The sequence below is a fragment of the Amblyomma americanum genome, chromosome 9, assembly GCF_052857255.1.
Source record: "Amblyomma americanum isolate KBUSLIRL-KWMA chromosome 9, ASM5285725v1, whole genome shotgun sequence".
NCBI lineage: Eukaryota > Metazoa > Arthropoda > Arachnida > Ixodida > Ixodidae > Amblyomma > Amblyomma americanum.
The window spans coordinates 148,886,149-149,030,327 of NC_135505.1; the positions used below are offsets into that span (position 1 = coordinate 148,886,149).

The window sequence follows — 144,179 nt, forward strand, 5'->3', positions numbered from 1 at the left end:
TGCCGAATTTGAGCCTTACCAGTAGCATTAGCGTTAGCTAGACTTGGAGATGAGCGCATTGGCATATGTTTTCTATATTAATTCATTTGTGACTTGTACGTCGGATTGCGTATTTGAGAAACCTATCCTTTCAGTCTGATTCCCCGTTCGAAATTTCACAAAACCTACTGAAGACAACTTACAGAAGAAAACAAAACCTACGTCCACACCATTCAGTCCCATAAGTCATTCAAAACTTAGCAGCACTTAAGAAGGAAACAATTGGAAGGAACAATTAATGCCGCCTTAAGGGTATGACGCAATACCTTTAATGGGTAATGCCCATATATGAGGAATTGATCATTCTCTATTTTACATTTATAGCTTCCTGGGAGTCCTCGTACCACTCCTGGCGCAGTGCTGCAGCTGTTAAGCGATGCACACTGCCATGCGATGGCAAGTGCTCCACCGGTGGGGCTTGGGCTACCCAGTGTGCTCCTCTTCCGACCAAACATTAATTTTACTGCCACCTGCCGTGGTGGGCAGTTTGCTCCCAACCCGGCGGGCGGGTTGTGATGACACCACAAGGCCACATGACCTATGCGCCCCACCTGCCGCATAGATTGCTTCCGTGAGAATTTTTCGTGTATTTTTCGCTCACGGTCAAGGATGCAGATGCAGCCTCCATCGCCAGACGACGGCGCCTGCCACATTCTTATTTCCCATTTTTGTTTTAAATGAATTGTTTAAATTTCAATTCGTTTTCAAAAGCCACAAAATTTTGCAGTAAGAAAAAAGTAATATCTCAGGCTTGCTACGTATTGGAGGATGTAGACGAATAGACAAAGAAATAAAAGATATCTGTGAGGTATACAGGGTGTTTCACGTAACTTGAACCAAGGAGTCAATTCAATTGAATTCAATTTTTATTTCGCTGGATGCGGTCAGTAAGAATATACATGCGAAACATCGAGGCCCTTAGCCTTCTTGGCTAGAATTGGGCCCATGCAATAATAAAAGCGTAAACTGAACCAAGGATTTAAAAAAATTGCTATCGTGTGGCGCTCCTCAGGGTATTTTTAAATTGCACTTAATTAGTTAATTGCCTAAAATTAAATATCAAAATGTTCTATTATTCACTTACCGGTACACGCGCGTTCCCTTAGTTGTAGAAGGGGTTACTAATGAACCAATCCAATTTTTTGGAGGACCGTATCTCCGGCGTGGTTATTTTTTCCGGCCTTTAAAGAAAACCCACGAAATACGGAAAAAATCACGCGACTGCGGTCGAGCGGTGCCATATCTCAGCTCCCAACCGTGTTTTGAACGAATGAAACGTGCGCGTTTACCTTGCACAAGTGAGCGGCTGCCTCTCAGTTCGACAGGCTGGAAAATGATTTAAAAAAAAAACGTAGGCTACCTTCACGTTCTGAAAATCTGCGCTCGAGCTGCTCGTTTTTCCCCCCGTGTTCTTCACATTTAGGCTTAGTTACTTTTTATACGATTTCTAACCCAAATTCACACACTTCACAAATCACGGGAGTGAATTTTCTGAGACAATACTGCCGAGCATGTTGGCCTATATGGACTCTAAGCGCAGTGGACAAGACATCAGCTCGACTCTGATTTGGCAGAAAAATGGCTCATTTTGGACGAAAACCAAGCGTTTGCACTAAAATGGGGAAAAAACGTGCGACCTTTAGTTCCAGCCTGGTATAAAACGAAAAACTGTGTATATCGCCGTGGAAGAAATCTCTGGTTCTGCATAAATAATCCAAAAATGAGAGAGCTTTTAGACTCTGGCCGTAGCCTCGCAAACGTTCGCAGATAATTTGTGCCATTGTTTCCGGCACGATTTTGACGGGACACAGAGAAAGTAAGTAGAAGGTGTACCTATACGATAGCAACAAGAGCGGCAAGAATTTCGGTTTGCTTCCGACCACGGAGAAGAAAAAGAACTCGATCGCGACCCTTGCCTGCAACCGCGTTCAGCACGCGAGAAGAAGAAGAAGCGATGGCCTCTTCGAAAGACGTGAGCAAAGCTGCCTCGATGGGTTCCAAGTCCACGTCCAGGACTCATCGCACCGGGCGTGGCTACAGAGCAGGCGACAAAGCCCCAGCACCCAGCGCCAAGAGGGCTAACAATCTCGCACTGGACAGCACCAATATCACTACCAAGAGCAGCGTCAAGAACGGCTCTGGCGGCGTTTCGGCAAAGAGAGCACCCAAAGCGGCTTCTGCTGGAGCCAAAAGAGCGCCGAGATCTGGCTCTAAGGACAAAGGTGGGTCTGCAGCTGATTCAGATGGTCGTAGAGGCACGTCCGGCGCGTCAAGAGTTGGTCCCACAGGCGGATCCGGAGCCACACCCTTACGCGCCAGTGGCGGGTCTGGTGGAGTGGCCGCCAGGACTGGAGCTGCCGCTAGGAGAGTCGAGAATAAACCTAAATCTGCCCCAACGAGCAGCACAGCCGAATCTGGTGCTACCTCGTCAGCCGCACAGCGGGGAGCCCACTCGCGCGGTGCCAAGAAGAGCACCAAGAAAGCGCCCATAAGACCCAGAAGCGCAAAAGGCGGCCCAATGACACCAACGGGCGCTGGAAAGAATGGATCGCCTGCCGCTTCAACCAAATTAAAGAATGCTTCCGGGCCTGACGTCGCCCCGGTCCATACCAGGAGCGCGTCCGGCACTACCCCGACCGGTGGGAACGGCACCCCTGAAGGCCCAGAGGACGATTCGCAGAGCGCAGTGGAAGGGACGCGCTCCGACGAGCGTAGTACGTCGGAGCAGGTGTCTTGGTCGGAACAGGAGACTCCGCAGCCCATCCTGCAGAGGCACCGGGGCGAAGCGTACGTGCCTCCCGGTTGGTTCAAGCCTCGCGGGTCGTACTCGAGCGAGATGGAGCTCGAGAGCGGCGTCGCGTCATCCGGCGAAGGATCCGGCTCGAAGGGTGCGGCGGTGTCGTCCACCGCGTCGCACAGGTTGGTGGCGTAGAGGATGTGCTGAACGGCGAGCAAGGCGGAAATTTGGGCGAGTTGGTAAAGTGTTCATTTTCGCTCTCAGCGCAACACGAACGGGACACAAGACGAAGGACTAGCACAAACAGGCGCTGACACCACAGGCAGCGCCTGTTTGTGCTAGTCCTTCGTCTTGTGTCCCGTTCGTGTTGCGCTGAGAGCGAAAACTGAACGGCGACGCCCGCTGGTTTAGAGTACGGGCATTAAAGCTGGGCTGAAGCTGGAAACGCGTTCAGGCAAAGAGCAAGCCGGCGCGTCAGTCCAACGACAGCAGAGTTGCATTGCGTCTCAAACAGCTTTCACTCATACTCGAGTTCGTGAAATATATTTCATTGCCTGTACCATTCCGTATTGCTGTTTCATACTGTCTGAAACAGCAACCCACCTGCGTCTATCTCGTTTTCTGCAGTCGCTATTTGTACACTGAGAAACAGTAGTGCGCAATGATTCGCGGGGAGCAATGCCTTCTCCTAACAGTCAACGAGGAGAGTGGTTGCTTCTGGAGCATTTTGATTGTTTTTGTAGCAAGGTACATAGCACTACTTAAATCCAGCTTATCAGCTAAAGCGATGATCTGCAGACGAGTGAGGCCAGCGTCCCCTCCACGCCGCCTCTTCCCTTCCCTTGTCGCTCCCGACCTCGGTGCAGATGGCATCTTAGAAGGTATATTTGGCAGAATGTTAAGAAGAAACCCCCAAGGTGGAGTGGATTTGTAATAAGGGAGCAATTACTCATTGGTGTCCACTGAAGCGCAGCCAAACTGCGGCCACGTTTCTACGGAATTTCTATGTAATCTATATAGCTGTCCTTTGTAGCCGTTTGGCTGCGCTTGGGTGGATGGTAGTTGCTCCCTTATTGCCACGTGTATCTGCCTTGCAATCCTTTTGTTAACAACCCTGTGGTCCCCGCCTGACCGAGCGAGCCGCGTCGCAGAATAAATGCTCGCATGGTCTTCCTTGCACGTTCACACAGCCGAGGCTGGTGCGCGCTTGACGCAGCTTCCTGCGCCGCATCACCGGGGCCGAAGGCAAGCATTCGGCACGCCGCCGATTAGCGCTGTGCACCGCGTTCTGCGTACTCGGGGCATGCCTGGCGTCGGTCGCAGCCCTGTTCCTGCTGCACACGAACGACTCGTCGTGGGACCACTCGTGCAAGTGAGCGATCGCTTTCTCGTCGGCACCACTTGTGCCTCCTCACCCGGCAGTCGCGCGGGCTTGACGTTTCGTCGTGATAAAGTGGTAAATCATGTCATGCAGCAGCAAGCTACGGAAAGGAAAATGATAACGCTAAGACGGAGTAAGAAGAGGGCAGTGTGGGTCATGGAACAAACGCGGGTTAATGAAATCCTAGTCGAAATGAAGAACAAATGGGCTTGGGCAGGGCGTGCAGTGCGAAGAAGAAAAAGAAAACGATGGTCGTTAAGGGCAACGGACTGGATTTCAAGAGAAGGCAAACATAGCAGGGGACGGCAGAAAGTTAGATAGATGGACGAAATTAAGAAGTTTGCAAGGATAGGATGGCCGAAGCTGGCCCAGGGCAGGGTTAACAGGAGAGATACGAGGGAGGCCTGTGTCCTGCAGTGGGAGTAGGCAGGCTGCTGCTGATGATGCACGATGTAAGTATCGGTCGTGGGGAACCCATCCTCTACAGGAAAAAGATCGGTAAGGCTTGGCTGTCTGCCCCAATTACGCCACGTGATGAGCAGGTAGTACATGGGAGGATTTGTCTGGTTGACGGTCCCTTTATCTGTCAAGCCTGCGAGGAAAAAATATTAGTTATTTATTTATTTGAATTACTCTCTCGGGCCGAATGGCATTACAGAGGAGTGGGAGGACAAAAAATGGCTTGGAGTAGGGAAAGAACAGGGGTACATGACATTTCAGGTTATAAGACTAAATAAGATTGAGTGGCCAATATTTGAAGGACTCATGATTGTGGCGACGCACGCACTTCATCCCCAAATTACCAAATCCTCGCTTTTAGCCAAAAATGTTGCAGATAGAAGCTGCTGTCCTACTTAGCCCTCACGGTGAACGGTTAGTCAGTGGTAAGACTGATTTTAGCTGCCATCACTGTTTGTGACTAGTCTGTAAGGGAGCAATGCTTGGTCCTTTTAGGGATGACTGGGTCTGCAGAAGTTAGTTCTGAATAAAATCTTGAGTCTATAGCGAAACAAAATAGGGAAAATTTCACTAAAATCACATCGACATCGCGGAGGGCGATTAGTGTATGGGGAGACTAGATCTGGCTGATTTTCATTTGTAGCTAGTCAGTAATGGCAGTAATGGTTGCCCCAACGCCTTTAGTCCATAACAGTTGTAGTCCCTTTTGCCTTATAGCATACATTCTCGCGCGGTGCACGTATAGGACGCAGTTTTGCTCCCGGGCCCAGCAGCTGATGACCCCGGCGCGGGGTGCCCCGAGTCCCTGCGACAATTTCTACGGCCACGTGTGCTTCGAGTTCGAGCGGCGAGGGGTGAGCTTCCTGGAGGCGCTTCGGCTGCGGCGCAAGACCGACTACCACGAGCACCTGCTATCGATGAGCAATGCCGCAGCCACGGGCGACGCGACTCGCAAGCTCGCCTTAGCGCACCAGGTCTGCGCCCAGTTCTCTCACCGACAGGTAATCTGCTACTCCCGCCTGCTACTGACCATGACTTGCGTGTACTCACAAGCTGCACTCCAGGTGTGTCAGGGAGGCTCCAGCACTAATTTCTAAAATGGGCTTTTCGAGGTAATATGGCGCCTGCGGCATAGTAGTCGCAGCCGTGGCGTACAGATAAAGCATCCCGGTGTTCGAATCCCGGTGCCGCGCAATTCTCCACTGGGTTAGCAAAAAAAAAACAAAAAAACTTCGCGTGTCGATGGAATTTCATAAGCCCGCCTGCGGTGCGGCATGATTTCGGTGACCAGAACCGACAACGCACTCCCTCACCAGAACAGGACTTGGCCACCCTGGTGTAGTACTTAGCCACAACCTTCTCTGAAGAAACCAATTGACCCTCGGCCCTCAGTCCCCAGCGGCTACGGATCAACTGACCACGACGGCGGTCAGGCTTCTGACGCACCGGAGGGAGCTAAGAATCTCTGGCTCCGGACAGGCCGCCATTGGAATCTGAACCTGGCAAAGTTCAACGCCAGAACCTTATCTAGTGAGGCTAGCCTAGCAGTGCTGTTGAGGAACTAGCTGGAATTAAATGGGATGTCATAGGGCCTAGTGAAGTTAGAACAGATGACGCGTATACAGTACTAAACGACGGGCGCATACTGTGCTGTCGCGGATTAGCGGATAGACGAGAACTAGCTGTGGGATTAATCAGGAAATAGCTGGCAACGTAGAGGAGTTCTATAGTATTAACGAGAGGGTAGCAGCTATTGTATTTGGGTTTATAATAGGTACAAGCCGAAGGTGGTGCAGGCCTACGCGCCTACAACCAGCCATGATGACCAGACTGCTGAAAGCTTGTATGAAGACGTGGAATCGGCAATAAACAAATTAAAATCACAGTACACTGTACTGATAAGCGACCTCTAGCATACCAGAAGCTTGGAAGAGCGCTAACGTTAACTAAATTCTTAAGAAAAGAGACGTCAAGGCCTTGAAAAATTACAGACCTATCAGCTTACTATCCGTTACCTACAAGGTATTCACTAAAGTAATCCCAATAGTAAGGATCACCTTGGAATTCAACCAACCGAATTATCACGCAGGCTTTATACGGATACTCAGCAATAAACCATATTCACACTATCAACCTGGTGACAGATAAATGCGCAGAATGTAACCAACCCTTATGTACAGCGTTCATTGATTACGAGAAAGCATTCGACTCAGCGGAAGGCTCAGCAGCCATGCAGGCATTGCGCAATCAGGGTGTAGAAGAGTCTCAAGTGAAAATGCTGGAATAAATCTGTAACGACTGCACAGTTATCATAGTCCTTCATAAAGCCAGCATTAAAATCCGAATACTGAAGCGTGACACGCAAGAAGACACGACCTCCCGAATGCTATTCACCTCAAAAAAAGGCATCCCGAGTCCTGGATTGGGAACAGTGGGGGATAAGAGTTAATGAAGAACACCTAAATAATCTGCTATTCGCTGATGACATTGCCTTGCTAAGTCACTCGAAAGATTAACTGCAAAGCATGATCAATGAGTTAGGCAGAGCAGAACGCTAGATCTTAAAATTAACATGCAGAAAACCAAAGTAATGCTCAACAGTCTCGCAAGTAAACAGCACATCACAATTGGTAGCGAGATGGTGTAAGTGGTAAGGGAATACGTCTACTTAGAGCAGGCGTGATCGCTGGTCCGGATCTTGAGAGGGAAATAACTGCAATAAGAATAGGGTGGAGCGCATCTGGTAGGATCTTTCAGACTATGAAGGGCAGTTTACCAGTGTCCCTCAAGAGAAAAGTATACAGCCGCATTACCTTAGCGGTACTCTCCTATGGCGCGGAAACGTGGAGGCTAACGAAAAGGTTCCAGCTCAAGTTAAGGACAACGCAGCGAGCCATGGAAGAAAAAATTATAGGTGTAAAGTTAAGAGACCGGAAGCGGACAGAGCGTGTCAGAGAACAAACGCTGGTTAATGACATCCTAGTCGAAATCATGAGGAAGAAATGGGCTTGGGCAGGGCATGCAATGCAAAGGCAAGATAACCGCTGGTCCTTAAGGGTAACGGAGTGGATTCCAAGACAAGGCAAGCGTAGCAGGGGGCGGCAGGAACTTAGGTGGGCGGATGAGATTAAAAAGTTTGCGGGAATACGGTGGCCGCAGCCGTCAAACGAGGTTGTTAATGGAGAGACACAGGAGAGGCCTTTTGGGCGTAGTCGGGCTGATATGACGATAGCGGCCAGTGCTGGTGGACATCATAAAACCGCTGGATTGCTTTAACTAGTGAGTTTAAATTCTAATAGTCAGTTTTTTTACTATTAGAATTGGGCTCCTGGTTGTAATTGCAGGTTTGTAGCTGGCTGTTGGTAATACCCATATCAGTGTTTAGAAATTGAAAACATCGATTTACGATGGTGCTGTAGCTCAACAAACTTTCGCTATTTCTCGGGCAATTCGAAAATCTCGCTCCTTCTTTGAGCGTTCAGCGATGTCCGTGCAATCGCGTCATTCTGTGGAGCTGGTCCTACTTGACCTTCCCTGCTAGGCCCGAGCGGCGGCGCTCAGTGCTGTTCGCTGATCTCGCAGCGTCAGCCGAGGCGTGGAAGAGAAACCCTTACAAAAATTTCTTCAGACAGTCTATAGACTGTTCATTAACTTCTGTCTATACAGTCTATAGACAGTCTGTATACAAACCCTAGAGAACAGTTTATAGGAAATACAAATCCTATAGACAGTCTATAGGCAATATTTAGATTTATGGCCATACGCTCATATTAAACTTTTGTCTATCGACAGTCTATAGACTATGAACACACAAACAGAAATATTTATATGAAAGCAATAGAGTATATAAGAAGTCTATATACTGTCTATAGGACATTTTTTAAGGGAAGGCCAGTGCAGTCGCTGGAAAACTTATCCAGTGATTCTAAAGCGCGGGCGGCACTTGCGCTTCGGGGTGAGAAGATTTTACGGACGTCGCTGAATACTCACTACGGGGCGGGATTTTCTAATCGCGCCAGAAACGGCCTGAGTTTGTTGAGTCATAGCACCGTCGGAAATCTCGTTTTCCAAAGTCTTCACTGATTTGGCTATTGCTAACAGCCAGCTACTAACTTGTCATTACATGCAGGCGCCAAACTCTAATGGCATAAAGCTACTTGAATTTGGTTAACCAAAACACTACTTAAAGCGATTCACCAGTTTTCTGATGACGATCAGGACAGGTATTACTATGCCGCAAAGGCCAAAATATTAACCTCGCAAAGCCTATTTTAAAAATTCGTGGCAGTCTTTCGTGAAACACCTGGTATAGCTGGGTTGTATGGATCCGCGTGTGCCATCTTTCGCTAACCTCTTGGCCGTTGAGAGCGCTCAAATGCCCAGTTCATCTCTTACTCATCATCATCATCCCCTCCTATCTTGTGCATGTAATTATGGAGCATTTACATAAGCTTTGTCTGCTCTCTCAAAGTCAGCAATGAATACAGCCACACTGACGACTATCTCCACTGTAGTACAGAAAGAAAGGCGTCCATCTTTCTTGTCTCTTTCGTTTCATTGACACCGTTCCGCGCCTGGCATCGATTAGATATATTTATGTATGTTAATGACTTCAATAACTGATAACAGTGGCATCTTTAGAAGACAATAACGGAGGAGGCAAGTAGTCGCAACAGATTTTTATTACCGCGCCATACATCCCATAGTGTTTTTACCCTATCAGCGAAAGCGATGAGCAAGGGCACGCGCTGCGGCAGTGCTATCTGTTCTGCACTTGAGCTCAGTAAATCTTGCCCCTGACGAGGCACTTGGGGCATACAAGCGAATTTCGGCAAGCAGAGTGGTGGGCCATTTGGAGCAGCGCGTTCAGGTGAGTGATAACCAGGACGTGGCGTTCCCTGAGGGATCCGCGGTTAAAACTGACGACGATATCGAATTTTGCTTGTGTAAATGGCCACCGGTGGCGTTTTCCGTACTTCACTTCTTGGCCTTTCCGAACTTGCAAATGCTCCGTTTTGAGTGAAAGTAGTCGCTTTGTAATGCGAACGCGGTAAGTGCAGCTCGTCTTCAATTTCCCCCTGTACTTCTGTCGCACGTAGAATCCTTCGCTGCGCACCATGGCGTCCCAGATGCGACAGTCGCTGGAGTCCGAAGAGATGACGGACTTCCTGGAGGCGCGCTCGGCGCACAACGACACCGTGCGCGTGCTGACCCGAGCCGCCGTGCGGATGGGCATCGGCACGCTGTTCACCGTCGTCGAGAGCGCCGTGGCCTCCGACAGACGCCTCCACATCGTTGCCAGGCGAGTGCAAACAGAACACGCCATGGCGGACCCTTATAAAAACTTCTTTAGACAGTTTGCAGCCTGTCCTTACAATTCTGTCTATAAAGCCGATAGACTCCCTATAGACAGTCTATAGACAATCTATATATTTATGGCCATACACCTTTAGGACTTTTGTCTATCGACAGTCTATAGACTATGAATAGACAAAAATAAATATATATGGGAAGGCAATAGAGTCTATAAAAGTCGTTAGACTGTATATATACTATTTTTATAAGGAGACAAGGCGCTTCCACCGCACTCGGACCGCACCATTGAACTTCGAAGCTGATTTAAGCTTTTTTCTTTTTTCGGCGATAGCTGTTAAGGGCGCGTTTGCCGGTTCTACGGCCTTGGCGTAACACCACGTGACGTTGGTTGGTCAGCATGCAGCGACACCGTGCATGATGCTGCTGCTATGCGCAATGCTTATTGCCCCGCACACAGTGGCGTAATTAGTGCAAGAATAGCGACGTCATGGGCACTCTACCAGCATTCCGCTAGGTGGCAGTAAGTCGTAGCACAGCCGTAGCATCCATCTATCCATCGGGTAGACCGCATTTTTGAAGCGAAAAGCTTCACTAGGCTTGTGAACACCGGGCTTCGCGTGAGCCACACTACATATTTGTCACAGCTGCGCATGCACGAAACCGAGTGACGTCACGCGGAGCGCAGGTGGTCGCTGCTGCCGCAGCCGTCGTCGCCGCCGTGCGCTGCCTCCGTCGTCTGACCTTTCGCCATGGAAGGGGGAGAAGAAGACCCAGAAGTGGTAGCGTGGGAGTTGGCTCAAAAGCAGCGCAGATATGAAAAGTGCAAGGCTATATATAGGCAAGCGGCTGAAACGCCAGAATCACGAGAGGCACGCCTTGCTAAACGCTTTTCGCTTCGAGATATCCAGTTTTAACACTTTAGCTAAGGCTCAGCCGAACTTTTTTTTTTTTCGTAGCCTTCCGACTTCGCTGAAGATTTTGTCGAGGAGCAATCCTCCCTAAATCTCATATCGGCGGCAAACTTTTCGCGTCCAGGAAGCCGCGGGATTACGCCTTCGGCATCTCGGAGAAGGACAAGCTGTTGGCGCACGTGGACACGCTGCTGCGCTACCTGTGGCGCGACAAAGCGACCGACTTCACGCTGCGGGCCATCGTGGGCCTGGCCACCAGGCTGTCCAAGATACCCTTCAAGAACGAAGTCTGGGACGAAGTCGAGAACCTCGAGGACTACGTGCCGAACCCCGGCAACTTCATGATGGGCCGCATGATCACGGAGAGCGTGCCCGCCAACGTGCACCTGCACCAGCACGTGAGCGCCGTCATTGTGAACAGCAAGATCATCGCGCGCGCCTACGACATCCTGGAGGGCGAGGAGCGCGACACGGCCAACCTGTACCTGCTGGTGCTGTTCTTCGACGAGTACCTCAAGCAGGTGGTGGGCACGCGGCAGACCTTCCAGGAGTCCCTCAGCTGCACGCTGCTCGGATCCAAGTTGTTTCCGCCGCAGTACGGGGCGTCCGAGGCGGCCCTCTTCTACGACCAGACGGCAGCGCGCGACTTGCGCGATATCTTCGATCACGCCAAGGTACGCTTGCGCTGCTCCTCTGCGTCGAACGAACTAGCCCGTAGGAGTCTGCCATTTAGCCACACAACCAGAAGGGTTGAAATGCGGGCAGTTGGCTCATAGTAACTTGAAGAAAAAAAGTCACAAAAGACAAGGGACAAGAGAAGGAGTGTTGACGCCACAACGACTGGACTATCAACTGTTCAGCAATGTAATGATTCTTGGTAGAGGCAAGGGAAAGCAAGAGCGAGAAATCATGGAGGCATACCATATTAGTTTGTCAGGACAGGATTGCATTAGCACAACCTCGGTGCGCTTACTAGAGAAGGAATTCGGTTTATTAGGCCGGTCACGTTAGATGTGTATCTTGTGTGCCCTATGTGCTGTGAGTTGTGATGCGGCTGTTGCGCATGCTCTGCTGGCCTTGCTGGGACTACGTTTCGTCTAAGAAATCTCAGTTGATAGTCAAAAAAACAGTTGATGGTCCAGTCGTTGTGGCGTGAACTCTTGTCCCTTGTGACTGGTTTTTTTTCAAGCCACACAACCACCACCACAGGTGACGGCTGCGGAGCACCTCGGCATCCACGTGCAAAGCGTCGACCTGAACCTAAACATCCTCGAGCCGGGTTCTTTCCGGACGGACCGCGAGGCGCTCAGCGGCACCCATGTGCACGAGTCCCACGCGCTCAACATCGTCGAGGGGCTCAAGGTGACCATGACGGGCATGCTTCGGCGCGTGGCCGAAGGCAAGTACGGGGGCGAGGCGCGCAGCCTGGTCGAGGCCCAGTTCGAGGGCGCCTTCGACTACGACGCCCGGGTGTCCAGCCTGCTGGTGGCCACGCAGAACTTGCAGCCGCCCTTCTACTGCCAAAACACCAGTGTGGTGTTGCTGTCGCCCAGGGCGACCCAGGGCGACGGCTCGGTCCCCGTGCCCTGCGAAGGCGATCCGCTCAAGCCTTTCCTCAACTACGGGCTCGCCGCGACGGCCACTGTCGAGGCAGTCTTGGCTTTCATTATCCAGAAAAGGCAGTTCAAGGACGTCGAGGAACGAGCCAGGTTTGCGCATTAAAACGTGCAGCGGGCAACGCGCGAGACAAAACACTCAGATTTTACAGCGAAGCCTCTTAGTCCCTCCTTTATCTTACGGCGCGGTTCAGGTGTCCGCCGATATGTGAGACAGATACTGCGACATTTTCTTGGCCCAAAAAATAACCCAAAACCAAAAAGTTTGTATTAAGTTCGTCCGAAGCTCATCGTTGAATGTCATTCGTGATTCTTAGGAGTCGTATACCGTAGCTCGTGGCACGAGGGTCTCCCCTCTGTCAAGCAACAGATCGTGCGCGTGTACTCAGTGGTAATAAGTATATAGTTAAAAAGAAGGGCGCGGTAGCTGTTGCGAACATAAGGACAATGCCATGAAGGAAGGGTTTAGAACAGCACGGATTAAAAAAAATATTGATAATATCTACGCTAGCTATCGCTGAATCTCCAGAGGTAGGCAACAGGCGTAAACTGTCTATTTCGCTTCTCTCCGAAAAGGAACAAGTGCCGGCTATGGCTGTGGCCCACGCGTGTATAGGCCTATGGTCTTCAGGTACGGCAACAGATGTTATTCAATATTTTTGAGTAGCGATTTGAAATGAACAGGATTTTGCGTACTAAAACAACCACAAGAACCTGCCCCTGTGATATAACAACGCATGCAGAGAGGAAACAGGTGATAGGATCTTCGGCACGTCCTGCCATGTGCTGTCCTTCTTGAGCTACGCGTTCACACACGTGCCGCCCGCTTCTCCACGTGTTAATACGCGCCGCGTGTTTTTACACAAATCGGTGCAGTAAAAACATGAGACCGCAAAAATGCATTCATCTAACTTCATTTGAACTTGTCAACAAGACGATTAACTTCAATGGGATCAATATGGGATAACCTTCCCTGAGATTGGGCGGGCGTCTTATGGGCTTACTCTTTGGCCTCGTTTTTTCGCGTTTTAATGAGAAGGCGTTACTAGCCGCATTAAAGGAAATTTCGTCGGCGGCCGTCGTTGTTGGGGCCGAGAGATGGTCCTGAAAAGACTTCATCACGCCGTTTCGTTTACAAGAAAAGCGCACGCGTAGTGCGGATAGGTGGCGCATGCATATAGTGTGACGTCGCGGCGCCGGCTCGGCGCGCGGGTGATCCCCCTCCGGCTCCCAATCGTAGGGGAGACCGGCAGGTGAATAGGAAAAGCGGCGCGCGTAGTTACATCGTCTGACGGATCCCCCTGAGTCGGAGCGAAGATGGGATCGCCTGCGTGCAAGTACCACTCTCGCCGCGGCCTCTCGTGATCAGAGCAGCGCTCTTGGCTTAGATGGGTTGTTGCCGCGGCTCTCCCCGGACGCGACCGACGCCATCTGCTTCTCCTGTAACGCACTTGGCCTTGATTAGTGCCCATGTGTGCAGCTCGAAGTTCCGAACATGTGCCGGCGTTCGTGCACAACAAACCACGCAGACGAACCATCTCAAAGGAAGAAGCTTAATGCAAGAACTCGGCCGCACAAAAGCTAATGCTTTCGCAATCTCACCCGTAAGCAGTCTTAAGGGGTACCCAATTTTGTTGAGGTAAAACACCTTTGAATAGGCCACCTTGGCATTCTGCAGCAGTATACATTATATAATAATTATCGGCCGAAGCAGCGTTCTAGTGGCTTGAGCACCCACTTCACAAGCGGAAAGGGCGACGTTCGATCCCCCCTTGCTGCCTGGTATCCCCCGGTGATACAACGGTGCAAGCTTTTCCCCGGTCTGATGCTCGGATTTTTGGGGGCGAAATGCTTTGAAAATGTGTCTCTCACCCCACCTTGAGTAGCCGAAAAACACCTCGTGCCATGCCATTGTTTCGCCCTAAGTGCCTCTTGTACTATAAAAATTCATCATAACGATTTTTGACTTTCAGAAACGATGGAACGCAAGAAAAAAACGGAGCGCAGTCCGGAATACAGCGCACAGTGCAAAATGAACGGAAGCAAGCCGGGCCAATTTCTCGCATTGTTATGTGTATTTACCAATTAACCCCACGACATTTGTTTTGGGCAGGTGCTACAAGGAACAACTGGACCTGAGCAGCGACGCTCCTGCAGACACCCTTGCCATCGTTCGTGGTGCCATGGGTCTGTCGTTGGCCTTGGCGATGCTCAAGAGCCAGTACAGGTCAAAGTGGCGGGACCTGGAGCTCGACAGGGAGAACCGCACAGCGCTGCAGCTTCTCTTCCACCGCCACTGCCTGCGCCACTGCGACGCTCCGTCCAAGGGCAACGCCTCGGCGGGGTTCCTCACCGGCGAGGACAAGTGCCACCTGGCACTGCTCAACATGGAGGAGTTCTTCAGGGCGTACAACTGCAAGCGCAGCGCGCCCATGCAGCCCCGCATAAGCTGCCCCATTTGACCGTGTATACCACCTTGCTGATAACACACTCGAGGGCGCCATTCTTGTTGCTCGCATCAGATAGGAAGACACCTAATCTTTCCATCAAATCGTTAGCTGTTTGTACTGATTTTTAGCCTAGGTTGCCGTCCAGTTTGTGAAACATGAAGTTTGATTTGATTGATTTTATATGATTAACCCCAGTAACACTTTTTTGGAGTGAAAAATTTGATGTTAATAGTCATAAATGAAAGAAACTCTAACCTCAGAGTTAAGCGTTTCTGTACACCGACACCTCAGGCTTGTACTTGTTGACAAATCTACATACAGCACATTGGCTGACCCCTGCTGACCATTTTACATGACATAAGTTCGATCTTTTATATAAATACTCCTTACTCATTTCCTCAGTAGTAATATTAAAAGCAATGCTTTTGTGCTCCATGTTCGCTCTCGATTCATTTGCGACGAGTAATGGTTTATGTTCGCTTTCTGTCGGGTATCTTCGTTTGGTTTAAAGCATGCTGATTTGAGGTGAGTAACCTCAAAGCTTTTGCCTGCTTTCTCGCTGAAATCAGCCAGTATTGCATTGTCTCACGGCGAGATGCGTCCGACACAGTCGCCATGTTTGAGAATTTCCGCTCACACGACGGTAAAATTGGTGCAGTGTTCGAGAGATCCTCGTAGGTAGGCCTGGCTCGTCTGAACCAGGAAGGCCGTGCACGAAATGACAACATCCATGGTCTGAGAAGATGATGCGCAGAAAGTGTCATCAGGGGAGTTACGCAGTTCCATTTGTATCTGCGATGGCCGGCAGTGCCGCCTCCAACTTTCCGAAGCAGGCGCCACATTCGTAATACTGTCTTCGCACACTGGACTGTCTGGCGCCCTATCCAACTGCAATAATTAACAAGTTATTTAGATCATCCTAGGTACTCACCCTAATTTAAAAACCGTCATGTTTTCGCAGAAGATACAATGCAATCTGGGCAACATCTCTACAGCCTGATCTGAAGAACCGAGAGATTTGCGATGATAAAGGTGGGAATGATTATGAGGGAAGGTAATGTTTACAAGGGTAGAGTTATGGGCTAGTTTAATTGTTCTTCCTATCTTAAAACAGCGCAGAGGACACGGACAGTGACACTAGTCGACGCACACTGTTACGATTTTCAAGTACGTTTATTGTAGAAATTTAAATCTATAAATACATGGCCCGATGCGTGATGGATTGAAAAGAACATGTGCAGTTCAGAAGAAAAAAAAACATTCTAATCGCCTTTTGCATGCCTTGTCAAGTACGTCAATACCTTCTCCTATTAGGCATGAAGTCCCGCGATAAGGTAAGGTTCTTGCCACATAGATTGGGAAAGACCGCGTGCGGAGGTTTGCTTTCGCTTCTCTCTCCATGACCAGACCCAGAATAGGCTACGTCATAGGCATGAAAAGCTCGAGAGAGATATACTCCGCAAGAGTTTCCAAAAGTGACTTCATTCTCAGTACCCGAAACGAAGAAAAAAACTATGCCAGAAATAGTAAGTCGCTACCCTTCCATCCTGTGGCGAATGTTCTGTCCAGTGAGAATTAGTCAAAGCTGTTAGGATTTCCGCGATAAGAGAAAGGGATGGGGGAAGGGGGGAGAGGAGAGGTGGCGTGTCGTGTTGTGTGTCTTATTCTACGTCCTTGTTTTTTGCGCTTTTACGTTAAGCATGGTGTATGGGGCAGGTCCATTGCCTCAACTTGCCAGGATGTCCAGAAAGAGTGAATAAGGTTGAGTATGGCCAAAACGAAGTCTCTAAGAACTCCGCGTCTGCCTACGAGCTCTCCAAGTTAGCTCCGCTGTTGTGGACGTTCAGGTGCATACCAATGTGACGCAGCCTTCAAGAGAAAGATCGAAGCTCATCTCGCAAGTGATTTTCGTTAAATCATGAGATGCTAAATTCTACGTGCTTCAAGGACCCAATAAGCCTTCTGAATTTAGGCCCTAAATGCCTGTTATCTCCTCCTATGCATGCAGTTTCAGGCACACAAAGGCGGGCCACCTAACGACAATTAGCAGGTGTCGGGGCGAAAAAATAAAAACGCAATTAAAAGCGTCCATTCTCAACGGTTATGCGGCGCACTGGGATAACGCTAACGTCAGCCGCTGGATGAGCCCTGGAAGGGGAAGGGGGGGAGGGGGGCACTTCGTTCGGGCAAACTTCTTTATTCGACCCTATGTTTTCCATAATCGTCAGAAACACCACGTACAGCATAGAGCAGGTACAGTAGCAAATCAGATCACTGTAATAAAAGTAATTTTGTCTCGTCTTTATGTTTTTGGACACGAAGAGCTTGCAGCGCGATCATCATTTACAGTTTCCTCCGGGGTTACCTCTTTTTCAAGGCGCATTCTGCAATGCTTTCTAGCCAAAACTGTCGTTTAAACAGCCGTGAGACGAGCAACGCAATTTCGCCGTTAACGAAGCTGAAGCAACCACATGCGGCACTTCGTGTGGCACTTAACATGAGCGAACTCGGACAGGTCGACTACGATGAAACCGCAGCCAGTGTACTTGAAGTCGCCGTGCTTGATGCTATACTGCATCATCATCAGCCTGACTACGCCCACTGCAGGACAAAGGCCTCTCGATCAGATCCCTCTGTAATTAACCCTGTTTTATGCCAGCTGCGGCGACCCTATACCCACAAACTTCTTTATCTCATCCGTCCACCTAACTCTCTGCCGCCTTCTGCTATGCTTGTTATCTCTTGCAATCCAGTGCGTTACCTTTAAGGACCAGCAGTTACCTTGCCTTCGCATTACATCCTCTGCCCAAGCGCGTTTCTCCCTCTTAATTTCGACTAGGATGTCATCAACCGGCGTTTTTTCCCGGAGTAAATTGGAGGCGCTGAATTGTTTTACATATAATTAAGCGCACGCTACCAACTTGCCCGACCCGTGTACTTTGCGACTTCGGTGCACGTTAAAGAACACCAGGTGGTCGAAATTTCCGGAGCCCTTCACTGTGGCGTCCCTCATAGCCCGAGTCGCTTTGGGGCGTTAAACCTCCAAAACTAAACCAACTTTCCCGAAGAAAAAATGCTTTTTTTATCGTGTTAATGACATCGTAGTCCTATCTATAAATGATGATAAAGTGTGTACAGTAACCAAGACTCGTCATAAACCACACCGAAAACTTTAGTGCATTGGCGGTATACTAGGCTATCTTAATTCAGCTGCGAACTTTGTGTCCCTGAAACTGCGTTTGCGGTGCCTTTCTGTAACAGTCTCCCAACAACGAACTTTATTCGTGCAAATTCTAAAAGGAAAAACAGAAGTCTACAGCTCGTGATTTTTGACCAAACTTTCTTTCCCAATATTCATATAACAAAAAAATAACATCGCACAAATGCGAGGAAGACTGAAGGGAGCCCAAAAGCTTCAATGTTATTGTGCAGATGTATACGAGGTGTTTCACTTAAGCCGTTACACAATTTCTAAAAATAGGCTTTTTGAGTTGATTCGCATTAGCACAGCTAGGCTTCCCTTCTCTCATGTATGACAATGTAGGTTCCAAGGCCAGATGCAGGGCTAAATCGTTAAACCAACGCTATAACTGAAGAGGAAAATATGCAGCTCAAAAGACGCAAGGACGACAGAAGAAAAACGTAGCACTGACACTACCAACTGAAAACGGTTTATTTGCGCGCGCAATAAATACCATCGAAGGAAGAAAAGATAAAACACGAAGTGATTTAGCAGGATGCAAAACAAGAGAGAAACCAAAAAAAGTTGGACACTAATCTCGAAAAGCCAACTCAAGATTTCGGGTATGACAATTGCTTCTTGAGGAGGGCGATCGATGGTGTGCTGATTTCGATGAGTAATGCGCGAAGCCGGGAAGACTAGCTCTACAAATTTTCATGTAGGTCGCCGCCACCCCGCGGGTGCGTTTTCATGCCTATAGTAGTTTTTGATGCCTTCTATCGTTTTCAAAGGGGTAACAACCCCTTCAGTCTGCTGTCAGTAAGTTTTCGAGGAGAACAAAGCGTTTAATGGTATTAGGCGGCACTGTCACGAATGCAGAAGAAAGGCGTTTGGTTCAGGTGGCTGGTGCAGTTGAGATTATGATTACCAGGAAGATGTCGTTCCCATAATGCGTAAAAAGGCAGATTTTTACTAAGTACTCTTTTCCAGCCGCCAGATTAGCAGCTACTGACTCACGTGCGCCTCGTGAGGCGCCTCCATATGGAAGGGGCACGTCGAAAACCGCTTGCCTTCTTCCTATTCCAGACATTAAGTTTGCTTGCTGCCACAAAAGAAGTTGCCTTGGATTAGCAGCTCGAGCTTCCGAAGATGCCAGGAGCCTATTCGGCGGATTTATGCCTCCCCACAGAGGAGTGCTATCGCTGAACCGGAAGCTGTTTCGCCCAATGTGACCAGACAAGAACGGTATTGCAAGGAATGCGCCGCGGTTACCACGGCCAGTTTACTTTCACCGGACGCGCAAGGACTCGGACATTACTCGCATATTACTCGGACATAGACCGATATGCCACAGGTGTCAGCATGTGAATAGTCGGGGCTTCGTGTGTCAGTGAGCAGAGTCACGTGATCTTTGGATGCGTTGCCCTTTCCTCCCTTGAGAACTAAGGACTTCCCTATGTGGTGCGCAGTATACAAAAGCAAGTGCTGTGTCCGGAATAGAGAGGTCCCGTTTTCATTACTGCCGTAGAAATAAACGGTTTAGTTCTCACATCCTCGGCCCGTATCGGCTTCGTCGACCACTTCTCGATGGACGTCTCGCCTGGTCATCGCTAGCCTTGGGGTCCGCAACCGAAATAGAAGAAGGAAACAGGACCAAGGCATACAAATATCTCGCAAAAGTGCCCTGTAGACTCTGTACCAGCAAACGAGGACGAGGTAGCAGTAAGAAAATCTGTTTTCTTTGCCCGCAATATGCTTTTTGTGGTTCTATAACAAGGGCGTTATAACTCATTGGCATCCACCCAAGCGCAGCCATATATATACGCTACAAAGGAAAGCTATACAGCCTTCTCAGAAACTCCGCGGTTGAAGAAAAATTCGTCCCGGTCCGTGGTTCGAATCTGGGTCCACCGCTTCACCGGAGTAGTCACTCTACCACCTGAGCTAACCGGGACGGAAAGCTTATGGTAGGGCGAGAGCGAATTGATCAATAGGTCGAAGTGGGAACAGCGTTGGTCAAATGTTTAGGGAAAACCCCCAAGGTGGAGTAGATTTGTAATAATGACATAGTTCTCCATACTACTAAAAAGACATAACTGACACTGCCGCTTTCCGATATGACAATGACATATCACAATGACAATTTTGTCTTTTTCTTTGAGAAACGTGAACCTAGCCACGGATCAAGCATTTCAAGAAAAAAATGACAGTTCTCATCAGATTCGGCTTCGGATTCCGCCCTCTTCGACGGAGGTATCTTAAATAAGAGAAGAAACACTGCACGGCTGCCCACAACCCCCACAACTTTCAACGATACTAAAGCGTCTGCCCCCATGTAGTATAGGGGACAGAAGGGCGCAGGTCGCTCGAGCGCCTCCAAAAAACGTACCGCTCTGAGCGATGCATTTTTTTATTCCCGTGTCCATTTTATCTACAAGCGATGGTCGTCCGAGATTGGGCCCTGTAAGACTTTCCCATCCTTCCGCTTGATACGCGAAGCAACGCTCCGGCAGCCTGCAGACGAGAGCTGCTGGTAAATCTAGTGGGAAACGCAGCTCGCCAGTGCCTTATCAGAGTGGCGACGTACGCCGTGAAGCGCGTCAACTTGTCGACTCATCGTGTGGGCTGCTTCTCGAACCAAGCATACGTGATGCGATGCAGACGCTTCCAGACGAACACCCCTTGGCACGCGAAATGGACCCGCCATTCTTTGACCACTACAGAGGACTGAGCTGATCGCGCAGTAATTCCTTTGAGCCAGCGGCGGTGCATCCTGGGCACTTCTGACCCCGGTAGTACGTGCGCCTAGCTAGTGCCGAAAGCTGCTAAGACTACTATGACGGATCTCCGAACAACAAGTTTGAGTGAGTACTATTTGCCTTTAGTAACAGCGCTTTAGTTATCCCTATGCTATGATGAGAAGGGTTTGGAATCATAGAGTGAACCCGCTGTTAGTCTAGCACTAGAGTCTAAATCCAAACTCGATAGGCACGTATGACGATATATTATGTAAAAAAAAGCCGTACACGGTGTGACGCTGGTACCAAATTAGCGCATTGCAAGCCTATAGAAGCCCTCTTTAATCAATCTGAAAGCGTGGTTCAGTCCTCGGCCGACAGATGCAGCGTGTGTGTTCCGCCTTTGCCGTCGCTTGTCTGCGTACTTGTGGGGTTTGAGAGGATTGGTTATTTTTCCGCAGCAGAGCGAACACAAATTACTCGCCAAGCTTGTTTGCCTTTGGGGCTTGCGAGTGGTCATCGCTGTAAACCGCAATGCATTATTCCTACGCACACTATCGCTATAGCCGAACCCCAACCTACAGATAATTTGTTCCCCTTGTTCGAGCACAATATCACGCACAGGCGTTGCCCTATGGAGAGAATAGCAGTGTCTTGTGAACTCAGAAGAATGAGCGGATGGGCGCCGTGCTCGATGCTGCCCCCTGGTTTACCACGCGTGCACCAGTCGGGGCTACCTTAACTGTTACTCAGTCGAGTTGCTGTCAGGAACTGCGTAGTTGTCTGGACCACTGATAACTTATTGGAACTCTTACGGGATGTTTTTGTTCCTATGCTACGGAAAAGAAGTTTCGGACGTATGCATGAGGTGCGCGGTCACTAAAAAAAGTCTCAGGCTGTCATGCTGCTGACCGGAGCGTCTACTCTCCTCGGCCACTCCCCCGTCGCAGTCCGGTGCAGGGGCTGGTGTACTACAGTGCGAGTAGGTATGGCCCTCTCCATTTCGTTCTCGCTTTGATAATACTGTCACGGAAAGCTCCTGGGCACTTTGGCATGACTCCTTACACATTTAACTGTAGTGGTATGCGATGTTTAACATACGGAGGGTGCACGCGGGCTACGTGTTATGGACGCCGTACTGGGGGCCTCTGGATTAACTCCTACTTCCAGCGTTCGTCAACGTGCACAGTCAGCGCACAACACACTGGCGTTTTCGCATTACGCCACCATATCAATGCAGTCACCCGTGTTGGGATTCGATCCCGCGAACTTGGTGTCAGCCGAAGACGCCTCTAATTACGCAGCTTTCGCAATGTGCCTTGTCATTGGTGCCGAGTATACTTAAAACCGCTTCAACACGAAGTTAGAGCTGGAATTGCCGCGATAGCTCGCTGGTTTTCGTGCTCGGCTACTGACCAGAAAGACGCGGGTTTGATCCCGGCCGCAGCGGTCGAATTTCGATGGAGGCGAAATTCTAGAGGCCCGTGTACTGTGCGATGTCAGTGCACGTTAAAGAACCCCGGGTGGTCTAAATTCTCGGATCCCTTCGCTACGGCGTCCAGCGTAGCCTGAGTCGCTTTTGGACGTTAACGCCCTTAAAACCAACCAAACCACACCAAGTTAGAGCCGCCCGCAGTCGTCGACCCGTCCCTTGAAGAAGAGTAGCAAAACAGGTTACCAAGAGAGCGGAGGCGGAAGTTGAAATCGGGACTAGATACATTGTTCGCCGAAATTGGCAAGCAAGACAAAAGGCACAGGACAGCACTTAAATCTAATTAAAGCGACGATATCCTATGCCTGAAAAGGCCGTTCTGTTCGCCGATCACCCTTCACCTCCTTCCCTGTGCGCTGTCGTCGAGATTCCAGAAGCTAACGAGGAAATTATGCCTTTGCACGGCTCCCACCTTCCTTAGGAGTTGGGGTACTAGTGCTTCACTTCACTTTATTACCTAATAGGCCCCGGGATTGGGGGTGTTACGTAAGGGGTGGGTTACATGTATAAAACATATTTAATAAAGAAAACACGTAAGGTACATAAATTATTCGCTGTTAAATATAGTCTCTAAACAATTCACAAATGTTGATGGACAGGTGATTGCGGCGATGTCGTGTGGAAGTCTGTTCCAGTCCGTGGCAGAACGTGGAAAGAATGCTGACGCAAATGTAGTAGTGCGCGTACGAGGCCGGGCAACTTGAATGGGATGACCAATGCGGGAGCAAATGCGTGCCGGCGGATTGATGTAGGGCGGATGACGAAGTGAGCTGAAATAAAATTTATGAAACAAGCACATACTAGTGATACGACGTCTACAAGCTACACGTCTCTGGCTTCGCCTTCGATTCTCGGTGGCGCCGCCCATGCTAAGTCGCCTTGTTTGCGCAGCCAGAGATAAGCGCGCACTACTCTGCGACGTATTTTCCTGGCGCGCGCGCGCTATCTGCCGCCGGTGCACGGTGGGCATTGCTCTTGGCCCGGTACGCCCTCCTCGAATTCGCTGACTCAGAAACGAGATCCTAATCAGCGCTCGTCGTAAGAACTGCAGCCTGCGTCTTCAGTAGATCCCTTCTTATCTCTTCGCCCCGCTAATGTTGGTTTTCGCTGAGTGTCGTCAATTGCTTGTATATATCGCTCGATGGAGCTTCGGCCGCTCTCCTAGCTTACTGTACTCGCGGACAGCTTTTTGTGGCTATGCTGCTGAAGCTACGGGCGCGCGCCGCCAGCTTAAACGCCTCTCTCTCTCTCCCTCGTGAGAGCGTGATAAGAGCGCGGTTGAGAAGGCATTGCGCCTCGTGCTCGTAGCTTCCACTGCATAGCCACAAAACTGCCCGCGAGTACAAACCTTTGGGACACTGAAGAGAACTCGCTGCTATGACTACATTGGAAACGGTATTCGCAAGAGGGTTTTCGGTTTATGCTGCCTCACTATGTGTAGTTAATTTGGCGACGCAAATACGCTTGCAAAAGTCATTTAACGAACGCGATATGCGACGGGGATTGTGTTTATGGGTGTTTAACGTCCCCAAGTGACTCATTACATGAGGGACGCCGCAGTGAAGGGCTCCGGAACAACTGGGGTTCTTTAACGCGCACTGGCATCGCACAGTACACGGGCCTCTAGAATTTCGCCTCCATCGAAATTCGGCCGCCCTGGCCGGGACCGAAAACGCGTCTTTCGAGTCTTTCCGGTCAGCAGCCGAGCGCCATAACCACTGAGCCACCGCGGCGGCTCGAGATGAGTCCTCTGTATTCTCTGCCTGCTTTACCTCTGAATGTCCATACGACGTTGTACACAGATTACGGCGCGCAAGTTCTAACGTAAAGCGTACAGAGATTTCAATAACGCGTTCTGGCTAACAGAAGATGGTAAACGTCAAATAGAATGGCTATAACTCTGCAGCGAGGGCGATGCTGCTGAGAATAGTCGCATCACGCAAGGGCGACGCTTAAACGAATGACATTTATCTGAAAAACTTGTCACAAACGGCTCATCTTTATTCAGCTCGTGCTGCAACATTCCTACCACACACCAGAAAGAAGGGAGTGTACGAAGGGCCTTAAATAATCCAGATCGACTCGAAACAACTCAGGAAATAGTTTTTCAGCGAAAGCATCCTGGTGGACTCATTTCAACCACGTTCTTTAATTTCGAACAGGAAGGAGTCGGGTGTGAAGAGGACAGGCCGGAGTACAGTGAAAGGGAAACTCAGTGTCTGTCCTGACATGCGCGATTATTTCATGAAAGCAGGGCAAACTCTCGGCACGAAAACGATCGAAGTTCAAGCACGCGCATACTTTCAAAACATCTACAGGTGTTCAAAGTAATTCAACGTTCAGCCCCTTCTTTTTATTCCGTTCGCTGAAGGAAATTTGTAGACTGCATCGCTTGCTCCGCGGTTATTACTCCCTTTTGCTGTAATCGACGCCCAAGTTCGATCCTTATGCTCTCTCTGTTGATGTCAAGAGACAGAATTTTGCTGCGTGACGGGATGGGCTTTCTGAAGCCTGCTTTGAAGAACTCCTGGAAGGTTGAAGAATTGCAACCTTAATTTTATTCTTGTTCTATTTCCTGAAATTACAGGTACAGGTAAATACCGCAGTCTTTCCCTGCCAATCAAAGAGGAAACTGATTTAGGACGTAAAACATAGTGTTTTGATATGAGCTTAGTTTGAGAGTCCGGGTTGTGGCAATGACATCGGCGCGAACATGTATGGCAGGCGCTCGCTTGAATTGAACCACAGCAGCGGTACTGGTGAGGGCAGGCCTGACGACGGCGTGTCGTGGACGTTTGTGGCTGTTTCGAAGTGGTGCCACGTCAGAGAGCCGCTTTTAAGCACTGAGAATCGGCAAAATAGTACGCGCTTGAAATACGCCCCCTTATACAGAGCGCAGCCGTGGATGATTGATGGACAGCAGTGTGCCGAGGGAACCGTTGCTATAGCGACGCAGTAAAACCAGGCGTCTATTAGTATAATTTATTCTTTACTCTAATTCGCATACAGAATGCCTGTAAAGGAGGTGCTTATTATCCGTCCGCGTGGCAGCAAGCTGAAAAAGAGAGAAAACAAAAGAAAATGCCGTGACGACTTCATCGGGGAAGATTCGACGCATGTTGTGCGCCACGGGGGAGAGTGAAGAGAAAACGTCGGGCAAATTGAGCCTGATTCGTTGCAATTAGTGCCGATCATGGAACGTGATTAGTGGAAGAAGACCGGAACAGCCGCGTTCCTCGCTGCCTGCCAGGGTACCACAGACGCCCCGGCAGAGGCGATGGCTCCTGCTTTTCTCCAATGATGAATGACGCGCCCGATTCCCGGAGAGAGCCAGCGCCACGCAACGGCGGAAGTGCTAATGAAGCAGTTCCGGGCACTCCGCACCCGACTGACTCGCGCCGTATTCGAACGCAGCGAGCAGTGGTGTCGAGCGATCTCCGATTGTCGAGCTTGTTAGACGCGAATGGACTGCTGGGATCATCCTTGCGAAAAAGGCCAAATCCGCGCACTCAGCGTGGATGAAAATGCTGGTGAAGGCTAGCTGGCCCAAAGTAAAACTTGGCAAACCATAACCAGCGGAGCCAAACAGAGCAAGAATAAGGCATGCACTAAACCGAACGCACAGAAAGCGCCGAATTTCTAGCGCAAAATGACGAGGACACAAAAAAGCAAAGTGTCCTGCCCACTTCCTTTCTTTGTGTCCTCGTCATTTTGCGCTCGGCATTCGGCAAATGTGTACCAAACAGCCTGCACGAATGTTCCCGCCTCCCAAGCCTGACTACCCGTGCTAGGCTGTTTCCTTGGTCTAAAATGTAACTGCATCACGTGCTTCCTTAAAACACAAAACGGAGCCGCGAGTCCTCATGAATGGGCGCAGCATAGAAAGTAAACAAGTAGCGGAGCTAACCTGTTATGATTTAGTTAGACAGCCACACACACACACACACACACACACACACGCACACACACACACACACACACACACACACACACACACACACACACACACACACACACACACACACACACACACACACACACACACACACACACACACACACACACACACACACACACACACACACACACACACACACACACACACACACACACACACACACACACACACACACACACACACACACACACACACACACACACACACACACACACACACACACACACACACACACACACACACACACACACACACACACACACACACAAAAGAGCAAGGGAACTGTATGCGAGCTAGGCGGCACTAAATTTAAAGGTACAATGTTGTGAGAGGCATCTACCCAAGCAGTGCAGTGACAACTTAAAAGTACTGCTCTGACCTTGAAGGCAAAATATTGACGGTTATTGTGCCTTACGCGCAAATAGCGAACTCCTCTAGCGCTCCTAGTAATTTCTGGTGTACTGCTTGTGCTATGTTCCTTTCGTGGTGACACCCTGTTTTGTCGTCGGAAGTGCGTCGTCCAAAATCTAAAATTTGATCAAAATTTGAATGTGGGCAAGCATTCTTGAAGCATGTTCCAAGAGGGAAAAAAAGACGCGGACAAAGAACGCTAAAGACAGGGCTCCTACCTCCGATAATCTTCTGTGTGTATGTTCCTGCTTCACCCCCTTGTCGGCACAAAGGGGGCCTTACTTTCGGGGTTTTCTTTTGTATGATTGTTTGTTTTCTACGGATGTGCTCGGTGCGATGGAGAACGCCTGAGGGGGCGGCAAATACAGGTTTGAGCCCAAGCTTTCCGTATACACTCCGCCGTCGTACGATCGTAGTTTTTACCTTACCAACTGCCGCTCACCTGTGGCTATGGGCGCAATCGCAGGCGAAATGGCCAAGTGCGCCTCTCAGTTCAGCTTCCCTAATCCCGAACTGGTTTTCTGCGCTCCCCGTCGAAATGTTCCTCCGAAGCGCTCCGGAATGCCAACTCTAGTTGATCTGCTCAACTGCTTGTTTCCTTGCACGCATCTTCGGCCACATGAGCTGTCTTCTTCGGCCGACAGAGTGCAGTGTCGCAACCGCTTCGAGCACGTGCTGTGGGCGGTGCCTGCAACAGCGCACTATGTTGTGAGGAAAGCTTACTATATATACGCAACTTTTTAACTACGTCATTAGGGTTTTACGCAACATAAACTCAGTGACGGCTCGGATTGGCAAAGCCGCAACGAGACACTCTAAAGCGCTGCGCTGTACGCGAGCGCTAGCTGTCTCCGGTTTTCACCGGTGGCGCAATACTCGTGGTGGCGGCAGTTTTATATTGAGCCGTAACCATCTTTCATTTCTAAAGAAATTAGGCTAACAACAAAGACAGATAAGTCCTCGCGCTTCAGCTAAACTTACGTATGTAATCTTTAATCTGACTCGTCAGTTTCCCTCGCGCTTTATAAATTGTCATATTTCATTAGGGAGATATATTTATTAAGGGTAACTGCATATTTGGAGTCGCAGCCCCGTCAGATTTTGCAACAACGAAAGCGAGCAACACAGTTGTTGGGCAGCGGGGGATCTCAGCTAACGCAATCGTATTAACTTCAGCGCCCCAACTTGTTTAGCTTTGTAACCGCATCTCTCAGTGCGTTCTGGTTCGCGACATTATACACGAACTGCTTCTCTGGTTGTGGGAATTGTGCCTTCGCTTTCTTTTTTTCTCTGCGTCTGCACGGACCACTCGGTCCTTTTTCGCCATCTACGTTCGTAACGTCTCCCTAAACCAACACCCAAAATCCGGTAACGATGGCGCAGGCTTAATAAAAGCAGAATATATAACCATGCACACAAATGGCCTTATTTCTGTATTGTTTTCTTCTGGAATTGTGGCCGATATATCATCTTTTTGTATGAAGCGCAGGAACTGCAATGGTAAATGATGTGGTTAACTTTATACCTGGTCTCTTTATAGCACACCCGGCAGGTGTGTTATACCTTCTGTCAGATTTGTAAACGACACGGCTTTGGTGCTTTCATGGGCCTTCCTTTTTGCTAGTTAATTTATCATTGAGAAGTAGAGATGAGCTAACGTATATCGACAGAGCTTTGTGACGATAAGTTTTCTTTGATTACTCCACATTTCCCTCTTTTGTGCTTTTTCTAATGTTTTGTTTGTTGCGCAGCTTACATATAAAAGTTGGTTCCTTCGCAATAAATCGGTTGTTGTAAGTCAGCACTAGTGTGTACATTTCCATTTACTTCTGACGGCGACAAAAGCATACATACATGCTGCATACATCTTTTCTAAGATGCATACATCTTTTCTAAGATGCATGAAATGGGGGCGGTGAAATTAAATTTTCTCGGTAATATTGCCTTCCGTTTACCTTTGTAGGCTGTTTTAAGAATGATCTGACACGAACTCGCCCAAGCTTCTACATTGGTTTCTTCATTATCCTGCCGCGGAAAGCATGCGGATACATGCGGTCACAGCCTTCGTCCTCGTCTGTCGGGCGCTGTCGGCACTTGCCATCCCTGCACTGCGGCGACATTTGTTCTGCGTCCCGGCGATGGCGGTTGCAATACACCCTGCATGTGTAAGGCTATGTGTGGTTTGGCCTGGTCAAACCGATGCGATTAATAACTAGACCGGAATGGAGCTCGCCGCCATCTCTCCTTTCTAACTGACCCTGGTTGTTCCCTTCTCCTCCATCCCAGTCAGGGATTAACGGCGCCCTCCAAAGCCCATAACTAAAACACCGCTGCGGCTGGTCACAGTGCGGTTGTTCTCCGTCCCGGTGCAGTTGCATGCAGTGGCACAAGCGCAGAAATAGGCGCCGTTACGCAGTGTGTAACTGCAAGAGATGCATTTATGTGGTGATCTGACGAAAGGCGAAAAAGCATTTGATAGCTGAACGGTGGCGCCTTGCACAACCGGAATGAGAGTTGGCCATGCACTTTCTCGGAAAAGAGGCCAGTAGAGGACTAAGACTCCTTCTGTGGGCACCTTGAAGCGCCTGCAAACACCCGACTTTACTTTTTAAGCAGCCCTCACAATTTGTATGTTGGTCCATAAAGCTTACTCCTGATGCAGACCTGAGATATCTGCTCCGGTATTCGTGCCTCTTATCATGATCGCGCGATGGGACGGTAACTCCTTTCAATTTTTGTCAAACATGCAGTAAGCTATAAATTGAGAGTGGGGACGTGGATGTAAGACATCACGCAATGAGAAGCAATGAAGAGTTTCAGAAAAAATTCTGAAATGAAAAATCTGCTAAATAACGGCCGAAGCTAACTTCGGCCGTTTTATTTTGACGGGGAGAAAAATAATTTCTTCGATTTCGTCCCTTTTTTTTCCCTTTTAAGGCCAAGCTTGTTCACTTCTTTCGCAGCACGTTTTGCAGTGGAAACTGTCCGAACGAATCTAACGTCTCCATTGTTCCACACGCTTTCGTAACCTGCGGCGCCGGCTCGGTTCATACACTGAGCGGCCGCTTCTGACCCGATGATCGGATGATCTCTTCGACTGCGTGAGTGAGCCAGCGCAGTGCCTCTACTTGGCCGTCGTCGTTTAGTTTAGTTTTATGGGGGTTTAACGTCCCAAAGCGGCACAGGCTACGATGGACGGCGTAGTGAAGGGCTCCGGATAATATCGACAACCTGGTGTCCTTTAACGTGCACTGACATCACACAGTACACGAGCCTCTAGAATTTCGCCTCCATCGAAAAACAACCGCCGCGGCCGGGATCCAACCAGCGTCTTTCGGGCCAGCAGCCGAGCGCCATAAGCACTGAGCCACCGCGGCGGCGCCGTCGTTAAAGGGTTGACGAAGGCGACTGCCCAGATATCCACTCTGACTGACTGAGAAGCCTGCACCCAGTTCTGCGCAGTGCAGTTTGAGACTCAACACGTTTTCCATTTCTCTGTTTGCTTGCTTAGTTTGCACTGTGACAAGATTACTCGCGCGTAGCTCAGCCCGTTTTAGCAGTAATACGGTACGTTAAGTGATTAACGTAGCCTTTTATGAATTGTTCGGTTTAAAAGCGCTCTAAACGACCGTACGATAATTGAACAAGAAGGTACAAAACAGGAGCTCCTTTCATTCTGCCATTTTGCCGCCGCGGTGACTCAGTGGTTATGGCGCTCGGCTGCTGACCCGAGAGACGCGGGTTGGATCCCGGCCGCGGCAGTTGAATTTCGATGAAGGCGAAATTCTAGAGGCCCGTGTACTGTGGGATGTCAGTGCACGTTAAAGAACGCCAGGTGGTCGAAATTTCCGGAGCCCTTCACTACGGCGTCTCTCAGCCTGAGCCGCTTTGCGACGTTAAACCCCCATAGACCATTCAATCTGCCATTTTGTACTCACAAAACGGTTTACCAGCTCAGCCATGCTTTCATTGTACAATTTGTCTTAAATGCCCGGTTCCTTAAGTGCATACTGTGAGCGTTTAGATGGAACATTGTAACCACATGAGCTTTATTTTCGACAACGGCGCTGAATTTAAGTACCAGAAGTACACAGACAGTGATGGGTGCTCTACGTACTCCTATAGACAAGGCGACACCAGAGCTATTCACTGCGCCATTACTATGCAATGTGTGTGTGTCTCCCTTCCTGTCCGTGCCCTTAAAGAGCGGATTTTCATAAATCGTCTCAGTTATTGTGCAATGTTTCATCCCTCACGGAGCAACGGTTGCTGTAGAGTGTTTCACACCCAAGTAAACTTGCGGAATTGCATGTAGGCACCGTTCAGATGGTCTCTAGAGTTGTTTGTTGTCACTCTCGTTTGATGTTAATGTGAAGCACTGATAAATGCGCATCCCTGCAGACCTGCCACGTGGTGGTAATATTGTTATTTTTAACTGCCGCTTAAATTAATGCATAAAATAATTCACACTCATATGCCAAGCATAAACCATAATAGGAATTCTTCAATTTCGGTTGAAACCATGAGGTCTGTGCCCCCCGCACAGAAAGTGAGGGTCAGAGAAGTCCCACACGGGAGGAGATCAGAAGGCGTGGATGCATATTCCTGCTCCCATTAGTGCGGGTTGCAGAGAGCTGGGCTGGATAGAAAGGAAAAATTGCGTCGTTCTTGGTTAAAGAAAAAGTTATGCGCCCGTAGAAGAAACGAAAAAAGGTGCACAACTTTCTCGCTTTTCGACGTGCGCTTCCGGGCTCCTGCTTGCAAACACTGCATGCGTGGAAGCCTCATTTGACCGTTTCTTGTGGAGAATGGGCTTGTTTCAGCTTGGTTGGATGATGCGACGAGCGCGAATGCTTTTACGTAGGTGCCAAAGCTTGTTTTTATTCGCTTCACTCGAAACCTGTAGCAAGAAAAGAAGTGACACAAAATGTGGTGTACAGAAAAGAAAAGAGAGAAGCTTCATAAAAATGTCTCCTAATGACAGCATATCTAGCAAGAAACTGCGTTTGGATGGTCCTCAAGCTGTCGGGGCCCGAGTAAAAAAATTGGAGTGAGACGCGACAGCGTGCCGCAGCGTTGCCGAGGAGTACACGGAACGCCATCGCCCGTTTGGAGCGACGCGTGGCCCGTTGGACAATTTAAGGAATGGACGCCTGTCTCACATATCTCGGCGGACACCTGCACCGGACCGTAAGGGAAGGAAAATTAAATGAACAATTGCTTTTAAGGAAAGGAAATGGTGCCTGTCTCACATTTCTCGCTGGACACCCGGATCGCGCCGTAAGGGAAGGAAAAATCGATCGATCGATCGATCGATCAATCAACCAATCAACCAATCAATCAATCAATCAATCAATCAATCAATCAATCAATCAATCAATCAATCAATCAATCAATCAATCAATCAATTCATCAACTCATCAATCACTCAATTCATCCCCTCATCAATTCATCAATCCATCAATCAATCAATCCATCAATCAATCAATCCATCAATCCATCAATCCATCAATCCATCAATCCATCAATTCATCAATGCATCAATGCATCAATTCATCAATTCATCAATTCATCGATCCATCGATCCATCGATCCATCAATTCATCAATTCATCAATTCATCAATCCATCAATCCATCAATCCATCAATCCATCCATCCATCAATCCATCATCAATCAATCCATCAATCAATCCATCAATCAATCAATCCGTCAATCCATCAATCCATCAATATATCCTTAACGCTGTCGCATTAAAATCCCTTCTCTTACGGCGCGGTGCAGGTGTACACCGAGATGCGCCATTTTTCGCTCACGGCCAAAGCTTTACGACGACGCCGACGACACCGGCTTTTCTGCTACGCGAGCTCCTTAACGCTCTCGCGTTAAAAGCAAAGTACAGAATGGTTAAAAGCAAAGTACAGAACGTACGCCTCTCCATACCCCTCATCTGAACGCCCTTCCCAACTCCTCTGAAAATAACAAAAAAAAAATCGATGCTCGGACAAATTGCTGCGCACGCGTTACGATCGAACAGGACGCTTTCGCAACGAGGATTTTAATTTCTAATCGCATTTCGGAAGCAGCCTCTGCCATCGCCAGTGTCATCATTCATGACGAAATATCAAGAAACACCCGCCGCTTGGGCCTATTCTCGATTATAACGGCCCATGAGAAGTGCGGATGACGCCACCCTCCCCCCGTAGTGGTGCACTGCCCAATTTAATTTCCCATGAATAGCCTGAGAGACAGAGGCGGCTCTCGTTTCGCTGCGTTGATAGTTTTCGTCATCTGCCATAGGATTTTTACTTCCTAAGGATAACACGCGGAAAGAAAAAATCGTTACAATGGTTTAAAGGCCACTATTTTGGACATATATCTCTGTAGTGCGAGATGCTACCCAAAAATTGGCAGTGGTTTAGCTCGGCTATGCCAGGATATACGTAGGGAAAGCTAAGGCATAGCTTGGTTAGCCTTGGTTAGTCTTGATTGCAAGTCCAGGTTAGTCTAGTTGTCTAGTCACGTGGTTCGTCACGCGATTGGTCACGTGGTACGGTGCGACCACGGTGGGACTGCGAGCACCGCGAAACGGCGAGTTCGCGGCCAATGTAGCTTTCGCTACAAAATGAAGGCATGAGTGGATTTTGCTTTCGAGGGCTCATCGGTGAAACTCGTCAGTGGTCACGGCGATGTCGGCAGGAAAGTATTTGCCACTTCGCCACTGACTTGTAAAAGCAGAACAGTGAACTCATGAAAGATCATGAGCATGAGCGAAGAGACACCATTGAATATATCCGCTTCGGAAAACCATAGAGGATCTTGCCCTGGTAATACAGTGCTCGAAAGGCCTGAGTTAGACTCCAAAGCCAACTGCGCCGAATCAATATCGCTTTAAAACTGAATTTGAATGGCACTGACATGACTTAGACCAAAATAAGTAGTTTCCTCTAAGATAACCTGCAGATCGGATGATAACTGAACGCGTTAACAGCAGCACTACACGGAGAGACTAGACGTTACTACAGCCTATTACTAATGTTCTCTGCAGCTCCTGTGCCGGATTTAACAAAGCCACCTGGTACTGCAGGTTAGGCGTAGTAAGACGAGCGTTCCAGGCGAAGTAAAGGGCATACGAAAAAAAGGTAATGCGACCGCAGTAACTGATTTTTCTGCACTTACACGGATGCCCAGAGGGCAAAGAGGCGTTGCCGAATATCTGGCACCGTGCCTGTACCACCCACATCCAAGGCGCTCACGATGATGAAATATAGATGGCGCCACATGCGGATCACATGGGAAGGAGGAGATAACAAGCCGGGTACGAAGTCCTCCTCCTTCGCGACCTGACCGCAGCGGGAAATGAATTTTCGATCCGTCGCTCTCAAGGTCGCGAAGACGGCCTCTGGGTACCAAGTTCCCATTTCCTTATTTATTTCGCACATTAAGCGTTTTTGTTTTTCTTGATTCTATGCATGTCACTTTGGTGGGGGCGAAAGCCGTGCACCAACGCTCATAGCACTCTGAAGCGGTTTTCGACGATCGTAGCAAGAAACTAAAGAAACACAGGAAGAGAATTCTACGAATATAAATATGGCTGTGGGACCCAGTCCCAGACTCTCCTGAAATTCTCCGCTTTGCAGACTTTCCACTTCCATGCCGTTTCCACGCCGGCCCTACAATCATTTCGCGTTGTCTTTCAATTCGCGCGGATATATTCCTGCTGATTCCTCTTTATCCTTCCCGCTTAAAGTTTTCATTTCTCACACACGTGTGGCAGTCATCAGTGGATGCAAAAAAAAAGACTGAGCTCCAGTGCAGTTCTTCTTTTCTTATGCGGCCGCACGGCTGGGCAACGCACGAGCATGGATGGAAGAGTGAGAGGGGCACGACAACGTAGGGAGGGAAAAACAGCACAGCAATGAAGCAACGCACGAAAAAAGAGCGCGCGTGGGAACAGCACAGAGACAAAACCATTCAAGCCGCTTTCGATGGTTTGTTTCCCTGGTAAACAGAGAGAGCTGTCGCACTTGTCTTTTCGTGCAAGCTATACTGTATTAAATTATTCAAATGCATTCGATGCCACATAAAACATGAACATGTTCTTGCTTTTTTTTCTGACAAATATTCGGCTGACGCCTGCTGCTTTGTCAAGGTACTCAAAAAAAAAAACTGTTTTTGATGCTGTATCGCCCGTTTCGCCGTTTAGCCGCGCGAAGAAATTGGCCAGTGGATAGTCTCAAAGAAAGGGTGCAATATCGATCCGGACAAAATGGCTAATCGAGTTGCTCGCTAGTTCACACAGCAAGCTGGAACTGCTGGCTACAGATCTCTCTGGAGTAGGAAAAACATAAATGCAATGATTAACAGGGATAAACCTTCAATTTTGTCAAGATGTTCTTCGAAAATGTTGAGGCGAAATTCTACCAAAGGGTTGAAAACGTCCGAAAGGAAGGTTCCAAGGTTTGCATAAAACTCAGTATACTTAAAAACAGCTAACATTCAGCAGTTTTGCGAAGATGCAGCCGTTTATGCTAGGCAACAAGGCTTCTGAAAAATACAGCGAGTGCATCTCTCTCGCCAGTGAAATCTCTGCGGACCCAAATTGTGATATATTAAGGCGAAAGCCTTTAATGGCTCATGCTCGCAGTGACCATCCGCCCGTTACATCGCCCCCTCGGCCGCGTGACCTAGGTCACGTGGCGCCACGCTCGCGCAAGCTGCTCTTTTCCTCTGTCGTGAAGTGAATTTAAGCGCGGCAAATTCAAAGCAGTGCAATGAGTCGCAAACGGCTTTCGCCTTCCCGCAGTTAAGAGATATCTAAGTACATCCAACAAATTTTTAGTCGCAGAATAAGAACGGACGAGGGTGCATCAGCATATGAGCACCAGGCTAACAATACCCTTAAAAACAAGAGTATGTAACCAATGCAACCTGTCAGTGCTCAAATATGCGGCTCAAACTTGGAAACCAGCAAACGACCATGTAGTCTAAGGATAGAGGAGCTAGCGGTGGAAAGGATGGTAGGCGCAAGGTGATTCTAGACGAAATTAGAAACAGATTTACGAAATTTTCTACACTAGTAGAAAACGTGCCTCTTCGCCTCCCACGCCTAACTTATGTCCATTTGATCTCGGTGAAGCTTAAGTTACGTGTCACTGTACTATCTGCTGGTCTACGTACGCAAGCTTTTTTCCCCACTGTTTTCTCAGAAAGACTGCGTGAAGTAACTCCGAGCAGAAAATGTTTGCGGGTAAATTACAAAAAGGTTCACGGAACTTAATGAATGGAACACGACCTGCAGCGATTTAACCTTTCTGTGCGCCAGCAAAGGGAACGTGATGTGACGTAATGCGCCATAAAGGAGTTCATTCGTTGAAAAGCGGTAGCACCTAATACAGGCAAGAGTAAGGGAGACACGATTGAAGAGTTCATGAGCCAAATGGAAAACTCGAACGCGTTTATTTGTTTACTTACCATGAATTATGATCGCATGCATCGCAGTAGTGAGGAATTACTCAGAGCAACGCAATCATGCAGAACAAACCACTTCCCCGTGTGAATGAGAGCGTCCCGCTCAGAAGGAGATGCAGTCCCGCGTGCATTGCGTTCGCGAAGATTGTGGGAAGCGAAATTTTTGCGGGCGAAAACGGGACAAAGGGTGCAAAGGGAAGCGCCCAATGCAGCTGCCCGCCCTCCCTCTTTTCAGCAATTCATGCCTCAAATTACCCGGCTCGCAAATGCATATCTTAATTAGGAAAAATGAACGCGGTCTCCCACTCTGTTCAGCCAAAAGAAAACGGAAAGCTGCAGATAGAGACCGACAATAAAGTGGAGAGGGGGCGTTCGTAATGCTGGTGCGCGCCCGAAATCATATCCCCACTTGTCTTCCATTCATTATATCCGCACATTTTTCGAAGCATCGCTCACAGTGCTGGCGACACGCCGCGGCCAGCTTGCTTAGCGACGAGCTGTAGAAGCACCAGCCTTTTCAAATTTTTCGTGTGCGGGGCGCGTTTTTTGCCCACTGCCCGTATGCATCACATGCATCCGTGCGTGAATATTATTAACGCAGCATTACCTATTTGCAGTGATGTGACATTGCCAGCGCACTTCCTACGTTCCTGACTTGAATTTCTCAGCAGTCCTGGATTAGGCATGTAAGAGCAGTGGCTAATATTGGATCCGGAAGCATAGTTAGAGTAGGCTTTCTATCGAAGGCATAATATGATGTGATGAACCACGACGCCATCATAACTGGCTATGCAACACTAGCAGTGTCCGCTGCATTATGCGAAGCTGAGTAACATGGCATTGAATCAAAAAGCGGAGAAAGAAAGAAAAACGAAATAAACTGCTGACGTTGCCTTGCCCATTGTGATTGTAGTTGAATATTTTTTTCAAGACAAGTTAACCCCTCTTAAGATAAAAAAAATGTTAGAAAAATATTGCCCCTTTCCAAAGATGTCACCCTAGCGTGACCACATATTCAGAACTTTCAAAAGCTGTATTTAGACCAGAGTAGCCAAGCTAAGGATTTTTATGAGCCTCGTACACGCCACAATCTTGTAAAATCAAGAAGTATGACATAGGAGTATTCCCTCACTCCTTGCGCCCCCTCCTTCAACTTCGGCCAAGCGTCATTAGTTTCACCACCAGACCGCTCTTCCGGCTGCGGTTACTAAGACCCGCGCATTCGTCCATCGCTGCTGCTACTGCGAGCAATAAGTAGAAACCGCGACGCCGGAACGGAGTCGGGTGGCGCGTCTCGTTCGCGAATAAAGGGGAAATGATGTCCCGTTCGTCTTAATTAGCGAGGGCAGACTCGGTTACGAGCGCTGCTCGAACAAAGGAGGCTTAATGCCTGGGGCGATGCTTCAACCGCTACGGGGTGGTATCTGCTTTTCATCTTTGCTTTGCTGAGAGCGTCTAGCTATAGTGCCTTTTACAGCAGCATATCTCCAGAGTCGGGCAATACACTTTTACCTGCTCACTAACAATTTGTTTGGAGGCAGTGCTCTTGTCGAATATAACCTGGCTACGCTGCGCCTCGAAATTATATGGTTGCTTGCGCATTCTTCCCATCCTGGTAATGAAGAAGCCCACGGTTATGCCCGGGTATTCTTCAACCGGGCTGTGGGCTGCCCAAACCTGTGATCGGCCAGGGAGCGCATGGTTACATACCACGAAATAACAGTGCATTATCGAAATGATAGAATGCACTACCCCGCCCCCCTCTCTCCCCCGACATGACAATAGAACCCTGGTAGTCTGTCATTACAAATAGCCCATCGCAGACGTGTGCAGGGCGCGGTCTCTTTGAGGGGGCATACGCTCATAATCGCTGAGAAAGCGCATCTGCTGCTGGCACTGGTGCTAAACACGAGAGAACCTCGTCCACTGCATGCCCTTACTGCATGCCCTTACTACTATGGTTCTAATATTGCGCAGCCCATTCGAGATTTAATCACGCGCTTTATCAACATTTTCATTTTTTTTTACCATGCAGGCGATAACGCACTTTTTCCTCACCTCCTCAAAGGAAGACGAGCAATCGCTTATAAAAATTGTCTATGGACAGTCTATAGACTTCCTATAGACTCTATTGGCTTCCTATAGATATTTCTTTTTGTCTCTTCATGGTCTACAGAGTCTATAGAAAAAGTCTATTAAAAGTGTATGACCATAAATGTATAGATTGTCTATAGACTGCATATATGATTTGTCTATAGACAGTCTATATAGTGTATAGACAGAATACTATGGACAGTCTATAGACTGTCTAAAGAATTTTTTTGTAACGGATGACAACACTTAATCGTCAAGAATTATAAAGCGCGGCCCATTCTGGTCCTGTCTCGCTGGCCCGGGTGTCCTGGCTACCATTCGAGAGCAAAGTAGTTAGGAGACAACGCATGACGCTAGATATGCCAGGAAAGTTGAACAACGCACCAGTGTTGACAAAATTGTTTATAGACAGTCTTCTGACGTCAGCATTCATATTAAGAAAGCCACATTTTGGCAGCTATCCAAGGGGCGCTCGTGGTAGAACCGCGTGTTTCCGACGTACTGCACGGCAGAGGAAACAGTTGTCCCGCTTGTGCTTTGCCACAACGCGCAGTCGAATTCGTACGGTCCCGTGGTCAGTGCATCGACAGCCGTCTTCCGGGGAAGGCACCACTCATTACAATTCACCAAAGAGCCACTAGACAACCGTTCATTTTCCTGAACGTTGCCGGACGATTTGGCGAGGGTAGGTTTGTTATTGGCTTGCACTCTTTCAGTGTGTACTGAGCAGGGGTCGGGGGTCGTTCGCACGCGTAGAGCCCGGTATCGCGTTCGACAGCTGGTTACTATAGGCAAGTTGCAATGCAAGGTTCTTTGAAATACAAAAGAACTTCAAAGACGAGGAGAAATACGCTGGGCGATGTAAAGTGCGCACGTATGTTTTTTTTTTTACTGCTCCTCATTCAAGCACAAAGTGCCTCAGTTGGGATTTCAGGAGTACGGCTTCAGGTCGCTGTGACCACTGCACCTTTAGCAACTTGGCACTCAGCCGCCTGCCGCGGCGTGGCGGATAAGTTCACGTCGCTCGTTTCAAGGCAGTATTGAGCAAGCTTTGTCGCACGAGGTGATCTTCGCGAAGCTAGCAGTAAAGAAGTGATCACGTGTGGCTTAAAGGCGGGCTGTCCTTCCTTTCGCAGGCAGCCGCGTCTCACATGAGCCATGCTTGAGTATTTTAAGAGGCCGTCGCCTTCGCCATTGCACCAACGCTCTTTGTGCCACGCGTCGGATGCGTTGCTGCATCAGCGGCGCCTTCCTTACTGCGCACAGTTTAGAGATGTGGTGAGCACACGCCGGAGAGGACCTGGCATCTATAGCGCCAGAGCTTACGCTCGATCGTAAACTCTCGGGAAAACGGCGAAGCTATTTCCGTTTTCAGGCTGCGCAGATAGGACGCTGGTGACGTCAGGTAGTGAGATCTAAACCGCACCCTAAGCTGGAAGAAACAAACTCTGGGGAAATTGGTGCCGATACAGTACAGGAGGACGAAAGGTGCGCATGAAGATCCGAGAAGTATAGTAAAAACGCATCCAGGCACAATCCCATCTCCGAAGAGTAAATAAGCGTGAACCTCTCGCGTAGAAGCGTTTGTGAAACATGAGGGCACATCATCTTCGAGGCACAAAGCCTCGTTGCATCAACCCGCCGTGAAGCGCGGTTGCCGCAAGGCCCTCGAGGGACTGCAGACGAGATTCCACGCATATCTGCCCACAGCCTTCGGAGAGGCATTCTGGAAAAACGAAACAGAGGCGAAGTGTTTATAACTGAGTGCTATCATGATATCTAATGAGTGTGCACCAGAAAACAGTTTTAACGATCGCTCCGTCTTATTGCACACAAATGCAATATAAGATGCGCAACACAGGCTTTTATTTATCTGTGACCATGAACAAAATGAGCGCAGGGAAACTTCCTGCGGGGTGGTTCGGCATAGCTATGACTATCAGCTGATCTCAAGGTCGCTGGTTCCATCGTGGCCACAGCGGCTGCATTTCTATGCAAGTGCTATTGCGCGCCTACACCGATTCGCGAATATTTTTGTGCAGAAGCTTGCATCTGTACGCGCAGCTGCTACGGTCTCGTGAAACGCTATACACCCCGCTATGCGAACGTGGCACCGTCGCCCAGCGGTCACGTGACCCATACAGCGATACAGCATCGAGGATACGATAATCATGTTGCTAATCGCTCTGTAGGCTGACACTCTTGAGAGGCCTGGCAGCTCTCGGGGCATAAAAGACTCTTTTTGAATAGTTATCAGGCATTGCTCGCTGTATAGTAATAAGGAGGTTGAGTGACGTGCGAGTGAAAAAAAACCACTGGGGCATAAAAGTTAGTCTTGGTCAGAAGTCTTATGGGCACAGCGTTCAGCTGCACCGAAATGAATGTTCCTAGAATGAATGTTCCGAAAATGAATGCACCGAGAATGAATGTTCCTAGCAAAAGTCAAGCAGGAAGGTTCCCTACCGCAAGAAGAAACCTACTGCTGGCATTTTAAGGTCACTGGCCCTTTAATAGTGCCGTAATGACTCTTATGCGGCTGAAGCGAAAAAACATTTGGCCTTAAGACGTTTGACTAAGACTGTACATGCGCGTGCTTAGTTTCTAGTGGATCGGCTGACCCACAATCGTGGTGACCACCTCCATATGAGTGGCGAGGAAATTCGGGTGTGTGGACATTGGGAAATCTTTCATGCCTCGCGAACTGTTTGCACCCGGAACAAGCCCCCACGTATCCACGGGGAAATAAACCGTAACAACACTGCGCCATCGCATAGCGAGAGCTTCCCTGAGAACGACAGCAACTGCTTCAAATATGTTCCACAGGAGGCTGCAAAAATTTTGTTTGCTGCCCGATGTTTTTCGGCACATATTCAGACTTGTGCGGCCTACACTGCAGTTGTAGTTCAGCAGAGATGTAGTTTGGTCTTCATGACGCAGCCACATCAGAAGCGCAGAGAAGCTGAAGCTTGTAAAATTTGGCAGTATCACGTTATTACGCTTGCTTGCCGCCTTGTTTTCCTTATCTGGCCGCCCAGATTTCTATTCGCGTCATGCTGCACCGAGGATTTGCAATTTCGAGAGCCTGCAATGTCTGCGGGAGTCGGCGCGTTTCTGTCGACCTAAACCGAAGCGGCTACGCGTCCACGTCGCTGCCGCGTTGCTGCCGAGGGAAACGCTGCCGAGGGAAACGAGATTTGTCGAGAACGCGGGCATCTGACGAGAAGGATTAGGCCCAGCCGGCAGCGCAAAGCCGCTTGCGACAGAGAACGTGACAGGAACGCGCACAGAGATTGGAGAGGACCCTACTCTCCTCGCGCTATATATACCTTACCTGTACTGCCTATCCTTTGGCCCCGTTCAGGTCTGTTTTTTTTGTTCTTTTGTGTGGCAGCATTTGCCTTGACGAGCTCTGCGTACCTTTTTCCCCCCCTACGCGTCAGTAGCTGGTACTCTGTTGGGAAAGGAGACAGGGGACATTAGGGAAGACGAGGGAGAACTGGGCAAGCAAACTGCTCGCTCGTCGAGCGGTGGCGTGTTGCTTGTCACCGGTTGCTACCTGCGATGCGAGGCCAGTAATGATACGACAAGGCCAGTTCGGAAGCTTTGGCAGAAGACATGGCAAGGCTTGCGTTGTCAACGTTCACGACGATAGGCTAGCGCACGCTTCGACACCAGCATGCTGCTCGGTCACAGTACACGCGTTGCCCGCACCTCTACAGCCAGGTATTTAAAGGCATGCTGTTGCTCTGCTGGTGCGGTTTGCCATTTTTAAAATTCAAACTGCTGGCTGGACTACACCATAGAGTTTTTATGTTTTCATATTCCTGCCTCAATTTGGAGCAGCGAAAGGCAGCGTTTAGAAAAAATAACTCTACGAGCTTCGCAAATGAAAGGCACAGGAGACTCAAGAGACGCTCGAGACTGCATCTTCTCACGGAGAGCTGAAGCACATGGCTTTAACACGAACTCCGTTTGGGACACGACTGCGTCCCGCCGCACCTTCATGCGTAAAATTTTCGCGGGTTGTTGTTCTGCTCCGGCCAGAGACGCATCCTCGAGCAGTGTGCACCCACTATTCCAAGAGCTTGGTTATGCATGGGTGTGTGTCGAGGTCATCGTCGGAGCAGTTTTTGATCTTTGTTGAAAGCTGGAAACAGGCCATAAGTGCACACACGAGGCGCCAGTGGACGCTGGCCGCACATACACAAGTTACTATAAGCGTATGCGCATGCTTGTAGAGGTCAGGTGTCGTGCATCTTATAAACGATCGAACGGGAGCGTCGCCCACATTAAGCGTCCACCGGCGCAGACGTATAGTGGTCTTTGATAAAAGGAAATGGCGCACTAACTTTCACTTCTCGGTGGATACCTCAACCGCGGAATGAGGGAAATAAGTCGGAGGGAGTGAAAGAAGAAAAAGAGAAAGAGGGTGTCGCAGTGCAGGGCTCCGAATTAATTTAGACCACTTGAGGATCTTCAACGTGCATTGATATCGCACAGCACACGGGCACCTTTTGCGTTGAGCCTCAATCGATACGCGGCCGCCGCAGTGGGCTTAGAAAGAGCGAACGTGTCACAACGGTCAGGGAGGACGTTGAGAGAAGCGCCTCCCTTTCAACTTCTCGAGAGACCTCTTTACTTTCGACAGCCCAGTTTTTGCCTCTAAAACCCTGTGCCTGGAAGATACGGTGTAGATGTTTATGCTTCAAGTTAAACAGGTCACGGATACAATCAACTCATAAAGTTGTGGCAATGTACAAAATCCGCAACAATTTTCGACTCACCTCTCGTAAAGAAAATCACCTTCTGCATAAGTGCGAATGAAGTCTTACTGCCAGCGAGCTCACAACAGGTATCTTTTGTGTCACCGTTCAAAGTGCCGACATCAAATTTGCATGACCACAATTTTTTTATTTCACATTTTTTTTCTTTTAAGATGTTATCCACACATCTCATTCAGCTATTTCTGTGGCAGTGTACACATTGTTGACTTAGAATGACGTGGGTGGTCTCTGTTACTATCCATAAAAACTTAGACCTGGACGGCGAGCATCGATTCGAACTGTGCAGTATAAACTCAAAAACGTTGCCACAACAATTTGAAGAAGAAGCCGCAGAATGTGGTGTTGCATTATAAACAAAAACAAATTTGACCGCCAGAAACTTTTCAGGCTTCACGCTTTGGCAGCTGTATTGCATGCTTCATGAAAAAAATAGGCGGCGCCCTCCACCCTTTTTCGCCATGGCCTGTGGCAGCTACAAGACACACTGCCTTGAACATCTCCGTGAGGTGCTCTGTTCCGAGAAGGCTGGTGTACAGCCTTGAAGAGCTCTGCGGACGACAACGCCAAGCGGGATGTGTCGGCGGCCAGGAAAAGAAACCGAGCCACTCGTCGTCGGGACGCCCACACGAAAACAGTTGGACGAGGATCTCTGACACGTGTTGGCCGTGTTACCGAGCCACCGGGTGGGACAAAAGAGCAATATTGCAGACAGCGCGGGCGCCCAGAATAACTTGCCGTCAACACCCCGAGGCGTGCCTCTTTCTGCAGCCCATGAGATTCGCAGAAACTCATTATAACAGGCGGCCTGCCTGCTGTAAGCAGCTACCGTTTCGTGTTGAGCAGCCTTTCTCGCATTTCAGAGTGGAAGCCAGCCTGGAATGCGCTCAGAATGTGGGCATTCTGCAGCGCTTGTGTTTTTTGGTGAAAGGAAATTGGTTTTTTGTGGAAAGAAAATGGCGCAGTATCTGTCTCACATCTCGGCGGACACCCGAACCGCGCCGTAAGGCAAGGGACAAAGGAGGGAGTGAAAGAAGGAAGGAAGAGGTGCCGTAGTGGAGGGCTCCGGAATAATTTCGACCACCTGGGGATCTTTAACGTGTACTGACGTCGCACAGTACACGGGCGCCTTTTGCGTTTCGCCTCCATCGAAACGCGGCCGTCGCGGTCGGGTTCGAACCCGGGTATTTCGGATCAGTAGCCGAGCGCCATAACCACTGAGAGACCGCAGCGGGTAAATTTTTTGCTACACTTTTTCATTTTTGGAGCGGCAACTATTTCAGAGGTGCCCATCGCTGTTCACTGGATACTTGATGTCTGTGCGTGCAGTGTGTCCGTAGTTCCTGAAATCTCAATGGTGTTGCTCCCAAACAATGACTTTGACCCAGATCTGCTTGGCAGGAAGCAAACCAACTGGCTAGGCCCAAACAACCCTGAAATAGTAAGGCTGTGTGGAAGTTAGGAATACATACAGCACAAATATCTCCGAGAAAACGTGTAACGAAGCTTTGCGTGGAACGGTATGCAGTAACGCCTTCCAGCGCTCGACGGTGCGAGCAAGGCTGGGCGTACAATGAACAGATGCTGTCGGAGCAAACAGTGCAGATACAACACCAAGAGCGCGAGCAGGCTGCAAAGGAATTGGGTGCGGCAAGAAGAGCAGTGCAGGAAAAGAAATACAAAACAAAGTGGGAGCGAGAAGCACGGTCGAAGATTTGGCGAGAGGGTGCCAGGTTCGTATAATGTTGGACGGCACCCAATTTCGGCTTCGAGGCACGTCCGGGACTTCAAACCTGTGTCTGAGGAACACCTTGCTTCGGCTGCTACAGACGGCAAGCCTCCTCGCTCAGTACCTTGCTTCGCTTCGCGAAGCCCGGTTCTCACAAGACGGAGTCACGGCGCAGGCGAGGCGGTGCCTCTCAGGCCTTGTCTTTCGACTTGGAAGGAAGCGAGCTGAGAAACTAGCTTGAAGTTCACCTTTCGCTGTCTCGTGCTGTTGCGGGTGTTGGGAGCTGTTACTTTAATTCCGGACACGGAGTGCTCGGGTATCGTGATAGCGAGTATGCGGTCAGCGTGGAAAGACTAGCCATGCTGTATAAACCCGCTGATCCGCAAGAAGACGTGCATGGGGCTGCTTGACGGTGCCCGAGAGACCGCTGGGGGTGCACGTGTGGAGCGCTGTGAATGCAAGTGGGGGCTTATAATGACGGAACGACTCTCTGACAGAGGTACAGAATACACAGCGCTGCGTCAGTTCACTGCTTCGCTCCTGAGCTACCCTCACATTTCGCTGTTTATCCAGTAAACGGTTCGGAAACTATTTATTCGCTTCCAGGATAGATCGGCCCCGTTTCTTCTGGTTTGCCGTCCCCGCTTTTGGCAAAATGTTCCGCGATTCGAGGCGAGGGTAGCGGAGAGCACCAAACACAGGTAACAATAAAGATAGACATAAATTACAAAAGGCAACACGAAAGAATAGGAAGCAATTACTAAGATTTCGAGGGCCCCAGCCTAAACTATTGAAGGTCGGAAATATGCCTATATAGTACATGTAACACAATATATATTGTTCACTTCAGTTGGTTGTGTTAACTTTACTTTGAATATGCATAAACAGATCGAATCATTCTCAGAAATAATTGAGAAATGGCTTAATATTTAGGCACTAGGTACAGTTTTTTTCTATCTGGAGTACCTTGCGATAGCGCCTCGATCTCGCAATCGTAAGCAGGCACTCTGAGTCAATATTAAGTTACCGAGGTCCACTGCTTTACGCTTATAAACTCAGACCGAGAGGAGACACACATTGTTACTGTACGTTGTGCTGTTTCTAGGCGCTATGTTGCACCAATTATCCCGAACGCATGCGTTATTCGCCTCCGAACTATTGTCAGGGGATTATTCTCTTTCGTAACGTAGTCGATTGCTACTACAATAAGTGAGACAAATGGCTCCGCAGCAGCAACGCGATGTGCTGTTGTTACCACATTGTAGTGTTACCAGCAAAATCATGATGCTGCATTACTTTGCAAGAATAAGGCTTTATGCTTAGAATGGCGTTTGTTTTATCAAGCCAATGTGCTGTGGGGTTCAAGAAGTCATGTCTATTTCCATACCCTTCGCCTATATGCCCACGGATGGCCAGCTTACGCCTTTCAGCTAGCTCCAAGTAGGCAACTCACTCATTAATTGCTTAAAAGCAAATGGTTAAAACGTTCCCAGCGAACTGCAGCGTCTACTTATGGAAAAGCAAAAATGCGAACATAAGAAGATTACCATGAGGACCGCAGCCCAGCTGTGTGCTCATGCGCGGTCCGATACGTGTTGGGAGATACTTAATAATGCGAGTGAAAACAAAGAATCTGAAGTAATGCATATCTGTTTGCACATGTTAATTTCGTGTGTGTTCTATATTGAGCCGTGAAAGTGCTCCAAAAAGCAAAAGGAACCACGCCAGCTGTGAAAAATTACGCTGTTTAGCTAGCCCCGGTAGCTGATAAGGCGCAAATATACAGACCTTTCTTCTGTTTGTAAACAAGCATCATTGGCGCGGTGCTGTAAGTGGTGCCAGTGCAGACGCGACGGCGTTCATGACCCCTGTTTTACCGGCGTGCATTACCTGCTTAAAACGTCCAGTGAATATATCACGAAGACAGGCAATCTTAGAGGTGGTAGAGGGAACGTAGGCGCGTCTAGTAGCTTCCACTGTGCAAATAACTACTGATAACAAGAAGCTCTGAATAGTTTGGAACCACTTCCTGCATTTGCGTAGTGTAGTGCGCAAAAACACGGGGGGGGGGGGGGGGGGGGGGGGCAAGCCTGGCAGGCCACCGACGCTGAGCAAGTGGTGATTCATTTTCGCTTTCCTTGCAACAAAGAGCCGCCCGGCTGCGTGGCGCCCATCGAAATTTGACACAAATGGTCAGACGATCGAGGAGAAGGTGGAAGTTTACTTAAAATCCAATGAGGTAGAAAAAATGACGGCTTTGCCTTCAAGCACTAAAAGAAGCTAAAGAAAGCGCCACCTTGAATCACTCTGTTCCATGTACTCGGTTTAGTGCTCTAGCCAAGCAGTCACGGGACACTCCATGCTGATGTAACTGGAAACTGTCTGACGTTCACTAATAGGCTGGTGCATGCTGCTGATTACAGCGAGTACATATTTTAACGCGATAGCGTTAAGGAGCTCGTGTCGCAGAAAATCTGGCATCGGCGTTGTAACACGATAACCTCCCCCAAAAAATCTTGTAAAGATACGGGGATTCGATCCCAGGTCTAACAGATTGCTAGGCAAGCACGCGCAGAACACGTTACGAAGACTTTTGTTCTTGTCTTTATTGCACATGTTACGAAGACTCATCGGTTCCGAACTGAATAAAAGTAGACCTAGTCAATGCGTTGTGGTCTTTGTGTACTGATGAGTACATGAGTAATACACTGGCAGCGCTGCAACACGCTGTCGCGTTCCACTCTTTAAGGCGAAGCTTAGTGTTCTCCAATTTTTTTTGCGATCTGTTTTAAGCGAACGTGGGTAATAAACAAGAAAAAAATTGGCGGTAGTTTAGCTCTGGTTAAACCTGGAGTGACGCGATAGCTACATCTGGCCGAGTGGAACTTTCTCAGTTGAATTGCAAAGTCTTTCGCCGCTCCGTTTCGCTAAGCGTTCCTTCATCTCTGTCTCACTTGGTCACGGCGCATGCGCATAGCTGTGACAGCTCGGTTTCGCAGGCGCGCCGCGCCGCCGGCAACAGCAGCTGCTCCGCACCACGTGACAAACCACGTGATCAGCCACGACGCCGCGCCGCCGGCAGCTGCTGCACACCACGTGACCAACCACTTGACAGCGTGGCGGCGCAGCCACGGCGTGACGGCGCCACCACGCTGAAGGCTCGAAATGCTAACGTAATGTAGCTATCGCTAAAATAAGCAGTCGGCGCGACACACTGCCACTACTGCGCACGCGCCGCTTCTATCTGGGCGTCACGCGTTCCCAGAGCAGCAAACAGCCGAGTAATGAGACGTAAAAAAGCAGGCGCACGGGACGCGAACGCCGCTGTTTCCGCCAAAACAAAGCGCGCTCGCCTCTCGGTCCCCGGGTGGCAACATTTGCCTCGGGAATCAGCGACGGTTGGAGCCGGGAAACAGCGGCAAGCTGGCGAATCCAGAGTTAATTAAAAGCGACGCCTGGCCCGGTGCGCCTACGCTGCGGCACGTGGTGCAGGTTGCGCGCCGGAAGCGGAAACAAAAATGCCTCCGCCTCCTTCCCCCAGCCAGTGCCACGGAAGTCAGTCAGTATAGCACTGCACGCAGTCGTGATAGGCTGAAAATCGTAATGAGCCTCTTCGGCAGTGCAGGATGCGCATCCGCAATCCGGGTTGTGCACACCAAGGGCGAAGATCGCCACAGCTGTTGGGAAGAATCCGAGCAGCGATGCCTTATTTGAATCGAGGGCCACTTTGAACGAGGCCTTTTTTTGGCTCGATCATCCATCGACACATATCCAATGGGGAGAAACGCCGGATTTCATTATAATGGCCTCCGCCAAGTCACTAGGTAATGCAGTGATCAATTATTGTGCCTATGAGATATGCAATACAGTGGAGGGCTCCAGATTGATTTTCACAAGTCTGGGCTTCCTTTCTCTTGTGGGCATCAAAATCTGACTCCGTCATTGTTTATCATTCCGCTTTGATTAAAATGCAGCCATCGGGGCCCGCTTACAAACCACGGCTTCGCGTTCGGTATGAGGGCATCGCAGCCGCGGCTGACACTTGAGGTAAACGAGAATGATACTTGCCTAAGCTTAAATGTGCTGTGCAATTTAGGATGCTACGTCTCGGACAAAAAATAAATATTTGATGGCATTCATTTTGCGACGCCTAATGGGTCGGGACACGCGGCTTAGAAGACAGTACCAACAATAGGGCCTGCTATTCCGGCTGAAAGTTTTTGCAGCGAAAATATTACACACAGTTGAGAATGATGCCGAGTGCTACCGTTCACTGACACCTCTGTTGAAACAGTCTCATTTTTTCCTTTGCTGAAGCCAGCTCAACACGTTCTTCTCACTCCCGCCACCTGGCCACTGAGAAGCAGAAGCACAGAAAGGTCTAAATAAAGACTGTGTACAAACCTGACCTGCCAGAAACGAAGCTCCTGCCCCATCCTTCTATGCACCGTACAAAGGAAGCTTCATGAGTAGCGTTGCATGTAGATTTTAAAAGGGGATGTAGAAAAGCGGAAATCCTGAGACGAAGGAAGGACGGGATCAGGGGAACAGAGAAAGGCAGAACATTGTTTGGGGACCTGGCCCGGCGCCTGAGCTAGCGCATTGTAAGGAGCGTCCAGTTCAGCAAAAGGCCCCTCTCGCCTCTCACTCAGCGCGCTGTTTACTTATTCGTTTGTTCTCAGAACTACTGACTTGTACAGTGCGCATTTGTTTTTTGCAAACGGACCATGAATCAACTTGCTCTGAGTCGTCGCGTCACACACGTAGTCATTGTTGGCCTCGAGCATTATTAGGGAAAGCAGTCTCGATGGGAGAGACGTAGGGATCAATCGATCGATCGGTCGGTCGGTCGTAAAGTCAATTCAGTAAGTCGGTAAGTCATGTCGGGTCAAGTCGGGTCAAGTCAAGTCGGTCGTTTTTAAAGTCCATCCAGTGTGAGTTGGAGAGGATGTGGCTTGAACATAGTGTGCCACGAACATCCAGCGGACGAGTGGGACAATCAACTACTGCGAAAATTACCTGCTGTCAGAGATTTTAACGAATGTAAAATGCTGAAACTGATGCATTGGTAAGTTGTGCAGCAAGTATGAGAAATTGACAGACGGTTACGATAGTTAGTATTGCGAAGTTTGAGCGCAGCTCTCCACGGCTGGAAGGTGTCGTGTTACGCTGCTGGCTACCTTCCGGGATCTTCCCGTGGCAGCTGCTTTCCGGTGGTCCATCCCTTCGCTCTCACCGTGGCAGGTGGAGTTTCGCTCTGCTGCTACCCGCCAACACGCCACTCGTCACATACCTACACGTGCCACCTGACAGGTGGTGTGTTGCGCCGACGACGGCGACTACGAAGCGAAGAAGATAACAGAAGTTTGAAATAAGCCACACGCCTTCGAAGCGATGAGGCTGTCAGAGGGAGCAGACACACTGAGGTCATGTCTTGGGTACTCAGCAAGGTGACGGAGTAAAGTGATTGATCGTGGAACGATTTCTCGTGGTACTCTCGTGTATTGAGAATCTCCAGTGTGCACAACGACAGTTTAGGAACAATCCTGCCCCCGATATCGCGCCTTACTTTTTTTTTTTTTTGCTCGGAGGTTCAATTGATTGCACGTAGCACAAACTCTCTCTCCAATTCTGGTGACTCGTGAATTTCAAGTCAATTTTTATTTTATGTACTTGCTCCTCCGGCGTTCTTCGAACACATCAATAGCGTTTCGAGGAACATGTCGTTGCCCAAGTTTTTTTTTTTAATTGACATTCAGTCATCTATGACGACGCCCGCAGTCTATATCAATTGCCGTTCTCAGCACTCGCTGCAAGCATGGCATTTATCGTTTACCCCATACGAATAAAAAAATAAACGCTGGCACATAACTCAGTTCTATCAAATACCAGAAGAAGCATTGGAGTAAAGCTCATGATTTCGTCCCAAACCCTGCGCTCCGCTTCCTGGAAGCAGCACGAACGATTATTCAAGCAGATAATCTCCTGCTCTGTTTGTTCACGGCTCTCGTCCGAGGATTAACTTCGGCCCCTCTGTTTAACGTGCGTTGCAGAAGGCTTTCTCCGCGCCAACATTTTTCTCCTGCTTCAATGAGGCAACCGTTAAATCCACGATAAAAGCGTTTAATGTAGTCGGCGATCTGTCGTTGCTTCCAACAATATATGTTGTTCCTGGTGCACGCGTTTGCAAGAACGTGGGGAGTACTGCACGTATTTATCTTCATTTTGGATTAATTTCTGAATGTGCGCTTTGACTTTGTCTTCTTCCTCCGTCATTTTCAACCTCTTCCTACTCTCATGATATATCTATGTTTGATATTGAGCTTCTGGCTTTTATCTCGCGCAGCAGACAACGCGTCATTTTGTACTACGTACCGATAAGCGCGGATCCTTCACACTTCACCCCAGTCGTTTCCTGATGTTCCTTCAGGGTGTTCGCCCCGACAAACACGCGCCTAGTTGCGAAGACATAACTCACTGGATGACAGCCAACGTGGTAAAACGTTCTATTTCTTTCTACTCACGTGTTAGCTGTCCTCCTAACCCTTTTCACCTCAGAAAAGGAGTTGACGTGTGTCTATTGCGTTTTCATTTTCTCTCTGCGCTCATTTCCGCTCGCTCCTTTCAAAATGTTCCTTATTTCCGCTGCTTCAGTCACATATGTCGTTTTCTTAAGTACTCTGTCGCATTGGGTCGCCTCTGTGTTTTTACTGATTGGTACCACCCACTAGGTCCACGCCATAACTTCATTAGCACACTAAACTTTGTTATATCCGAAGTGGCATAGTAAGGTCTATTATATCTTAGGTTGACACACAAAAGGCCGTTATATCCGAGGTAACATACTAAGGTCCGTTATATCTGAGGCAGTAACTAAGTTCGTATTGGTCGTATACTAAGTTCGTTCGTATCTCCGTGGGCAGGTTGCCACCTGCCAATTCTGGCAGGTGGACCATCTGTCACTGGCTGCTGACAGGCGGCAGTCGCCATTTCTGCTTGCCAAGACCCTTCCAGTGATAACGCATTAATAAATGCATGCCACGCAGACAGCAAAACAAACCGGATTTTTCAAAGGAAAAGCAGCTGACATTCCTCCCGGTTTTTAGAAACTAGTGGACTCATTTTGTGTAAGCGTAGAGAAGTTAGTGAAAGGGAAAGCACAAGGCACTCTTCTGTCGACATTGCACCGCATCGGAGGAAATTTGGTGGTGGAGAAAGTTTGCTTGAGTTATGGCGGGATACTACTTCACAGCACGAGACGCCAGTCTTAACCACGGGCGCTTTGTCGGTAGCTCTGCATTTCTACTATTGCTTATAGCAGTCTTTCAGGGACATGTTATTCTATACTGTTGCTGATCTCTTGTTACTGCCTGCAACGACCACCTCTATTTGCTTTTCTTTTCTTCCTTTTGAATATACGACTGCGAATATAAAACAAACCCAACAAGCAGAAGAAGAACATCAAAAGCTCGAAATGAACATGTTTGAAGCGGAGGACTGAGGAAGTATTTCGAAAGAAAAGAGACATCCGCTGACGTTGGGAAGTTCGGAAGGCTCCAACAGCAAAGCAGAAAGAGAGGAGTATATGGGAGTGAGGTGAACGCAGTAACACCGAAAAAGGGGGACATCGGTGTGAGAGGAGAGAGGGGGCGCTTCGCATTCTGTCCGTGCGGTGTGCCGCTGGGTCCCGAAGTGTCATCGGGTCTGAGTGCGTGTGAGGACGTTCCCTGAATGCTCGTTCCCCCCTTCGAGAACGTCAAGCAGACGAGCGAGCTAAAAGCGTTGGCAAAAACCCCCGGTACGAAGAAGGTTTCTTTTGTTTCCTTTCCCTCTCTTTTTCGCCTTCTTTCTCCTTTGCGAAACCAGCAACACAAACACACTTTCGCTGAAAGCAAATGGATCGGAATGGAATGCAAGTTGAGGCTTTGGCGTGCCCCGACGCCCAGTAATGACAAGAGAGAATGGCCCTTAATGGCAAGTGGCAAGACGGCTTCGGACCTGTTTTCTATTCTTCGCGGTGCTCTTTGTGTCGGCTTGCACTGTTCGAGCGTGACACGCGGTTCAGAAGAAACCTACAAACGCGGCAGCGCTGGCGCAGAAGTCGCCACTGGGTGCCCCATCTCATAGAAAAGTCTGGAACCTTTTCAAGCTCGCGTCTAACTGAAGCCTTTTCCGAGGTATCCCCAAATCGTCGGGAAAAGCCCTAACCCTCCAGCAACTACGCTAAAACCATGCAGCGCTGAGAAGCCGGCATCAGGAACTTTCATTGCCTAAACTGCGAAGCACCCATTTCAGAAAGCGGCCGACGCGGTGGCTCAGAGGTTACGGCACTCGGCTGCTGACCCGAAAGAAGCAGGTTCGATCTCGGCCGCGGCGGTCGAATTTCGATGGAGGCGAAATTCTAGAGGCCCGTGTATTGTGCGGTGTGAACGCACGTTAAAGAATCCCAGGTGGTCGAAATTTCGGAGCCATTCGCTACGGCGTCCCTCATAGCCCGAGTAGCTTTGGGGAGTTAAAGCCCCATAAACCAATAAAGCAAACCACTTTAGAAAGCGCGGAAAGGGACTCAGAGCAGAACATCCCATCGAGTCATTGTCAAAAAAGGAAACATTCCTTCTCTCGCTATGTTGACGTGCGTAAGGTATCAAAAGGCGCATTTAATCGGCGATAAAATTGGATTTGAAAATCATCCATCCAGCCAATTCGAATCCGTAACGCCCTTACCAAAAGGACGGGTTGCACTGGTTGCAGGTGAATGATGGTGTAGCGTTGTCTCTGAGATCCGCGACGAAGTCGGCGTAGACGCACGCATTTTGCTTGCCAAATCGGCAAGTAGCGGTGACGCAAGCGGCCGTATTCTGAAACGATCCATTTCCTTTCCGTGCCGTTTGGTCTTCTGCCATTGGTCGCTGCTCCCAGTTACGTAAAGCGTCAGAGAAAACGACACGCTGGCCGTGATAGAAAAAAATGGCTGTGTTTTAGCTCTGGTCAAACCTGGAGTGGCGCGATAGCTACATCTGGCCGAGTGCAACTCGCTCAGTCGAACTCCAAAGTCAGTCTTTCGCCGCTCCGTTTGTCTGGGCGTCCCACTTGACACAGCGCATGCGCACAGCTGTTGCAGCTGTTGCGCGCCACGCCGCCGGTAGGAGCAGCTGCTCCGCACCAAGTGACCAACCACGTGGCCAACGGCCGCACCACGTGATCAACCCACGTGACCAACGGCGCCGCCACGGAGCTGAAGTGGTGCCATGCTGAAGGATCGAAGAGGTGGCCTAGTGTAGCTATCGCTATAAAACGCCCGTGATGACATTTACTTGGATAAATTCGTCACGTGTCCATGTCACACTCGACATGCACGGCGGTACGTTTCAGACGCCTTACGAGCTTTATCGCCGCTAATCCAGTCTCTTAAAAGAAACCCGGCGTAGCTAGTGCGACAGATTGGCGCTGCGTGGTCCTTGTGGCTCAGCCGGACTGGATGCGGTGGGAGGAGCCTGGCCATAGGCGGCGCCGCGACCATACATGCTCCGCCTTTGGTTGGGTGTTTGCTTCCCTACCGGCTGTTGCTTTCGGTACATTGACGTCAGGGCAAAATTAAATGAAAAATGGAATGGATGGTTACAGAATACGGCGCCTGTGTATCATTTCGTCATCTTTACTAGCTTATAAAAGCTCCGTTTTCGGTGAGCGGGGGCCTCTTTGAGATTAGACCGTGGTACCCTTTAGACACAGGACAACTTCCATTCGTCCTGGTCACGCGCATCTCGTGAAGCTTTTTGCTCCACTGTTACGAAATTCCCTGACTGGTATCGAGACGTCACATGACCATTTGATTTCACCACCCACGTGGCAACTTGGCCAAAGGATTGTGAGCAAACCGCCCACCGTGATAGGTGGCAGCTAAATGATTGACTGATCACGTGAGAACGGTCACGTGACCTTGCAACGGATGAGCAGGATGAGCGCCAATAGCACACCCAGAGATAGTTTACGCGGCTCTCGGGGCCAATGAGCAGGCAGCTAGAGTACTCAGGTAAATGGCCACAGACACGCTGCACTTGTCGCTTTTAAACATTTAGAACGATGTGCGTATTACATGGACGGGAAGCGGCTGCAGAACACTAAACGGCAGGTCCATGATGACTCAAGTCATGGCACCAATTGATGGGGGCTGCATACACGTATAATAGTTAGCCAGCTTCTGCGCATGAGAACACGGCTGTGAAAGATTAACCTTGACATAGGATTTGGGGCATAATGCACATGTTATCCACATTAAAAGACCTGGTTTTCGATGAATTTAGCGACGATAAAATGAATTGATGCGGAGGAAATGCTATCGCATTTTCTTTCCCTCGCCAATCTATTTTAATGCTGACTCTATTTTTAATCCGTTTCCATTCGTAAACGCTTTTCATTCATTTTTGCTTAGTCATTCTTAGTGCGGCGTCTCCATCCTAGATCTCCCCTGCAAGTGGAGAGGGGCAGCGGAGAATCGGCAGGTGGGAAGGGGAAAGGGGGATACCCATTTAAACACCGCCTGCAAGCCACGGCAGGTGGCAGGCGGAAGTTTCACAGAGACTGCCGCCTCCACCGACGCCGGACGGCTTTCACCTTCATTGCGCTGGTAATTATATAGCATTAAGATAAGAATAACCCGACCGTAAAACAAAAAAAAAATGCTGGGCAGTATCCATGGCATGGTAGCCTATGGGCCTGTTCATAAGCTACAGCTGTACGCGATTGTACCTGGCAGCCGGACGCAAGGCTATAGTTATCAGGATTCTGCGATTAGGATTATGACAGATTTGGATTCTATGCATCAGCTCCTTTGTGCCCTGCTCTGCTGTCAAAGCCCATGGCGTTACTGGCGTGCGGGAAGTTTCGGGGAAGGGGGAGGCGGGACCAACTTTAATTTACTCCCCGAATCGATCGGTTTCGTCGATTCAGGCCGAAGGACTACTACTCCGCAGCGTCATATTTTTCATCACAATACTTTTTCATTCCGGTTTTTTCTTCTTGGTCCTGGCCACAGCGTTCTGGAGTATCGGGCAGGGAAGATGCACCTCGCCTTTTTCCTCCCCAAAAACCTGCCGAGCATCGGGAGGTCGGGAAGAGTCATTAACTTCCGCACAGCTGCCGCTCGCCTTCCTTCCGAAGGAAAAGGAAAGAGGCGAAAGAAAGCTTCGTTTGCATGCCGTTCTATAAAGCAGGCCGCGCTACGAAGGAAAAGAAAGGAAGTAGGGAGGGCGGAAAGCTTCACGCTTTGGCGAATTAATATTCACTCCGTCGCTTCCGCGTTCCCGCACCTCGCTTATTTTTGCTGTTTTTCCATTCTTGGAAGAGATTCGTCGCCTGCCTGCATCTTTCTTTGTTATACAGAAAGTTATACCGAAAGCGCCACATCGTCTTTCCCCCTCGCCGGGTATGGGATGCGTCTCTCACCCTTCCGAGGCCGGCAGCTTTCGCGTTAAAGCGAAACAAAGCGCCGCGGGACACGCGTGTCGGCATCATCGGCACGGGAAATGGCCTGCGATGTGGGACCGCCGACCCAACCCGTGGTTACGCATAGTGTTACTGTATAGGTTCCTGCACAGCACCTGATATCTACACAGTAAGCCTAGTTACGCCGAAGGGTGCATGCCCGCTTCTGAGGAGAAATCTCGACACTCTGCGCTCTCACCTTCGTTGCATTTTCCAACTCCAGAAACTTATTTATACTACCCGCGTGACTGAAGGCGTATCTGCGTGGTAGGAAGCACCACCCTAAGAAACCCGCTATCCTAACATCAGGTGTGAGCAGCCCGACTGCTTCTTCGATGTTTGGCTGCTATGTACCCTTGGTAAGATAACATATATTCAAGTACGAAGTGGAAGAAGGAATGAGGTCTAATTTGAAATGTCCCGAAGCCACTGAGTTTTTTTTTCCCTGTGAACCTACCGGCCAGTATATGCAGTTTCGCTTTGTCTTCATGTTGCCTGGATGTCAGGAAATGAACAAAATCCTGAGTAAGAAAATAAAACGGTGAGGTAAAGTTTGAAACATCAGGTTTGCACACACCCCTTAGCGAAAACTAATACGTTTTGAATAGACGGCGGAGTATTTTTGTTGTATTTTAGACATATTTAACATTCATGAACGCACAAAATATGCAAGAAATAGTTTCCCGAAATTTCATGCTTGGCATCTGAAATATATTGCGAAAATTTGTCAAAAATACCTTACTTAAAGCATGTTTCGAGCACGTTTCAAATACGTGAAAAAATATGTATGCGGTTTTGGCATCTTGCCAATGTATTAAAAGTCTACTTTCGTACAATGAAATTAATTCGTCCGGTGTATATGCTTCTTGAAAATATACAGCGCGGAAAAGGGGGACTTTAGGGTAGAAAACACAGGACAAGCGCTGTGTTACTTCGGACAATGATGAAGAACAATTTGTGGAAAGATGTGGCATTTCAGTAGTTGGGTTCCTTGAGCAGCTGTCTTTTTATGTCAAGTCTACCTTCATTGAATGGGAAGGTGCACTCTATACCCAAAAAGCGGCCATGTGTATATGTTCTAGAGTGGCGCCTGCTCTTAGTGATATTTTTCTGTCATTCGTGGATCGAGATATTCAGAAAGGTTTGGGTGGGAAGACGTCACGTATTTTCAGATACGTGGATGATTTTTTGGTTCTTATTGAAAAAACAGAATTCCTTGGACACATGTCTGGTGTGTTAGAAATATTCCAAGCCAATGCATGTGGTTTGCAGTTCACCACTGAGGTTCCGGTTAATAACATGATAAAGGTTTTAGATTTGTGTTTGATTATAGAGGAAGGACACTTGTGTTGGAAGTACTCCCCAAGGGCCGAGAAATCGTTGCTGAATTATAATTCGCATCATTCAAAGGTAGTAAAAAACGGAATTGTTGTTTCATCTTTGTAATCGGCGTTGTCAAAATCCTGTCACCATGCTATGAAGCAAAGCTTCGATGATCAGGCTAAAAGGCTTAGGAATGCAGGTTATCCAGATGAGCTCATCACTTTGGGTTGCAATAAAATAGTTAAAAAGCTAAAAACCTCGGCGTTGCTGCTACCTTCACAGAATGAACAGAAACGAAAAAAGTTCGCAGTCCTTCCCTATGTACACCGCCTGTCTCATGGTCTTAAAAATGTGGCCCATAGGTATGAAGCTGATATAGTTTTTTAGGCACCAAATGAGCTCAATAAAATTTGTTCAATTGTTGAAAATAAGACCCGCAATCCTAACAAATCTGTAGCGCCTTATGGCATTAAGCATGACAAGAAATTTTTACCGTGCTCTGAGGGCGTGGTGTACAAAATACCGCTGTCCTGTGGTCAAATTTACATTGGTCAAACAGGACGGTGTATTAACACACGTCTGAGAGAACATCTAAACTCATTTGATTCGAACCGCTCCATGAATTTAGTTGATCATTGTCGAGATTGTAAATCATGTTTTCCTGCTTTGTATTACAGTGACATACTGTACAAACACCCCGATCAATTGACCAGAGAAATCGTAGAAGCATACAAGATGAGAAAAAAAATCTAGATTGTGCGTCAGCAAACCATCTCTGCTCCTGCGTGACAGTGAGGTTGCCTATCTTTATCCAACATAGTGCACATTCCTTGTGGTTTTATTGTCTGATTGTTGCCTGTTCGCTTATATTTGCCTGTTTGCTGTGATTAAACTTTAGTTGAGAGTCAGCGCTTGTACTGTGTTTTCTACCCTGAAGTCCCCGTTTTCCGCGCTGTATAATTTCAAATATGTATCACCAACTCGCCCGCCTTGCTATTGTATTGTATATGCTTCAATTCTTACGAACAGGCAGTCCTTGTAAACATATTTGCAGGAGACTTAAAGCTGCCGTAGAACATTCTAGTGCGTGCTCGACACCGCACTTCGGGAAGCCGCATTTGCATGTTGGAAACGTATGTAAAACGTACTTTCGTGAATACTAAATTAATTCGTCCAAATAATAGTTCAGTTCTAACAAATGGGTAGTCCACGTAAACTTATTTGCAGCACACTTCAAGCTGCCGTGCAACAATATAGGGCTCGAAATCACGTAGGGAATACTCTCCCTTTTTGTCATCCTTTAGTTTAAGGTAGCATGTAGCAGGAAGAAAGTCACCACTTATTTACATTACGTGTGGAGAACGTGATAGCATTATACCGGCAAGGGCGCTTTGGGCAGCTCCGAACATGCCACCGAAAAGGACCCCGAGTCGCAAAGCCAGCCGGCTCCTATAGACGCCCATGTATTTGTTGTTTGAGAATTCGATTCCCGACCAATGAGTGACGCAAGTTACCATTAGCAGTTCGGTTCTAGATCGCCCCCAGGTTCAAACGCTACGAGCCCAGCACTTGTGCGATAATTTGGGGGTCCATGGTCTTTGAGCAAAAAACGCCTCACCGGGCAAGATAGCCATCTCTCGGGTGGTATACATAAGGCAAGCCAAGTATCAAGCTTGTCGGAGCACTTCTTGTTTGCTGACGTCACTTTCTGTCAGCATTTGCTGCGTGTTGGCGTCTTACCCTTTCAAGTTGCGTCACGTGACCTTGCAATGTCGTAGACCAATTTATTGATGACAACTCCGCGTTTTCTCGGGGATGGGGCTCCTTACGCTCCTTGCTCAGTCTCGTCCGGTAAAGCCGACTGCTAGGCCTATTTTAAGCAGAAGCAATATATATACAGCACTTTTGTGTGCAGTAAAATTCGCCTAGAAGAGGTTGCCTTTTGTGTGTGAAGCGGCGGGAATTAAATGTGCGCACTGCTTGCTAATGGGGCCCATGCAAGCTCGATGCCGATGGTGAACCCATTCCACTCGTAAGATGGAGGCCACAGTGCTCAGTACAGGCTTCATCTAAACTTGCGGCGCCATTGTCTTGTGAGAAAACTAACGCACTCACACCACGGTACCTGCATACGATCACGGACGTGCCACAGGCATCTCCTTTGGCAACGGCCGCGTGCCAGCCTGCAGCAAGGAAGCGCGCCCTGAAGGACCGATCGAAAATGCGCCCCCCAATCAGTCGACATTGGCTGCCGAGGGCCCCACGCCACTCGAGCGAGTTTCACAGCGCCCACTTGAAATATAGCCGTGGCCACTCAAAGCTTTCTTTTTATTTTGCATTACAGTATTTTTTTCTCTCCGCGGTTTTCAAAGAGAACACGAAGGAGATGCGAGGAGTCCCTTCAGCGAACGGGGCGCGCCGCAGCGACGTCTCGGCTGCGATGAGAGCTCTCCTGGCATGGAGGGAGGGGGGGGGGGGGGGGCATATCTAATCAGGATAAAAGTTTTGAGCTCTGAAACGCCGGCGAGAGCGCAGGGTGGCACACGAGGGAGGGTCGAAAAGACAGAGCACGCAATCAATTCGCTTCAATCAAAGACGAATGCGATCCGAATGAGGATCCTCCCTTCTGCGTGCCTCTTTAAGTCTTCTCATCTCATAGTTGAGGGTTCGACGGAAACCCGACTGGCGAGGGAAATTCAGCATATCCTTTTAAGCGAACACTCGCCAAAGTCATAAAGGAAAAATGGTTTCTTGAATACTTGAAAAAGAAAAATCATTATCTACTCGCCTGCCCAACGAATCCCTTCACATACAAATAACAAGCCAAGCGATTAACAGGACACAGGGCAATCTACCCGAGGTACACCTCCGCACGATACGCAACGTTTTCCCTACTTCAGCAGCAGCCCGTCTCGTTTTTCATCCCATTGTGAACAAGGCACCCGTAGTGGTGCCGAAACGTAAATTCTCTTACGGTTTTTTTTTTTCCTTTATGACTTTGGCGAGTGTTCGTTTAAAAGGATATTCTTCTCATCTCAGTTTTCCTTTCTATTATTTTTTTTCCGGGGAAGTCATAGGGCGGCACAAGAGACGTAATGCAGCTCTGATGCGTGCCGAACAGAAACAGTGGCCCTAATAACGGCTAAAAAGTATAAACCCCAAAAATGCCCGTCTCTGCAGGCAATGTCCTTTTCCATGACAAAAAGAGCCGCTCCTTTAGCGCAGGAGACGTAGTAATTTTCGTCGTAGTCCACCTCGAGTTACCGCTACACTGTGACGCTTGTTCTAAAACAGACGTTTCAGAGAAACTGCTTAGCGTTGTGGAAAAGCTGCCTGAACTCGTTGAACACAGCACAAAGCCTCGTAATGTTAAGCGTTGCTCGTAGCTCGTGAGGATGAACAGTCATAAACAAAAGTTTGCGGGATGCGAGTTCGCGGAGGGAAAAAAAAATATATTTCTATGCGGTCTTGAAAACAATCTCAATGAAAAGGCAAAGTATGCAGGGACCTGGAGCTTCCAGCCGTTGCAACTAATACTAGCTCACTAGATTGCTATGAAACAGAGAAATAAACGTTTCTCCGTATAACTGCACCCGCCGTACGCATGTACACGAATGCACGAAGCCGCCGCTTAATGCTCTAGTTTTTAAGAGAAGTCACAGGATTGTGAAACTTCGCGTATATACGTTTGTTTTTCATGGTCTTCAACAGCAACAATAACGACAGATGAAGATAACAAGCCTCCTCAGCAGGCATCTGATCATGTTTTGACATTTTGTGCTCTAAACGATTATACTCAGCCTTAACGCTTCAGCGTTCTCGGTAGGCTTCTTTCTGCTGTACACAGTCACTTTGTACACATTCTACTTAGGACACTGGCTTCATTACACCTCCGTGCTTGCGGTGTGAGCTTTGAGCCTGGCCGGTACGTTACTAGACGTGATATTCAGAGCTTACTTGGACGATAGAAGAGGTAGATATTTACAACGCAATTATAATGCGCCTTCAGCAGGAGCGAACCGAAAACCTTTCCTGTATGCTCATCACGCTACACTAAGCAACGTGGGTGCGACATACTATAGCTGTATCCTATCACCAGTCTGCTTTTCCTCAGCCAGCCGAACTCGGGCACGCACAGGAAGACTGAGGACTGGGCAGAGACACTTGGAGATTATTTCTGGGGTACTTTTCGCCTGCGGTGAAATTAAATGAGCTAGCGAGGATGATTTTTAGAAAGCTACTCTGAGCAACATTTCTGTTTACCCGCTTGGTAAGGCACCGGAAAAAATTACACAGAAATGGGTAACCGAAAAAACCGCGATTATACGAAGCTGAGACTTTTTGCATTTTCTTTCAATAATAGCTGCTACCCTTCAGTTTGTTCGCATACATGGAAGGTTTAAGGAGAAAGTCAGACTGCCTCTCGTGCACGCACTGATTACGTTACTGACGAAACTGTTCCCACTATCTCATTAAAATACTTTGTCGAGAAAGGAACACAATGTGCAGCTGGCAGCCAATTTCCTCTGGTTCTGACGCATTCATATTGATTGGACCCAAGTTTTCAGCATTTTTTAAAGGAGTAGAGACACCAAGTTTTAGGGTGCATAATTTTTTTAGTGATGCTCTGGACAGTGCTACACATGAGTCGCGACATGTAGTTCATCTACGGCAGCTTAATAATTTAAAATTCAGTGCTTTTCTCGTATGTTTCCTGTTTTGGTTTTAACAATCGGATGGCGGCTGGGGTGTGCAAAACGCATTCAGGTCATGTTAGACACGGAAAAACTGCCATATAATCGCTACTTGTTAATTTTTGTCATTCGAACTCTTGGGCAGGCCTGCATAAGACTTGGTCTGCATTGAAACGAAAAAAGCAGCCACCATATGAATACTGAAGTTTCTGTATGCTTCACGTGACCTGAACGCGTTTTTTAAGTCAGAACCATCGTTTGGCTGTTGAAACCGAAATCTAAACAGCATGAGAGAAAAACAATTCTGAGGACGATTACGACACATCCTGATGCGAAATTTGAGCGCAGGTCTGTCCGCTTCGGCGGCACTAAAGGCAGGGTCTCCTCGAAGGCGCCGGCTAGCCTCTACTTTGGAACTGCGAACTGCTGGGCCCTTTCGGCGGCTGCAATGAGCTTGTTCTTCGGCGGCAAGAACGGCAGGGTCCTCTCGGCGGAGGTGCGCACCTCTGTATTCTGGCGTCGGCGGCACTGAGCGTCATCTGCTCGGGCTGCAGCTCGTTTAGCAGCAGTGTCAGACGAAGCATTTCCACCGGTTGTGTCGCTAATTCTTCAGGAAGAACTAATTGGCTGAGACTGTTTTGTACTGTATTATATAAGCAGATGGTTTATACTAGGAAGACAACGCTGTGAGTGGCGTGGCCGACGTGGACTATCTGTCGCGTGCAGCAGTTTTCACTGCACCGCCCGCCAACGGAGCGTAGCATCACGACTGCGAGGTGGCAGCGTTTGGCTGCGCGTAGGCGCGTGCGTGCCGCCGCAGACAGGTCTCCTTGCTCCTCCAGCCACTTATGCAGCGATGGTGGGCTATGGCGCGCAACACTCTGGCGCCATCTGTGAGCGATAGGCGGTACTCTTGTTCGCACGGTTACGCCGACTGCGACGCGGCAAAATCCACGAACGGGCGGATAAAGATGCGCTCTAAATTCCTTTTGAGAGGGCCATCGTGAACGTTGGGACGAGGGAGACACATAACACATCCGAACAGCGGTGTGTTATGTCTCCCTTTCCCTTTCAAATGGAATCGCACCAACTAGTCTGGAAGAATGCAATTTTGCGCTCTAAAAAAATGAATTTTAAAACACTTACCACTTGTGAGCGCAATCTATACACTGCTGTCTGGGTTCTATAATCTGCTGCGCATCATTCTGAGGAGGGAAAGACTACTTAAATCAGGTGTCTCTAGTCTCAAGGGAACTGTCTTAGATTTTGCCTTCGCCCGGTTAATATTCGCGCGAAAAGACGAAGACGAAAGAAAGGTGGATGCACACACAAGCGCTGCACACATGGGAGAGAGGGAGAGAGAATAAACTTTATCAATATCAGGTAATTACGAGAGTGGTTCACCCAGATGCGGGAAACCATTGGAGAATACGGCCCTCCATGCCTGACCGATCAGCTGGCGCTGAAGGGGGGGGGGGGGGGGGGGGGGAGCCATGTATGAGCCAGCTTCGCCTCCCACTGCTCATGGCTGAGTTCCTATAAACTGTACGCTTTGCATTGCTCGAGGCAGTTCAGAACCGTGTGGATGATGTCTGAAATCTCTGAAATTCTCTGTCTGAAATTCACGCCGCACTCACGACGCATACAGCCTCAAGAAACAGACGCGTAGCACAGAAAAGGAGCAGCACATAACGTCGACAGAGCTAGTGTTAGACGTATAGGAGCGGTGGAAAGAAACGCGAATAGAGCACAGCCTAGGCGCTCCGCTGTTCGAATTTGTGTTCTTCACGCTTTTACTTCGGTGGTATGCAGAAGACGCTAGAGTCGTCCGTGAAGCATTCTGGGATGACTCTAACGACTTTTTCTTACCATCCAGGTAAAATCACGATCAAAGGAAATTGCAACAGATGCCGCACTGTTCGCGTCTTTTTTCGCGATAGTACACTGTCTACTCTGTGAGGGAGCTATACCGGCCGGTGATGGCGATTCTAATCATGCCACTCACATACATTCCGCCGCGCAGTGGCAGACGTAGAATACAATACTGTGCCCGGAGGTTGGGATAATGAAGCCGGAGGTCGAACTATGAGAGAGAAAAAAGGAAACCAAGGGCGTCATAATGTTGGTTTGAGGATGGCAACCAGAAAATAGAGGATATGCTGCTGCTTAGGCAGAATATATGCAATCTATGATTACCCTGTTACGGGATGTGATATTACCTTGTTTTTATTTGAAACTTCCTTCATCGACATCAACTGAGAGGACTCGTCATTAGGGACTCAACCCTAAGTACAAGTAACTCCCAACGAATGCCTTTCATATACTGCTAGTCTCTTGCAAACATGTTGCTGCAATCAGAGACGCAGAAAGGAATATATTGTTAGGTTGCTTAGACGCTTTCGAACCAAAACTGATCAGAACTTTCCTCACGTACGCTTAGAAACTTCTGCCAAGGCACTAGTGCACATCGATGTGGAAATTCCCCTGCAGTGCAGCCCCGTATTCAGCTACCGACAAAACAACTGTGCGTTCTGAATAAACAACACGTGCGCAAACATACAAAGTGTACCCGAAGCTTTGTTTTTTCCCCATTGACAGAGTGCCGCCCCTGCCCACACACGCAGACACTCAAGAAAAAGCCGAGCTGCTAAAAATTTCGAACACCGCAGCTGCTGCATGCGGCGCCAAGTCTCTGAGCTTCAAGAGATGCTTTTGGGTACTTCCCTTTCTACTGCAACGACACTGAAGTTTTTAAAAATGCAGTGCGCGTGCGAGTGTGTGTGCGCACTGCTTGTTCGCTTCCTTCATCGGCTGCTAGAGGTCGATATTTCAGTTTGTCTTTGCGTCCTTCACCCCCTTCCCTCCCTCCTCCGCCCCTGGCCTTCAACTTCTGGAAGTAACTTTAAAAAAAACAGCTATTTCCTTTTCTTTGTCTCTACCCTTGTCGATAGCGTACTGTCTTCTTGTTCCCAACTCTAGCGTTATGCTGGCGTTGATTCCTTTTCTTTGTTGCTACATATCATATTCTAGACATCTCCACTACCCTATTCCTGCCGCCTGCAGCAAATGAAGTCGCGTCTCGACGCGCAAAGGAAGTCGTGTTGTCTCGAGTATCGTCTCATTTCATTTAGTTTATCAGAACGCACCGCCGTTCCTGATTTGATCGGGAAACCGAAACGTAGGAAAACTCGATCTTTTCCCAGCGCACTTTTCCATGTCGTCAACATGCGTTCTGCATTTCAATGCGACGCGAGGGGGCCCGGCCTGCCAATGCCTGTCGCATTTGTTAAACTGGCTTCGTTATTCCCATGACTAGAACTGCTTCATGTCTACCAAAAAATCGTCTCCGAAAATGTTTTCTTTGCACACGGAGGGTGGCGTTGAATCAGTTGTTTTTTTTTTTTCTCTGAGTTTGTGCCGGCGTTTGTGCTGTCGTATATTTTCCCTGAGTCTAAAAGCGAAACACGCAATTCAATTTAAGTGGTGAATTGTACGTTTTCTTTGGGGGGGGGGGGGGGGGGGGCATCGTGCAGTGTGTGTGTGTGTGTGCGTTAACACGCACGCACGCACGCACGCACGCGCCACCGCGTCTGGTGCAGCCCTGTCGTTTCGCGTCGCTGTCGCCGCCTTCCACTGTAAAAATGGTCTATAGACAGTCTATAGCCTTCTTACATACTCTATTGCCTTCCTGTAGATGTTTCTTTTTGTCTACTCATAGTCTATAGATTGTCCATAGGCAAAAGTCTACTAAAAGTGTATGGCCATAAATCTATAGATTCTCTATAGACTGCCTATAGTATACCCATTTCCTATAGACCGTTCTCTATTTTTCGTCTATAGAGAGTCTATAGACTTTATAGACAGAAGTCTATGGACAGTTTATAGGCAGTCTAAAGAAGTTTCTGTAAGGGTTGAGCGCGCGCTCCGCTAATTTCTGGATGCTCTCTGAGCGACGGGCTGAAGTGGCGGCTTCAGCCCATGTTCTGTGTCTTCTTTCCGCGTTTCTGTTAAGATTGTGGCCATGAAAACCTAATGGTAACGAATGTCGTGTTTGTCTGTCCACTAGACATATTTGGCCAGTTGGTTGAGAAACCCGCAGTGCGCCCTTCGTTGTGGAGGGGGTTGGGCTTGGTATGGGGGCACTGCCATGGGTTGGAGGCATTCCCACAGGTAATATATTAGGGTGGCTTGGCCGCTCCACATGTGCAGCAGGGTGGGAGATTCAAGACGGGGTGATAACAAATGAAGTGGGTAGGTGAGATAGAGCAGTTTTTGTGCAGTTGTCGCCAGTTTGTGGGCAGACCGCACTGTGTACTGAAACGAGTTCACAGTGAGGTGATGGTTCGGTGATGAGTGATTGTAGAACCCGCGAGGTTTCCTACGGGGGGTTGGTTGTCCGATATTCCGGGGCCCGTAGAGTTAGTGTTTGGGCTACAGCATGAAGGCCTTGATTACCGAGGGTTGAGGCATAACCAGGAATCCATGTGAAGATTTTTTATTGGATAAGAGAGTGCCCCAATGTGAGAATGCGTGGGGTGTTTGGGGATGATATTTTACTGAAGCTGGCGGAACGCGGTTTAGCATTCTGTGCAAATATCCGTTATGCTAGGATCTTGGGTGGTGTGCATGAGGGCCAAAGGGATGGACGCGCCCTCAGCCTCCGCAGGATTTCGGGCGTGGCTGGTGACTGCTGCTTCATGAGAGACAATGAAAAACAGCGCTTTACAATCTGTGTAATCCTACTTGGTTTCGTGTCGTGACACTATGCCAGTCAGCCTCAGAAATCGTATTAACTCCTGCTGGCAAAACTACATGCGCTGCGTAAAAATGTTCGCAATGATGGTTTCCTTTTTCTCGAAGAGCTAAACAGGCCCTCATCGAGCCTCCAATTACACCCACCATTCAAACTGACCGCGTCATTTTGGGCACAGAACATGCAGTTATCTCGTTAGACGGCCCACCAAATGTCAACACGACGCCTCCACCCACACACACGTGCCGCTTCCATCGAAAACAGATCAATTCGTCCCACGTGTGCATACGACATGCGTGCTGAGCTTCGGCTTCGCGGATTCGTCGCGACGCTTGAAGCATTCGTCGTCTGTTTAGAGGGCTTTGGAAGCTTAATGTTTCGTTTGAGGTGACGTACTAATCTAAAAAGAAGTCTCTATGCGAAGAACTGAAACAGAGTTTTGGCCCAGTTTTTAGTTAGCTCATCTTTAACACCATAAGACTTTCTAACCACTCTAAACGGGATTATGAAAATTCTGAATTGTTCCTTGGGTTCCCTAGGGAGTTAAGGCTTCAACGTCAAGCCCGTGATGTTCGCCCAGGACACTGCCGCTTTCCGTTATGCTATTCTTAGCGCGCGAAATTTCGCGCCCCTTTATTATTATTTTTTTCAGACGGTCAGAGGCGCATTCCGCTCGCCTCTCCTCCAGCACCTGCGGCAGCGCTAGCTAGGGCCGCGCACGAGTGCTGCATTCGTGGGCGCCGGGAAACAAGCGCCTATGTAAACACAGGCGTGAGAAACGGCAGTCTGCTGTGTGCAGTGGCCGACGCCTGTATTCGCGCGGCCCTGTATGCGGGCTGCTGCGTACAGAATGGGTTCGCTGCACGCTGTTGACACAGCGGGCGTTTCCAGTGCGATGCCACGCGCTGCAGGCGTTGCTTCAGTGGTAAACCCAGGGAGTTTGGTGTTTGCAGTAGATGCGGTCCTCGTTTCACTCGCAACTAGTTTGCCATCGATCGGGTGCCTGCAGCTGTGCGTTAGTATTGCTGCTGCCGACGCTGAAGAGCTAATACTGGATGGATGTCAGAGTCCATGTGTTCTGTAAGGTTCTGGCAATAATTGCTGGCTAAACTCATTACCCACCAAAAATGAGAACGAAATTCTGGTTTTTATTTCGGCGCTACAGAAGCTGAATTAATTCAACGCTGTACGAATGAGCATTCGAATTATGCTCACTTTGCTTGTGAAAAGGCTATCTCTGGTCTCCCGAACTTGTGGAAGATGACCAGCCGAATACGTTTTCATTAACTCAAGCACCTGTCAATGGGGACGTGTACCTAGTTATGAAAAAAAAAAACGCCCGTGACAATCAGTCTTTAATGCTGAAAAGGAGAGCAGGCCGGCTGGAGGAACAGATTTCGTTCACCTGCTGGTCTACGGTGGGAAAGGGGAAGGAGGTCAGGAGAAAGAAAGTATGTTAGGTGATGACATCATAACACGAAGAGCTACAGATGAAGCGTGCACCCTGAAATTACCCGGTTCGCTTTCTCGTGCTGGAAACTGCTGGAAAAGAACACTGTAAAGAATGGGCATATAATGAACGAAATTCCTGGGCACAAACATAAGGACACAAGCAGCCGCCTCGCTCATACTCGGGAAGGAAGCCGTACAAGGTGAATTTGACGGCCATTTTGCCACGACGCCTGTAATAAGCATTCGGTGCGAAGCTGCAGTCTGCGCTTGTGCGTGGCTGTGTAGTGGCGCCTGCACCTTGATAGTGACACCGTCTGTGACGCTCTCTTTCCTCGGGCCGTGGCCTCGATTATCATTATTTTTTACTACACTGTCACATTAGCAGAACAGCGGCACCGGCTTTCATGCACGCTGTGAAGCATCCAGTCTGCTGTTTTGTCTGGAAGCAGGCTAGCGACACATGAGTCGCTATTTTGCGTGTTTTGTGCTCGGTATTCTAGCAGCAGTAGTACTAGATCGCGTGTATGCAGAACGTGTGTACAGAACACCTGCTTTTTCCACCAAATACTTTTTCCAACGAAAAAAGATCAGATGGCTTTGCATCGAACAGTACTTTCTGACCCCTGCTCAACATCGAGGGAGCAGGGGAGTGAGCTTTGATAGAGACGTAAAAACGCCAATAAATGAGAAGAGATTTAAACGTGACTGCTGTAAAACGAACTGAACTTCCTCACCGTTCATTTCATTTGTGCAGTTAGCTTCTTATGAATCATTAGCTCAGACGAGGACACGACGCGTGTTCTTTTCCCCGCTATTTTAGCTTCTTTATGAAGAAGGTATCGACTAATGTCTCTTTCGAAAGCGCTACGTTTGTCATAGCTCTAAAGAAACATGGGAAATGTTTATGCTCAGAATTAATGTGATTGATTGACGGTGCAAGCATGTTGTGAAAGGTGCCCAGATAACAATAAAATCAAAGCAATAGTGGGCAGTAAGTCTCTTGACAAACGCGTCGTTTGCGGATTCCAGACACCACGTCAAATTACAGCACTACTCAGCCCTGCTGTAAAGCGGTGCATGTTGAATTCGTGAATGACGTAATGATAGATTACAAGCCTGTTTAAGATGGCGTTGGCATTCGTTCTGCTATTCTGTACTTAGACTAATTTGTGAGCAATAGGCATTCGCTAATACGTTTCGTGTGAGGCGCGTCTCCCCGAATACGCTTGTTCGGCAGTACTGCTTCAATTTCGCGATTCAAGAAGGACGTCCTCGATGCCACAAGTTTTAGGGTGCGCAGCCATGTCCTACTCTGATGTGCGCATGCTGCAAGGAGGACTCCAGTGCCAAGCCGGTAGCGCTCATGCAGAGCGAAAGCCACAAAGCTCTGAGTTCGTCCTCTGTAAACAAACCGCGGTTAAAAGGAAGCGTGTGTTTCGCACCAGCGAAATAACAGCGTCTGACTTTCAGTGGAAGAAACGCAGAAAAGCGACCGAGCATATGCCGTGAAACCTGCAGACTGAAAATGTCGTGAAAGAAGCGGTAAAGAAAATCTTCGGCACTGAATATCGCGCTCTATGCCTTCGGGAGCAGCCGTGCCAAGGATGACAGCAGGCGGGCGAACGGAAAAAGGAAGAGATCGGAGAAGTGCGCATAAGAAAGAGTCCCACACTCAGTACACATCGGTAAGATGGACCCAGAGATCGAACTTTGACTGAACAGCAAGAGTCCAAGAAGTCTGACTTTACTTTCGCAACGCATCAGCGAGCGAGCGGGAAAAATCGCCGGAGCGTAAATGCAGTTTGGAAGCAATATGCGCAGATGCAGTACAGAGCCGCTTATGGCGCTGGACGAAATGGCAGTGTGCGTGTGCGGGCGCCGAGTGGGGTACGCCCCCTCTGCAAATGAGAGAAAAAAGCGCGGGCGGATTCAAGAACAATGCATAGCGAGTACGAAAAACGGTGGCGCCAGGGGAGCGCTCTTATCGTAGGCGGAAGACGATACTGTGATTCTTGAGTGTAAGCTACACTCGTTCATATAGAGTTAAACTGGTTCATATAGGGTTACTGAGAGGGTGGGACACGAAAGCAGTTTTTTCCACGGGAACCCGCCCAGGGGTCCTCTGCAAACACCATGCGATGAAAGTAGTAAATACGTTGGAATACCTGTTGGCTGAAAACAGGAAATTGTATCGTAAATCATCATCATTATCATCATAATGAGCCTGACTACGCCCACTGCAGGGCAAATTCCTCTCTCGTGTCTCTCCAATTAACCCTGTCCTTTGCCACCTTCGCCCACTGTATGTATGTCCGCAAACTTTTTAATCTCATCCGCCCACCTAACTTTCTGCCGCCCCGTGCTACGCTTGCCTTCTCTTGGAATCCACTCCGTCACCCTTAAGGACCGACGGTTATCTTGCCTTCACGTTACATGCCCTGTCCAAGCCCATTTATTCCTCTTGATTTCGACTAGGATGTCATTAACCCGCGTTTGCTCCCTCATCCACTTTGCCCGCTTCCGGTATCTTAACTTTACACCTATCATTTTTCGTTTGATAGCTTGCTGCGTTGTCCTTAACTTGAGCTGAACCCTTTTCGTTAGCCTCTACGTTTCTGCCCCGTAGGTGAGTACCGGTAAGATACGGCTGTTGTACACTTTTCTCTTGAAGGATACTGGTAACCTCCTATTTATACATGGTCTGAGAGAACCTGCCATATGCGCTCCACTTCATTTTTATTCTTCGTTTTTTCCCTCTCGTGATCCGAATCAGCGGTCACTACCTGCCCTAAGTAGACGTATTCCTTTACCACTTCCAGCACCTCATTGCCAATTGTAAACTGCTTTCTCTTGCTAGACTGTTGAGTATTACTTTGGTTTTCTGCATGTTAATATTTAGACCCACCGTTCTGCTCTGTTGTATGATGCAGGACGTCTTGCAGGTTAGAACTTGCGCGAAGACCACTTCGTGAAAGGCGAACTATTTATTAGGCTTAGTGAATAAAAGAGAATGGCACATACAACAAGGAGAAAACTGCTTACGATGAACTAATTCGTAGAGTGACCTCACAAAAACCAGCCGCAGAGTAGAAAAGAAAAAATAGAAGCACATCCACACTGCGCTTGCCCCAACCGTGATCTGGGTACCTTGACTGACGCGCACGGCAACTCTAATGCCACTGTGATGCCTAACGTCTTGGAATGCGAAACACGCACAACCCTAGTGCGCATTCGATGTCCCCTTCTGGCACCATGACCACGCCAACAAACACAAGAACAACCGAGGACTCTCGTTCCTCCTAAGGTCCAGTGCCTCAGCTCTGGAGCTGACGCTGCATGCTTCAGCAGTGCATCAGCGTCGGCACAGAGATGATCTTATTAGGGCTCATAGCTTCAAATCAACTGCCTGAAAGCTACCACGTGCTTTCGCCCTTTTTGTGGCGGAGGACGATCGGTCGGTTTGATGCAGTCCGAAAATGGGTCGAGGTTGGCGATTGATTTAATTGGCCTACCCTGCCATACGTCCACGCACTGGAGCGTACCTGCCGTTCATGATAACTCTAACTGAAATTTTCTCATACTTATTTTTCTGGGCCGTCTAGCATGTGATTAACGCCGCGGAAACTCACTTCATTTAGGCGACCGTTCCGCACTGAGTCATGATTGGGTCGCACCTTTCTGGCTCGATGCGACTCCAATGGTGCGAGTAACATGCACGGCTGACCCGCAACCCTATCTTCATAGTCGACCACAACCCTGTCTTTCATGACGTCATGCACGCATATGCGCGCCTGCTTCTTCACGTCCCTTCAACATAGGGCCGTCCATTTCGGCACTCTGGAACTCTTCATGTTCAGTGGCACCTTTGTTCGAACTGTGCACTCCTTCAACGCCGGCGCTGACGACCTGAATCGTTGTTGTGACTACCACGACCATAGCTGCGCATCCACGTTTCGTGTTGCTGTATGCAAGGTCGGTCAACGTGCCCAATTCTTCAGACGCTGCGGGTGTTTCCTTTGACTGCCCGGCACGCGTATCTGGTGCTACGAATGCCCTAGAGCGGGCACTAAGCTGGAAACTCCGAATACGTATACGCTGGATCTGTCTGTACTTGCTATTGGGAGGCACCATGCAGTTAAAGTTTTGACTTGGCATGAAATTCCCTATTCCCTAGAATATTGTCTGAGCTCAAATTTGAACTCCCTATGAACTGGGCTTCCCCACAGCTCATTGAGGCTGCGTTAAGCCCACGAAAGTGGCGCTCCTCACTAGCCTTGTTCTCGCTCTCCACTTTAGCCCCTTCTGCAAGTGCGACCGAACCTTCTTTTTAATGCCTCAGCTTTCACGGGATCTGTCTGTGCCGGTCCCAATTCTGGGCATATCGGGGGTAGGTGGTCTGGAGAACTACGTGCGCAGTGGCATCTGCTTGCCCCTCTGCCTTTTCCCTTTGTACTATAGTTCACAAAGTCTACCGCCTACCTTTCAACCGCGGCCCCAGCAGTGCCATTCGAGTTTTCCGGTCTGCGGTCGACCTTTTCTGCTTTCATACTTTGGGCGCACAATCTTATGTTGTGCACCTGCAGGCCGTAATTTTCCTGCCCCTTCCCTTAAAGAGCAATTTCGATGCGGACTGATCAGCTCTTCCGAATGCCACTTCTGCTTCTAGAATCATTAGTCACTCTCTCAACACCGCAATCTTAACGACGTAGGGTAGTCTCGACCTTTCGCTGACGCATTCGCCTTAAAACATGCTTTCTTCTCTTGCTAGGCTGCGCGTTACGGTCCTGGAGTCGACACGACGAACTTCCCAGGCTGCCTATACGTTCAGTTTATTTCTTATAAAATTTGTTTCTGCTAGTGGCTTGACTGGGCGTGGATCGGAAAACACGTGACTGCAGAACCACAGTGCGAGACAGGTGTCAGTGGTTTGCCGTAAGAGACGAACATGTCCCAGTGGCACGCCTGCAGGAGAGTAGAGAAAAATAGAAGCAAAAAACTGCGATAAGCCTCCAAAGTGCGGGTCGCTAAGTTCGGGCAGGTGTTGGGCTGGGTGTGTGGTTACCAATACGCGGTGATGGGGGAATCCCCCCGGACGAAGCAGCGTCGATCATTACCGCCGTAAACGAAAACTCAAACCGTCCCTGTTCCTGGAGAACATTGCTGAACGGGTGGTACAGAACGAAAAGATGCTCCAGATTCACTCCTTAATTCATCGAATGCATGTCTGCAGAATAGAGGGTGATATCTCAGCAAAGTCACTACTCGCTTCGCATTATTGCATTGCTATCCTTCAGGTCTTATAATTGTTTACGTCGAGATACCGTCTAATTGCGCTTATCATGTATTTTGCCTCATTACGAGAGCGTTTCTGATTGCTTGTCTTATTACTAGCGTTCGTTGTAGAGAATAAATAACTTTTTTTTTCTTGCGTACTGGTGTCAACACCCCTGCTTAGGGTTCGTTGTACAAAATTTCTTGACTACTGCTGACTTGTTGCACTGTGAATTGTTTTTTTTTATGACACAAATGTGCCTTAGTGCATCGGTTTAGAAAGGCGGATAGCAAAGTTCGAAGAAGTGGACGCCAGTTCCTCTCAGAAGGACGCTAAGTTGGTCAGTATACCGGTTGTACATTTCCCGCTTACCTTCGCGGGGTCCCCGCATGCCTGCTCCCTGAGTGTTGAGCCCCTTAGCTGTGTCGCTTCGTGCTTTACGACTCGTGGCTTTATGTCGATTCCTACGTGAAGGACTACCTGGTGCAATTGTCAGGCAAAAGCCTCTTAAGCGTGAATGCAAAGAAAAATGAAGGAAGATACAATGTTCCAGGCGTCCGTCACAAAGCAGGCAGATCCAGAAGGCGCTGCTGGTGCGAACAGCTCGCGAGGGCCTCTCGTATCTTTGGCTGTAGTGGCTGTCCTGCGATCACATCGTCGGCTGATATCGTGATTACTTGGGTGTTTTTACAGCTCTGGCTCCATGTTGGTTTTAGCAGCGCAGTGCCGCGGACTGCCGTCTGATATGCGAAACGAACGAAGAGTTGAATGTTCGCAAAGAAGGTTCTTCGCATGTATCACCGCAATGTCCGCCGAAACTCTTGCTCAATCAACTCCGTTTCACTTTCACCGCGCATGCAACGCTATTGAAACTGGGCAAGTAACGCGCACGCAATAGCGTATCGCTGACCCCTACTCTTCCAGACTTCGGTGAGTGATAGGATGGTAATGTGGTAAGGCCTAAAAGAAAATGAAAGGCGTTGCAAATACACGTATCGTCAAGGTGGTCAGGTGTTGAGCCATCGCTCCCGTTTAGGGTTATATACTTCGCAGTGAGGGCATACTTTCCGGGCACGGACGCAGCCAGTGTGAAGAGGCGCGTGTTATCTTTGGAAGCGTTATAAGTTAAGTATGAATTCCGAGTAATGCCCTTATAATAGGTTGAGCAGTAGGTCTCAAACAATATACAGGTGCACATTACGAAGCTTTCATTTTATGGCCCTCCTTTTGTATCAAGCGTGTGGCGGCAAACAACGTGAACCACAAGCGAACGCAGCCAACAGGCCTGTTTCCTTCGTATCGTACGGTATAGTCGCTCTTTATTTCCGCTTCCGCCATTCCAGTCAGCGTTGGCGCTGCGTATGGCCAAAAGGGTGCGCGCAGCACCAAAGAAAGAAGCGTGGTAATAACAGCGCCGTGTGGAGCGCCAGGAAATATGACATTCGATTCTGCTTTGGCCACGCCGCCGACGCCATGCTTTCCATTTCCTTCTTTAAAAAAAAAAAAACACTGCTGTGCGCACTCGGGATGGCGGAGGGAGGTGGCGGCGCCGCAGAATGCGCCCTGTGAAAACACAATTTTCCCTAGAATAGGCAACAGCGCAACGAGATGCGCGGACGGAAACGGGAGGGGGTGACGAGAGGACCGGGAAAAGCAAAACTGGGAGTGCACATACATACCCGCCTATATACGGAGTTGCAACCGCCTGCCTGCATCCTCCCTTCTCGTGCAGACGCTGATGCGCCTGAGCAGAAGAAAATGCGGTGCTGCATTCGAGTCGAGCTTTCGTCTGCTCTCGAGGAAAGCTCGTCTTCCGCTGTGCTCGCGACTCCAAGTAGATGAGCTCCTTGATGCTGTTGAGCCCACTGGGTAACAGTCGCAAACAGAGAATATTCAGACAAAAAAAAAGGACGGAAACGAATGCGTAATGCGAGGTTCAGCGGTAGTTGTTGGCGGTGGTGAATATAATATTTTTTATTCCTTATTTTGTCTTATTCTCGGTGTGAGTGCGCGTGATGTCACCAAGTTGTCACTCGTGACGTCACTCCCAAGCACTCAGCGTGGCGTCGTACGTGACATCACTGAATACTGGCCAATTAGGACGACGCTTTACGTCAGCGCCAACGCCATAGAACAGGAAAAGGGGCCCTTAACAGCTGTCGCCGTAAAAACTAGGCTCAGGATGGCTGAAAGTCATGTGGACAGGTGAGATAAGCACGTTCGTGGCCGAGTGACACGTAGGACAGAGGTAGGTGCAGAATAGATCAGTGGGCCTAATAAGACTGATGACAGTGGCGATGGTGGATGAGAAAGCGAAGCGATATTTTCTTGCGTTCTTGGGTGCTAGCATCTAATGTCGACATCCACTTTGTTAAAACAGCTTCAAAGGTCGCCTCCCCCCCCCCCAAGGCCTTGTGCACCGGATTACTTCATCAAGTAACAGCGCAAAAAACACAGACGGGACACATAGAGCAAGAACACACAAGCAGCGCTGCTTGTGTGTTCTTGCTGCATGTGTCCCGTTTGTGTTTTTTGCGCTGTTGAAGATGAATAACCAAAAAGCCCAAGCGGCTGTTCTGGCCGCATTACTGTGATGGCCATTCACTACGAGGGACACGGTCAGGCAGCAGACAGATTTACAATAAGTTTGGCGACGATTACGCGTCTCAGTAATACGATTTTTGAGTGTCACTGCTGCAGAACTTGAACCATATTCATTGCGGTCAGCTAGAAGAAGCAGTCCAGTCTACATAGATGCTGAAATAAAGTAGCGACTAATTATTTATTCAATTTCTTCTGCTGGCTGACGTCCAACAACAGTTGCAGAAAGCGTTGCCGCCTGCTCCTTCGAGTGGGCCTCCTCATTCATCTGCAGTGCCACTCCATCCCGTCTCTCCGGACAGACTGCAGCGCGGCACCGAAGCTAGCGCGCGTGCGCAAACCAGTAGAGTTTTCCCGCCAAATTGTGTTGTCTGCCCAACGAGCCAGAAAACATGCTGCGAACCAAAACGCGCTTTTCCCGTGCCTCGAGTTGCGGCACTTCTTGCCGCCGGGCGTAATCTCATTCCCCGCCGCTTGCTCCGCTCGCGAGTTGTGCGATGTTCTTCCTGCTCCTTTTTCCGCGCACCTTATCCGTGCTTCTTTCTTGGTGCCTCTTCCAGACTTCATGCTGGGAAGCTTCCTCCTTTCCTTTGGCATAAGCTTCCCCTCTTGCGGACTGTTATTGTCTATTTAGAGCTTCCCAGGACGCCAACAGCTCCTGCTCAATGCCACGGTGAGCGGTGTTGTGTCAGACATCACGGGAGAGTCATGAAACATGCTTCTGCCTCGCAGGGCGAGGTGTTAAAATGATGCATTTTGAATATTCGCACACGCCTAGTCAGTCGGATTAAGAAAACTCGAATGAAGCGGAGATAGAAAGGAGAAATGTCGGGAGAGTAGGGCTTCCACAGAACGCAGGGCAGGGAGTTAGACTCGTATCGTCACGTGACAAAAGCAGGCAAAGGGCAAAACCCCGCGCCACTCAGTGACACCGAAATGGGAAGGCAGAGCGACCAACGGACCCTCCGTCAATAAAACGTTAACGAATCGAAATGTCTCCCACTCAAATGCGCAAATGCCCGTCCCGGAAAACATTCGTACATCGGCAAGTACGCTCGAAGGGGCTTGATTACTCAACGCTGTCAACGCCGACCAAAATAGTTTGTAATAAATTGTTCCTCCACCTCTTCCTGCCTTCAAAATCTCTCCTGGGGCTATCGGAAAACGCAACAGGAAATTGTGCATTAGCCAAACATGTTTTGCTGTATAGGACTTTGGGACCATACAAGAGAAATTATTTTAGTAACAAACAGGATTTTTTTTGGTACGGCGCAGTCACCTGTCATGACGACCGAGTCAGTTCTGTCGTTATCACAGACAATGTCGCAATACTGCAGAAAAATATGTCGCAACGACAGGACGACAGAATGCTTTGCCTCTATTTACGCTGCGTTAAGAGGAAGCTAGCGTCCGGTTCCCACAGTTTTCAGGGCCACCACACATGACAGCGAACGCTATTTCTTTGCGCGATCAGGTTGCTGTCCTGGGTGAAGTGTAGGAATGTGCTCGTGTTCCCATACGTACCCTTGTGTATGTGCGCACACGGAAGGACTGCTCAGACGACCGTTCTCAAAGAGCAATGTGAAATAAACACAGCGCGGCAAGACAGCGACGCAAACAAGGAGCGGGGCACACAAGTCGCTTAAGCATCGGCCAACTCTCGATTCTTATGAAAGAAAAACGAGTGCGTTCTACTTGTACCCGGACACAGGAAGCCGTAAATAGTTCAGGACCTGGAAAGTACGAGCACGGAAAGGAAGAAAAAAGTAAGGAAAGAAAGAGAGAAAGAAAGAAAGAAGGAAAGAAAGGGAAGGAGGCGAAAGACGCAACTGGCGTCCGCCAGGAGGGGCTACTGGCTGTAGAGGAGTCCTGGCAGGGGCTCACGACGGAGGCCATATACGGTGGAAAAGCAGGGGCCAGCTTGGCCGGCCTGAATCTGCGGGCCTGGATGTGCAAGGACCGAGCCGCCTCTGCTATTTACGACACGCCGTGCTTCATAAAACATGTTCCCGAGACCTGGAGACTACGCGTGGCTTTGCTCGCGTGTCGCTTCGACCGGAAGGCCGGGGTGGAAAGGTGCAGGGAAGCGAGAGAAGAAGAGAGAAAATAGTGTGAAGGCTTCATTGGCCATGTGTCTACAGGAAGATCCTTGATACAGAAGAGAGGCAGGCAAGAAATAGACGGCAGAAAGGGCGGAAAACACCTGCACCGTGGCGCACTCCTCGTGCTCTGTTGGGGACCCGATGATATGGTACGCTATCTTTACGCGCCCTTCCGAAAGAAGGTGTTCCTGTCACCCCTGGTTTTACTGCTCAGGCGTGTTTCGCCTCCCATCAGCCTCACTGCGCGTGCCATTGAAGGCAGTGGTGCGCGCATGCCGGTTCGTTTTTTGCTTTTCTATCCTCTACGAACAGTTCTCGACTGTGAGGACAGTTTAGGCGCACAGAATGCGTTCGCATGCAGGCTGTTTTGACCGCTCCTTAATTTGTTCCAGTATTCGTAAGTGCTTTGAATATCGGCGTCATCGCGCATTTGTTTCCCAAATATCTCAAGTAGAGAAGAGTGCGATGAGGGGCAAGTTGGCACAACATTACAAAAACAAGAAGTGCGCAAACAATAATAGGAGAACAGAGAAGAAGCGCACGTGACGAGCACTCGTCACGTCCGCTTCTTTTGTCTTGTCCCATTCTTTTTTGCGCAGTTCTTGTTTTTGTAATATCTCGAGTCTTTGGCTAGGCAAGGCGAAACCTCCTTTGATGAGCAGGACTACAGGTTACCGGACGATCCGCAAGGCAATAGTGCTGAATAAAAACACCGTCGCCTCCGAATGTTTCGATGGATGTTTATTTGGGCCGGGCTTTATATTTTTCGAGCTTAGCGCGTCAATGCCAATGGCCGGTAAATGAGGTTTTGTTCGTGGAAGACAGCAGCTGGCAATGCGCATGATATAACAAACTGGTAGAGCAGACTAATGAACAGTGCAGACGAACAGTGTCAACAAAAGAGCCGGAGTCGATCTTTCCTGTTAATAATAATAATAATAATAATAATAATAATAATAATAATAATAATAATAATAATAATAATAATAATAATAAATAGTTCTGGGGGAAAGGAATTGACGCAGTATCTGTCAGTGGCCAGATGTGCCTCCAGTATATTCGGACGACCATGCTGCATTTGCTGGCGGGTGACGTAGTCGCGAGGTGGCGCTGCCGTAAATTTATGCTCTAGCACGCTCGTCCCGTAAAGTTTTGTAGTCGCCTGTAGATGTTTTTTAGGATGCCATGGCGGGTAAAGTTTTCTACTGCTCGGGCAGTGGCCCCATTAGGGCGCTCGTGGTGGCACAAAGTAACGGAAAGTTGGGCTAGTTGGTTCCGCATATCAACTAGGTAACGCAAAACGACTAGGAAGGCAGACTTGAGAGATTTCGATATTGTATATCATCTTGTAAGGGTGGCCGGATACTTCATGTTATCAAAATGTGTATATTTTAATTCTTTGTCAATACACCTTCTTTTGAAAGGAGCGCTCGTCCCCGTCGTCTTGGCTATCGTCCTTGTCCTGCGCTACTATGTGGCAGCACCTTTCTCAAAGGAGCGCCGCGGTGGCTCAATGGTTATGGCGATCGGCTGTTGACCCGAAAGACGCGGGTTCGATCCCGGCCCCGCCGGTCGAATTTCGATGGAGGCGAAATACTACAGGCCTGCGTACGTTGCGATGTCAGTGCACGTTAAAGAACCCTAGGAGGTCGAAATTTCCGAAGCCATTCATTACGGCGCCCCTCATAGCCTGAATCGTTTTGCGACGTTAAACTGCCAAAAACCATAAACTAAACCTTTCTCAAAGGAGAGCATCATCACAGTAAAGCGAGCATCAGCAAAACTGCAGGATGGGTCCGCCGAGCGCTCGCTGTCTGCATGCGCTTCCGCTGGAGAAGCACGCTGGGAAGCAGTTCTGTCACCAATCGCGTGCTCCGTTTCACCTTTGCTGCGCCTGTATAGTCAGTCGTATGTGGAAGGGGAAGAATTGCGTGTCAATAAGGGCTATTTTTCTGGTTATTTCTCTAAAACTTTTTTTAGGCTGACATTTAGTGGTATGCTCTAAAATACAAACTAGTTACAAAACAGAAAAAAAATGTGCATGTCACAAATATTTATGAAGTAATCAATAAATTAATTCTCAAACTTCATTCTCTTTCATATTATTCATGGCTCTACATATCAAACCGCTCAGTTCACTAAACTTCACTATGGTCGTCTTGTTATACGTATGGAAAAATTAGCTTTCGCATACGGACGCAAGGAAAACAGCATCAGTGTGTGAGTGAGTCAAAAACTTTATTAAGCTCTAGATTCGCTGGTCTTCTGCGGTCTTCAGATGGCTTCGTCCATCTTCTTGCAGAACGGTTGGTTTCCCTCAGTCCAGGGCTCCGCTGGATGCTGCTGCCAGCTGCGCTCGCCGAATCAGACCTTCTTGGTCGACCCAGCGATCGCTGGAAAGCACTCCCTTCCATTGCTCCACACTCGGGTTTGACATAACGGGTACCACGTCTGTCTTCTGGCATGCCCACGTTATGTGATACAGCGTGGGTGTTTCGTGGTACCAGGGGCATTTGCCATTGTATTGTGTGGGGTACATTTTGCTGAGTACGCTTAGGTTCGGGTACGAGCCCCTTTGTAGCTGCCTCCACGCGACAGAGTCCTCTTTGCTAAGGTAGTTGTGCATGAGGAACATTCTTAGCTGCTGGCCAGCCGCAGAAGACACAGAAGAAAAAGAAAAAAGATTTGGAGGACGCGTAAGCTTCGTGTTTAAGAGTGAGGCGCGACAGCGTGTGGCAGCGCTGCCAAGGAGTCCACGGAACGCCAACGCCCGTTCGGCGCGATGCGTGGTCTGTTGGACGATTTAAGGAAATGACGCCTGTCTCAAGTATCTCGGTGGACACCGGAACCAGGCGGCAATAATAACAATAATAATAATTGGTTTTTGGCGAAAGAAAATAACGCATCATCTGTGTCATATATCGTTGGACACCTGAACCGCGCCGTAAGGAAAGGGATAAAGGAGGGAGTGAAAGAAGAAAGGAAGAAAGAGGTGCCGTAGTGGAGGGCTCCGGAATAATTTCGACCACCTGGGGATCTTTAACGTGCACTGACATCGCACAGCACACGGGCGCCTTAGAGTTTTGCCTCCATAAAAACGCAGCCGCGGTGATCGGGGCCGTAAGGGAAGGAAATTGAAACGAAAATTGGTTTTAAGGAAAGGAAATGCCTGTCTCGCAATTCTAGCTGAACACCTGTGCCGTGCCGTAAGGGAAAGAAATTCCTTCCCTTAGGACGCGGTTCGAGCGTCCACCGAGATGCGCCATTTTTCGCTCACGGCCAAAGAGGCCGACGACACCGGCTTTTCTGCGACACGAACTCTGTAACGCTGTCGCGTTAAAAAGCCCTGCCCGCACCGCGTATGACACAGAGCGCTGAAAAGAGAAGAGGGTGGGGTGTATCTCTTACAGCCAGCGTCGTTGCTTCGGCGGGCAACGACACTGGCTGGGCAACGGGCAACGCCCCCCCCCCCCCCCCCCCCCCCCTTCTCTTGTCAGCGCGCTGTGCGATACGCGGTGCGGTCAGGGCTTGCGACGCGCGCCTCTTCTAGCAATCTTTTAACTCTGCGCTGTCGGCACGTGGCAGCGATTATGACTCAGCTTGAGCCAGTGGGCAGGCCCGTGCACTTTCCTTTTCATCATTCCTTCAGTCGTAACAACAACAGGAGCAAGATACCTGGTAAATGAGGCCTCTGCACCAGAAACCACGGGAGCAGCGCCACCTCATTCGGCCCAAGGGCATGTGTCCTAAGCTCGCTGCCGTCTTATCTGCGATTCTGCCAACCGTTTCAGGAACATAGTCATCTCATTTGTAACCTCCTCTTCGCCCCATTGTTTCGACTTTCGGCACACCTCGTGTACCAACAAAGATAAATTGTGGCATTTCTACCTTGCACAGCGTTGGTTGCGTTGGACGCGAAAAAGAGCGCGAGGCGCTTGATAAATGCTCGCGAGGCGGAGCTGCAGCGCCCATCACACAACAGCGTTGATGTTGCCACAGCGAACTGTAGTCGAAATGTTTAGTATTTCTTGTTGCGAGAATTCGGAGGAGGGCCGTAAATCAAAACCGAGCAGCCGCAGTTTGCCCTGCGGGACGCTGCATGATTATGGTGATGAAAAACGTTTATTTTGCTTTATTTTACAAGGGTTTTTGCGGTTTCAGATGGAGTCTCCCATCTTCATCTCAGGGTCGGTTCCCCTAGTGCAGGGCTCCGCTGAGGGTAGCTGCCTTGCGAGCACGCATTACTAGTCCTTGCTGGAATTTCAGGATGTCGCTGGAAAGCATCCTCTCCCACTGTTCCGCACTCGGGTTTTCTATTGTGGTTAGCTCGTCTACCTTCTGACAAGCCCGTGTGATATGGCTCACGGTTGGTTTGTCTCCACACCACGGGCATTCGCTCTTGTACTGCGTGTGATAGATTTTGCTCAGCATGTTTAGGCACCGGAAGGTTCCCGTTGGCAGTTGTCGCCATGCCACGGCGTCCTCTCCGCTTAGCTGTTTGTGTTGGGGTGGGTATGTTTGTCTGATCCCCCTGTAATAACTTAGTATCTGAATAGCTTTGGGTTAGCGGCTCGGGCTCCTCCGAAAGGGTGGGATTGTTGGATGCTCGGCTTGTTGCATATCCTCGAGCTACCCTATCCGCCTCCTGATTTCCCGTAGTGTCGTATGACCCGGTACCCAAACTATCGTGTGTTTGGCTCGGTTGTGTCTGAATTTGCCACACGAGCGGAGGATGTGGAGCGCACTGTGGCTGATTCTGCCGTTTAGACAGTTTCGGCATGCTGCTTGTGAGCATGGTTAAGGACCTGTTGGATCGGTAGCCCTCCAATGCCGCTAGAGCCATGGATGCCTCTTCGGCCTCGAATACCGTACAGTTCCGGATTGACGCGCTGGTGACTTCCTTTAGGTCCGAGTTGATCATAATTGCCACTTTGCTTACCCTGCAACTTCTTCCGTCCTCAATGTACGCAGCGGCGTCCACGTACACTTTGTCGTTTCTGGTTGCCAAGTTCTTTGCACGTATTCGGCTCTTGCTTCTCTGCGCGCCATTGCTGACTCGGGCCCATGTTTCTGGGTATCGGAGCTGCCCTGATGGCGTCTCTGTATTCGTCCGGGACGCTGCAGCCGCAGCAGTTTGGACACGCGAGAAGATGCATGACACGCGCTACGCCTCGTATATCGACGGCCGGCACAGCGCACGAGGCACGGACGAAAAAAGAAACAAGAAACGCTGTTCGGAGTGGTGTCGAAATTCCTTTTTCTTCTGAAGACTCACCCCGCCGTGGTGGCTCAGTGGTTAGGGCGCTCGACTACTGATCAGGAGTTCCCGGGTTCGAACCCGGCCGCGGCGGCTGCGTTTTTATGGAGGCGAAACGCTAAGGCGCCCGTGTGCTGTGCGATGTCGGTGCACGTTAAAGATCCCCAGGTGGTCGAAATTATTCCGGAGCCCTCCACTACGGCCCCTCCTTCTTCCTTTCTTCTTTCACTCCCTCCCTTATCCCTTCCCTTACGGCGCGGTTCAGGTGTCCAACGATATATGAGACAGATACTGCGCCATTTCCATTCCACCAAAAACCAATTATTATTATTATTCTGAAGACTCTTTTTTGTTTTTACCTGAGCTACTGTACCACACCTCACGAGCGTGTCGATTCAGTCTCTTTGGCAGAGTACTCTAAAGCCTCCTAAGTACTGCTGCGCACAAATTCTAGTCACTATTTCCCGCCGCGGTGGCTCAGCGGTTAGGGCGCTCGGCTACTGATCCGTAGTTCCCGGGTTCGAACCCGACCGCGGCCGCAGCGTTTCGATGGAGGCGAAACACTAAGGCACCCGTGTGCTGTGCGATGTCAGTGCACGTTAAAGATCCCCAGGTGGTCGAAATTATACCAGAGCGAATCAATACAGCATCTTTCTTCATTTTTTCTTTCAGTCCCTCCTTTATCCCTTCCCTTACGGCGCGGTTCTGGTGTCCGCCGATAACTGAGACAGATATGTGTGAAACGGCTGGCTCTTCCCATCCTACAAAGCCACCGTATCTTATGCAATCGCCTTTTGCCCCCCCCCCTCCCCCCGCCGACACAGTCGGCCGCACAGATTTAGTTACGTGTATCTAGCATTGATACGAAGAGCAAAATATCGAATAGGAGCAATTTTTTACAATTACTGTGGACTGCATAACTGCAATGTCTTCAGCGGATACCCGTATTTTTGGTCACAACTCTGCTTCATATCATTGTTTGTCCTGTGCTGACATGCCCCTCTCTGGTCCAAAGGCGCCATTACGGACCAACACCGATCTGTGACTTAAGCAAGATGAACACTAGCTCCGTCTTGCCGAAGACGCCGCGTCACGTCATGTCGACGCTACACATATGTAAGCTTTACAAGTCAAAAACAAATCCCGAAAAACGCAGTTATAGCAGCAACTTTGCTATCATATAAACAAGCATCAAAAGTATGAATACTTTGTCCCAGCAGTTTATTTTTCCTTTATTGTTGCTTTTCCAAGATTTGCTTTTCTTTTTTGGAAGGCAAAACTGATGGGCCAGTTACACAAGTCCCGTCGGTTGGTCGGTCGTTTTTTTCTTTTTTTTTTGGGGGGGGGGGGGGGGGAAGGAAATGGCACAGTATCTGTCTCACATATCGGCGGACAGCTGAACCGCGTCGTAATGAAAAAGGGATAAAGAAGGGAGCGAAAGAAGAAAGGAAGAAAGAGGTGCCGTAGTGGAGGGTTCCGGAATAATTTCGACCACCTGGGGACCTTTAACGTGCACTGAACAGAACAGCACATGGGCGCCGTAGCGTTTCGCCTCCATCAAACGCAGTCGTCTTTCCAGGTTTTATGCAGTAAGCCCCCAACAGGAAAACTGAACTGCTCGGACAAAGTATACTATTGATGCTTATTGATATGATAGCCAAGTTGCTGCTATAACCGCTTTTTTGGGGTGATTTCTGTTTTTGTCTTGCTTATATATGTGTGCACACCGCATTAAACTTCAGTTTACAGTTTGCGCAACAGTGTTTGTGTCGTTCCTGTGTTGTTCCAAGTCATATCGAAAGCGCAGTTATGTATAATCATGCCAAACAATCTTGTGTTTGTCTAGCAAGGCTGCAATCTCGTCCCCTCCCAGTTGCACTGCGTGATGTTGCATTGTCTAAGCTGGAATCATTAACAAAAAAAAACAGGAAATGACACCTGCATATAATAGCCCATAGTATGTGTAATATATTGGGTATATAATAGGGATATGATAGAACAAAATAGCCTGTCAAGTGTGCGTAGTTTGTTCTCATATATCTCATTGCTTTTTCGTGCTGTAAGAATCTGACCTGTTGGGCCGAGTATTTCTCTGCACGTCACGTAGGCATCTATAAAGTAAATAACAGTGCCATAAAAACAGAATTTCGTTTACGGCCTTTACATTTTTTCGTCATTTTGGGGAGAACTTCAGATTGCCCTCTCGAAAACCTAAAATTTAGCTTTCAGCCCTCGTTTACGTTTAAAAAAAATGGAATATTTAGCAATTTTTTTTTCCTACACAATGTATGCCCCTACAGCAAATTCCAATTTGGTTTGGCACGAAAACTGTAACAAGACGCCGGTTGCCAGTTCGGTAACTGCCTTGCACGAAATCTGTAACAAGACGCCGGTTGCCAGTTCGGTAACTGCCTTAAATGAATGAACACCTTTTTCTGTCCCCATCTTAGTTGAATGGTCAGAAGAGGAAGAAGCACACCGTAATAACCCGAGGCATTCCGCGCTCACGCGCCAGCTGGCCAGGAGATTTCCACGAGATTTCTTCTTCACAAAATTATCCAGTTACTCCACTCCTTACCCATGTGTGTGTTTGAATCAACAATGTACCCTGGCCAATCCCCCACCGTGGGTACGTGACATTCAGCCAGAGGCCATCATCATCATCATCATTTCCACGAGACGCGGCACTGCACCGGGAGCTCCGCCATTTGCAGCATTGGGGAAGAGGGCAAGTGGCACGGAGGTCCCATCCAGCCATGGGTGTCTTCCTGTCGCGTAAAGCCAGCCGCCGTCCACCCCCGACCCGGGTGGTCAAGTACGTACCCGAGCGTGCAGCCGCCCCACTCACGACTCTGGAGCAGCTCCTGAATTACAAGGATCCGCTGCTGTGCGCCGTCGAGCCACTGAATGTCACCATCAGGCGGGGAAGGCCAGAGGACCCCAAGAACCTCTTCTGCCATGACATGATGGGCGGCTACCACGAGGACAGGTGAGCTCTATTCCACGTACGGCGGCTGTGCTCGGTTCCGCACATATGCACGGCGTGACAGCGTTGAGAAACAGCAAGATGGCGCAGCGCGGGTCAGGACACAAACGCGACGTAATGATATCCTAGCCGAGTTCAAGAATAGATGGGCATGGCTACGTCATCTAACGCGATGAGGAGATAATCTATGGCCACTTAGGGTAAAGTTGATTAGAAGAGAAGGCAAGCGCAGCAGTGGGCGAGAGAGTCAGGTGAGCGGATGGCATTAACAACCTTACAGAGATAGGGAACCCACGGCTGCTGTATGGTATGGTCAGTGTATAAGTACGGTTTGGACTTCTTGATTTTCCGAAAATTTGGCTGTCCCTTTTCGTTAGTTATTTAATAACACAAATTTAGGTCTTTCTTGCGACGAATATAATTTTCGACAATTTAATTGCGTTGATTTAATATGACAATCGTCTGCGGTCAGAAGCCGCTTGAAGTTGTCTCGGCGCTTTTCCAAGCATGAACAGTATATTTACTAGTAATGACAGGATGTGTACTGACTGCTTAGAAATATGTAGCCTTTGCTTGTGCTGCCATGCCGGCACCTTGCACGTCTCTACGAGATATAAGGCTGCAAATGTCTAATGGACATAACTGTGCTAACTGGCTTGTACACGTGTGTTCTGTCGGTGGCCGCTACAGGTTTGTCCATGGCAGCGAGGACAACGACCAGTACCGGTTTCACCACTGGCATGCCATCAACACATTCGTTTATTACACGCACAACCTGGTCACCATTCCGCCCCCAGGCTGGATCTCAGCTGCCCATAGGCATGGCGTCAAGGTCTTGGGTGAGCGGAGCCGATGCGCGCATTGTTCTCGAAGCGGTAACTTCTAGAGATTTCGGGCTGAGATCAGAGTGCGTTGCCGATGAAATTCAAGGCTGAGCGAAGGTCAAACCTTTAGTTCATAAGTTTGGAGTACCGGTGGATGGTCAGTGGTCAGACCAATATTCAAGCAATTGGATAGTTTGAGGGTCAAGACCAAGGCATTTCAAGGTCAGGCCAAAGTCATGTCGGGGACGTCAAGGTCAACAAACATTGGTCACGTGATCGAATTTAGGCTCGCCGAGGAGCCTAAACGCGGCGTTTACTTGATGGGCCTGACGTCACGCCATCTCTAACCGAGTACATTACGGAAGGAGCGCCGGCGCGCCTAAAAAAATTAACAGTGCTTTAGCTTCGGTTAAACCCAGTGAGAAGCGGTGGCTTCACGACGGTTTAGCCTGGAAAATAGCAAAGAAACACTCAACGAACAGCATAACAACACTTTGCCGGGCTAAACCATCTTGGATCTACCGCTTCTCACTCGGTTTAATCAAAGCTTAAGCACCGTTAATTCTTATGAAAGGCAGGGTTATACGAATGCACTGCTAATTCTAGTTGCGCCACCATGCGGTCGCACTATAGGTTAACTGGCATATACCTTACCCCGATGTGGGCTGCGCCGATTCTTCGTCTTCCGGCTGGAGCGCCTGTCTCGGACCCCGTCGTCTGATGCTCACCTCTGGCCCTGCCTATAGTGAAGCCCACCCTTAAAAGCTCTGATAGTTGTCGGTGATAACATGTAAAAACTTAAAGGGCCAAATATTACGCGCATGACTGTGACAGCTGTGGACGTCGGCGCAGGATGGCAGTGCGGTCAGTTCGGGCTGAAAGGCCTTCCGTTGCAAAACGCACCTCGCTTAACACTGGAGCTGTTTTTAACAAATGTGTAAAGTCTTGGGTGAAAGTCCTTGTATTTTTTTACGCCACTAAACCATCTTCCATCGCTGCCGCGCCTGCGATTCTGCTGACCAATATGTTCCAGAAATTTTCAGCTGCCGGGCGTCAAAAGATTATAGGCGGACGTCCGGCGAGAAAGGCGCAGTAAGAGGAATGGGAGAGAAAGACAAGTGGAAAGGAGGGAGAGGGGACGAGTGCAGACACCAACGCCGAGGAGTTCATCTCTACCGGGCCACATGCAGCTGCGGTCGTAAGGAACCCATCGACAGAGCTGCTAGCCTTCAGTGGGACGAATGTGGCGGACCATGCCTACAATCTAGTCTTCCTTTGTACTGATAGGGTGCCACAACTAGACTTCACAGTAGGGAGCGCGATAGAAAATCTGCAGGTTTTTTTTTTCATTTCAGGGACCTTTATGTTGGAGTCGGATGAGGGCCTTGCGGTCATCAAAGCGATCAAGGATTCTGGGCTGGGGCCTCAAGTCGCGGAAAAGTTAGCCTTCGTGGCGACGCTGGGCAGGTTCGATGGATGGCTCGTCAGCATCGGATGCAGAGTGGTCAGTGCCTGTTCGTCACAATCCCGCCGTAACTTAGCAGCAAGAACAAAAAATCTAGCGCATAATCTGCTCAATGGAAGGCGCACGATGCAGCCAGCATACTGTTTAAAATTCAAATTTTATTTACCCGCCGCGGAGGCTCAGTGGTTAGGGCGCTCGACTACTGATCTGGAGTTCCCGGGCTCGAACCCGACCGCGGCGGCTGCGTTTTTATGGAGGAAAAACGCTAAGGCGCCCGTGTGCTGTGCGATGTCAGTGAACGTTAAAGATCCCCAGATGAAGAAAGTATTCCGGAGCCCTCCACTACGGCACCTCTTCCTTTCTTCTTTCACTCCCTCTATCCCTTCCCTTACGGCGCGGTTCAGGTGTCCAACGATATATGAGACAGATACTGCGCCATTTCCTTTCCCCAAAACGAATTATTATTATTATTATTATTATTATTATTATTATTATTATTATTATTATTATTATTTACTCATATAATACATGAAATGCAAAAACTTTTGTACGTACAGTCACATTTTATTTCAGGATACAGCAATCCAAGACTTGTTCATTGCAACATGAAAGTTACGACTAAAAATCAGTATAAGTTTCTAAGTACAGTACCCAAGGCATTGATGTGAACAATTAGAAATTGTTCGAGGAAGGACGCTCTTGTAAAACGATGAATTGCAATAAGAACTGAGGCGTAAGCTCAACAGAGAATATGAAATAATTATGCCAGGCCGAAAATGGCCTGATGTCAGGACACCCGATGCGGTTCAGGATGAACTAGTTCCAACTCGTCGGAAAACCGTCAACCTTTTTGCGCATGTGCAGATCAGCAAACATTACTTGCACGGCATAGTGGGGTCGGCTTCGTGGCTACCCATCACTCGAGTTATTTGGAATTGTATGGCGTGTGCAGCAAACCTTTGTAAAGTTCCTCTACTGCCTAATAACGTCTGGCACGGTAAACATTAGTTATGTCTCCATTACTGAGTGATTTCTTTGCACGTGATTTAAGGGCAAGTTACCTGGTACGCATGTGCCTTTACATTCAAAGATTCTTTAAGCCTGTATAAATTCCCGTGCTGGGTATCTGTATCAGTCACTCCTCACTGTATTTTGATAACAAGGTTTTCACATGCAGTCCCGGCAATGGATGACGAGGTTTCCATCCTTTTCACCGCCTAAGCGCCTCTTGTGCTCACTGAGCCGATCATTCAAACATCGGCCCATTTGACCCACATAAGCTTTCCCTTATATTAGCGGAATGCGGTACCCAACATCCTCGGCGCATGCGACCATGGGGCGCAGCGTTCAGTTCAGTGCAGCGTAGTGTGTGTTTCATCCATCTGTTCGTGTCTTCCAGCGCTGTTTTGGATAATTGCTCCTGGGGTCTGTCAGGAGGGCGCCTTTGACAAAGTGAAAAAAGCTGGTGATGATTGTGGTGGAATACTTCCTTGTGAATATCTGCTAGTCTTAAGTCTGGTCAGGCAACGAGAAAGAGTTCCAGACTATGTGGGCGATGTTTAGCCGGCGTTTTTTTGCACCTGGAACGAACAAGTGGTGGTTGGTGCATCCGACATGAATGTTTATACTACTCTCACTTTGAGAGTGTATGTGCTCGGGTAATACGATCTCTGCGGAGCGATTAAAGTAACGTCTTTAACCATTTTCAGGATTCCAGCTGCGTGACGTTCCTCAAAGACTTCCTCGCGGCCATCGCGGAGAAGACCCATAGCGCGGTCCCCGGTTCGATGGTCATCTGGTACGACGCCGTCGACACGCTGGGGAATGCGACGCCCCACAACGAGCTCAATAATAGCAACTCTAGCTTCTTCGAGCTCTGCGATGGCATCTTCCTCAACTTCCACTGGACCGAAGATACGCTCCAGAAGTCGGCGCAGCTGGCAGGCGACCGCAAGGCCGACGTCTACGTGGGCGTGGACGTGTTCGGCCGAGACACGCACTACAGCGGTGGCTTCAACACGTCCGAGGTACCACGCGCAGATAAGCACGCACAACATGTGCTAAGCAGTGAGCAGTGTAAATTCTCTCGTAGAAAAACATTTATGTTCAAGGAGGACGTTAGAATTTCTATGTAGCAGTTTGTTATCATATAACATGCATGTGGCCTCTGGTTCCATTCTGTTCATAAGTTCGTATCTCATGCCTTGCACAGTTATTCCGAGGCAAGATAATTGTTATTCATTATTGCAATCGGATGTTCAGTGTAACTCGAAGATCGAATGGTAGACGTGGTAATTTGTACCACGGCGAGGTTTGCAGATTCTGGGATGCTGCAAATGTTCCCTGCGGCTCTAAAGCAGGCACTGTGGTCTGCACCCTTTTCACCAAAGCTGCAAATGGCCTAGTGGCTCCTATGAAGGGCTATCTATAATGACAAACACGGGCTTAAGACCAGACCATAGTCGCGTGCCTTTGATTACGACCTTCATCTCGACCCTGAAGCTTTCGCACAGAGTCTAGTAGGTGCATATTTCGATCCACTCCAGAGGAGTGCATCATACCTCATGACGTTATTGAGATACGAGGCAGCTAGTTTCAAATCTATACAAGTTCCAAAAACATCACTCCCAGCTGAAGAAATGATGTCTGATAATAAAGATCAAAATTTTCAATCGCTTTACGTTTGCGATGCACTTGCATATTTTCCAGACATTGTCCAGCGCATTCACACGCAGTACTAAACACTCGCAGTTGCATGCGTGCCATGTGTGCAGTCTAAAACTACCTCGTGTAAGCCATATGAAACAAACCATCTTATTGACGCTAATAAGCTCGCAATGAGGATGGAGAACAGAACCCGTGTGATTTCCATTGCAGCTTGTGCTCATGAAATAATGAAGATGGATCCCAAAATAACAACTTCAATACAAGTGTTACTACGCAGAGCTTATTTGGTTGAAGGAAAACCGTCGTCGCTTTCATTATCCCAATGATCACCAGCGAACCTCTGTCCTCAGCGGGACAAAGGTTTACAACCAGTGACGTTCACTGAAAACGCTATCGTGGGACAACAGCCATCTGGCTTTACCTGATCTGATCTATAAATTGCTCGATCTTTGTCAGTCTCCTGCGCTGCTTGCCTCCTCTTGAAATGCAGTGCGTTGCCGTAAGGTGGCATCGGTTACCTTTCTTTGCTTTACACGCCCTGCTATGCCACTTTCTTCTTATTGATTTCAGTTGATTACATTTATTTATTCTAGTAACCCACAAGATCATCTTACACGGGAGTATTGTGTGAGTGAGACGTATGCACAAAGTTAGAAATCATTTTAGCAAAAACAAGGATTAAAAAAAAATGCCGTGCAATAGCTAGCAAGAAATACTGACCACAATACACATATATTTAAAACGCGTTATACAAGTTCTAAAGTGGCAACATAGAACAGAACTTTATTTAGCCCAGAAGTCAACATGACTACAATTTCTTATATATTATACAGGGGTAAAAATTAAATTTGGTGAAAGCTCATGGAAACAAGACATTAGGCAAGTATGGTGGTTATCATATCTCGAAACGTAGAAGGATCTCTGGTTTTAGTAACATAGACAGGAATGGCATTGAAAGGCCTATGCATGTGTTTGTAGGCTATAACTATAGGCTAAATTTATTTATATTTCAAAATTTCAAGAAGCGTGCCTCTCCTATGATTTCCTCGTGAATATCCGTAAGCTTTGCAGCAGACGGGAGGTACTGCACCTTTGTGACAAGACGGTAATACGCTCGCCTTGGTGCCTTTAATGATCTTTGCACTCTTTTTCAGGCGGTAAAGACTGTCCGTAAGCATGGCTTGTCGGCCGCCATCTTCGCTGCCGGTTGGGTTTATGAGACAAAATTGAAAAATTCATTTATTAAGAACCAGTACCGGTGAGTTTAGAAGGCAATGCTACTTTCTCTCTGCGACAAAGCACTATAAGCAGCTGCTCTTAGGGTGTGATCTCTTGTACTGCGTGGCTTGTCATGTCCAGTGTGCACCCTCAGGGCAGGTCGAGTTCTGAACTTTATGAAGATAAATTTCAAGCAAGCCCTGCAAAGGAAACACTATGTGCGACTATAGTCGGATACAAGTTAAGTATGCAGTGAAGCTCCACCCACATTCAGGACCGCCGCCCAGATTTCCTCCATGACAATAAAGAAGTACATTATTGAAACTTCTTGTTACCTAAACAAGAAGCTAGTCACAAGAAAAAAAAATATAAGCCCTAAAATTTTGTTACCTTGCTCTTTTTGATGCAGTGAAATGCTAAAAAGTTGATTTCATTTACTATTGTGATTAGCCAGCGGACTAATAGACTATGCCGCGGGCCATGGCCCAATATTAGCAACTGTTGCTTTTTAAGTTTTATCCCACTATAACGCTCCATCTATAATTGAAAATGCATGCATTTTGCGGTACCCACAAGCACAGGTTCTCACTAACAGCTTAGAATCTATTCATAATCATGACGCTCGCTTACCAACCAGTTCTTATCAATTTACAAGAAGCAGCGTCTAATATCAAACGCGGAAATAACTGGGTCGAACTCTCCTCGCGCCATGATCGATTTCGCCTCACATTCCAGCGCGATGCTCTTTATAATCAAACTCCTTTCTGCCTCAACGCCGATGCCACTACTTAATGACCAAAGAAATGTTTTCCCGCTGGTCTTAATACAAGCATTCGTTTTTTCCGCGTACTATCAGCCAGACGAATCTGCGGCGTCCTGACGTCACTTAAGCCGCTCAAAGTGCGTTAGGTTTTCTGACGTTATTAGACATCATGTATAACTGAGTCTTTCTTTTTATTTGCTTTTGTTTGATTTCGTTGCCTATGTTTATTTCATTTACAGCTTTGGAAAAATCAAGTGTTTATTTTAACACGTCGCAACCCCCCTCCCCCTACTTTAATGCCCACCAGACCGATATGGTGGTACTGTGCCAAATATAAGATGCCGCATCATCCTTCGGTCCTTTGCCCAGCTTACACAATATAATTAAGTGCAGCCATACAGCTTGAGGCTTCGCGGAATTTTTTTCTCACTGTTCCAACTTAATGTTTGCTACTCATCCCGCAGGCTGTGGGACTTCCCGGACGATATCTGCCCGGAATGGCGTTTCACAGCGCTCCCGATATCTACCAGCTTCTGCCAAGGATTAGGCCACAGCCGGTTCTCGGCGGGCGCTGTAGGTCGCTTTCCTTTTCTTTCCCTAGTCCTGCTGCGATCAATTGACATGAGGAGAGTTTGGAGCAATGTATCAGCCGCCGCGTTTGTAGCGCCACAGTGGTCATTTTTACCATTGTGTAGAAATAAATATACATGAAATGACATTAGGGTCAGGGGATCACAGGATCACCAATTCTTTGCGAATATTGCACAAGCGACCCCAAGAAGTGCAGCAGCATTCAATGGTTTTGATAAACTTATTACTTTTTTGAAAATACCTTACAAAAGCACCTTCATGAGAAATTGAGCGTGTAGCAAGCGGTATGTAGTCACCTTACTCTCCAGCTCCTGTCTAATTACACGTCTGGGCACACGTGTCACACTTTTTACTGCGAAAGGTGAAAACTCAAAAATTCAAATATTCGCAGCGTGAAAATACGCAGTGGTGAAGAGAAGTGGAAATAACACAAGACTAGGGTTTGGAACTGCGACGCACGTTTCTTCATCGCGTTTCGTCCCTCTTCGCGCGTACAGCACTAAGTTCACAACTTCGCGTTATCGGAGAACCGATTCTGTAACAGACGTGTTGAAATATTGCGACCTGGAGCTGGTAGAGACACGAGGAGAAAAGCAACGGTTGAAATTGTTTTTTTTTCAAATAACTCGGAATCAAATAAAAATAAGGCAACCTATGTTCATCCACCCCTAAAACACAGTGCGGGTTTAAATCACGGTGCCACAATACAGCCTTACAAAACACGCCTCGATGGCTTCAAAAACTCTTTCCCTCGTGTATTGATTGGAATAGCTTTTCTGAATATACTGTAGCAGCTCAAAATGTCAAAGATTTTGAACGTCTTTTGGAATTGCATTGCAGACAACGGGAGAATTGACAATTCATCATGGTGTTATTTCGCGTATTTCTCTGTTTTTCACGCATGCTTTATTTTCTTCTGCATTTTGTGTACTTGTGCTTTGGCCATATCTATGACCATGACATTGTGATTGTTCTGCCGATGCCTGAAATTCATGCTTCTTTTTGGCAATTCCTCTTCTGTAATGGCCCTCAAGTGAGTGCTACAGTATTCTTAAATAAATAATAAAGACTCGCGGTACCGGACATCGCAGCGGTGCCGTTTAGCGCACATACCCCCCTCTCGAACATGTTCGCAGAGGGTGTCCAGCAGGCCATGGTTCAACCTGGCCAAGCAGCAGCTGCAGCCCCGGGACCAGGGCAACACGCTGCACCGCCAGTGCGGTTCGGCCACGGTGTACCTGAAGGACGCCTACAACGGGGGCAGCTGCCTGCGCGTGCTGTTCAACGCCAACAAGCAGCGCCCCGACGAGGTGCCCTACTTCAGGTGAACATCCTGTGATTATACGTGTAACTGACATTGGCGGCCATGTAGCCAGTTGAAGCGGTAAGGCACTACCAGCCGAAGGGAGACGTCCAGAATATGAATCCACCTTGACTATTACACCCATTAGTATTATGGGGTTTTAACAGGGGGATAAATACGTTCTCCCTGCTTAATCGCGGCTGACACATTAAAAGCCGCCAGACCTCACCGCATGATCGCGTACGCTGCCGAGCGCACGCCAACCACGGCGGGCCTCGCTCTGAGGGAACAAAGAAATGACTCACTGGCTGACACAAACAGGCATTTATTGCTACAGCAAAAATAACGCCAGCTAGAAACAAAATACGCAAATGATTCGAGGTCGTCCGACTCACCAGCAAGGTTACGAGCGAATGTTCGCCCGTGCTAGTGCAGGGGGAAACTCCGAAGCCGGGCGGGACGAGATACGGGAGAACGGTCCTCCCCGCGAGGCCTGTACTGTACGCGTGTACTGTACGCGTTGAGTGGCATATGGACCAAGTCACTCACACGTGGATAATCTAGTCCGGAGAAAATGTTGCTTATTTCGCACGAAACGCGACCACGGAATGGAAAAAGCCAATTCAGCAGCGAGAAGAGGTAATCGATGCGTTGTGGGTGTGAAAAACGAGATCCGTGCACGGGGACAGAATGCCGAAGAAAACTCCGGACCATAATCAGCTCGGCATTCTTTCCGGCTTTCCACAGCAGCGCCTCGCGGAAAGTAAACTTCACGCGACCGCATGTTCCCTTTAACAGTGTACCATACTGTACCTTCCTCCTGAGGGATTTTTCTAGACTTCTGAGCTGAGATTACCGGCCAATACATTCGATTCTTATTACTTAGTTATTTCACTCTTAAGGTCTGGGTCTGCTATCACTAGATGGCGTAGATGGCACAGAGAGACGTATTAAATCATCAGTTTCATCACTTTACTGAATATCGTGAACTTCTGTACCTATCCCAGGCCATTAATACTAAGTTTCATTTTCTTGATAATGATGTTCAGCGGTGCAGTCCTGGCTAGTGTGTTAATGTCCATAATCATGCTCTGCAGTTCGTCCTAGAAGCTTCGTAGCACCGCAGCGTCACCAGTAAATTGAAGGTTACCAAGGCTGTATTGCTGCCTCGCCTATTAAATTCCTACCCCCAAATACCTCTTGCCAACAAGTGAATAGTTAGCAACGTAGAGATTCTCACATTGCCAGGTAACCCTCCTGATTTTTATTTCACCTGTTTTTCACTAGGAGCCTGCGGACTCTCTACAGTCCCTAATAGCATTTCCTACCCTCCTCCATGTGCATTTTTGCGCACGGACCGGCTCTATAAAGGACGCAGTGAAGATACGCTGAAAGGTCGCTCTGCGCATGCTTAGCTAGTGATAACGCCACCTCTCTCGGACGGGGACGCGATAAGTCGGTAAGCTGACATACAGTGCGCACGTGCATCAAAACGCGACGATTAAAAATCTTTTTTTTTTTGGCGTATGCTGTGCCATCTGTCGAGAGGATCAGGGGACTCGGTGAAGAGTGCAGCCAGAGTCCTTAGATACATTGGTTAAGTATTCGGTTGACTATACAGCGCACAAAATATGTGGAAGAAGTAGCCCTGGTTTCCTCGCAGCGTTATATCGTCCACCACGAACTATAAATATATTTCAGCATTCAGGGTACCCTCAATAGATGCCAGCATTAGGTCTCCTCTGTCCTTGAGCAGTCGTACTAGCTGTATGCTTGGCGTCTCTCGAAGTGCAATGCGGCCTGCTGGCGTTTTTATTGCAGCGTATCTCTGTCAGCGTTCTTTTTCCGCTCAGAAAAGACGTTAGAAACACCGGTCTTAGTCTGCAGTGGTGTCCCAGGAGTTTACTGCGTCACGTGTGTCCCCGACTGCGCCTGCGAGTGGCATGGTCTCGAAAGTCGCGAAGAGATAGAAATTCCTTCTGAGTCCTAGTTTACATTAGCGGGGTGGTGCGACGTATCTACACAGCAAGCCTGAAGAATGATGAGACCAGGACGTCATTGAAAACATGTATACATTGAGGAGCACTCTAATGGTGAAAGTTCCCGGGAAAGGCGTATAGTTTTTTTTTTCGCCAAAAAGCATCCGCGTCTAACCCTTAACCAGACGGAGGCTCACGCGCTTAATGCTCCACCACAATCACGTTGTTAAGAAAACAGATACGCAGGAGTGGCGCGCAAATGCCACCGCTAGCTTTCTAAAGGAAAGGAATAACAAGAGGAGAGAGGGCGAACAAGCGTGAGCCAAAGTCACAGAACAGACCCTGCATTAGTATTGATGACGAACTCCGGCTAAAGCGACGACTGCCCTAAAGGCGAGTGACTCGGAAGTTAGCACTGGGGCTCGTCACCAAGTCCTCTGTAGTTGGAACTGGCTGCAACATGCACAAGTTTCGAGTGGAGTCTCTGCCGGCCGCTTATAGTAGCCCGAAAGTTCAAAAGTACACGCGTCCGTGTGATTGATGTTCGCAAGCTCGTCCACAAAGCAAATCTCTTGACCTGCTGTCCTCCTTCAGACTGCGGACGCCGCGGTTCGCGGAATTCGGATGCATTCAGGATGGAAAACTTAGAGCCGGGTGGAGCAGACACGAACTTTCTGACTCGAGTGGTGTCTATGATATGGGATTGAAATGTGACTGATATAGGTCTGAGACGTGGTTGTTCCTCTATAGCTCACGCGCATAATCTGCATTGTCAAGCGTGCTGTTGCAGATAATTTTTGGTAATTCGTAGTAAGAGCATGCAGCGGTGCACCTTAGGCAAGCTGTTACTCACTACGCCGACCTTGTTTCCGGAATAAACGAGTTCTAAGACCAAAAATAGGCAGGCTGTGTAAGTGCTAGCCCTAACCACTCCATCAAGAATGCCATGCTCTATGCAAGAGTTGCTGATTTGCCCCATAATTTGGCAGCTTTAAAAGTAAGAGTGTAGACTTTCCTTATGAAGTATATAGGCGTGGGTGCCCTTGTTGCGAGAGTACGGAGACATTACAAATATGAATGTTACAAAGCGCTTACTAATGTAAGAAAATCAGTGCTGCACTGAAAATATCAGTGGTAATGACGGGCGAATATATTTCGCCGCGGGTTCTCACTATGCGCTGCGTCAATGGGCGCACAGCTTTAACCAAAGCGCGGGAGATTACAACGGCTGTCGCCACTCACGTTCTCTGATCGCCATATGTCTGCGACAGGTTGTTCAGCTGCGATTTCCTGCTAGGCGCACTCGTCGTCAGCTACGCGTTCAAACACACTGACGCCAGAAAGTTCGCCAGTCAGGACGTGGCACTCGTCTTGAAGGCCAAAACCGCTGCCGGAGACACGGAGGAGATCTTCCTCGGCATGGTAGCTACGCAGCCGGAAGGGGACAACTACGTGCTCAGGCGAGAAGCCGCTGGCGTCCCTGCTGAGGCCTCGGACGTCCTCGAACCTAAGTGGACTACGAGGTACGCAACCAGAGAAGTGCTGAACAGTTGATGATATTTGTGCAGGAACTTTGAATACGCTTCATTGTAGACGCGGTCCCATATGCTACTGTAGGATATAACTGCTTAACGAAGGGGAATGTGTCGCCGCGCTGCCTCAATGGTCATGGCCCTCGGCTGCTGACCAGAAAGACACGGGTTCGATCCCGGCCGCGGCGGCCGAATTTTGATGGAGGCGTAATTCTAGAGGCCCGTGTAGTGTGCGATGTCAGTGCACGTTAAAGAACCCTAGGTTGTCCAAATTATTCGGAGACCTTCACTACGGTGTCCCTCATAGCCTGAGTCGCTTTGGGACATTAAACCCCCATAAACCATAAAGCAGAAGGGGAACGTACCCCTGAATGAGCGTCCTTGCAAGAAATCGCGTCCCCATATTGTCTTCACTTCGTAGTCAACCACCTTATTCTTGAAACGGTCATTAGCAGCTGCTCGTTAGGAGGGAAAAGATGGTATAATGTGTTGAGATAATTTGACGATGCCATTCATTTTAGTCTTCGCTTAGTGGGTCGAGTTCGACAATGTTAGTTTACGCGTACCTGCAGTGAACAGTCAGGGCCTGACTTCGCTAAGTGGTACGATTTTGCTGTGTCAGCTCGGAAAACATTGCTGTTCGGAGATGGCGTCGTTCGTTCAAAGTCACTTCATCATCACATGACCAACCGTGCCGCTGCCCAGTGGCGACGGTACCCGTCGAACTTTGAGGGCGAGCGCGACAGCGCATTACGTGATTTCGTAGCACAAGTGCCACCACCACATTCCTTTGGGACCGACGGCAGTGTCACATCAAGATTGCGATATTTTTTACAATATTTGTCAGTAGGTCGTGTCATCCATTTGTCATGTCACGTGTAACCCACTAAACCTCTTGCATATAAACACCGTACCCATAGAATGAAGAAGTACTTTGATTTGGGCTAGTTGGTTCATATCTTGAAAGAAGTTAGGACGGCGCTAAAACGACAAAGACAAATTGAAGTAGATTGATAGATTGAAGTAGTCCACTAATAGGCATCGCACCTACAATGTACCCCACATACCAGTTTCTATTTCATAACTGTAATGTGTAGCCCAAAACACACGATAGAAAGACGAAGCAGCCACGCACAGCGCTGGCGCACAGGTAGTTATGAAAGAAATGTTGCTATGTGCGATTATGCGAAACCAAAAAAGTGCTTTGTATCCTGGCTTCCCTCTCAGCTGGTATTAGTTCCAGCCGGTGGAACATGCAAGTCTTCACATGTTTCAATGGTTTTTCTCAGAACTGGTTTGCCTGTGGCCGCGTGAATTATATTATTTTTTATTTTTTGCAACCACGTCTCGCGTACGTGTACATTTTCATGCCTTCTAACCTTGCAGGGAACACAGAAGGTACGGTTCAATTGTTCGTCTCTGTATTGCCCCAATTCCACCATCAGGTAGATCAGGCAATTGCTCACTATGGTGGTTACTCTTATAGTCACAGACATGTTATCACACGATGTCCGCCATATAAACACGGGAAATGACAGGAAGTACAGCCATCGCTTGGAGGCCTCATGGCTGTAAAACATTGTATATATGGCCAACGCTCACCGCTGGCAGGAATGTGAGCTTCTAGACAAGCGCTGCACCACACCTCTCGTGCAGTGAAGAGCAGAGAAGCGGTTTGTACCAATTAGAACGCCACTGGACGCCATATCTGTGGGTCTGTTCACTGCTCAGGAGTTACTACTTGCAAGACAAAAGAGGTGCCGAAGGGGCCACCTTGGACGAGATCGGCGTTCGGCTGTTCTATGCCGGTCCGGACGCAGAATGGTGCCTGCTTGGGCAGTTGGACGTGAAGCGACCGGAAGAAAGCAGCGCCACCGCAGACCCTGGTGGCGTGGCGGGACCGTCGAAGGTGGTTCAAGACTACGAACCGGTGGAGAAGCGGCCGCGAATGGCGGAGCCCAAGATTTCAGTGGCCGGACCAGAAATCGCTAATTGATAGTAAAATTTTACTGTGAATCGCCCCGCGCAGGACTTTTACTGGCACAGGTATTTTAGGGAGTATCTCCGTAGCTGATGGGGTCGTTCTACATTCCCATTGCGAATGCTGTCCAGGTGTGCCGGCTAGTGGGCACTGTCACTGTCATCCACTTTCTGTCCACTTGTTCTCAACGCGGCGTTTACGTGTGCCCGTCCAGTCAGAACTCTCAATAAAGCAGTATCATAGGGGGAAATGCGGGACAATTTCTGGAAGAAGGCAGAAATTTTGGCACTTTTGGAGGTAGGTGTCTTAAGAAGAATAAGGGAAGGTGTTTGGTACAAAGCGTGCTTGTATAAAGCACGCTGCATGACTAAACTTAGCAGAACACATAATCCTGCTCCGCGCTGGCTCTTATGCGGAGAGAGCCCGTCGTGACTAGCGACATATCACGAGATATGGGCAAAGAATTTTCTTTTTTTGCGAGGCGACGTTTTCGATCATTCCGCAGTCATTCCAGCAGCTCGCGCTATGGCGCCACATTACGACAAATAACGACCGAGATGTTCAAACGATCACGTTGCAAGGCAGTAGATAGATATACTTAGCATGGAAATAAAGGATGGGTTGGCTGCAGGAAGTGGCCACAGTTTTTTCCGTTACAAAAGGTATCTCTGACTGCGCGTAAAACGACTTCACAGCTCGTGGACCACAAGGCTTACGCGGGCCCTTTCAAGCTGTCAGCCTGTGCTGTTTTGCGTAAGTGGTGGTTGCAAGCGAGGTACCGCGTGCAGCTTTCGCCACTTCCGGGTAGTCAACACAGTCGTGTGCAAAGCGTAAAATCGGCTCATCATTCACCCTCTGGTTTCATCTCAGCCGCCAACAGGCACGGCGTCAAAGGCATGGGCAAAGAGTTGTCCACCCCACTTGCATGAAAGGCGGGCATTGTTGTCCCTAGAAATTCCATAGAACCAGGCAAGTAGGTAATCTCAAAAGCATTCTTAAATCTGAAGAAATGCCCCTGTGAAAGTGACGAATAAAGAGGGAATTGTAACATAGAAATGTGAAGCACAGTGTGGCATGCCAGACAAGTCTTGGGCGTCGCAGTAAGAACTAAATACTTAGTTTCTGGAGGGCTGAGGACCTGAGGTTCAGTGGAAAGATCGACAGCCCGAACAAGGAGGCCTAAGCATTCGTTCTGCAGCCTGATATGGCCCGATGACACACCCCGTGGGCCGAATACATTTAGAAAAGACCGTATACGACACCCCAATTTGTCGAGCGTGATATTGATTATTTTCATCATTTGGCCAGCTTCACTTCTCACTCTGTGGTATTCCAGTATACCCCAGCGCACAGCGGTATTCTCAAAAGAGAGAGAGAAAAAGACTGGAAATTCGGAGACTTAGGCCAGAGGGGAGGAAACCCTATCTTGATTCTCCACACTTCGGGAAAGAAAGGAAAGCGGTATTTCAGGCAAAAAAAAATCCGGGCAGGGTGCGCTGTAAAGGCGCTCACGACTTTTAGTTCCAGAAATTATTTTTCGCAATACCTGACGCGCTATGAACGGCAAGGAATTAAGCTGCCACAGAGAAAGATCGTCTCTGTAGTTTACAGCCTTAATCTCGCACTCTAATCTGATCAAAACCAAAGGCCGAGCCTTCAATTACTTCCCCATGTATAACTCCAAACAAAAGTGCAGCACATTCGTTTTAATGTTTCATTTGCAAACAATTTTTGTGCCGTATAGGCGAGGCCACAACCCGCATTTCGACGACTGCGATTCTGTTAAAACTGCAACATCCTTTATTACAATTTCCCCTGTGGCTCAAAATGGAGATAAGTCAGTGACACTGCTCATTTATATAACCTCCTTGTCTCTACAGCTCACAATATCACTAGCTTTCAACTTATTACTTCTGGACACCAGCACCGCTAATAAGAACTAAGGCATTGTCGAATATGAGAACGTTTCTTAGTGATTTTATGCCCGCAATATTATTACTCGTTTTTTTTTTTCATTTCTTTAGCCAGTCATTCTAGAGCCTTTCTCTCCATTCGACCCTCTCCAGAAAAGAGTACCATTTCGACAGTTTTGAACATACCAGCTTAAAATCTTTTTTTCATCAGTGAAATGTTTTCTCTGCCACGAAAGCTTTACCTCAAATTTTTGGCAAAAAAAAAATATTTGCTAAGTCATTGTTTCATAAGCGGGTAGCATTTGATTAGGTCACTGACAAATCTCTCCACTTGCTTTCTCCGTTTCTTGTTTTGTGAAAATCTTCATAAGGTAGTGGTTTATGTAATACGTAGTGCTGAGCGTTGATGACGCGCGAAAAAGACGATGAATGGTTCACACTCAATCAAGAATTTATGTTTTGCTAGAAGAAAACTGTGTTTTAGAAATGGATGGAGATGACCCCGATGTTACTTCGCGGAAAACTCAACACGTCAGTAACGCTGCTGTGGATATGGACAAGATGTGCTGCGACAAGACTTGCTGATTTTAGGCTAGTTTGTGATTGTTTACCAGCACCGACGTCCAAGTAATAGCAAACGTTTTCCAACAAGCTCACATTACTCGTAGTCAGGAAAGGGTGTTATGGTTTGTGTGTTTAACGTCCCAAAGGGACCCAGGCTATGAGGGACGCCATAGTGCAGGGCTCTGGAAATTTCGACCGCCTAGAGTTCTCAAACGTACAATGACATCGCACAGTACACGATCCTCTAAAATTTCGCCTTCATTGAAATCCAATCGCCGCGGCAGTATTACTCGTAGTCATGGAAGGGGATGCTGCAGGAAAAACAGTGTTGCTGCTGCAGAGAGCACCGCTTAATTCATTCACGGCCAGCTTTTGGCGGGCTTGGATTGTAGCGGCTGGCTATGTTCACGGTGCTCATGTTTCTGCGGACTGCGCCGCCTCGGTTCCCAGGCCGTTCGTGCTGCTTCCATAATGGAACGGAACAAATCGAAATTAGGCACACGCGTACTCTGCACTGGGGCTCGCACCGTGTGCCTGCAGAGGGCGCGCGTACAAGACTCCCGCGTTGCCATGGGGAGGTCATAAATCTCGCCCTCTGAACGATCCCCGCCTCAGCCCTCGCTTTCTGCCTTTCTCTGTTCGTGCGCTGTATGTCTCTGCATTTTCGCCCTGCGAGGCTATTTCGTTGTTTCGGCCTTGGTGGCTTCACGCTCGACCTGCTCTGTATCTGCTTCGGCAAACAACGAAAGGAGAAGCAGCAGCTGTCATGCCAGCCAAAAGGCACCGGCGGAGGGAGGAAGACACGAAGCTCTTGTGGCATGAGAAGGTAGTCGCATTACCCTGGCCTGAAGTGTAGCCCAGGTAGCAGGCGCTGATGGAGATCTAAGCCACGACCAACGAGATACAGCAGTTCAAATAAAAGCACACCTCTTAAAGGGGCATTAAGAACAATACTAAGAGAGGCGTGTGCCTGTTAGCAAATATGTCATTTTTACCAAAAAACAACGCGTTTATAAGCGAGAAAATTGCGTATAAGCGAGGTACCCGGTATTGCCGTTTGAAAATTCGTGCAGAGGTGGGGAGTTCCGTATTCATCACCGAACACTTTTTTGCTGCCTCAATGGGCAATTACCGTGGAAATGCGAGAAAAACAGCGCGGCGGGCACAACTGAAAGTGTGGATAGAAAAGTTAATCGCAAACACGCAAAGCTTTCTCCTCGCATTCTGTGCACTTAAAGTGCGTCTAGCCGTGGTACCCAGCAAGCACAGAACCTCAAGCTTTCAAGTGAATTCACGCAGTGTGTGCTTGCTACGTGGCCAGCGAAGCGGCTTTGTTCTGACTTCAGCCAACGAATCAGCTACTTTGTGCATGCTTCGGGCGTTATGATATTGAAAATGCTGTTTTTTTTTATTTTTAGAGTCGGAGTCTATCACAAGGGCTCTCTGCTATTATACTGCGTAATTGCTCAACAAAGACGAAATAATCGAATTCACAATGCGCCATTTGGTGGGAAATGCACGTGCGAATGAATGAATGTTGAATGAATTGGCGCACTAACAGAATAAGACTGCTGGGCGAGATGGTGCATGATGCTTGAGAAGGCAGAGCGAAGACGATCGCACAAGAATGAGAACAAAAAATGCGCACGTGTTGTTCTCTCTATGGGGTTGTTGTTTCGCCACCGTATGTAAGATAGTTGAGAAATGCGTAGAGAAACATGCAACGAAGGATGTTACTTGGAACCTCCTCTACAGGCATGCATTGGAGTGCGGTCTTTATTAGGCATTCGGGAGAGGACGCCCTTTGCTTTCTAACGTTTTTTGCCGTTTGAGCATGGGCACTTTTTCATTAGGGAGAGAGGATGTGTAGATGGTGACGCCTATTTTTTTAATTCATTGAAGAGTATCACTTGAATATGATTTATAGGAAGCATTTAGTAGTCCTAAACTTTGTGCTAGCTTGTTCTGACAAAGCTCTACGCCTTTTAAGATTTCTAATTTCTCGTCTTTTCAGTGACACCATGTGCATTAATTCTTAGAGAACGGTGCGTACTGCTGCTGGCGATCGTTCAAACGTGCAACTGAAACCATATACTTCATACTGCTCCAAACAACAGTGCCCTGAAGGTTGCTTTCTTCACAACTTGTGGCGTCTGGCGAAAAGCGTACCCTCATCATGGGTGAAATAATGGCGTGTATTTTGTTGCTTCGCTGCATGCTGTGCTTCAACGTGCGGCAACGCTCTGCAGTATCAAAGCTTCGCACACTCTAATGAACACCCATGAAACTAGTTCGCCGCAGTGCCGGCATAAATAGTAAAAGGATTATTACGCGCCATGGGTGAGGAGGAGTGATACGTTCTTTGAAAGTGTCCCGCAGGCGATCTGCTGGCAAAACCGTCGCTGCCACCGATTGGAGTCATTAAGCCCAAACTCACAATCATAAACAACCACGAAACCTTGTAGCGCAGATGAGGGGCCGCATTTCAGAAAAACCCGGGATGGAGCCGTCTTGCGTCACTCAAACGAACGGCACTGCGTCAAGCTAAGGAGACAGAGTGTAGCACCGACCCATTTTACAAGGACCAGCCCATGTAATGGACAGCATCTGGGCGCTGCTCGTACATGCCCGTAAACAGTCAGCAAGTAAACGTACGGCGTCCAGAGAAAGGTGAGCCCATAATGTGGGCGTGTCCGTATACCCGGCTCGCAAATAAACGTCCGAACTCCGACGCTCCCGCGTGGCAGTACTCAGGGATGCGACATAGAAACACCATCTCGCCGTGCGCTCTCGCCGCATGGCGCGGGAAGAAGCTGCACCGGCCGGCTTGAAAATAACACACCGCGGTACACCAGTGGCCGCACTGCTGGAAGTGCGTCTTGTTTCGCTCTGATGGTGTGAGAGGGCACGCCGCATCTTCTGGCATTCGTCTTGGCGACCGTGGAGGGTACCGAGAATACAGTCACGTGAAACTTCAAGCACGTGGACAGCGGGGTGTAGCTCAAATAAAAAAGACCCCCACCCCATATCTAAAGCTTCGAAGAATCAGTGGTCTTATTTTTTTCTAGACCTGCATGTGTACTGTTGTGCTTTAGGAGAATACCAACAACAGCTGGGGTGGTGCTAAATTCAGATTCCAGGCGGATTGGGTGTTTAATAACTCTGCTTACTTCTACTGTAAATTTTAAATTTGTTTTGAAGAAAGGAAACGACGCAGTAACTGTCACATATCACGGTGGGCACCCGAACCACGCCGTAAGGAAGGGATAAAGGATTGAGTGAAAAAAGAAAGGAAGGGAGAAGAGGCTTCGTAGTGGAGGGCTCCGGAATAATTTCTACCACCTGGGGATCTTTAACGTACACTGACATACCGCACAGCACACGGGGGCCTTTTGCGTTTCGCCTCCACCGAAACGCGGCCGCCGCGGCCGGGTTCGTACCCAAGTTCTGCGGATCATTAGACGAGCGCCTTAACCACTGAGCCACCGCGGCGGGTGCTTATTTCTGCAGGATGTAATTTGCACTTATGCCGCTACGCTCACCCTGGCGCCACAGGTTAGCTCTAGCGAACGCCTTCTGGCGTTACAAATAGCGCCATTGTGTTCCGATTAATGAGTATAGGCACTTTGGAAACTGTCATGAGTTCATTAATTACGCCACTACATGATCAGTGTGCTTCGGCGACATAACGTGATATCAGTGCGGCCAGTCAGCGTGACGCATTGCAACTTCTGTGTTAAGGATGCTGGCGCCGCATACAAAAATTTGGAGGATGCTTAAGCTTCGCCTTTAAGAGCAGGACACGACAGCATGTTGCAGCATTGCCAAGGAATTGGCGGAACGCCATCGTCCTTCGGTGCGGCCCCTTGCCCGGACAATTTAAGGAAAGGAAACATATCTTGGTGGACACCCGAAGCGCGCCTTAAGGCAAGGAAAATGAGAACAAAATGTTTTAAGAAAAGGAAAGGACGCCTGTATCCCATATCTCGGTGGACACCCGAGCCGGACCCTAAGGGAAGGAAATTGAAATGAAGATGCAACCAATTGAAAATGCAACCAATTGAAATATCTTAACTTGTATACGCAGGTGCGTACGACGGATGAGGGTGCGAGCATGAAAAAGTTGCCGGGAACGGCTCGCCAACTTTCGCACGTGATTGTGGGTCCTCTGCTGCTTGTAGAAGTGCATTATTTGGCTCAGGTTTTCATGACAACACAATGCAGTGGTTGAGCGAGTTTATGTACTCTCCTCAAAAGGTGTTTGAGAGCCCCTTTAAGAGCTACTTCGGGGGCCATTTGAGGCTTACGGGCAGGACGCACGGAAGACGTGCCGCAGGTCGGCAGACAGCTACTTTACTCCCCTAAAACTACAACCAGCTACCATCGACACTACATTGCGATACCATCAGCCCTGCGGTTTTGTGCACATTGGCGAAACCATGGAGTCGGCCACCCTACTTACTCACTAGCGAGGAAGCCAGCATATGGGCTTTTGAAAGTGGCAGTATACCGATTAACAAAGAAGACATGACTATCGTCCAATGGCTGGCAGCTCCTGCTCTTTCTGGCGTCGCCCGCTTTATCACTGACTACTTGCGCTCATATCTTTCCGCTGGGAGATTTTTCGGCTACGCAGAACACCGATATCACAAACTCCGCAAAATGTGCCGTCTGCTAACAGAAACGTGAGCTCGGAGTTCTAATAGCGCGAAAGAAAAGTAAATTTTGGAAATTAATGACCGGCCGCTTTAAAGTTGACGTCGCGAGGCGTTGTTTAAGTACGATATGGTAAAACACAGAACGGAAGATTTTTTAAAAGCGTCAGGCAAAAAATCCAGGACAAGAAAATAGACGGGAGGAGGTTCGGACGAGGGCGTCGAGCCTAAGCCGTCCTCGCTTAGAAATAGCGTAGAAAGTGCGCGCGGAGTTTCTTGGGAGGAAGCGGCGGAGACGTACTTTTTCACTCGTCAAAACTCTCGAAGGGCGCAGCGCGGCGAAAGGGTAGAGCACCAAGAAAAGCATCGCTCGGGCGGGCACGATTCTTCGCCTTTTTTTCTGGTAGGGAGCGGAGGAGTGCATTTCGCATTGCGGGAGACAAATGGGGTCTCTGCGCTGCGAATGCCTCCGTGGAATGAGCGGCAGAACTAAAAGCCAGTCTGAAGGCGCCGAAGAATGCAAGTGGAGGACACTGGGGAAAAAAGATCGTAATGGAGGGCGCCACTGTGCCGTTCTTGTGGAGGCCGTGGCCTGCTTCCTACCACTCTGTGACGCGGTAGGCAGACGGAATTCGTAAAGGAAAAGAAACCTGAATCGCATAGATTACAGCCTGAGAGAACTAGGTCGGAGCACTCATCGGATGGAAGCAAGGCAAAAACAGTCCACGTAAACTGATGATCGGTGATGACGCTTTTCGGCGAGTTTAAGTGCCTTTTCTTTATTGCCAATATCATTTCACAAGATGGGCCTTTTCTTATCCTCGTGGTGCAACTCTGGATCCAATGGCAGGTGTGGCTATGAAAGTAAAGAGAGCGGTACAATTCCAGTGAGTTCAAGAGCGTCCAGAAAGATTTGAAGCGTGCACCTGAAAAAGTTAGACGCGAAACAAGAAAAAAGAGTAAAACAGCTAAAAACAGGTAGCACAACCACAGGCCACACATAATAGTATGCAAAGTTTTGGGAGATATTGGCCGTGAAACTAGTGCGATGCGCCAGACACAAAATAGAAGGCAGGCTGCTTCGCGGCGAGAGCAGCGGGCAGTCAGGGCTGGGCGGTAAGCACAGCGAACAGCTGCTACTCTCGAATTCCATCACGTAGGGGGCCCCTCTGTGCCCAGGTTTGGCAACAGAGCACGTCGAGGCAGAAACACAAAGGTGAAGATTTTTAACTATTTTTCAACTGGTGTTCCTCACTTCAAAATTTAGATAACGTGTTCTGTACTTTCTCTTCTATTTTTTTTTTTTTTGCAGGGTGCGTCATAATTGTCTTTTCACGAAGCTGTTACTGCTCCACGCTGTGTAAAAAATATGGGGCACCCCAGGTGTTAACTTGAATACTTCGGGAAGCGGTGCGGTACAACAGGCCGCAATACACCTTCGTGTCGTAGTCTGTGCGAGAAAAAGGGAAACAGGGCAGCTACACGGCAGTAAATGATGAAAAGTGTGCAAACAAACGAAGCATAAATAAGGAGATCCGAAGCCCCTTGTAGTCCTTTAGTGAAGGTGCGACGTGGTTGTCAACATGACTGCAATTGTCATAGCAGAGTCAAAGACGATCGCCGCATTTTTAAAAAAACCGTAATTATACTGGGCTGACAGCTACAAAGCAAAGGTTAGGTAAGATGATCTTATTCATTAGAACTTGAGTTCAGATAACTGAAAATGATTAAATTTATAGGACTCATATCAAAAACGTCCACGCGGCTCACTTTTTCTCATATACGGACGTAACTAGTTGTTTTGAAATAACTCTTAAGAACCAAAATGTGTCGGAGCGTTACAGCATCTGCCTTGAAGTCACAGCCGCATAAGGGCGAGGATGCAAGACTGGGATTCAGGATAACTGCAGGAATGAATGACCCAGACCCTGGCCTCTTGCTTTCGACACGTGGCGCCACCACGTGGCACGACAACGACGCGCGACGAGACAAAAAAAATGCAGCTACAGAACGGAACTGAATAGGAAAAGCCGCAACCCTTCTGGCATCACATCAGTGGTACAGGCTATTTGGAACGGGGGATAAAGCGAAAGAGAAATGAGAATACACCGGAGAAAGGCACTTTTTCACTCATATGACGTGAAAAAGCAGGGACTAGGCCTGACGACGTGTCAAACAAAACTTGCATCAGAAGATTGAAGAAAGATAAAACACTCACTCAATCTGCCCAGTTGGGGGCCCTGTGACAAAGAGTTCAGCACCTAACGTGGCATTTTGCCTCTTTAAGGAGAACAAATGTAAATTTGCAACGTACGAAGTTTGTTAATTTCTGGGGTTTAGTTGAAAGGCCTAGTTGCCCTTGTTTTTTTTTTATAAGTTTAGACACTTCTGAGAAAAACAGCGCTCGCAGACAACGGGCCAGAACAAGGAGGACACACAGCAGTTGTGCATGTATATATATATATATATATATATATATATATATATATATATATATATACATACATACACAACTGCGGAGAGGAAAAAAACTGGGGAGAAAAAAACTGAAGAGATTCGCGCGGCTCACTGAGAAGTATTATGCCTAAAACTGCTGCTAAAGTTAAACGCATGCAAGCATGTGGCCTCGTACCATTTAAAGCAAAAAACGTAACTGTATAAAACGTGGCAGGAAAGCGCGCGCTGAAAAAATTATAACGGCGCTGAAAACCGAGAAGCGGTGGTGCGTATGGCAGGACGACCGGGGGAAGGCGTGACCTTCTCCGCGTTTCCCTTTTCCCCAACCGAGGAGATGTTAACGAGCCTCTGATGCGCGGGAAAGAAATCCGTTTATCTCCGGCTACCATTCGCGAATGCCTGGCAGAAACTCGCAAAGCGTGAGAAATAAAATTGATGGCTTAAAACTGGCTCAGTTCTCCGGGGAAGAGACTTTCTCTTGGACCCGGCGGTGTTCCCCTTTCTGGACCTTTCTTTTTCATCCTCTACCCCCTTCGTCTTTCTCCAACCGGTTAGCCCTTTCACCGTGACGCGTACTGTATCATTTTTTTTTCTTTTCGCCCCTGCCAATCCAGCGCTTTTTTTTTTTGGTACTGTATAGTTTCGGAGGCGCGCCGTTTTTCCGACGTCTCACGCATCGAGAAGTCCCATGGCATGTTTTTGCATACTAGTGGCAACGGAGGTAAGTGTGGAAGATCTGTTCGTAGTTCAGTAACTAACTCTGCTGGAAGCGCCATGTTCCTGCAATAAATTGCGAGTTTGAACGAGAGCGCATTTATCCATCGAGTGAGCCGGTTGCCACGCTTACAGTTTTCGAACTGGTAAGCCTGGTAATGCATCTGTGAGCCATGTGACTGATTTATGCATTCAGTTTTTGTTGTGCCTTGGGTTTTGGTTTCTTCGTCGCTCGGAGGTTCTTCATCCATCCATGACAGATCGATGTTGAAGGAGGCAGGGCAGGCACGCTAATCTGTGAGGAAGCATAGAATCTTGTAAAGACCGCGATAGGGCTGCTGTGGGATGCGGTTAGCATTGCAGGCTGGCCAAATTGAAGGCACAGTACCGAAAACGAAAAAAAAAACTCACAGGACGGTTACAGCTATGTAACGGGAGAGATTCAGCCATAGTTGTGCAGCCATTTAGTTTTGGGGATATTTGGAGGTAGAAAAGATACAGTAGCCTCATAACGCACTGACGTAGTGGTCAAGTGATGAACCCCGCACTGACAGGCGGCTGCTCCAAACAGAGCCAACCGTAAACTTATTATGCGACCCAGGTTGAGCGTTATATGAGGCGAGTGCGTTAATGACCGGTGGGTGCGTTAATGACATTCACCCGGTGGTAGATGTCATTAGCGCACCCACCGATTACGGCGACGGTGGCGCGCAAGCCAGGGACGGGTGTCTAACAGCTATCGCTGTAAAAGCCAGCAAAAACGCTAGTGCCCGACATAACACATCCACGTGTTGCCGAATGTGCAACGTCGGCAGGATGCCGATGCGGGGTTCTGACATACGATGTAAGGCGGATTCAGCCCAAGTCGACGACAGGGCATTCTTAGTGTCGCACATAGCACAAGCGGCGAGTCCACGCAGCCGCCCCACTGTGGTCGTCTTGGGCTGGCTGGCCGTACACAGCGGCTGGCGAGCCATGACAGACTATGCCCGGAGCAATGTGTCGAAAGAGGAGCCGATGTCTAATCACACGTGGCACGCGGTTCATGCAATGCAAACGTAATAGCTTCATATCTTACGGTGTCTTAACGTTTTACATCCGTTTTTAAAGTGATCACAATTACGCTATTTCGAGACGGAGTCTCAATTTACGGATCCGTAGTAGTACTACTATCAGCCGTACATTCTCCTCTGTTAGGAACACGGAATCGTTCGAGAAAGCTGTCAATCAGAACAGCCTTATTTAAGGCAGAAATTTAGGATCTTCGTATCCGTACCATAGGTACACGAATTCCTCTTCAAATGAAATGGCGTCTCCTGATCAAACAGTGATTATCACTAGCAGAAACTGAGGCGCTGACGCAAAGGCAGCTCTCGACAGCGCCTTTCCAAGCGGCCGGCGCCACTCCACGTTCCTGTCCAGCAGTAGTCGAAACGAGCCTATGATCACGGAGGAAAAGAAGTGAGGAAACTTGAGCTTACTGGGCTGGTGTAGATAGCGGGTCAAGCGCCATCTCAAGGCGCTGCGGCGCATCGCAGTTACCGCTTCCGCTGCTAGTTCACCGTCCTTCATCTACCTCTCCTGGTGAGCGCAACTACGGGAGAGGAGGAGGAGAGGAGGAGAAAACTTTATTGTACCCTTGTAACATTCGCGGTGCTGGTCGCACTCTCCGTTGTAATCTACAGATAAGATTTCCCCGCTTGCCACGATATATTCATTTCTTTTGCCACTCCCTGATTGGCTGCTTAGCGCTCAAAAAGCGCGTCGCCGAACGAATAAAGGTCATTGTCTACCTGGCGCTGCGTGGGTCGTCTGTTCCTTGGGCCGGTTGTCCTGCCGCCCTCGGCGTCTAGCCGTCGAATACGTAACACCCTGCGGTTTTGGGGCATCTTCAGAGATGTTCTCTCCTTGGTTGTATTCCCAGGAGTCCTGTGTCGAGCTCGTCCGCTTTTAATCAATGGTCGTGGGAAAGAAATAGTAATCTGTGAAGGACACGCAAAAACAGGAGAGCCACGCTGAGGATTGAATTACCGAAGCAGTGTCCCCAATTGGTATCGAATTTATCAAGAAAATTGAATTGCCACAAAATCAACCATGCACTTTCACAACGGCCCCCCGCCAGTGGAGGTAGGTTGGCCTGCGAGGTAATCATCCTTCCACAGGTCACAAACAGTGATTATCTCTCAAAAATAACGAACCTATGTATATCACTACTCCCCTAATGTTTATCCACTCAATGATGTCGGTGCTAGTAAATCTGCTTTTTTACTCGCGTGTACCCGGGCTTAACTTTAGTGTGAACCTATGCATTTTCCGGCCTGCCGACTTAACGGGACTTCTGTTTTTATTCGCGGTTGGAAACTGTTTTTACGCCTGAAAAAAAAAAAGACCTTTAGAGGTAAAAGCCTCCATCTCCTCATCCCGCCGCCCACACTCGCCCCTTTCTCTGCTCCCAGGAGCCACTTCAGTCTTAGCGCCGTAGCCAAAGCCGAAGCCGGAAGTCCTGATACACTAGTTGAGTTAATGGAAGGCGATTAGCTTCGCTTCATTTGACCGTGACGGTGAAGCTGGAATTACTTCAGCTAGATAAGAGGAAATAAATAAAAATAGAGGGTAGGCAAGCAAGAACTTTCCGAGCTTTCTACCTGCTTTAGTTTTCATCTCTGCGCCCCTTGAACCAAGCACGGAAATTAGCCTCGCCTGAACCCGGTGCCCAAAGAGGCTAATAAGTAGCGTGTGCAATAAGGAAGAAATTTGTAAACGAGTAGTAAATATGGAATAAAAAGCACGTGCAAAAGGTTTCGCCTTGCCTGCTTTGGCTGTTATAGGCCGCTGCCTGGAGAGGGGGATCCGAAAAACTCGCTCTCAGCAGGCTGTCATGGTTGATGATGTTAATTAAGCATCCATGAAAGGATGCTTGCTGAAACTATCCAGACAGCTAGAGCTAGCAGGCTTGGTCGTTTACTCAAGCTTAGTTAACGGGTTTAAATGCTTCGTCGAAAACTTCTCTTCATTTTGTTACACATCTGAAAAGATTGCTTCAGTCTCCCGGTTCAGTTTCGAATTAATTCAGCTTCATGATTCGTTGTGACAACGACAGTATTTGAAAAGACCAAGTGCGATTGCCAGCGCCGTACGTACAACCCTTCACAGAATCCGGAAGGTTGATTAAATAGATAAATTATAAGATATCGACAGTCAAAAGCACGGTGCAAGAAATATTTTTACACGGTTGTGAGGCGCATTAAAGGGGACACTGAAGTAAAATCCTTGCAAGTGTTGTTTTGAGTAAAAATTGATTGTTTGGCTCTTTCTGTGTATGTTGACTTTTTTCCGCCAGCTAAATGCTCAATTATCGCTGAGAAAGTTGCATTTAAAAATCTTCCCCGCCAATTGATTCAAACTCGTGAAATCAAATATGGGAGTTATCGGCATCCACCCAAGCACAGCCATACGGCTACAGAGGAAAGTAGGGAAATTTGTAAGACTATGGGCTCGCACAGCCAGAGGTTCACGCTAAGCCGGAAGTTTGTACAGTTATCGTTGGAATTAAGTTCTAGATAAAAAGCTTGTCGGCCATGATTAGCACTTTTCAGACTAACTGCGACTGTTTTCTCATGCTTGGGCCTAGGACTAAGAGATAAATGGAGGTATCCTTTTTCTTACAAATCGCTAGCGTAAAAAAAACAATCTAAGAAACCTCTTCGAGCTGGAATAGCTATAGCTTAAGTCTAGGCAAATAAAAAATCACAAGCCGAATAGAGTTTCAGTATGCTTCCAGTCATTTTGGACTCCTTCACACGAGCACTTCTGATACTTTTTTATTCCATGGAAACACGAAAATTAGTTGTATGCCTTGTATCGTGATCCTATATTTTTACCAACTCCACGCCTTTCTTGGCAGTCACCGTATACTTAACAGCCTATGCTTAACACAACCGTCTTCTGATTCACTCCAAACTAGCCAGCTTGCGAACCGCCGCACAGTTAACCTGCTAACAACGCCGATAGGTAGCGCTACAGTGCTTGTCAGTTATTAGTTTCAGTTATTGATTTACAAACTCCTTAACTATAAAATTCTTATCCTGCGCTTACAAAATGGACACTAGTGCAGATAAAATGGTAGCTCGCTAATGAAACATGTAAAAAAAGTAGCATACTATAACTAAAACCAACAATATTGTCGGGAAATAAAAGATAACACATCACATTGCAGGGAAAAAAATAAAGCGAATTATTTAAAACAGAAAAAGAAAGATATGATATCTGAGAATGCTCTAAAATTCTAACATTGAGCTGAACATTTCACGCTATTTTAAAAATTCAAGCCGATGATCATGTTCTGACAAAGTGACTTTCAAAATGCAGATGTCGTTATTGCCTTCAATAGCAAGCAAACGTTCCGGGAAAGTTGTTATTATTACCCTCTTTTTTAAAGTCTCTGAGTCTACTGCGTACATAGCAACAATTTCGCTGTCTATTTTATGTCCCGGAGTCATTGCTGTGACTTTCAACTCCGTCTGCAAAATGGGTGCGCGAAACAGTCACGTAGCGCACGACCAGAAGCACGGGTCGGCAAATGATGCAGGGCGCATTTTTCGAATGCGGCAAACACACACGCTCTGTGCACGACACCACCGGCACTCCAACAGGAGGCATTGGCACTGCCTCAACACAAACACACCCGTCCTGTCACAGAAGAGGACTAATCAGATGCGCATAGGCAAGGGAGGGGGGGGAAAGTGCACACGCTTTGATATTAACCCAATTGCTTCAATATCACGTTTTCCCATGCGACGACTTCCTTAGAAAATCGGCAGCTTGATAGGCGACCCCTTCGCTTATCCAGCCTTGCATTGGCGGTGAAAGGAAGGGTGATGCGGTACGCTGGTGCATGCGGGGGTCTTGCTCATGTAGTACTTAATTGTCTTAATTTTGTGGAAAGTGTGTTCTTATTGAATTTTGGATATGCGATGGTACTTTCAACATGAGTGAGATGAAATCCTCAGTGCTTGAATCTCGCGAGCTTGCTGGAAGACGGCCCGTGCCCTCGGTGAATGTTTGGCTGGTCGTAGCCGAGGTCTGGGGACACACTGCGCGCTAAGTCGAAACGTAGGCCATGTGCTTAATGTTCATAGCCAACCAGTGCCTCTGCAAAATAGAGAGTGTTGCACCGGGTTCGGCATTGGCTGATCCTCATCATGAGCAAATGCGCCATGAGGGAACAAAAAAAAAAAGCTGGCGACATTTCTTTGTTGTCAGTTAAGTCTTAAACATTCCGGCTAGCGTAAAGGTTTAGCAAAGCGTATACTTAGATTAGAGGATCTTATAAACGATTATAAGGAGACGCAGTAGAAAACAAAGAACATATTGGTGAGTCGAAGAAACAACAACAAATCGCGTAAACAAAGCATCCGCAAGCGCGGAGAACCTAAATGTAAATAAATACCACTCTTCCTTCGGTCGTAGGACTGCGCCGTCCCCTGGGAGACCGTGTGTAGTTGCGAGGCGCTGAAAGGCCGATACCTCCTCTCTCTCGGACGGAAAATCATACGAGACCGGGAAAGCCTGCATTGCGAACATGCGAAAAAACAAATGTAACCTCGTACGGTGCTCAAGAGAGCCCCCTCCGTCCGAGAAAGCATTTTCATGTCGTGGACGTCCCGCGCCACGTGCCCCCCCCCCCCCCCCCCCCCCCCTTTCTTACGTGACCCGAGCAGTGTCCGTCAACCAAGAATGGGCGCCGCTCCTTTGGCCAAAGCTGTCGTTTGAAGAGATGTAGCAATGACGCGAAGCAATTTATGGGGAAGCTCTGTTGCGATCCGACGTGTTGCAATACTCGTGGAGCGCTGGGCCTCGTTTCGGCATCTCTCACCAGAGCTGTAAGACAGCGGCAAACACTTGTCTACGTGCTTTGAAGGAGAAGTTTTGGGACAGCTACTTAAAAGCGTGAGTTGAATATAGATGCCGTAATCAGACGCTATACGACTTCAACATGTGCGTGTTCGACTGAGCGCTACAGGCATCGTGAGTTTAGTGAAGCAACAGCCATACTGAAGGCTTGCGGCGGTGGAGGATAAGGCTGTTACATGAGCACGAGGTTAGAGCCGCCAGTAGAGGAAATCGCGTGTGCTCAAACTACTGTGAACATTTCTAGGAGAGCCTCAGAAAAAACACTTTTCGCAGGTGTGTCCCTTAAACTGCGGATAAGGACGAGAGACTGCCATAACCAGCATTATGCACTGAAGCCATGGATTGGCACATTCGTTCTTAGTGAGGTAATCGGTTCGAGTGATGAACTTGACACTGTAGTTCTTATTCTTCAACCTTGAAACTTTTTTGACGTTCTACTGTTTTCCTTTTCTCTTGCGTCACTGCGGCTATTTGCCTGTTTGTTCATGCTAAGTTCGTTCTGGTCCCGGGTTAGAATTTATTTTTCTAGACTGCAGGCTATCTTTCTCACATTACTAGGAAATAACATCTCGGCAAAAGGTGACATCGCCATCCTGTTGCTGATCAAATTTACTACAGCCACATTTCTCAACTGCTTAGTGCGTGGTTCAATGCGAAGGCAAAGAAAAAGACCATCACGGGATAGAGTTATCTCGAACTTTAGTTTATTTTAAAAAGTAGGGATTTAATTTTCCTGTTAAAATTTGTGCAACGTTATTGGGATAAACTGCACTTGAAGCGTTAATGTCATTCAGATGAACACGATCGATTTTGTACTTTGCTGCCGTGTGGAATCTGCAAAACAAACAGAAATAGCATTGCTTGGTGTTCCGGAATGGGACTACTCGAGGAGAAGCCTAATTTATTCCTTCACTTTTTTGTTTCGTCGCCTTTCATTGTATCCCTTGCATTGCTTTATCAACGTGCGCGAGTGTGTAGCTCTAAAGTTGACATAAATTTAGTTCTGCATACTGAAAGAATAAATACTTGCATTAAAAGTTCACTTAGTCCAAAATGCTACTGATACCAGCATGAATATTACAAATTTTACAAGTGTTTCACTGCTTAGACTGACACTGCCAGAGTTAGCGATGACTGACTCGAACGGCTGAGCGCTCGACCGTTACTGTTTGTCTTCGTTAACTGTGTCCCTGTCAATCTAAGCAGCGCAGCTCTCGTAAAAAGGAAGTTCCAAACAGCGCACTCACAAGCCCTTTCTGAATGTCACTATTCCTGTCCGGGTCTTTTAATGGAGCGAGAGCGCAGGCGTACATTTGCATGCACGGAACTAAGAAGACTGGACACGTCATCGAGCTCCGTCATCTGGACGCCCTACTCGTTCCCTCCAGCACGGGATGGCGGGCTCTGATTTGCTATGCAAATTGGATAACGCTCTGTCTATTACCGCATCCGCGTATTGCCCTGCGTCGCTCTGCCGGTCCTTTCTTCTTTTTCCGTGTGTCACAGAAGTCCTTCTCTTTTCTGCTGCTTCGATCACTTCGGTCTCGTCTTATCGCGTTTTATCTCAGTCGCATTGTTATTCATGCGTTGACTTCGGGGCTGGGCCCATCTCAAGGCGCGGGCGATCGGTTACGCGTCACAAACATTGATCGCCGGATTAAATCCACTCTCACCCTCCCGGCAGAAAAACGGCTGCTCCGGTGTTGCTGCCTCGTCAGCGATGTGGCACCAGTTCGAGGGGAGGACGGCAGGTAAACGAAAAGCAGGAAGCACCTGCTCGCTATAGCACTCAGTCGCCTGCTTTGAGGAGAATATGAAATGAGTTTTGAATCTGAGCTAAGGGGATAAACCTTCGTTTTGATGTGCGCATAACATTAGGACGAGCTCAAAAATACATGACGTTGTACAGAGGTAAATGACCAGTAAAGCAAAACATGGGCTTCAAATAGAGACAACAGAAGGAAAAGCACGGTTGTGTCCGTTGTATCTATTTATGGCTAATTTTCATTGGCGCTGTTAATTTATCTCTGAACAACAGGAAAGAACTAGCTGAGCAATGCGTTTTATTTAGATATAGGGGAGACGCAAAGCTCTCTCCACTGTTTTGCTTTCCTCCTCGCTGATATTCTGCTCACTAATAAGCAACAAAATGGAAAGAACGAAGGAAAAAAGAAGAGATTAGCTTTCTCCAGCAGATTCACAAGATGATGCGTCGCTTTGTCTCTCGTGGACATACTTTGTGACTAATCTTGAAGTTCTGGGGCCATATTTGGCGATTAGTGCGCCAAAAAAATGTTTGACAAATGACTAAAACCTTTGCAGGTTTGTAGAAGACTGTGGCTCACCTGCTCCTGTTGAGTTACGCAAAGTCAATGCTTCGGCACTTTGCTGCAATCGCAGTTTCGAAAACGAAAACAAAAATACCACCAGTTTTGTTATGAAAGACTTCCTTATCTTCTGCTCTGGTTTAATTCGCTGTTTCATTTTTCTTTCGCTTGTATTTTCTGTCTTCGTGTTAACGTATACTGTTCCTGTTAAACTAGACTGTATACTGTTAACGTTCACGTACCCCAGCCACAGGCCACGTACAGGCTGTTGGGAGCCCCGCCTGAGAGACTGAACACTACAGCGGTCAGTGAAACCAGTGACCAGATGATGCGTGGGGGGGGGGGGGGGGGGGGGGGGTTGAAAACATTTGCTCAAGGCTATTTACAGGAGAGAGTGGGGACTGGCCTTAAGGGCCAGCCCTTTACAAATCCCAGGAGAAGTCCCCAGTCCGGAACCCCTGTGGCTTCCGCGGCAGCTCGGGCCCTACAGTGACGAGGACTTTTCGGCGGTCTAACGTAGAGCAGCCTATGCTCAGTTTCAAACACCACGTGCAACGCTGTCAAAGATAGCGCTCTTGTTTCCGCGGCCTGCACCCGCGACCTAAAAGTATTTTGTTATTTGTGGTGAGCGTTATTATATGAAAGTTATTTGTGGTGAGCGAAACATAGTAAATGCTTTGCCTGTAGGCTTACCACATGACACATTTGTCATTATCTCGATTAAACGTACTCTTATTACTGACAACACGCAGTCGCTTCCTCGTGCCATAGAGCACTCGGGCACAGAACAAGCGCGGAGTAACACGCCTCCCTTTATTTTCCCGTCCGGACTACTTACATATTTTTCACAGCGTTGCACCTGATGTATGAAGCGGAGTATAGCAGGGCAGCCTCGCTGCTCTCTCGGGTAGGTGAGGGGAAAGGGGGTAGCAGGGTTAGAGGGGAATGCCCTCACCATGCGGCAAACGTCTGAGAACGCGCACCTGCAATGAGCGCAACGTACTGCCATTGAGGGCATGGAGTACACGGTGTAAAAATACATTTAACGTACGCATACATACATATCCAGCGCAGCACACCTTCAAACAGCCCTTGCCGTGCAAGTAATGCAGACTGTATAGATGAACCACCGTCTTTGCAAGCGAGCTGCGAATCGCGTTGAGAGGCGCATCGTTCTCGCCGCCCTTGCGATCAGCGTAGCAGATCGAGCGGGGGATTCCTGCTATGCTACTCAGAACAGAGGGGCTGCCATGGTGAACCATGCAGAAATTTCTCGCCAGCGTATAGCTAGACGCTAGTATCGCCAGGCCGCGGTTAGACGCTTGCTATGCTTCTCACGCTCTGCAAGCCGATGGTCACGCATTGACCTGTGTGAATACAAAAGCTGGTAAGCCTGTAACGCGTTTATTGTTCTTCGTCTTCCTTCCAGCATAGTTTCCACCTAGGAGAAAAACGTTGTTTTTCATGTTATTTCTCATTGCTTTCAGTGTGCTTTTTTTCCCACTCAGTGTACGATAGCAAGCTAATCAGCAGCACTGATGAGTTGCCTCATTCATAACGAGTTGTCTTCCAGCGCCCTTCTTTTCCACTGCCACCCCCAATTTCTCTCTACCCACTGTTGTATTAATGCAAAAAAAAAGCAAGAACCGGGTATGGAAGCGTGTTCAGAAAAGAAGGAAGTCAGCCGCCCCAGCTCCCAGTAATCGGCCCCCTTCGCCAGCTTCCCTCCTCAATGTTCCATCTGCCTCGGACAGGAGCCCTACGAGAGCATGTCTGCCGGTGTGAATGGCTCGTCGCGGTTACGTGACGGCGGCAGCCGACGAGGCTTTGCATACCCGATGACTGCGGTTTCGCGCCTCGCTGACCCCACTACCCTTACCCCTATAGCCCGCTTGATACCGCTCCCGGCTATTCAGCGCACGTAATGCGTTCAGCTCGCTCGGCGGTATTCTGTGCTTTTGTGCCCAGCTCACACTCGTAATCTGATTCCACTCTCTGCATCTACATCGCGGCCTCCCCATTCTGGCAATTTGCATTTCATCGTCCGGCTCTTTTCATATCTCACTCATCCTGCTATCTTCACATTATCTTCCTTTCTTTCTGAGGGCGTTATATTTTGCTGTCTTCAGCTACGTGCACGGCCCATGTGTCGAGTGAAAACGAAATCAACTCTCACGCCTTGGAAGCCGATCACTTTTTCTTTTTTACTTCTCTCGTTTAATCATGTGCCCACTTGCTCCTATGCTTTTCACCATCTTCTCCTCGTTACTCTCAGTCCCCCTCGTTGTGCTGCAGCAGAACGGCTCAGTTTTCTCCCTGTCACACGTGACGTCCCTATTGCGTGCGAGGAATCGTGAACAGATATTTCTAGTCTGCTCTTCTGCCCACCACTTATTTTCTGCTTTCAAAACTAGCGTGTGTCGTCCGGCTTCTTTCACACTCCAATGGCGACTCTTATCGTCGCACGCGTTTTCGCCTTATTATGAGCGGTTTTGTCAGGCCTAGCATGGCCACTATACCCGTCTTGCACAGGTCTCACATCGTACCGCTTTTACCATGGAATGAATCTGAAATAAATAAATAAATAAAAACCTCAGCTTTTCTCTCTGCCTGAGTGTTGGCATCAGTGGCAGCGATAGTGATACACTCCAGTTTGCGGTCGCACTTGTCGACGGAGGAACAAAATAGACGCGAGGAAGGCAGCAGACACGGCTCAATTTATGACGAGTATCTTAAAGTAAAGTACACGTCTCCCTTTCCCAGATAATGCCTTCGCCTGCATTCCTCATGGTAGGCGTCCGGCACTAGAAGAGAGATCCTTAGCGGCTATGCAGTGAATGGTCGGAGGAAATTGTGATTTCATTGGCTGCGTAAATTATGGCTTGCTCGCGCTCACTTCTGGCTCTGACACGACGGTGTTGAGGCAATTTAGGGATGAAGAAGTCCAGGTCGTTGACAGCAGCGGTACAGTCGACTGCGCAGTATGAGTTTGTTGCTACTGCCACTGCTGCTTGATTGGAGGGGAAAATGCAGCACTGTCAACAGAAGAAGCCGTGCGCAGGGAGCTAAGCTATCCACATGGTCCAAGTTAAACAGACTTCAAATCAACTGCACTAAAACTAAAGCTAATATATTCCGCGCTAAAAACAAATTAGTTGAAATAAATCACACTATAACCTATGAGCACCAAGAAATTGAAATCGTTGACAACCATAAAATATTAGGTGTACATTTTTCCTCACATCTAACCTGGGATGCTCACATTGATCACCTTCTTAAAAAACTTTCCTCGATTACAGGAGTTATATCGCGCTGTCGTACTGTACTTCCACCCAAGATAATATCGCGCTGTCGTACTGTACTTCCACCCAAGATAAAACTTCAAGTATATCATGCTTTGTTTAACTCTCATTTAAGATACTGCAGTCTAGTTTGGTGCACAACCACAAAAACCAATTTAAATAAACTCCTGGTTTTACAGAAAAAAAATCATCCGTTACATAGCAAATATTGAGCCCATGGAAACTACAAAGCGTGCATTTGAATCATTCAATATCATAAGTGTAGACAAGTTGTATGAATTTCGCCTATTACAGTCAATCTACTTTTCCTCCCCTGAAGTTACTAACCTTCTAAAGTCCTTGGCATCCTTAGAGCGACGAAATATTAGCGTGCAAACAAGAAATGTTGATGCGTGGGCAGTTCCTCATTTTCGTACATTTTATAAATATCAGTCACTTACCCATAACCTCCCTACAATACTAAACAAATATAGACACACAGTGGGCTTGAACAAAAAACAATTACATTTCTGTTTTGTGCAGTTGTGATCCATTAATTTTTGTTTGTTGTTTCCGCGTATGTGCTTTTCAGTTGTTTTATTTTGGTTTCAGTTCATTACTGGTAGCTTTATGTGATTGACATCATTATTACCTGTCACAGTAACTGTTTTATTATTTCCCTATTACTGTCTACCTATGTACTATTAATCTATTATGTTTCTATTCTTTACGCTGCTGCCTTGTAATGGTCTCTTGGGCCTCGTCAAGCTTTTGTGTAGCTTTTAGCCCAAGAGACCATCCAGTTGTCTTCTGGAAATAAAGATGTACTGTACTGTACATATGCAACATTGTTACCACCATCGCTAGAACACGCCGCTGTCCAAGGAGAAGAATGAGGAGACACATATATATCACAGAAGTACTTGTATTTGGGCGTGTTGGTTCATATCTTTTGAGGAGGACACAGGGGCGCAACAAAAAACACACGGACATAGAAGTAGACAGGGACGAGCGCTCGTCCCTGTCTACTTCTATGTCCGTGTGTTTTTGCTGCGCCCCTGTGTCCTCCTCAACACATATATATCAGCCGCCAGCGTATGGAGAAGGGAGTGCATGCGGAAACGGCAATAACGAAATCTACGGACGATTAATTCGCAAATCTCTGGATAAGTGCGTTGGAGAGATAGTTTAAACGTTAAAACCGCAACGCAGGCCAGAACGAAAACCATTTCATTTAGACACGGTAAATTCAGTGAATGATGATAAGGCGGGATTCCCCTTGCAAAAAACGACCGTACAGGTTGGTTTATCCTGCTTTACGCGGCGCGGCTTTGACCTGTAATCATTTACCAAACAGGCCAAGAGCGGCTGCTCCTGAACCATTTCATTTCAACGCGTGAACGTTAAACTGGAGAGAGGAAGGTTGCTACCGTTTATTTTTCGTTTTTTTTTCTCTCTCTCAATAGCTCTCAATACGCTCAATACGCTCACATCCACTCATTGTTCTCATTTACATTGATATTTTGCCGCCGTCTTATGGAGCCCTAAAAATAAGGCAGTGTGCGCCAACCACTCTTCAGAGAGAGAGCCGTCTTCCGAACTGAAGTGCCCACTTGTGCAGACATATTATACTAGGACTGATTTGGGTCGAGTATTTTTCTTCGTATCGATTGTGCGCGCAGTTCGCTATAGCGACATAACGTACACGGTGGCTGTGTAAACATATTTCGCCGCGAACCCCGACAAAGAGGTTTAGGATCGCACCCGGGTCGACACGTTCCTCGACGCCGGGCGTTCTCCAAAGGAAAGCAGCCTGCGGCGGTGTGTACAGGCGCGAACTGAACTGCTCGTCGCGAAATGGCGAGGAACGAGTTTCTCCCTCCTGTCGTCTGACGCCCGCCTACATCCCTCCCTCCCTCTCCTGCGAAGGACGCGTCGATAACTAATGGATATTAGACTCCAAAGACGATGAGAGACTCGCGCCTGCACAGGCTGAGGCCGAAGTGAAGGACCGATAGAGGAGGCTGCCAGAACACGAATGCTGACGCTATGGCGGCGTTATGGGGCGAGAGGTCTTGAGAGCTCTTGCTCTCAAAAAGGGGTGCTCGCACGAGTGACGCGAATAGCTCCCCCCCCCCCCCCCCCCCCCCCAACTCTGGCACGTTAGGAGGTGCTCCGCCGCCTCCTAACCTCAAGAGTGCAGGGATGCTCGTGGACGGATGCGCGGCGGTCGAAACCCGATGCGCCTCGCCACCATCCTCGCGGCGGAATTTAATTATAAACGTCTCCACTCATCTCGACCTCTCTTCCCCTAAGCCTCCGCTCCCCCCGTGATGTGTCGTATTTTCCATCCTTGGGTAGCGCCGTCTCTGGAGTAGCGCTTCACCTGCCTGTGCTTGACACTATAGGCTGGTAGGAATGTGCCGACAGGAAGGAATTACACGACATGATTCCCGCAAGTTGCAGGATATCACCTTGCCTGCGTGGCTATAGTGTGGGACTTCAAGGACGCACCAACGCAGGCGGCAGAGCAACTGTACAGAGCTCTGCTGTCCTAACCCTATTTCTCTCCTGTCCTAATAGTGTCCTAATGAGCTCCATAGCCTTCTCTTTACGCATTGAAAGGCAAAAAGTTAATACGGACGCGATCAACGGCGCGCTAAATGGCGTTCGGCAGCGTCCACCATCGTATGTCATAAAGCTCACCGATTGGTCGACGGGGTGGGTGGAGTCATGGGACCACATGACAATGACCGAGTTGGCAGGTGTACTGCTCACGCGACATAGCCGACCGCGGTGGCTGGCTAGGCGTTAATTGGCAGATGCGCCTGGTTGTGTGCAAAGGAGTCTCGCCAGCTCCGCGTATCAGGTTAGAATTGAGCAGCCAGAATCAACGCCGCATGTGTCCGCCGTAGTTGAAAATCCTCGCAAGCGGTGAGGGCAACCACGGATGCATGTCACTGCAGAGGCAGCATAGGCGGCTGAACAGGCTCGGCGTCTGCGGCGAGCAGCAATGACGGAGGGCGGGAAACAGGCCGAGCAGACTTCGGGCTTTAATTCTATCACGTTCTCAAAGGTAGTTTAATAAAGTGTTTCCTAAAACTCTTTCGCCGCTCCCGTTCGCACTGATAAGTGGGGGTTGGCATGCATTTTCCATTTATGCTTGAAAACTTCCCTGCATCTACAGAACGCATCCGCCGCGGTGGTTGACGGGCCGCCTGCCGTGGCTTCCACGTTTCCGTAAAATCAAAATGCAAAAACACGCCCATGTGCTGTGCGATGTCGGTGCGCGTTCATTTTCGCTAGGTAATGCATCAGAAGAGTTTTACCGCTGAAGTGCGGTCCATATTAAGCGGTCCGCGACTGTTCAGAAAGCTTCCAGACTTGTCACCATTCTCTCATAGTGACAACCAAAGCTGCACGTATACGCCAACATTTATGTTTCAAAGGAAGTAATGTCTGCAAACGCTAGGGAGCAGTTGGTAATGACGTCTGGATTGGCTGGAAAATTAAACGCATACGAATTTTCCCACCTTTGAGAGAGCAACAATGCACTCGTACGCGACGACGTCATCGACAGTGCCGCGAGTGCATCCACGAAGCATCCAAGTTCTGCTGCACAACACATGAGCTGAGGCGGAACGCCGCAGCGTGCTCTGTTGGGTTCTGCCCGCTTAAACTAATGCCTAATAACCTGAGCAGTTTCTTGGAAAGGGCTAATGCAACCACTCAAATATCTTTTTAGCGTTTAAACCTTGTTCTGACATTGGAGAGGCTCTAATTTTTAATGCGTCCTCAAAAGCGTAGCCTTAGCACCCCCCCCCCCCCCCCCCCAACCCCCCTCTCCCCTCTAACTTGCGATGCCAGCGATCAAAGAGAAAATGTGGACGGGCACTGATCGAGTGACTATTTGTTCGAAAAATGGAAAGTCGAGGCTCGAATGAAAAAAAAAAAAACGGTGACGCTATTGCTGATTCCCAAAAGAGGGCTGAGCCAAGTTTGCAATCGACAGAGGGGAGCGCTTCACCTCACTTCCCTTTTAATTTAATGGAACCGGGTAGAAGAGAGACCCCGTCGTGTCCCCTTGTTCGGTGACAATGGAGCTCTCTCTACGTTTGTTCTGCAAAACTCTGTATTTTTGGTGCTGCGCCCAGCTTACTTTCAACCGTTTTGATCAGCTCCGGACAAAAGGACATTTAATTCGGGGAGAGTGTTGGAAAAGAACGATAAAATGGGCGTGTCTGTCAAATGGTTTATCGCGAATCGAGGCCAAACGAGTTTGGTCCTACAGCAAAGAGCCAGGCATTAGGCTTGGCGGCAAAAGACACCACGAGACGAGGCCTCTCTTCCGAAATACTTGTGTATTTTGATTTCAGAGCGATAGATTCGGTTAAGCATCAAGCGGTCATTCGTTACAGACCGGCATTAAGGGTGTCGCACTTTGTCATACCGTTTTGCTTTCTCAACTCCCCTCGTAGGGAGGAGCTTGTAGATTCGGTAGGCACACAGTTTGTGCCCAAAGTGCTTTCGATATCGGAATAGTCTTCCAGTTGAACCGATTTTCGATCAGAACGCTGAAAGCGACGGGGCAACGGCGTCGACGAAGCGCCCACCGAGTTTTACTTTGCCCCGAAAACTATCGAAGCGTGGCGTTTGAAGCCCATGGGGCCATTTTGCTTTCCATAGTTATTTTTGCGAGAACCGGCTAATATCTGCATGCATTTTCAATACTGCTATTGCAGTCGGAAGGACAAAAGGCGATTTTTTATGCAGTGAGATTTATCCTTGTGACATGAAATATCCTCCTCAGACCCGAAGCCTAAATTAGATAAATTATTTTTTAAACGTTAAGGTTGCGGTGATTTAGGCTCCAAAATATAGAATACATATCCGATACTGCGTTTCGAACTCTTTGCTGTGTTTTGGGGAATGTCCAAAAAAATAACACCATTACATTTCCGAAGCAGAGAGGAAAATTACAGCCTTCTCAACGTTCCTGTCTGCGCTCGTGTGTGTTGGTTGCGCTGATACAAGTGCTGTTAGGTGCTTAAAAGTGCTCCAGTGCCTGTTGCAGTGCACGTGAAGCGGTTTGATTTTTTGTTTTACCGATACAGCAAAACATGCTCGCATTGACTCCCACCTATATTTAGAGCTTCTGAAAAGGAGGGGAAGTGACACTTTGGCTGGGTTCACAACGTAGGAACACAGGTTCTAATGTACCCGAGAAATAGCTTTTTGTAGCGAAAGCTACACCACGTTAGCCGGAGCGATTCGCCCGTCTTGGCCATCTGCTCCTACTGCACAAGCGCGAGTTTCGCCACAGCTGCGCCGCTGCTGACTCTCCCGCCTCGCCCCCTCCCCCGCTGCGCGTTGACGCCACGACTAGCTGAGCGCGTGGGGTCGAATAAGTGAGGTGATGCGCTCGGCCGTCAGTTGCAAGCCATGGAAGAAGAGAAGCCTTGCTCGTTGCGGCATCGTTCGCTACGTATATTAGGCATAGCAGAGCTAAGCCATAGCTAATTTTTTAGTGCACTAAACCTCTTTTGTTGGGTTCTGCTCTTGCGGTATAGTTCTCGAATATGTCTCACAAATATTCCATGGATGGCTCTCAGACGGCTATATGCGTATGCACATGCCTTGTGGTACTCAGGTATGCTGTAATATTAAGCGTTCCATTCATAATATCTAAACATGGTGCGCGGTCTGAATCGTGCGACTGGCTAATCTAATAGCGTATTCCAGTAATATCCCAGTCGGCGATCCGCAGCAAGTTTTCTTGTTCCGCTAAACCATAGAGCGTGTTTCAATAGGCGACCCCCTGCGGCAAAATCCCGCCACGCTATGGCTCCTAAACTACCTAAAATTTGCTCCTTCGCGGATTCGCGAAGCTGCTCTGGAACGCCGATTGGAACACATCGTTAGGTCTTCTGCTGCTCATCTAACATAAATTGTCGGCGACCGCTAACGCAATGCTTGCCTTTCGGCGGCAAGCGCGCTAGCTTCCCGCACAATGACCGATGCTCGGAGGCAATCGCGTTCGCATCTCACGGCTGCAGCGCTGCGTCAGCACGTTCAAAGCCAAAACTTCCCCTCGTCGAACACCGCCTGCCGAGGCTAATTGAAATACGGGCTGCTACTGCATTGTGTTCGCACAACACCTACTGCGTTCACCGCTTTGCAGGCGCTTCATTGGCAACTGCACCCAGCGAGTGCATTCAGACATGAAGGGTGGCATTTAACCTTTCGTTTTTGTGCAATAAATTCAATTGCGAACGTCCTGAATCCCTTCTGAAGCGCTACGATAGGTTTCGTCAAGTCTTGCAGACAGCCTAATTTCTGTCACCACCGATCACACTGTTGTAGATGATTAATGATTTCTTTATTTTTAGACCTAGTCTGCGAAATGTGCGCCAAGTCACAAATGTCAGTACGAAGGTCACAAAACATGATAGCTATAGATATTCTTCAGGTGGAGCCAAGGAAGGGTAGGCTGGCCGGCTGTTTCACGTAAAGAGGCTAATTTAACTCGGGTCCCAACGTTATCAGGAGAATTCAGGTTTCGATAACAACAGACGAAGTCTGACAGTCAGTCCTGTCATAGGCCATAAATATTGAAACGCGATGCACTAACGCTCACTAACTCGCATTCATTAGCTAATACGTCTGCAGTCAAAGCATTTCTCAATCTCGCAGTGCCTAGAAGGCTTAGGGCTAGTGTGGACGCTGTATTTCAGAGGGCGATCTACTGCTCCGATTAAATGGTAGTGCATCCTCTCTTATCGTAACAATGGCGGATAAAAATGAATAAACCAGCGAATGGAAGCAAGCTTATTGGGCGATTCCGCCTTGCTCCTATAGTGCCATGTTTGCAACAAATTCTAGCTTGAACCATTTGGCCTTGCTCCTGCAACAAATTCTGTCAATAGCTAGAGCTCATTGTCGACATGCTGATAGATAGCTACGGTTCACCTTTTCTGAACAACGGTGTCGTGATCACCGCAGCTAAACAGCGGCAAACACGGTACACACCAGAACAAAGACGACGCCGCCGGCTGTTTGCCCGGCTGTACGCGAGCGGCGCAGAGCGAGGGTCGTTCCAGTGGCGGCCGCGGTAGCGACCGTGGAGAGTGTGCTTCTCCCGGGGCTTGATTAATGCACCTGATCGAAGCGGGTATTAACGAAATCCAGTACGCAGCCAGTGGCTGCCCGCCGTGCATGCTTACCGCGTGCAACCGTGGGCAGACTGCTCGGTCGATGATTGCCGGATATTGAGGCAGCACCTACCTCCATAGTTCATCGCGCCGATTTCTCTTCGCATGGGATTCCGCCGCCTCGCGCGAGATAAGCCACGGGCCTGGATGATCAATGGGGCCGGCGGCTTCGCTGTAACTTAAGTGTATTTTGCTATTGGCGACGTTAAGATGAGAGCCTCGCGGTAATAGTTCCGGCACCTGGATCTGCCTCTGCCTCGAAGTGATAAAAAAAAAAGGACCAAGCTTCCTACTATTGTTGCGAAAGGCTCCAATTACATTCAATTGTACATGACTGTGCCGGCTCCAGTTTGCATTCGACCGCGCTTTGAACATTAAACGAGGTTCGGTGATGTGAAAGGAAATGAGATATAAGAGCCGGCAGCAACAGTAATTAGTTTAATGCTTTGATTGAACTGCCACTGTTGCCGGTGCAGCTCACCCAAGGCGATGGGGCGATTCAGCAGGCAAATGTTCCTATCCCGGAGCTGTCCCACGAAATCTCTCGCGGTCACCTTTGCCTTCAGGAGTCGGCTACAGTGGCGGCGGCTGCGGGGTGAAGTGGAAGCTGCCCGGCAGGAAAATGGCCACGTTGAGAGGAGGTAGCCCGGTGCCGTCGTTCCTGCCTCGTCCGGCACAGAAGTGTTGACCGCTTTCAGGTGTCTGCTGCGGCTTGTCCCCGTCTGACTAGTCTAGATATTTAGATGAGATCAAGCGGACTTGAGCACATGGCGCGTCCATTTTTACATTCTCTTCCATTCTTGTTCCTGTCGCGCTGCGGCTGAGGCATCCATCGTGACCGAAGCAGGGGTGGGAAACTTCAGTCGGTTTCGGTTTTGCACCGTTTCGGCGAACGCGGAAACTGGAGAACTCATGTTTAACAACGGATGATCCCTGCACATGCAGCTCTCGTGTTTTATATTTAACGCGAACAGTTATTTTGGCAAAATTTGTTTAGGCCTTTACAGTTAATACGTGTTCACTCTTTCCGTTTAGTATTCTCCTTTACCGACGCCGAGATTTCTTGTATTTTGTAAGGGAAGAGCAGGCGCGCATGCGCAGCTGCTGCATGCGGTAGGTGAGAGGGCGTCGGCAAAACACCTTTTTGAGCGCATTCGACGATTCGACAGTGACACCGTGCAAGGAGCACTGATTTTGCTCAGTTTTGCACTTCAAATAATTTGCGACCGTGCCTGCGCATCGAACATGGTACACAGACGATAACATCTGTCGTGCTGCAGTGTGGTGCCAGAACGCCGGAACCAGCAACTGTGCCGGCTTCTTCCGATTTCCACTTGAGGAAAGGTGAGCGAGCAGTTATGTGCGTTCGTTTTTTTTTTTTTTGACGCGATTGTTAATGTAAACACCATAGAAGGGCGTAACCATTCCGTTACGTGAAGCAGCCTGCTTTACGCCACCACCATGCAGAATTTAAGCCGCCGCGGTGGCTCATTGGTTAAGGCGCCCGGCTGCCGACCCGAAATACGCGATCCCACTCGCGGCGGTCGAATTTCTATGGAGGCAAAATTCTAGAGGCCCGTGTACTGTGCGATGTCAGTGCACACTAAAGAACCCCAGGTGGTCTAAATTATCCGGAGCCCATCAGTACGCCGTCCCTCATATCCTCAGTCGCATTGGGGTGTCAACCCCCAAAGACAGAAACCAAATCATAGAAAATTTCTGTCGGGCTATCTGACCAAACACTGGGGGAGAAAAAGATGAATATAGGCACGCACACATACGCGTTAAGTACACGAGTTTTTCGAGAAAGCCTGAAGTCCTGCAACATAGCGCACAGCGCCTGCGGCCGTAGAGCATATTTCGAGTTCCGCTCCTTTTATGCTGTTATGCTTCTTTTATGCTTTTCACGCGACAAAGGTGTGTATCAATTTAGGCAACGACATGTTATTTGCCTCATGCGGTGAGTAAATGTAACAGTTTTCGTTGGATATTTGATAACAGGAGAAAAACGACTGTTTCAGTGCACAGTTGAAAACGCCCCTTTTAGATGCGAGAAAAGGGTACTTTGGGCAGGCCGCTTGTAGCTTGCACGCTACCATGCTTTTTGTCGGCAGCATTGATGTCCAGCCACAACCACTCTCCCTGCAGTTCGAATGTTGTTTTCATGACCACCTTCTTTCTTTTGCTGTGTGCACCGTGGGGATCAGAAAGAGAGTGATGCGGGCTGTTTGGTACGTACAGACGGAGGGGACCAAGTGCTCTCCCGTCCTCACCGTGGAAATGCTTGAATTGCCTTCCTATAGACGATGTTAACGCAAGAATTTTCCAACGAGTGTGGGCCGCTGTTAGCATCTGGCGACCGTGACATAAAATGCCGTATAGACTAAGGTGAGGGCCACTCTCGTGCAAAATCCGCTCCCCCTTAACTGGCCGCCGATCGTTTGAAAAATCTCCAGAGAACATTCGTCTTACGAGTGTATAATATTCCTTGCTAGCCACGTTCCGTGGGGTGCTGCCGGATTGGCACAGCTGCTTGCGATACGCGGTACGACGATGCCAACGACGCGTTGTTTCGTTCGTGCTGCGCCCTGAGCTGCTATCACACGAAGGCTTCGTCATTGCGCACAAATGCCCTGGTGCTGCTCAATTCACCGGCTACGTCCGAGTGAAACCGTTTTCGCACGAGATCGTTCCGTTAAGTTGACATGTATCTGCCTTGACCGTTGGGAATAATCTTGAGACCAGCCTGTTTGTACTCCGGACGGTAGCCACCTGTAGTATTATCAAGATTTTCAGTGCATTATCGGGCTGTACAGACCGAAGGTATGGTCGTTGTGCAACTGGAAGATGCAAAATCAGTGTTCTACTCTAACAGAAAATGTAAGCGGAAAAAACGATGCCCTTACACGCGCGTTTACGCTATATCAGCCCCGACGAGATCGCCATTAGGTTGAATTTCCTGCTGAAACTAGGTTGGTTCTTCTCCCCAAGCTTATGGCACACACTTCCATCTAGCTTTCGTCTTCGAAATCTTTGTTCCGGTTTAAAATATACTCAGGCAATGCATTCTTTGCGATGCAGCTTTTCACTGCCAACGGGAAAAAGCAAGTTGTGGGTCAGTGAAAATCATGCAGTAGCCCCCACATCTAACGGCCGGACTACAAGGCACAGTTCTTTCGTATACAATGGCTAAGAATTTTTTTTTTGTTTTCAGGCAAGATCTTTTTTCTGTAAGAAACATCAATGAAGGCTACAGATGCATAACTCTTATCGAGAAAGGATGCAGTTTAAAAGGCATTAATTTTAGTAGCTCCTCAGCTTACTGCCCATGAAGATGAAGTTTCCCAAGATGTTTGGGTTTATGGAGGCTTAACGTTCCGAAGCAACTCAGGCTATGAGGTACACAGTAGTGAAGGGCTGTGGGTAATTTCGACCACCTGGGGTTATTTAACGTGCACTGACATCGCGCAGTACAAGGGCCTCTAGAATTTCCCCTCCATCGAAATTTTACAGCCGCGGCCGGGATCGAACCCGCGTCTTTCGGGTCAGCAGCCGAGCGCCATAAATACTGAGCCACCGCGGCGGCTTTTCCTAGAATGTAACTGGGAGTTGAGCATCCTCTTCCATACGCAAGCTTGCGGACAACGCCAGTAGCAGGGAAAAAGAAACGCGAACGATCATTGAAATTGCGCTGCAAATGGCGGTAGCCGGTGTGGCCTGGAACGCGTCACTGGCCGCATTTGGCTCGACGCATCGCGCTCTTTACTGCCAGTCCTCGGACGGCGTGGAACATCGCGAGGCCCCTTAGGATGCCTAAGGTCAGACCTTGTCCGATCGGGTTTCCGGCGCGCCAAAAGCTCAACCGGATGCGCCGGAATGTGTGGTATGCATGAATGCCTGGCTAGGCTTAGCTTTGTGAATGGTAAATTGTGGGTTTTAGCATTCTGAATCAACAGATGGGCTTTACGGACACCGTAGTTGGAGCTCCCGGTTAATTTAGCCACCCGGAGTTCTATATTGTGCGGTTACATCGCAGATCATAAGGACTTTTTTGCATTTCGCCTCCATCAAAATACGGCCGCCGCAGCTGAGATCGAACCCACGTCCTTGAGATCAACAGGTGAACGCCAAAGCCGTGAAACACCATGGCGAGTGTTTATACTTGTGCCGACCGATATTACCAAAATATTTCGCTGGAAATAGGTCATTTATAGTCTCGGAAGGAGCAAGTAGCAATTCGACAAGAGTACCTGCCTCGATGGCTCAGTGACTACGGCGTTCCGCCGCTGAGCCAAAAGTCGTGGGTTCGATCCCTGCCGTGGCGGCTGTATTTAGAATAACACGAAATACAACAACATCCCTGTACTTAGATTGCGTTGCACATTAATTGCAGCATGATGGCATATTTGATGGCCTTCAGTGCATCTTTGGAACACGGAAAAATAACGCGTAGCTTTTTCAGTGACGATAAGCGCGGCGGCAAATAACAGATTGGTGCTTTGTTTCGTGAGAAAACGCTCAGTTCATATGTTATGCCCAGGCATAGAAGCAGAGCGCTACGCTTAGAACGAAGTCGGCTCATCATAACTATCAGAACACCAGTCAAACGAGCATAGCTGCACCACTGTGGCTGTCCTCATGGAGATGAAAGCGTTCGGCAAGGCACACTGTACAACCCTGCTATTGTTGAAGAGAAATCGAGTACAGTTGATTTGGAATAAGATTCATGGCATCCGGAAAATAAGAATCAAAACGCAACCAGTAACCTGAGCTCCATCATTCTCCTTTCCTGCTCACCCCAGGTTATATGAAGCCTTGGATAATACCGTTACAAAATTATCGCATAAGCAAGTGGACGCACGACCAAATTGTAAAGTGGCCCTTTGTAGTCTTAAAGATTTTTGTTGGGCTGCCTTCTTGTAGAGAAGGCAGAGGAAACACTTCCATGGAAAGCGGCGAGGACAATGGCGTGGCTCGAGGCGAGCAGAAAGCGGGGATCTTGGAAAACGAGCACCGGGGAAAAGGCGGGGGGGGGGGGGGGGGGGGGGGAGAGCGGTAAGAGAGAAGCGCACAGCCGCCGTAAGCCTGGAAATAAGCCATCTTTATGGCGCTTTTCCTGGCGCTAAACGACTTTGCCGGAGGCGCTGCGCCGCCCACGGGCTTCATTCTTCGCCTCACTGGAGGGAAGAAAGCGAAAAACCGGTATGCGGGCGGTAAAGATTGTAGCACTGCGCCTTGAAATGACGGCGTTAAGGTAACTTCTTTTCTACTCTTTAATCATTTTAAAATGGCATTTGCAGCTCGGAAGACAGTTTTCTGTTCATCGCAGCCAGGACAATCCCGTGTAGCATACTGTAAGCAAAGGCTTTGAATTCAGAACGTGCTCGCTTACTGCTGTCAAATTATGTCTGGCCATTCGACGTGGAAGAAGGCTGCGAAATTAATTCCGAAACATTTCTTTTTTTTTACGAATTATCCGGGCATGGCATAGCATGCTCCGTGCTTCTACACGCACGGCTGTATTGCCTCTACGTGTTTAGAAGAACTTCTTGTTGGGCAAGTTGGTACATTGCTTTTGAAGAAACCATGTTGCGCATAAAAAGACAACCACAGGAAAGGCCAAAGGTACCTTTGGCCTTTCCTATGGTTTCCTATGGTGTTGACATAACTATCACTTTTACTGTTTCCTGTGTGATTTTTTGTGCGCATGTGCAAACAGTGTGTATGGCTGCACCCCTGACCTTTCTCGCTATCGCTTTTGTCTGTGTTTTCCCTTATCCATCTTGTCTCTCTCCCTTTATTTCCACCGGACGCAGCTAGGGTGCCTAAGGTAGTTAGAGGCAATCGCAGCAACCCGCTGCGGTGGCTCAGTGGTTAGAGCGCTCGGCTAATGATCCGGAGTTCCCGGGTGCGAACGCAGCCGCCGGCCGCGTTTCTATGGAGGCAAAACGCAAAGGCGCCCGTGTGCTGTGCGATGTCAGTGCGCGTTAAAGATCCCCAGGTGGTCGAAATTTTTCCGGAGCCCTCCACTGCGGCACCTCTTTCTTCCTTTTTTCTTTCCCTCCTTCACCCCTTCCTTTACGGCATGGTTCGGGTGTCCGCCGATACGTGAGACAGATACTGCGCCATTTCTTTTCCCCAACAACAAATTTTTCAATTTTCAATAACAGCAGCCAGCAACATCTTTCTCTTCCATTTCTGTTTCATTATTACATCACTGCTACTATTACTCTACGCACATGATACAGCACACCTGTGTCATCACAAACAGTGCCTAGCTATCGCAGGACTAACTATCGCAGGATTCATGCGTTTGAGGAGGCGGCGTGGAAGGAAGCTCTTCGTGCCCACGCTTCGCCTTTGAGATTTATTTTGCTTATGTACTGCGCGATGACAGCTGCGTTACACGAAATGCGCAAGAAAAAAAAACAGGGCTCGCTGATTTTCTATGCTTGCAAAATACGCGGGGTTAGGGGTACGCACTTGCGGGAACACGGGCTTTTAAAAAAATGCATACTATTTGCCTCCTGTCTGCAAATAAAAGTGACACCGGTATTTGTGTCGTAGCCATGACGTGGCCGCAGTATTTCACGTCTCGCGCTTGGAAGTACATCTTTCTGTGCTGTAAGGTGAGAACTTCAGTTTCATGTGTGCTTTGATTCCATGGCTGCATGTACACGGGTTGCTGCCTCCCGCCGCTCAAACGAGCACATTGCGGAAGAAAGCTGTGACCTGTGGTGCCCTCCTGTTTGATTTTAGCCTACAAAATAACAATGAAGCTCATATTTGCAATTCAGCAAGTGTAGCACAGCTTCCAGAATCAGTTCTCTGCTGTGAGGGTGAGCTAAATGTCAGGGAGTTTTTGTAGCGATAGCTACATTATGGTAGCATTTCGAGCCTTCAGCGTGGCGGCGGCGCTACGCTGTCACGTGGTTGGTCACGTGGTGCGGGGCAGCTGCCGGCGGCGCGGCACTGTGGCTGACCACGTGGTTCGTCACGTGGTTGTTCACGTGACCGAGTTCCACTCGGCCAGCTGTAGCTATCGCGTCACTCCAGTTTTAACCAGAGCTAGACCACCGCCAATTTTCTTTCGTCCTCTTTCCGATGCGCTGACAGCCCCAGCCCGGATCCTATAGTCACAGAATGAAAGGATCAGGGAAAACAGTAAATACTTTTTTTTTCGAACACTAAGGCTTATGCCTGAAGGGATTTCGACTTCACTTGAACTAGCCGCTCCTCGGATGTAATGGGCCTGCAGCATGGCTGTCCGACAGATAGGACGCGGACGAACGGGGAGGGCCAGCACCAATCAGGGCCGCTCCGCACGCAAACACTCGAGTACAAAAGAAACAAAAAATCAGTGGCGTGAACCCGTAACAAGCGGCCATCCTGCAATGAAGGTTTGGAGCCTCACCGAGTTGGCGCACCTTTCCGACTGAGTTCGCAGGAAGGACGGCGGCGCCGGAGCGGAGCAAAGGTGGCACTTCCCCGTAGCGGTCTCCACGGCTGGGTTCAGTGCCCGGCGAAGAAGGGGGAAATGTGCTGATGAAAGTGTCGGGATTGCGGGAGCGATGGGGAGTGGCTGCAGCAGGGGCTATCTCCGCGCATCGTAGTGTCAGGAACCCCGCCGGCTGGGTCATGCTCGCGTGTGAGCCAAGCCAGCTGACTTCCCCTTTCCGAAAGCCATTTTCGCGGCTGAAGAAATTCTAATTTCACGCGCGTGAATCGGCAGGGATAAAGAAGGGAAGAACTCATGCATCGGTGATTCCCTGTTTCCCGTGCTGCAGGCGCCTTGCCCCGACACAGAAGGGAGACAAGCTGCGAATCCGCGGACGAAGAGGTAACGGCCGTATCCATTGTATAACTTTGCGATTTGCGGCAAAAAATTAAAGTCAGCTTTAGTGGAAGGCAAAGCGTAGATAAAAATAATAATATTAGGGGTCCGTGAAAGGCTGGCGCCTAAGCGCAAAGCCTTGGGGCTAATATTAGTTCGTCAAAACGAGCGAGCTCACAGCCCTGCGTACTATATCTTTCACCGCTTTCTACCGGCGGAGTTTTAATGGAACCTCTCCCGTGCCAAGCTTCGGGAATGAAAGGGGAAAACAAGGATTGCGAGAGGTAGCCGGATGAAATGTAATGGGCTTCCTCAAATCTCCCATCAGTGCCGGGATTTGGGAAGTTGAAAATGCGTGCTGCTTAGCGCCCGCGCTGTGCGTCGTAAAAGAGAGACCGTGTCACGGATGTGAAGTTGCCGGGAAAAAGCCACCAGTAGGAAAAATGTTGTAAATTAAGCCGCTAAGAGCACGCTGCAGCGCGTATGAAAAGAGCACAGAAAATTAGTTCTGTTTGGTGCGAAAAATGTTTGCGTGGGGACATTTTTGTGCAACAAACTAAGATAAGTGGAACCTTGGCTCAGAGCTGTGACCGCGTGCTATCTTCAGGAAAGAACAGCGCGAACTTGCACAAGGACTGAAGGAAGACACAAAGACGGGGGCGCTGCTATCTCTTCTTGTTCCTGGAAGAAAAATCTTCCTCGACTGTGGCAATGTCACGCTTGCCTTGGCTGTGCTGAAAAAATGCGCGAAGCTCTCGCTGACAGCTCCTTCAACTTATTAGCATACGGAGGGTTTCATGAGCAAACGCCGTCCGAATTGTTGCAAGCTAGTAAAATCTGAATATCGGGCTGTGCAATATGTTTGCGACTTCTATCATTTGAATCTGGCATTTTGAAACAGCCTCGTTTTCGTGAGAGTTTCGCTGCATCGCGTCCTTCCTGTCGGTGTGCTATCGCAGAAATGATCGTAATGACAGACCGCTGGTAACTGTGAATAGCGAAGCTCTCGTCAGATCCGTGAGCCTTGGCATTTTGGTTCGTGGTACGTCGGAAACCTTGAGCACATTAACACAAAGCAACGAGAAAAGTGACCTGGCACACGGGCTTGTTCGCGGTCAATCGCGTGTAAATATTTGTGTAGAACTTCTCTGGCCGCATCAGGCCTTACCTTTTGCTCTTGCTGTTGATTGACATGCGCAACCTCCTTCGCTTTCCTACATCTGAGCCTCCCTGGCGTCAAGTGCGTGCTTAGATCACTATGAACTGCATCGTCGAAGCATGCTTCTCGTGAAGGAAGGGCTTGGGCGGATTCCCCCTTGCATTAAGAGCCCTAGTATTAGACATGCTCAACAGCAGCACAAGGTTGTGCTACTCGTCGAACAATGCACTTCTCTTCGAACAATGCTCGTTGAACAATGAACAAGCCCAACGAGAGCAGACCAGGAAAAACAAACAAGCAAAAAAAAAAAGAACGAGGCACAACTTGTCTCTTTTCGTTGTCATTACCTCCTCTCAATTTAATTAATCCGGCAGCCGTCAGTGCTTACACTTAGTTTGCGTCCAGAAACCCATGTTCCCAGTGTGAAGGGGGGAGGGGGGGGGGCATAACAGAAGAGAAGCGCGAAACTGGAAAGTAGAAAAAGAGGGTACCTGTCGACAATGAAACGTGCAGCTTGTTGCACATGTATTTTTGATGATCAGTGCTAAAAACCCTTCCCCACGACTTTTGTCTCACATTTCAAGGCGACGAAATAGGAGCCTGTTGGATTGACCAGGTAATGCCCGAGCACTGAAAATGTCGACAGACATTATAAAATTGCCGGATTTCATCAGTAATTCTCCCTTCGTTTCAAAAATGTAAAGTAATTAAAATAATTACGAGGTTTATTCAGAAAAGGTGATTGCAGAATTGTTCGGTTTACTAACCTATTTCTGAATGTCTAAGCACAACAAAACTTTAATCGAATACGAAGGCGCATACAGTAAATGAAGAGAAAAATTCGAGACCTCACCACTCCTTCATTATCTGACGGTGCGCACCGTGTCCACTTAAATTTTAAGCTGTTTATCTTTTAGGTTCAGCTTTATGAATTATTGTGAATCCATCGCGTCTCTGCTAGCTGGTACTTTGTCCTTACATTGAAAATATGTCGGAAAAGGCCGCTTTAGTAATTATTACAGAAATTCACGTTGCTCTGAAAGCAGAAATGAAAATTATTAAAATTTTTAGAGCTTGATCACAGATCATACGCAGGGCATCACGGGGTTAAATTACGCAGTGCCTAGCGAAGATTTATGGTGTTACATGTTATGACATTACGAAGTTTGTTTCCTTTAACTTGCGCGCAAAGCACAGACAGGCGCCGGTTTCCTGTTTTTTTCTGCAGCACGCTGGGCTCGGAACTCTGGTCGGCAAGCTCTAGGCAACTGGAATTTACAAGTGCCTGACGATATCTTCAGTGTGTCTCCTTCAACCACCGTCTCAAGGAAGTGTAACTAGCAGTCGCGGAAATGGTGGTCTTAATCAACTATAATGTTGAAATCAGTGGTTCTCCTCTTGTGAAGAATTAAGGCCGGGTTGCAGAGCTGGCTGCTACGTTCCTATTATGGGCGGCACAGACAAGCGGTGTCTCGGTGGTGTTCTTGCCGCTATTTTGCCTTGTGTGATGTGCAGTCCGTCTGTCTCCATTTTAAAAGTGTATGGTATAGGGGAAACAATGATTGTGGAATCCGTTGATACTGACTGGCGAGCAGGTGTAGTCACTGCATATGTCGTTTTATTCGGTGAAGCCGAATAGCTGAATCTGAGGAGAGAGAAAAGAATTCTAGTGAGACAAGGCGGGCTCAGAGCAGGTTTCATTGAGGTCCGCCGTCCCCACGGAAGTTAATTTTAAGCGAGAAAGGAAATCAGGCAAGGAAGACTTCACAGTGTCAAGATAAGGAGCCGTTGAGACGCTGCCATTCACAAGCGTAACGGCTAGGTGGGATGACATTATATGCGCGCCTCGGTGTGGCCCTTTGAAGGAGCGGCAGAGCGGGTCTTCCTCCGCTCACAGTATTCGTTTTATGGTTGAAGATAACACTGGGTGTTTTTCAGCACTGGTCGTCGAAATGCCGCTGTTTATTCACACTCGAAAGATAATACGCAGCGCTTCTGTGTGCGATAGAAGATGAGGCCTGAGAACTAAGAGCTGACACCCTAAAGCTGTCAGCATTTCGTACCGAATTTTTATTGCGAATAATTTTTATTGTTATTTTATTTGACATGACCCTGCTTAGGCTCCACACCTAGAAAGGGACGTTGACGCTGCACTAAAATTAAGCGAAGCAGAAATTCGGCGAAGCCTTAAAAGGAAAGGATTGTCAGAGCAACCCGTAGACGGAAAAACGTTTAACACGAAGAAAACGCCTGAGGCGCTTCACAACAGACGCGGGGAATCGCAAAACGCTATTCCAGTCCCCGCGAACTAAAGGCGAGCTCTGAGAAACGGTGCAAAAAGGAATCAGATAAAAACAAGAGTCCGGCGAAGCGCGTAAAGCGAAGAAAACGTTAAGAGCACAGACCAAGCAGGAAAGACGAAACGGCGAAGAAACGTGAAATGAAAAGTGCCGCCAGCATATTTCAGGGGACGTAAAAAAAGTGCCAAGCCACTGAGGTAAAATGGCGCCTTTCGAAACGCCCACGACAGCATTCATCGCGCGATTTATTTCCCCGCAGCCCCACTCCTATGTAGAAGAAGAACTTCTTGCTGGGCGAGTTGGTGCGCTCTATCTGTCATCTTCTACTTTTTCTTGTGTACGTCTTGTCGTATGCGCAACGCCATCCCAAGAAAACCCACTCCTATATTCTCCCTGGCTGTCGCGCCAGCTAGAGCCGGAGGTATTCCTATTTCTGGGATGTCTCTCGGCGGTGTTAAGACAGGCAGAAAGGAGCTGTCGCATGCAGGGGCCCAGTGTCCTTGAAGTGCCAGCATCCCTGATGCGCTCGCGAAAATGAAGCAGGCAACTTTTCTGACCGGAGAAGTTGGGCAAGGTGGTAGGCTGTCATCACGAATACTGCGCAAACAACATAGGCGCTCTTCCTGTCTCTGTCTTCCTGTGATCCTTTGCGCCATTAAACTTTATGATGAACCAACTAACCCAACAGCGAGTACTTCTGCAAACATGACGGCAGAAGAATACGGTCGTCCAAGAAGATCCCCAATTGTTCGCGGGACCCTTTGCTTTCCTATCTGGATAAGCTTGCGGTCTTAAGAAATGCTGAAAGAGCGCTTGCTTTGTTTTGTTTTTTTTCACTGCGTGTCGTAATCTTATTTGCACTCCTTCGTGACGAACTTTAGTGACAGCACATCGCTGAGGGGCCAGTGATGTCGTGGGCCTGGCTCATCAGCCGGTCGGAGGCAAGGCACGCGTTTACCCTGACCTCCAGAATGAGGTTTTATCGGTGTACAGGAAACAAACGCGCGCAGGCAATTTCTAAATGGGCACTGGGCATGGTTCAAGCTTAAGCCCGAACAAGCTTGCCGCGTGCTGGTTGAACACCGGCTTCCTAGTCTGTGGCACTTTACCGAAATGAGGGATCTGACAGAAAGCCAGCTGAGATTTCTATCAACGCTTTGCATTGCATGCCGCTCGATAATACCTGAAATTCAATGTAGTGAGAAGACTAAATGATGAGGTGTACGGTCTGAGAATGTTGAAGATATGTAAAAAGAATCGAACGAGGTCGAACGCCCTCGAAAGTCTTAAGTGCGAAGCTGTTCGACGTTGCAGGGGCGAATGAATAGGTTAAGACGACGATGATGATAGATTGAATACTTGTATTTATCATCGTATTTCATTCTGCAGACGCTACGGTGAAGGGCATGAGTTATATGACGCGACCACGTTCTAAACGGCCGCCTCAGCCTTACATACGTAGATGTCAATGAAGACGCGTTCCTTAATGGTAAAAAAAAAATTGATGTACTTTTTTTGCAGGACCGAAAGCGTTATTGCTGCGATTTGGAAATAAATATACATTATACTTGCGTGAAACCCCTCAAAACAAAACAGTATCGTGGAAATAGACCAATACACAATATTAAAAATGAAAAAGGTAACTAAGCAACCCGTTATAATCCTTCCAAGCAGGCCTCGTGGAACACCATCATAGACTGCCACTCATTGACATGTTGTGGTGATCGATTGTGTTGACTGATAATTTAAAAAAAGGTTTCGAATGCATTATTTTAAACATTTAATGTCCTAACTTTTCACCTTATGTAAACGCTTATATTTGACATAATCTGCACAGGTAAAGGTGGAGACGGCAGCGTACCGTGTTCGAAGGGAAGGCAAAAACACGCAACGCGTAACCAGGGCAGTATACTAAAGAGGGCCGACTGGTGGCACATAACTTTCGTAGCAAAGAAGCATCGCAGGAGCCCGACAAACAAAGGAGACGATGTGGAAACGCCCAGGCGATGGTTTTTCTTCCAAATGCTTACCTATGTACAGATATGAATGCAGTCTGTTGAGCTTCCGTTAAATTTTATGAGTAAGGATGATGGGCAATATTGGTCATTAAATATAGCTACACGCTAGTTGTGCGACCCAGATCGCTATTGCAGCTCTCTGCCGAACAAGTCAAATGAGAATCGACACGAAACCGAGCTTACAGAACTAAGTGATAAATTTAAACATCGAAGTTTGTTCTGATTTTTTGAATATGTCGCTTCACTGGCGACTGTGGTGATGCGATCAGCACCTCAGAAAGGCTAGCAATCGCAGTGAAGAGTAGCAAATACTGTGGCTTCATCGCTGAAGTACAAGCTACATCGTTATCAGGAGTCATAAGTGGCCTAGCTAAGACTATGAGGCTTATCAGTTACTGAAATACATCGTAGCGAGACTCCAGCATTGTTTCTTTCTTAGGCGTCTACACATTTATCTGAGACGTGGGGCCTTCGTGTTCCTTGCATTAGCGAAGCTGAAAAAACACGAACACAGAAAGATGCTAGAGAAATGAAAGAAAGTTTATTCAGGAGACGGCTGAACGAGAGTGTTAAGAGAAGCTATTCGTAGAACGATCTGAGCATTAATGGTGATGGGATGAAAGAAACAGTCCAGCCACAGATCTTTGCGGAAAGGGCAAGCTACGAGAATGCTGAGAGGGACAGCACGCTTCCGTCAGCAACCGAAAATGGCAGACACCTTCCGTCCCATTGTCACGTCCACCACTGCCGCTCATAGCGGGCAGAATGACTGCGGGAAAGCCGGGCTTGTATCGAGCGCTTGCTCAGCTTTGCGGATAGCGTC

The 144,179-nt window shown here is 48.5% G+C and overlaps 2 protein-coding genes and 1 non-coding gene across 4 annotated transcripts; all 3 read left to right on the forward strand.

Annotated features, from left to right (window-relative positions):
• Positions 1-1,991: 1,991 nt before the first annotated feature.
• Positions 1,992-15,343, forward strand: LOC144104869 (uncharacterized). The gene is made up of 7 exons (XM_077638091.1): positions 1,992-2,958; positions 3,993-4,148; positions 5,362-5,617; positions 9,716-9,918; positions 10,968-11,517; positions 12,053-12,552; positions 14,573-15,343. Exons 1-7 carry the CDS (start codon positions 1,994-1,996, stop codon positions 14,919-14,921), a joined length of 2,979 nt encoding a protein of 992 aa, XP_077494217.1. The 5' UTR covers positions 1,992-1,993; the 3' UTR covers positions 14,922-15,343.
• A 5,493-nt stretch (positions 15,344-20,836) lies between these two features.
• Positions 20,837-101,038, forward strand: LOC144105737 (cytosolic endo-beta-N-acetylglucosaminidase-like). 2 transcript variants are annotated; one of them, XM_077638844.1, is made up of 9 exons: positions 20,837-20,954; positions 86,152-86,690; positions 87,378-87,526; positions 88,867-89,015; positions 90,686-91,003; positions 92,798-92,901; positions 94,089-94,197; positions 95,352-95,539; positions 100,761-101,038. In XM_077638844.1, the coding sequence occupies exons 2-9, from the start codon at positions 86,458-86,460 to the stop codon at positions 101,023-101,025; spliced, it is 1,515 nt and encodes a 504-aa protein (XP_077494970.1). In that variant the 5' UTR covers positions 20,837-20,954; positions 86,152-86,457; the 3' UTR covers positions 101,026-101,038. The 2 variants fall into 2 exon arrangements, with proteins under 2 accessions (XP_077494970.1, XP_077494971.1); XM_077638845.1 differs by lacking the exon at positions 20,837-20,954 and adding an exon at positions 98,769-99,020 and having other exon boundaries at positions 86,304-86,690.
• TRNAS-ACU (transfer RNA serine (anticodon ACU)) lies at positions 83,723-83,794 on the forward strand. Its single transcript has one exon. It is a non-coding gene; the product is annotated as a tRNA-Ser (tRNA).
• Positions 101,039-144,179: the final 43,141 nt, after the last annotated feature.

Coding starts and splice junctions, on each gene's coding strand:
- LOC144104869 (XM_077638091.1), top strand. CDS start 1,994: ATGGCCTCTTCGAAAGACGTGAGCAAAGCTGCCTCGATGGGTTCCAAG. Junction 5,618..9,715: donor CCCAGTTCTCTCACCGACAG/GTAATCTGCTAC, acceptor TGTCGCACGTAG/AATCCTTCGCTGCGCACCAT. Junction 9,919..10,967: donor CGCCTCCACATCGTTGCCAG/GCGAGTGCAAAC, acceptor TTTCGCGTCCAG/GAAGCCGCGGGATTACGCCT.
- LOC144105737 (XM_077638845.1), top strand. CDS start 86,458: ATGGGTGTCTTCCTGTCGCGTAAAGCCAGCCGCCGTCCACCCCCGACC. Junction 86,691..87,377: donor GGCGGCTACCACGAGGACAG/GTGAGCTCTATT, acceptor TGGCCGCTACAG/GTTTGTCCATGGCAGCGAGG. Junction 89,016..90,685: donor TCAGCATCGGATGCAGAGTG/GTCAGTGCCTGT, acceptor AACCATTTTCAG/GATTCCAGCTGCGTGACGTT.